At 46.1% G+C, this 143809-nt stretch overlaps 5 long non-coding RNA genes across 6 annotated transcripts; 4 read left to right on the top strand and 1 right to left on the bottom strand.

Annotated features, from left to right (window-relative positions):
* The first annotated feature begins 2829 nt into the window (after positions 1-2829).
* LOC311442020 lies at positions 2830-18631 on the top strand. Its single transcript, XR_014696413.1, has 3 exons — positions 2830-2929; positions 9232-9392; positions 18403-18631. It is a non-coding gene; the product is annotated as an uncharacterized lncRNA (long non-coding RNA).
* A 4400-nt stretch (positions 18632-23031) lies between these two features.
* On the top strand, positions 23032-32249 carry LOC311442021. Its single transcript, XR_014696414.1, has 3 exons — positions 23032-23114; positions 23219-23340; positions 32116-32249. It is a non-coding gene; the product is annotated as an uncharacterized lncRNA (long non-coding RNA).
* A 5265-nt stretch (positions 32250-37514) lies between these two features.
* LOC311442019 lies at positions 37515-51301 on the top strand. 2 transcript variants are annotated; one of them, XR_014696411.1, is made up of 6 exons: positions 37515-37728; positions 39471-39639; positions 41972-42107; positions 45963-46131; positions 50279-50878; positions 50978-51301. It is a non-coding gene; the product is annotated as an uncharacterized lncRNA (long non-coding RNA). The 2 variants fall into 2 exon arrangements; XR_014696412.1 differs by lacking the exons at positions 50279-50878; positions 50978-51301 and adding an exon at positions 48749-48866.
* A 2395-nt stretch (positions 51302-53696) lies between these two features.
* LOC311442016 lies at positions 53697-85070 on the top strand. The gene is made up of 6 exons (XR_014696406.1): positions 53697-53807; positions 55055-55305; positions 55958-56068; positions 69170-69241; positions 69884-70103; positions 82992-85070. It is a non-coding gene; the product is annotated as an uncharacterized lncRNA (long non-coding RNA).
* A 20396-nt stretch (positions 85071-105466) lies between these two features.
* On the bottom strand, positions 105467-132938 carry LOC311442018. Its single transcript, XR_014696410.1, has 2 exons — positions 132897-132938; positions 105467-108768 (listed from the first exon to the last, which is right to left on the bottom strand). It is a non-coding gene; the product is annotated as an uncharacterized lncRNA (long non-coding RNA).
* Between the last annotated feature and the right edge of the window lie 10871 nt (positions 132939-143809).

The following is a 143809-nucleotide window of genomic DNA, read 5'->3' as shown; positions in this document are numbered from 1 at the left end:
TATCTCTTCCTCTGGAGAGCAGAGCTGAAATGACAAGCCTCCTCCTTCCCCTCCTTGCCGGATTGCTGATTGTTGTGGTGATTGCCTCGATCTGTAAGAATTTTAAGAAAAGCACCTTTTGATTAGTGACCCCAGCCTAGCTCAATAACGCCTGGAGTCCCTCAGTCAGCTGGATAAGGTTCAGCTTTCCCAGCATGTGGAAAGGGGAAGGTGCTGTGTGGTGTCAGCCCCAGCCCCAGAGCCTGGGGTAGAGCTGGCTTTGCTGCAGACCACCTCAGAAGGTGCAGGCATAAGCAAGAGCAAAAGGTGAGTGCTAAGAGGAAAGCAAACTCAACTGCAAATGTGATAGCAGCAGCCACGTTCAGGTACCATTCTCTAGAAGAGCCCTTTTGGGGAAGGAAATTGCATCAGCAAAAAAAAAAAAAAAAAAGCATTGGCATTTACCAAAGCCTTTCTCAGCTGCCTTCCAGTTGCACATGTCATTTCCCTGTCATGGGGTGTGCTGGAGCCATCCTTTCATATGTCTGACCAGTAATTAATTAAGAGGGGATCAGGCTGATAATGCCCTGTAATCCCTTCTCTCCCATCATTTTGCTCAGTAATCCTTTTAATGCTGGCAACTCAGGGGTGGGAAGTGGCGGGGGCTGCAGAGGAAGGGAAGGCTGAGTTGTGGTGCTGAGCAGGCAGAGCAATGGCAGAGCATCTCTCTGCTGTCCCCCAGGGAAGTGTCCTGACCTGGGGGCAGCTCACTGGGTGGCATGGGAGGGGAGAATTCACCTGTGGGGAGCAAAGGAGTGAGGAAGGGAAGGAGAGGGGCAGATGGCTGACTCCTTCTTTTTCCAAATTCCCACCGATTTTAGTTTAACCTCAAGGTGTCCACTGTGCATTACGATGGCATTTCTACTACCCCCCCCAAAAAAAGCACTTGACAGTCAGGTTTCTGCAGTGACCCTGCTTGGGAAATCCCTGATTTGCCTCCAGCTCCGAGCCATCTTTCCAACGAGGATGCTCCACCAGCGCTCCCCATCACCGGGGGACCCGGAGAGGGCAGCAACCATCCGCAGCGGTCTGATGGCTGCAGTGGTGCCACTGTCAGCAGCACGGAGAAGGTGGGGAAAGAGCCCCAGGTGTGGGGCAGGACTGGGGACTTGGCAGTGAGAGCAGAGCTGCAGGTGGGGTTGGGTGTGTAGGAGGAGGGTGGTCAGAGATGGTGGATTTGGGGCAGAAGAGGTTTAGGAAAGGAAAAGGGCAGTGTTTGATGTGCCAGTGACAGCTGTACCAGCCCTGCACTTCCATATGAATTAGCCACCACGAGTGCTGCAAGCACTGACCCTCCTCTCCTGCCAGGTCAGAAGGAAAATGGAGGGTGTTGCCAGCACACACGGCAAAGTGTTTGGGTGTTGAGAAAGCCCAGGGCTGCCAGCGCCACATCAACATCCAATTTACGGGAAAGTCTTTCACCTTCCACAGCCCAACGTCCCCATCTCCCTCTGACTCGACTTCTAAATACTTTCTTCCCCGACAGCTGGGAGAGGAGATGTGAACCTGCCGATTACAGGGACTAAGTGGGTCTGAAGGGCCTTTTGTTTGATCAGAGCCACAGTTATTACCCCTGACAGTCACAGGCAAGGAAGTCTCCAACGTGTGTTTGACTGAGTTAAGGTGCCTTTGATGCAAACTTCTCTTCATCCCATTTAAACTGCAGATCATTTCCATTCGCAGTGAGGGGAAGCTAAATAATTCAGTGCCAGACAGCAGCATCGATACAGCTGGAGGAGTGGGATGGCTTTACCTATCAGGCAGCATGGCCTCGTCTGCTGAAGGGAGGGAGATTTGGGAGAAAAAACATCTCTCTGGGCTGGGTGGAGTTTGGACCTGCAATAACACGTTTCGATGGAGCAGCTACGAAAGTACACGTGATGCTTTAGAGACCAAACGAGGGCCATTTGCTGTCACAATCCCTAAATCCCCCCTCTCTGCGTGTTTAGTAACACAGATGTCTATAAAGCAAATGCCAGCTGATTATCAGAAAACATATTTGCTGAGCATGAACAACTTTGTAATAATCAAACACTGCAAATAAACAGTGACTCCATGCTTTTGTAACTTCAGAGCCTGGGTTTATAATCTGCTGTGCACCAAAATTATAACTAAGTGTGGAGTAAACCCTTCTGCCTCCAGATGACAGTGCAAATCCAAGCTGGTCCCTGGAGCTGCTGCTGTCCTGTGGCTCCTACCTTGCTCCTTTGGGGATGGAGGTGGAAATCTGTTTTCTGGGCATTGGGTTTTGTGTTCAGACTGCCTGCTGGGTGTTTCTAATTCCTCCCTCCTCTCGCTGTGGATGGTCACAACCTGGCCACCAGCCCACAGGGCCTGAGGGCTGGGAGCCTTCCTCCAGCTCGCTCCTTGCATTGCAGAGATGAGGCATGATAAGGTGAGCATGGGCTCACCTCCTAAAGCAACTGAAGAAGCCTCTTGCAGGTTTGCTGCTGTTCCCAGATGAATGAGCATCTTCTGGTCCAAATGGGTCTGTCTTCTTCAAAGCAGCCACCTGTGGAAGCCTTTGCCAAGACCTCTCTGTACACAGGTAGGAGCACACAGGCTTCAGCTCGTCCAGGCTTTGTGCTAAATTGTGGTCTGCTGTGGGCTTTTTTTTTCTTTTTCTTTTTCTTTTTTTTTTTTTTTCCTATGCATCATTTAAAATAGCACAGAGAGTTAAGCATCTGCTTTAAAATAGCTTTGTTAAAAAAAGAAAAAGCTTACTCCCCATGACAATCAAAGAGAGAAAGAATAACCTCCCGGCAGCACCCGCTAAGTTATAGACGGAGGGGACTGTGTGAGGAATAAACGCGGTACCTCGGCTTGACACTTCTGACAGGGTCAAGTTTTCCCCGCACCGTAATGAGGTCTTGTTAGGAAAGTGGGAGCGGTGAGCGATGCTCTTTTCTCTTGGATCTCTGCATTTCAAGCTACCTGCAGCAGGAGTGTGGTTGGGGATGGGAAGGAGAAAAAAAAATTGATGCTTTAGATATTTCTACCTTGGGCTGCGATGTTCTGAGGATGCGGCGGTGGAGGAAGAAAAGATGGGGGCAGGAGTAGCAGGAGGCCAGGCAGGCTCCAGGAACAATGCACGTCTTCCCCCCTTTCTTTTCTGCACCAATCTTTGTTGGTGCTTCCGTCTGATGTTTTAGCTTCGAGTTCCCGTGATGAGGAACCTGGGAGATGCGTTGGCAAAAGCTTTGCTTTCCTGGCAACAAGAAGGCTGTGCAGATCTGGGGGCTCTTGTGGCATCTAAGTGGATGGGGAGGGGGAAGGACTCCAAACTTCCAATCAAGCCCTGCCAGCTCTCTTCCATTCGAGAGGAACGAGGCTTCGCCTTGTTAAAGGCAAAATGTGAGTGAGAACGGGCAGCGTGCCAAGAGCCATTTGAGAGGCAGGTGAGACTTTCTGAAGTAAGAAATATCCATTCCACTTTAAATTGAAGTGCGTTAAATAAGGATGCTGTTTAGAGCTAATAAGGCAGGCAGCGAGCTGGAGAGCACAGCTAGGGTTACGGCTCCCGGCTGGCGCCGTGGCCCCAGATCTGGATTCGGCCACGGCTCTCGTCGTGTCCATGGCAATGAGCTCCAGGCAGGTGTTGCCCTAGTTCCTGGGCATGCACATCGGTCAGCGAAGGCACGCTTTGCTTGGCTTAGGGTTTTTTTTTTTGGAGCTGTTGAGCCCTAGGGTGGGAGTCATGGGGGCTGCAGAGGGCAGGGTGAGAGCACACAGGGGGACAGGGGGATGAGGAGATCTGCAGCGCTGCTCTGCAGCACTTGGGCTTTCCACATAGGGATGGGGAAAGCTGGCACAGCACCTGCTTTTATTTGGGTTTTCTCTACCCTCAGGCCATAACTCTCAACATGAGAACTGCTCTCCTTTTTTTTTTTATTTTTTTATTTTTTTTTTTCCCTCCAATCTCTCTGCTTTTCAAAAATGCTGGAACGTAAAAGAATAGATGCAAATTAACACATAAATCCAGTTTGGAGGGTGCCACCAAAGGAACAGGTACTGCATAGTAATTAAAGAACACGGAATTCTCTGTGAGATGTTTGTTAGAGCGCTCTAAATAGCCAATTGCTATTTCTTAAATACGCAGTAATTACTGTAACTGGACGCAGTTTGGCTTAGAATTTAATAAGGCCTTCCTGGAGAGTCTATTAGATCACCAGGAGGTCAGCGGGATGATCTAACAGCAGTACGTGTCTGCCTGCCCTGTGGTTTTGCCCTAGAAGTCTGTGCAGCTTTTCCAGGTCGATGGGGAAGAGGCAGGGTAGATGACATGGCCTCACGCTCTGGGGGGGCTCAGTTCCCCCTGTGCTGTGGCTTTGTCCATCACCCTGGAGCGCTCCCTTGATGCCCCAGGCAGAGAAGCAAGGTGTAGGATTTGTGGCCTGTGATTTTTTGGGTGTTGCCGGTGAGCCCCACGCTCTTTGTACCCTGTGCACCGGGAGAGCTTGCAGTACCCCTGTGGTTGTTTCACCCCCTTCACCACATTATACCAGCTTCCTGAGGTCTGTTCTTGCTGAACACTCCTGCTGTCATCATATGCAACACCCTTTCATGCTAAGAATGAGGAAACACACCCTGGATATTACTCTCATGACATAGTAGAGAAGGACTCTTTGGAAAAAATGCTATTTCCATCCTTGCTGGTGTGCCGGAAAATATTACCCACAAAGGATACGTTTCCTTCGAGCAGCACAGGGCCTAGGAAGTTACACACACGGGATGGGAGCTGCCTGGGCATTATTGTGCAGTGAGTCAGGATCCTGGGCGGGGGGCAGCGGGGGGTGTCTCTGCTCTACTGCTGCAGGAAGGGGCAGGGAGGGCCTTGGGAGTGTGGCTGCGTTGTCCCCGCTGCTTGCCCCTTCGGCTGCTTCCGGGCTTTGTCCTGGATTATCTCCAGGATGTCCCCGGACACTTCTGGAGGCTGGCTCTGCCGAGGAGACATTCCTGAAAGGCAGAGGGGATGGGGCTGTGCATGGTCCTGTATATCCCTCCAGCACTGTCCCCCTGGCTCCGTGCCCTGAAACATCTCCACGGGTTTTCTAGGGGTACCCTGGGGTGTACAACTCATGTCACCTTGTCGTGCAGCAGCAGATGTTCCTCTGTCAGGCTGCTGTGCAGCCCTCACATTATCTCAGATACTTTGTGTTGAGAGTTTATTGGATATGTTTGGCTGATGTGCAGAGCTTTGAGGTCACGGGGTGCAAAGCACTATGGAAGGACAGGCAGGTTGTCTTCTGCTGAGCTCGTGCAGTCCTGGTTGCTCTTAAACATATCCTAGGGAGAACAGCATCCCTGTACTTGGTGGTAAGAAGCCCTCTTTATGACCATGATGTGCTATTGGATTTGAGATCTGTACTTCTGAGCATTGCTCCTACAATTAAATGTATTTGTGTTGTCTACCTCTCCCCCAGGAGTGGAAAACAAAACTGCGGGATATTGTTGTGGAAGACCCTGACTTACAAAATGGAAAATCAGACCTGGGGGCTGAAAGGCTGCTCAGTTAATTCTGCGTTATATAATTTATAAGTTAATCTAAGTTAATAATGTGTGAGTGAGGAACAGGCACTTCAGAAGAAATGCTTCTTTTAATTGCAGTCCAACTTTCCGTGAGAATTCGATTCTTTTTCCTCCTGAACAAGATCTCATCCTGCCTTCAAAACCGCAGCCTTCTGGATCGCACCCGCAGGATGTCACAGGATTATTTTTGCTGAGGGAGGGAGGCCCAGTTCTCCAGAAATACCTCTATCTTCCCGCTGCCCAAGCTGTACTCGCCTGATCTTTGAGACACATAATCTAAGTGGCCCCGCATCGTTGGAGCCCAATTTAATGCCAAGCTGTAAATTGAAGGATCAGAAGCGCCTAGCCACAATGAAATCCTGCTCGCAGATTAGGGAGTCCTGGCCGAGCAGCCCTAGAAATTGAACTGGGGGACTGGACTAAATCAATTTGATTCACCCAAAGGGCAGAGCTGCTACTGAAATGCAAAAAAACACAGAAGGATCTCCCATTACCATGCACCTAGGAAAGGGGGTAAGCCATTCAATAGTGTAGCCTGAGCTTTTCTAGCTGAAACGCCCCAAACACCGACTCGACTCCCTGTCTGTTCCTTTATTCCCCTTTGTTTTCCTTCCCCTCCCTTCCATCAGCTTGGGTGGTATTTTTAGGCTCCAGCCTAAAAAGATGTAATGATGGTCCTGAAAAGGGAATTGGCTTCTATACAAACCCTAGAGCGGAGCCGGACCAGCTGCACATCTGTTCCTTGGCATGCAACCCAGGCATGTCAGGGTAGTGTAGGTGTAGGGAGAGGGGGGTGTCGGGAGCAGGACTCCCCTGGAGGACCGGTGCATGTGTGGGACCTCCCTGCAGCCCCATGGTGGAGAAAGAAGGGCATCGGGATTAAAAGCTATTGACAGACAATCTATTGTGCCACCTTTCTGCCTTGTGCTTGGATTATCTGCCTCTCACAGGAGAAGTTGGTGATGGGGAGCTCCTGCACGCACTTGTTTCATGCTCTGCGTAGCAGCTCCCAAGTGGAGGGGGACAGGGAAGGAGGGAGACCAAGCCATGAGTCTTGCTCCTGTAGCTCCAGGGGCTGCTCAAGGGGCAAGATTTTACAGGTAACAGTGAGTCACCCTTGTTCTGGCACTGATATCAGTTCTGTTATCACCTCTAGTGTCAGTTCTGGCTTTGATATGGGTCCCAGGACATTAACAATAGCTGGTAGGAGATGGCTTCCCACAAGACAGTCAGCAAAGCAGAATATCAGAATTCAGCTGTGGCTTCCTCAAATTCAAAGCAGTACGAGATGTGGAACAGATTAGAGGCTGGATCATACAAGCCACAAACCACATTAAAAGTATAGGAACTACAATAGGTATTCTGCTCTCACACTTAAACACAATCCTGAATGAAAGGATTTCCCCTGCCTCCAGCCCTTCTCCCCCTAAAAAAAAAGGATTTCTGTCTCCAGGAAATGCAATCCAGTTACATGAAGCACCTTGGGTACCGTGAGCATCTTTGCATAACAATGTCATGTCAAACAAATTCCTGCCTGCTCCTTGTCTGCTGCCTGATGTATTGTACCCCCAAACAGTTTTGACTACCTGCCGCCTCCGAAACACCTGATGGCTATGGAATCAGCAATCGCAGAAGCAGCTGTGAAATGAAAAGTAAAACGGGGTGGGAGAAGGAGAGGAGAAACCAACTGAGTGGGTGCTGATGCTGGGAGAGTGGAGGGGAGAGAAAGGCCGTCTGAGAATGGGTTTTGTCCTCCTGCCTCCAGCTGAGGAACAATGTCTCAAGTGCCATACTGATGACCGTGGAAGGGCTTTTGGATTACTAATGATTGTTAATCAGTTTGGTAGCAATACTGGTCAGCACTTGGTAAGAGGAAGGATTTGCTCCTCTAGAGACGAGAGCCCTCCCTCAGCTGCAGTGCCACCTTTAGCTGCAGATGTGTGTGTGGAGGGTTGGGAGGAGGACAAAGAGGATATTTTGGTACTGAATGCCAGATGCTCAGGCACCACAAAGGCTCTGGCAGCACCCGCATCCTCCTGGGTGCTGTGCTGGGTCCCTGGGAGATGGGGAATCAGGGTTCCCAGCATCTCCAGTGCAGAAGTAATTAAAGCCTTGCCTGCCTGCCACAGAGCATATGGGACAAGTTAGCAGAGTAATTAAATTTTGCTAAGTGAGTCTTTGCTGGAAAGCTGGAGGGTGGGTTGGTGGGAGGCAGGGGGAGCAGAGGCAATGCCCCTCACCTCCCCGGGTCCTCGCTCCAAATGGCTCCTTGCACCACAAGCTGAGAAAATAATTAGGCGGTGGATCATTTGCATTGTTTATTGAGTTTCTATATATGAAAAGTTCCTGAGGAAGCTGGTCAGACTGTGCAGATGCTATAGGTGCGAAAGGAGCACGTTTGTAAGCATGTGGGGAAATGATGAGAAGGGCTCCTGAGCAGAAAGGCGGATGTGGGGGACTGGAGAGTAGGAGGGGTAGAGGGAGAGAAGGGAGTGGGAAGAACAGAAAAGTCCTATTCCTGCAGACATGGGTGAAATAGGTGTAGTGCACGGTAAAATTGCCAATTAGTGGAGTTGCAGGAGGATGGAAACTGCTCCTGAATTGCAGTCAGTGAGCGTCAGTGGTGTGAAGAGAAGCAGGGAGGGGGCTGAGGCAGGCTGGAAGGGTTGGCACATGGATTTCAGGGTGGGATGTGTCCTTGCTCGGCCAGGTGAAGCTTTCTGAGACCAAACCTTTGGACGTTAACCTTCCATTTTGTCATAGCCTGTTATACATGGAGTGAGAAAAAGGGACTTTTTTTTTTTTTTTTTCCCCCAGAAGAATATAAAGGGTTATATTATTCAGTTTGAACAAAATTTCTAAATTACTTTCAGGGTTGAATGAGTTATTTGCAGTTGCCCCAGACCCCAGGCTGAATGTTGTTTTATTGTGCTTCCCCCCAAAAGCTGAGATTTTCCTCAAATCCCAACTTATGTGTGATTCTCTTTTCCTTCTCCGCATCTCTAGGGTCACCTATTGAATCTTGTATTCACCCAGCATTGTGTTTTGTCGCTCTCACAAAAGAGTCCATTCTCATAAACACCCAGCCTCACGCAGCGATGATTGTCGCGGTTATTAATACGTGTAATGGCTTTCTCTCTTCCCGAGGACACATCTCTAATGACCTACCCTTTCCCCTCTGTTCAAGATGCTCGTGGAGCAAATTGCAGGTTGGGAAGGCTGGAAAATAGCGACCGACCACTGACCTCTCTGACAGGGTCAGTGGCTCCCAAGCTTTCCTTTGGGGCCATGGCGAGGGAAGGGGTTTTCACCAGCAGCTTCCATGCTGGTGGGCCGCAGTGTTCCCTATTCATGGCAAGCACGTGGCAGCTTTCAAATAGCGCAGGCAGCTGTGTTTGAAGAAGTGCTCCCTAATTACCCTCCTGCTTGATGAGCGTGACAGCCCATTGTGCTGGCCCCAGCTGTATGGCTGCCACTCTCCCCATGTCCCCTGCAAGCCAAACTGGGCACTGGGACACGCTCCTCTGGCAGCCCCTTCCACCCCAAAGGGCACTGCCCCACGTGTGGGCTGATGGATGCACGGGCACGAAGGTGCCCCTCTAAAAACGGCTTGAATCTTACTGCTAGGGGTGTCACTGATCAATAATTTTGCTTTTTTTGCAGGTATAATCCTCTACATTGGGAGGGGTGTACATGGATGTTTGCACGGAGTTTTTTTTGGATGAGGAAATCTGGAGTTTTCGCACCAAAGCTGGAGTTCATCATTTCCAAGGGAGTCATCCTGGAGTCCTGCCTCACCTGCAGAACCTGAGTGCGGCATTGCTGTGAGTGCTCTGGGGTGTGAAACACAGCTGGGCAGTGCCAGGGAAAGGAGAAGGGGGCTGGACTGGGGCTTTGCATCTGGAAAGTACTCTTGAAGTGTAGACTCCTCAGAACAGCTAAAGTGTGGAAGAAATACATCCAATACAGCAATGATTATTTGGTGCATTGGAAAAAAATCCTCTACCATGTTGTCCATGAGACCCAGAATCACCACAGCTAGTCCAGAGAGATAAACCCACAACAGACCTTCTTTTACCTTCTTCTGAGGATGCTGATGAGGGAGAATCAGGGCTCTAAGGGAGTGAGTGATGCCAAAAAATGGAGTCACAGTAATTGTTTATTAAAGACACTGAGCCTGGCTTCATATTTGCTTAGCTTCTGTCTCAGCATCTGTGCCACTCCTTTTCTGGAGATCCCTCCTTTCAGCTAGAGAGGTAGCTGTGACTGACAGAGTAAATTTCCTTGCAAGCAATGCCAATTCTCCCCTGACAAAGTATTTTTTCATTGAGAAAAAGAAGTACACATCTCAAAAATACTCCTGAGTCGAAAAAAAAAAAAAAAAAAAAAAAAAAAGCTTTTTTTAGTGATGGAAAGTTCAGGAGGTTTCAGTGTTCTTCTCCCTTCATTTCTAATTAGAAGTTATAGACTGGAGACTCCCCATAAGTCATTAAAACTCCTACAGTTTGCATCGATTCTTCCCCCAAAAATGGTGTTTCCCAAAGGGTTTGCTCATCTTTTGGAAATGTTTCCCTTGGTAGTTTCTCTTGCCTCTCCTGGCAGCTGCTCCATTATCTAATTGCTCATCAAGAGCAAAGCCTCCCCTGCACCTCCTCTCAGCTGGCTGGGTTGTGGTTTAAGGTTATTGGTTCTGTAAGTGTGCAGTGGTGGTGAGTGCGTTGGAGATCTGAGGGAGGCAGGGATCCAGATCTTGGTTGCTTCTCCAAACCTCCTGGCTTCCAGAGACTCTCTGGGTCAGTGTTCAGGGGTTGCCTTGGCTATCTGGGGGTACAAATGGGACCAAACCCCACAAAAAACATGGATTTTCCATGTCTTTGGTGAGAGCAATTTGGGTTTTCAGCCAGTTTGTGTGCCACACCCAGAAAAACTCTGCCACATGTTGGGAAATCCAAGCGTGTTTTGGGGACTGGTTTTTCAAGGGTGCTGTACCCATGTGCAGAGAGGAGCAGGGACTCACAGAGGCTGGAAAGTTGTTCTTGCTGCTCTCCATTAGCACTTGTGTGTATCTAGGAATAAAGGTAAAGGCTGTCAGAGGGCTGCTGGCTGTGGCAGGGCAGTCGGTGAGGGAATGGCACCATCCCCTGTCCTCCCCGTGCCCAGCTGTGTCCCAGTTAAGGGTCTCAGCAGCACTTTGTGTATGACATGTCTGTGCCTCTAAAGACATGGCTGAGGTGGTGCTGCTTGAGATGCCCACATCCACAGATCTCCCAATTTCCCCTTTGCTCACCATGGATGGCAGAAACTTTATTTGAAATTTGCTCTGCAACATCCCAGCCAGGCAAGTGCAGCAGTGAGAGAAGGAGAGTGGAGAAGAAATATGTAACTAGGTCAGTTTGCTCCACATTACAGCTTCATCCTTTACCCAGGGAGGAGTTGTGGTCTTTGCCCGCCTCTTGCTGTTCCCATTCAGTCACTTGATGGGGTTTCTAGCTACTTTGAGCCTACAACCTTCAGATCAAGATATGTTTTTTTTAAACTTGGCTTCCACGTTCGACTCTGCTTCTTTCAACCTGTGTTCAGAGGCTCACAGTGGAAGGAACCTTTTGCTGTATTTAATTGTAAAAGTTCCTTCCCTATAAAAGTCTTGGCAAACTGGGCTGGCTCAGTGGTTAGTGCTTTGCTCTCCTCCTTGCAGGGGCAAAGTTCAGTTGCTTAGCGTCTGGCTGCCTTTTCCCTTGTCCAAGAAGGAGTTTTTAATCACAGTAGGACTAGATGGTTTGGCTTCTTCACAGCAGGGCTACAACACCGATTGCCATTAGGTCTCTTGTTCAGATATGGTCCGAATTGTTAGTGAGGTTTTAACTGTTCCATGGTCAGAGTGTGATGAGTTGTTGGGCTCAGCCTGTGTGCCAGGGGCTGTGTGTACCCCGCAATGAGCACCGCCTGAATTCCTGTTCCCCTTTTTGCATCCCCCATTCCCATGATTTTGGTAATCACCAGACACCAAAGCACGCATGAGGAGGTTTAGGTCCAGCCCATGCTGATGCCCTTGGAGGCAGAGGGATGCAGTCGGTGAGTGGTGGGTCACCCATGTGCATCCAGAGGCAGAGACCATGCCCAGCACCATTCTGCCTCTTCAGACTGAAGCTGCAGAGAGGTGCCCAGCAAGGCTGCCTTGGCTTTGGAAACGCTGCTGGTTTGGTATCACGAATACCAATATGAAAGCAGATAGAGATGCTGCATATGGGCCATCAGTAAGCAACATGTTAATTATGGGGATGCAATTATATACGCAATTATATATGCATTACTTACTCCAGGCTAGATCCTGCCTGCTGGCAAACAGCACCAGCACCTCACCGTCCTCCCTGCAAGTCGGAGGGCTGCAGGCAGGGACCACGTGCAGGGACGTCCTCGGGCCAGGCAGTGTGTGTGTGCCCGTGCCCATGCAGGGAAGCTTTTTCTTTTGTTGGGACTGGATCTGAAAGAAAAACACAGCGAGGGGTGGGGTAAGGCACCAGGGATCATCCGAAAGAGGGGCTCTGCTCAGCAAGTATTAGTGAGCATTTTAGAAACAAAACTGATTTTTTTGTTTTTGTTGTTCTTAATGAATCTTGCACTATTCAGGCTCAGACAGTATTTGCAAACCATGGGGAGAAAAAGATTTAAAAACAACAACAACAGAAGAGCATTAGCGGGAAATAATCTCATCAGCCCCAACTCTCCAGCAGCGCTAGAGACAGGAAAATGATGCCTTTTTATTAGCCTTATTGTCTTTAATTAAAGCATTCAGCAGAACCCTCTGATAATGGACTGCAAGTGAGGTCGGCAGCATTTGTAATAACACAATACAGGGTTCAATTAAGTTGTACTTTTGTAGCTTTTCATCTCCAGTTTAAACAAGCTAGTGATATATGCAGAATGATTACCTTTCCAAGCTGGGTGAAAAGGGAGGAGGCACAGGGCCTCGGGAAGACAAACCACTTGTTGCTCTATAACCAGTGCTCTAAAAATACTGTGTTTCCCCACATGGTTTTTGTGTATTCAGCCTGCTTGTGGGGTACCCCATCATTGCCACCCAGGCAGGGTGGCTGCAATTTGTCTGGTACACCGCAGCCATTAGGTATAGTTTTCTATATCACAATCACGTTTTTTGTGTGACTGTGGGTATCCACAGCAGGTTTCCTAGACCTGAACCTTTAAAAAATGTGTTTTTGATGGTTGCAGTACCTAAAGAACTCCAAACAAACAGGGGGATCAGAGGCAGCAGCAGAAAAGATCAGAGGTCCAGGTATAACCATTTAAGCTGAAAGACTGTGGATGATTGACAAGCAGTTGATATTTGCTGCTCCTTCTTTTCCCTGCTCTTTTGAATTATTGGTCATAAAACACCCTGCAGTCGCACTCTTGCTGTGTCAGAGAGAGAGAGAGAAGCCAAGAAAAAACCCACATGGCTAACACTTAACTTTATCTTCACCATTAAGTAATGCTAAATTAGAATGAAATCGCTCTGGTAATACAGGTGACAGCTATATGAAGACCAAATGAATTCCCTATGATCAGTGCCGTTAAAAGGAGCACACTGGCAGAATTCATGATGACGGGACACTTACTGTGTGTATAACTCATGCGTGCACACGGGAAACTCATGGTAAATCTGGCTGGCGTTTTATGTCAGGCTCTAAAAAAAAAAAAAAAAAGTGGCTTTTAAAGCTTCTGTTCGGATTCTCATCTCTCCAGCCCTGATGTAAATCTGCGGTAACGTAATTGCGCTGCTAACCTGCCATGGGGGAGAGGACGAGAGGGGAATGGAAAGCAGGAGCTTTCCTGAGGCTTCTGGGCAGAGATGCTGGGTGCTCCCATAGGAGCCTCCAGCTCTCGCTTTGGGGTTGCTGCCACCTGGAGCTGCTCCTTCACCCCCCGAGCATTGGTGGCCATGCTCCACCAAGAGCAAAACAGCTTGCAGCAGCATCTAGCTCCTTGCACACACCCCAGATGCTGTAATCTCGCCATGAAGTACCTGCAGCACTGCTTCTGTGACACTTACTGCTGCTATTGATTGCTGGAGCCTTGTATAAAAGAGCAGGTTGAGCTGTGCTTCATCTTGGGCATGGCTGTCCTCGCAGTGATACCAGGGCTGTGTCGTTTTTTGCTGTCAGAGTGGTGACACAGGTGGTTAGCTGAGCAGTTTCTACTCCTGTATAGCTTTAGTGTATTGGCTTTCCTTGCAGGGCTGGTGCTCGTCTCCCCGTGTTGAAGGCAGAGGAAGGTGCTTTGAGGGAGGTAAAGCCAAGGTCCCCCTCCCCGTGCTTGCTGTCATGCTGCGGTACCCCATGCTGGCACGCTTTGTCACACAAAGCCTCTATCCTCCGTGTACAGGCAAAAATTACAGGGAGATAATTACCTTCTGCCTCCTTGCAGCCCAGTTTTACCCGAATACTGTTCATTTCAGTATTTTTACTGTCTCTCATGTAGTGCAGCTATGCGCTGTTAAACAGCTGTTCAGCTCCACCCTAGAAAAATAGCTTCAATGAAGTGCATTTCCCATACAGGTCATATATTGGTTAATTCATCCTTTTGGGAGAACTTCCAGACAGGAAATGTGGAGGCAGAGGAAACTGTCCCGGCAGAGCACAACAACTTCTAAATTAAATCCAATCCCGGCTCCCACTACCTGCCATTGTTACTGACATGGAAAGAGAAAGCAAAGGGCTGAATTTTGCTTGGCTGCTGTGTCACTGCCATGGCTCCATCTCGTGGGGCAGCTGTCCCCTGCAGAAGATGGGTCGAGGTTTGAAGGGTAACTTAACTTCTGTGATTCAACAGCCAGTCCCTGTTTGGTTTGTTTGGCTAAATACTATTATTCTGTAGTATTGTATGCCCGTGCCATATTCTGCCTGAGTATGTAGAGGGGTACTGTGATGTGCCAGGCTCCCTTCATTCATGATGTTAAAGATTTATTTTTTGGAAAGGAAAAACACACTGGAGCTTACTACGGGCTGAACCAGCTCTGGTAGGTTTTATAGTCAGAGGAGGCGCCGAAGGGACTGCCTCTGCCTATTCCCCTCGGATCATGAACTCCACCAAACCTGTTCGGGTCTGTGGATGTAATTTCGTATGGTCATAGCAGAAGCCACTTCTGTGCAGACCTGGTTTGCCATGCACTCCTCATGGCTTTGCTGTTATTGCCCCCTGACTGCTGCTGAGACAATTTCTTGCCTATTAAAATGCAGTTATGGCCTGGAAAGTGATAGTGTAAGAATGGCTTATCAGTGCTCCGTAGCTATTTGCTCTAATCATCCGTACCAAAGGCCAGAGAATGCTCCCAGAGAAGCCAATAAGACTTTTTCCATTGACTTCAAAGGCAGCAGAGAGCAATTTAGCTGCTGCCACCAGACAAAGCAGGTTAGGCTACAGCTGGTACTTCCACAGCTAACTTGGCTCTGAAATCCTGACAATCTAAATGTATTTCTGCTACATGGGATGTTTAAAAATAGACAAGACAAAGTAGCAGGGAAAACAGATTGCTGGGAATATTCCTTCCCTGGTAGGAGAAATGGACTAGCTGAACCTAGCAGGGCTTTTCCATCTCAAGTGTGTATGAGCCTATGATTTCTGTCAGCAAACTAAGCACTTCTGAGCCAGAGGCAGCACAGAAAGCCGCTAAAAGCAATTTAGAGGTGCTGGTATCATAATTTTTCAATCCAAGAGGAACTTCTGTTTTTGCATATATCGTAGGGCTCAGGAAGATTCCCCCGAATCCAGGGAGACGCGGTGCCTGTGCAGAGACAATCCCATGGACACAGCCCATAAGTCATAATAATGCGAGTGTCTTGGTAGGGCTGTCCTCCCAGCTGCCTCCTGGGAGGGGGATATTGAGTGCACGATGTTGGAGAAGATCAAAGAGACATCTCCCGCTAATAAATCACCAATAATGGGCGACTTTGAGTGCCCACATATAAGGAGGCCAGCGATGTTTAGTGAATCAATGTCTCAATACTTTAAATTATCCTCGGAACAGTTACTTCGAAGGCATGCAAGACAAGTTTTTTTTTCGATTTTGCCTTCAGTAGCATGGAGGATGTGGTTTGAGACAAATGGCTTCCTACGCACTAGTGATCACAGCAAAACCGTGTCTGTCACCCTCACGGACTGCATCAAAACTTGGTCAGGAATTCGGTTCTGTGGAAAGGAGAAGTTAAAAGAAATGAAAGGGTAATAAATGAGAATTAGAGCCAACCCCCTCAGGCTATATATAAAGACAGTTTACTCATCCCATGTATACTCCCAGAGGAAAGCCAGACCTGTGTAAATGGCAGAGAGGAGAGACATTTAAGCTGAATAAATGATTTTCACTAAAAGTGGAACAAGCACAGGGCAGCCCCATGGAAAGAGCAGAGCCCTGGCAGGGCTGGGGCAGAGGGAGGGCTCTCTGCTCTCCTTGCAGCATGGGATTCAGCAAGGAGAAATGCCCTGCCTGCAACTTGGAGATGCCCAGTAATTCCAGTGGGAATGGCAGAGGAACATCTGGCTGGCGAATGCCAGATGCTCTACCCGTGCATCCCAGCACCCAGGCTGGGACCCATGGTGGGGAGGAAAGGCTCAGCTCCTCGCGATGCTCGGCTGGCACATTGAGCTGGGCTCAATACGAACCTGAGCATTTCATTAGGCAGGTTTTCCACCCTGGAGGAGAAGCTACGGCTGCATTGACCTTAATGTGAAATTAAAGCCATTTAAGCAGGTAACAGCCAGACAGCTGGGTGCAACCATGCGATGGAGGCGTTTGTCTCTATTTACAGACAAGCTGTGTATGTGTTTCCATTTCGCTCAACTTTTGCTGCTTGTTTATTTAGCTAATAAGAGCCAGCAATCTGCCTCGCACAGCCGTGCAAACAGCAGAGCAGAGTGTGCCCGAAGAAGGGCTTTTGTTAAACACTTGCTGGCCTTATGGCACCGGCTGTGGCTCACCTGCTGCAGGAGGGAGCTGGAGGGAAGGCACTTGAACTAAGCTTTTGCTCAGGTGGGGCATGTCCTGTCTCTCTCCATCAGTCTGGGACAGGACTGATGTGTTCCCATCCCTGGGATGGGGCTGCATCATTGCTGACAGACTGAGCAGTGTGTCACCACTTCCCTGCATCCCACATCCATCTAGACGCTTATGGCAGCTGGATCAGCAATGCCACCATGTCCGTGTGTCTGTCCCTCAGAAGACAGACAGGAGGAGGTGACCAGCCCTCTCTGGCTGTGCTGGTGCTTTAGAGAAAGAAAGGAGGCTACGTCTAATCACAGAAGGGTGCAGAAAGGACAGCTGCTGCAAAACCTCTCCCTCATCCATCTCTACAGGGGGATCGTTGCTGCATTTCGGGAAAATGCTGTGCCACTGTCTTGTCTTCTGCTGCTGCACCCAGCAGTCCTTTCTGACTTTTTAAGCATTACTCTGACTGCCTCCTGCTTTTACCAGCCAGACTTGGGTGTCCCAGATGCTGCTTGGGAGTGAAACACAGCTTCTGCCTTTGTGTGTTATCCGTCCTCTCCTTTTGTGGCGAAGACGTTGATCTCCAGCAACAAGAGGCCTGTCCTGCCATGGCCTCATGCTGCGGGCATGTGCTAAGCAAAGACCCTGTGGGTGTGTGAAAGGCTGGCCTGGGTGTATAATTCTTAGTGCTCTCACAGTGATCCCCTTTTTACAGAAGAGGTCTTCCCGACAAGCTCATCAAGACGTCTGCCTTCTCTTTTGCTGCTGGTATTGGGATCATTTCTCCCCACGGTGCTCTGAGCACCTTCCTGTGGTGCGAGGGGCTTGGGTGGCAAATGAAACAGGGCAGGGAAGGAACCTCCTTGGGAACTCTGAAATTAATCTGGGAAATCAGCAGGGAACTTTTCCCATGGGCCGTGACCTGGCTGCTGTGGAGGCAGCAAAAGTCTTCTGGAAAACACCCACTCTAGCCTTTAGATTGGGTCCCTGTTTTCTAAGGAAGGCATTAGGGAACTCATCCCCATCAAGCTAGGTGCTGCACCAACACAGAACAAAAAATGACGTGCACCTGTCACTTCTTGCCTGTATGCGTACGAAATCATAGACTTTGGGACCTTAAGTCCAGCTGTCTGCTATGAATGCACAGGTCTTTTAGAGCGCAAAGGAGCCAATGCTACATAGTTCATCCTGTGCTTAGCTGCTAATTAGGAGTTTTTAGGACATAATTTGAGGTGTTACCAATTAGCTCAATTGTGGACCAAGACCAGAGCTGTTATTTGCCTTGTCACAGCAACTGAAAGCCAAATAAACAAATAGTAGTGTCTTTTTCCCCTGTGCTGTAGAACCGCTGTGAAACAAAATAATAATAATTTCATTGTCTACTTTTCAAAACTCTACATTTAAAGCAGATCATAAAAATCCCCACATGGTTTATTTTGTGTAATTATTAAAAAATCAGGCTTTGAATCCCAGAAGAAAAACTACATGTTACTTAAAAAAAAAAAGAAAAAAAGAAAAAAAGAAAAGAAACCAGCAAAACAAAACAAACACACACACAACCAAACAAACACATGAAAAAAATAAAGCAGGCAGATGAACGAGCAAAATATGCTAGAGTTTGTCCTTCTGGTGTTTATGATTGGGAGTTTTGAAGGGGGCTATGGGAGGTAAGTGCTTAAAGCCCGCATGACATCAGGGGGTCTTAGTACCTTTTCAATGTGGCTCTATCAAAAACTGAGTGTAAAAAAAAAAAATTAAAAAAAAAAAAGTTGCAGACAAATAGAGGAAGTTTGAAGCTTTTTAATTTATTATTTATTATTTATTTTTAACTCTCTTCAACTTTGGATGTTTGTTTTCAGTTTTCCCAGGAAGCCACCAACCACACAGCTTGGGATAGCTGGCTCGTGCTGTAAACTCTTCTGACAGCCTGGGCCCTCAGAGGCTCTGCTCAGCAGGAGGAGCGAAGGACAGCAAGGACAGGAGCTGTGATTGTGGACATGAGGTGAAGCAGAAAAAAGCAAAGTGAAGTGTCTCAAATGCTGGAGAGAGGACTGTTGCTGGAGCTGAAGCTGTGGGATGACAGGCATAGATTTCACAGGTATGTCCTCCTCCTCCTTTTCTGTGAGCCTCTTTTTCCTTCACCTTTGTATTTCTAACATGAGATAAAAGGAAACAACTGAAAATACAAATGTCCAGGTGTCCTCCTGTCAGGCAGTGGTAAGCCCATAGAAGTGGGTGAGCTCTCAGCTTTCAACAGTTTTCTTCAAAGGTTACATCTAATTAGGAGAATCCTGATTTTGTCATCGATGATTTTAGCAAGTTGGTCTTCCAAGGCATCAAAGAAGTCCAGCTGGGAACCCATATGGGAAAAATATATATATATATATATTTATATATATGCTATAAACATGTTATCCCTAGAAAACTTGTACATAGTATGTGTGAGCTCACTCTGTACACCTACTCTTCACCACAACCTGATTTTAGATATCGCATGACAGATAGGCCCATTGATACCTGTCAGTATTTCTATATGGAGCCTATTTGGAGTTCTCTGCAAGATAGTTCATGCTCTCTTTGAGAGGGAAAACTTTTTTCCTGGTCTTTCCCTAACTTTTTTTTCACTTGTAGATGCCTCATTCATCACTGATTTCCTCCATGGATGGAGGATCAAATTCACCCTTCTCTGGTTACTTGGAAAATGCAAGCCAGGACCTTGCAGACTGTCTCCATGGGCTTCCTTTAAAACCCTGGCAGTGGCAATATCGGCATATCCAAGATTCAGTACTTTATTGGGTTGAGCTGCAACTTGAACACAATTTAATTGCCAGCAGATATACAGCACATATGGGATGGTGGTGGTGTAATTTATAAAGGTATTGGAACCCAGTTTTGGGTAGGTATGCGTATCTTCAGAAACAGAAGATGGGGGAATTGGATAGGTCTGTGTCTTCTCCCACTTCTGCTGTATGTGGACAAACAGGAGGCACAGTGGTGCACCCTGACACTGGGAAATGCTTCTTCCTTAGCTGAGGTGAAGCTAAGTCTATAGGCACATGCAATTTAGCTGATCCAGGAGTGTTAAAAGGATGGCAAATCTGTATTTTAATCCTGCCTTGAGGTTGTTCGTGGGGAGAGGCATGTATGTGCTGGTAGCACTGCATGAATGTGCACCCAGGTCTCAGGCCAGGTGAATTCCAGGCATGTACTGATGTGCTCCAAGCTGAGATTGCCAGCTTCTGAAAGTGGTTGTCCTCAGCCCACGAGAGATGCTGTTACACTGCTGGCTGGGTGCTCTCCTTGATAAAACTGCCTCCCCTCGCTTCCTACATTCATTCACTTGTCAAGAGCAGAGACTTGTTTCAACACTGAGGATTCTAAATTTTCTCTGATGTAATTATTGTTTGACACTGCAGCCCTTCCAAGAACCTTACATAAGGAAAGAGAAAGAATTAAATATGAGAGAAGTCTAAAAATAAAACTATTAAAAGGAGGCAGAAGCTGTTTTGTGAGCAGCAGGAACGATGTGGTGCCTCTGGGAGAGGATATGCTGAGCCAAAGGAGATGTTCTGCTTTTAGGCAGTGCCTTTCATTATATTTCAGTGAAGTTCTGTGCTTTTCTGAAGTTCTTAGGTGCAGCGCTTTTAGGAATGAGCCTGTTCTTTCTCTTTGCTCTTGCAAAAAACCACGACTTTCATACCATTCCCCAAGCCAATCTCCCTTTACAGAATGTGCAGCCAAAATTTCCCTTCCCTAATTAAGCTAGAATGGTTTTTGAAGAAGTTTTAGCCTCAGAGAACATCAAATTTAGCTCTTAGCCTGGAGCCAAGCTCTGGGCTAAAGAACACATGTCATTTTAGGAATTCATGCAGATGCACCTTGACATCTGGGATGTGATATGTCACCTGCACACTTCCCCATTGAGACACGAAGTGGCAGCGGGCACTGCTGATGCTGCAGGTGGAGCACAAAGGGTTTTTGTCATTCATCCCTACACGTTTGTCCCAGCCATGTAAAGAACTGCAGGAGATTTCTTTGACACATGCAAGCCTCTTCTGTTGGTATTTGTTGATGTGATAACTTAATTGCCTCGTTTCTCTTCTGGGTTGCTTCTGAGAGCAACATAAAGCAGTGTTTCCTAAGTTGTGACCTGTAAAGAATGGACTTCTCTGGTGAACATTTGTTTCCCGTGGCTAGTTCCTCTCTAGTGTTAAAAGGCAGCCAAAAATATGCAACATGCAGCTTTTTCTAGTGTGATTTTGGAATGACCTTAACAGAATCTGGTTTACAGATTTCTGATGAAATTCAGGTATGGAGAGAGGGGCTTGAAGGAGCCTTCAGAGTTCATCTGCCTCAAGCCAGGATCAGCCAGGTTTCTAATTTCTTACAAACCTCCAGCGCTGATCGTTCCACCCCCAGAAGCAGTAAGTTCAGAGTCCGGCTCTGTCTGTTGTAAGGACCTCTCCTGCAGGCAGATTCAATATCCCTCGAAGCTAATTACCTGCGACTAGGTGTCTAGCCTAAGCTAAGCAGGTGAACTTTGTTCCTTTGCTTCACTTCCAGAAAGCAATGGATTTTACCCCTCTTTAAATGCCCTGGGTGAGATCAAGTCCTCGCTGAACATTTCTCTCTCTGCAGTGACTAGAGAAAAAGTCTGGCGGGCTGCATTAGGCAAAAATAGATGAGCATGCACTGAACGCCTCATTTACATCAGGTTCCTTTTTTTATTCATGGCTTGGGCACTCAACAGCTGAGGCATCAGTATCACAGCACTGGGATCCTCAGTGTGTTCTTGAGCTTTCTTTTCTACACAGCGATTATGACTCATTTGCTCTGTGTTGTATGCGATGATGTTTGGAAGAGGCATGGAACAGTAACAAGAGGAGATGGGTCCATAATGATGCCTTCCTCAAAACCTTATCCAGGCTAAATAAAGGTAAAGCCTTAACATGCCACACACACGTACTGTCCAGAATATCCCTGGGAATAACTGGATCTGGGAAGATGATGACTTTGAAATGCTAAAACATCAACAATTCACTCCAGCTATCTCATTACAAGCCCATCCAGAACCAAAGCAGAATCAATGATGTGAGGCTTGGGTATTCTGAGTCCTTGAGATTACTTTTTTTTCTTTTTTTTCTTTTCTTTTTTTTTTTTTTTGAGAGACTGTATGTTGTCCAAAAATTATTTGTAGAAAATACTGGGAGAATAGTTTATACTAGCAATAGCTTGTGGAAAACTGTAAATATCTGGGAGATCATTCCTGAACAGGAGAAATACATTATTTGCTATGACTTACTACCTTAGCTCTGGTAGCTGCATTGCTTGCTTGCTTTCTTTCTTTCTTTCCTTTTTTTTTTTTTTTTTTTTTTGAAAGAACTTAATCAACAAAGAAAACATATTTTCCCTCTGGGTTAAATAACCTCCTGTAATTGCACAGCTCCACTGGTTTTTAATCCAGTCTGTGTGCCCACAGTGAGTAGTCTTTTTTTTGTTTGTTTGTTCGTTTGTGGTTTTTTGGTTGTTGTTACTGTTGTTGTTGCTGCTCTCTGGCTGAATACCAGTATCTGGAAGGTTCATGGAAAACCTTTGCTCTTGAGCTACAGAGCCACATAAGTTTTGTAGTTACGCAGGGGCTGACTTGAGCCAACAAGCAGTGCGGCATCATGCCAAACTCTGCAGAAAATAAGCTTTCACCTATTGGAATGCCATGTATATTTTCTAGCCATTCTGTAAAGAAAGCAATCTGAAGGCAAAGTGAGGCTGACTTGATTTCCTGAACTGCCTCTCGAGAGGCAGGAAGAACAGGCAGGATAAATGATCTTCTTTACTGTGAAAGCTGACAAGGTGCCAGCCAGCTACCAGCTAAGTAGCCACGCTGTCCTGTGTTCAATTCTTCTTTTTGTCATTGAGCTCCAGCTACTCTCCAAGTGGGGCAGAAGTTTACAGTTATGTGCGGGACATCAGTAGTGCATCAAGAAGTGCTATGTTAAAAGTAACAAAGTCCAAAGAGCTTCCTTATTTAGCGCTGCATGAATTCAGCACAGGAGCTCTGTTGGTATAGGCAGCAAGAAGTTTTCACCTCCCCAGGCAGCTGGGCAAGGAGGAGCTAAGCTGTCAGGTCTCACTTCATCGAAGATGACCCTGGTAGGGCTTCTCTGTCCAGAGTCACAATGGAGTCACTTAGTGCTCCTGTTGGTTGTAACCCACACACCAAACTACTCTTGTAGCAGGGTTTGGGCACAAGAGGAGCTCGGAGGAGAACCCCATCCTACTGTTTCTCTTTGCCAACTCATTTCTAAAGTTAGGGTGCAGGTAGTATTTTTGCCCCTGCATCCATAAAGGGTAGAAGTTTTGTCCTGAAATCTCTTAGAGTGCCATTTTTGTTCTGCCTTGCTCATGACTTCAAGGCTTTGGATTTTTTCTTTCTCTTAACTTAGCTACCAATCAGCCTCACTCCAGCTGCAGTAATAACGTGTGGGATGGCAGTTGCCTCCAGTGGCTGTTTAAATTAAACACAGATCTACTGAATAGACACCGAGTGCCAAGAGATCCCTTTCGGGAGAAGGTGAGAGGAGGAACTGCTTTCCAGTTAACATTGCCGATGTGTTTCTGAAGCGAAGGACAACACCTTTCTGACTCCAGGACATTATTAATGTCTTTCTCTTACAGAACATGTGTTCTGAAAACCTGTAGCGGTGTCACCTTCAAGCTGTCATTTCAGGGGGATATTGCAAGCAAGGTACAGCCAGCCCAGCTTACGATTTGCATGGGAGACATCCGAGACACTACAGGTAATTCAGATGATGTTATATCCTCCCTGGAGGCAAGGCTGACTCCAGGCCCAGCAAAGTGCCAGCCAGCACACTGCACATGTCTGCAGGTGAAGCCAAGCAACAACATGGGTGGTGCACAGCCATGGAAAGCTCTAGGAAGCATTTGCTTGGAGCTGCATTTATAAATACAGCCAAGTTGTGCTAGTGACATCTCTGAATATGTGCAATTTGTGATGTAGGTGTGAGTTTCAGCATGTTGGGTCCCTGGAGCTGCCTATTCTTGGTACTGTTTGTGGCTTGCGCTCAGAGACTCTGCTCTTGTGCTCAGGAAGAGCTGTGTTGTGTGTCTGGTGGTGGACAGGGCTGCAGCTGTGTGCATGTTTACATCCCACGTGCTTGTGTTTGGCCTGCATGTCACTGCTAAGCTTACCCTTACGGAGATCTTTTCCAGCCTTGGCACAGGTGGGGAGTGGATTTGTATTTCACAAAATAGGTATTTTCTTTCTTAAGTAACCTGTGTGTCCACTGTCTCCTTACCGAGGTTTATGGGCTCTGCTTACGAGTTATATTTAGACTCTTATGATTTTGGTCAGCCTTAGAGACTCAGCTTCAGTACAAAAATGGGTGCAACTGGGCTGTTAGCCAGACACTGGAGGCTGTTTCAACCCAGAGGTTTATGGTGAGCTGGGAGAAGCTCAGCAGGGGACATGGTTGGGGGTGAGATGTCCCTGGAGGGAGCAGCAGACGCATTGTGCAGCCCTTGCTGTCCCAGGCCACCATCTCCCCTCCTGCCCTGTGCTGAGAGCAACAAGCATCTGTTGAATCAGCTCTCCCACCCTCCCATACTGCTCCCTCCTTGCACTCCTTACCCTGCCTTGATGGGATGGCCCCACCGCTTTATCCAGCCCTTGGGATGCTGACTCCAAGCAGCAATTTCCAAGCCCGGACCCAAGGGGTTAAGGTGGGATGTTAACTTCAAAGCTGGGCGCGAAGGGGATCTGAGCAGCGCGGGTCACGGGTGTCCTCGCGGGCAGCTCCCTTCTCTCCATGCTGCCAAGAGCAGATGTGGCGTAAAAGCTTCCTCTCAGAGAGGGCATGATTAATCTCTGCTTCTTAGAGGATGACAAATATATTATATTCGCCGACATGCACACGCATTCTCTTCGCCTGACAGGTGACCCCTGTCTTAATGCCAAGCGCGCGAGGTCCAGCTCTGTAAACGAAGAGGAGAGCTTTGCAAGCTCATTAATGCTTTGAAGTCGCTCATTAGAAGCAGATTCCTCTGGAGCTGGCGAGCGCAACACCCTTTGTGAGCACGGCTTCGTTTGATACTAATGCGGGTGCTGCAGCTGGAGGCATCCGGGGATGCTGGGCTGGGATCCTGCACACGCGGACCCGCACAGCGTGTTGCTGTGGCTGTGATGGGAAGAGCAGAGGGAAGCAGGGAAAGCTGCTGTCCCCTTTTGGCACCCAAAGGAGTGAATTTTCTCCTGGCACGGTTTTTGTGTGTGGATGGATTAACCCTTTCCTCTGCTGAGCTGAGGACCTGCAGCACCCTGCAGTGGGGTGCCTGGGTCTCTTTGCCTTGCTCCCCAGCAAGATGATACAGATTGCATCATGTTTGGAGGCCAAGGTGTCCCCTCAATGTTACCCTCTTTTCAGAACTGAAAACACTCCTTTTTCTGGTCAGTGACTCACCCCTGCACCCACTGGCTGCAAGCCCTCTGATTTGCTCAGGCACCCCCGAGCATTTTTGTGAGCAGCCCCTGGGGAAACGAGGAGGGAATTGCTCAGCTCCAAGCAGGGCAGACACAACAAGCACCATTCCCTTCACCTACAGAGACACCCCCTTCTGGTTGTGGGACGTGTCCCCAAATGTTTTAGCTTACTGGAGCCAAAAAAAGGCTTCCCACAAACTGTCGGACCAGCCTGGGTCTGCATCTTCCCAGCCCTTCCCATGGAGGAGGAGGCTCCAGCGTGTCCTCAGCAGATGGGATCCTCCTGTGAAAAGGTCTGGCCAGGATTGTGGGCACTGGGGCTGGGGCTGTGCAAGCCCAGTGCAGGGATCCAGGATGTTTGGGGATCGCCTGGGAGGGAACGAGACTGGGAGCAGGTTGCAGTGTCCCACCAAAGCGATGGCAGCCCTGTGAGGAGGTGCTGGCCTGGGAAGGGAGAGTGGCTGAAACAGAGACAGAAAGCATCAGACTTCTGTGGCTTAAGGGCTAAAGACTTAGTGAATGCAGCCTTGTTTTGAGGCTGTGGGTTTGAATCCCATGTGATTCAACAAAAATGGTTTTTGTTGCTGTTGTTACTTTTGTTTGTTTTTCCTACAGGGCAAAGCAAAAGCACAAAAAGTACACCTCACCCCAAAGAGAAAAGGAGGACACCCATGCCTCACAGTTTTTCCTGGCTAAACACTCCACTTGAGCCCCCAGTGCAGCCCAGAGGGGGTGAGGAGCAGGACCCGAGGAAGAAGGGTGATGCTTTAACCACTCAGCTGGTCTGGCTGAGCACTGGCAGGCTGGCAGAGCTGCTCGTGTCCACCCTGAACACCCGATGGGGTCAGGCTGACATCCCTCAGAGATGTCCCTCATGCCTGGTGGTGTTATCACTGATGTCTGTGGTCCTTTCCTGAGGTCCTGGCATGGCACGTGGGTGCTGTGCCACTCTCCATGGCCCTGAGAGCTGGCAATTCCCAGCGAGGTGTTTGGTTGGGGTGTGCCAGCTGGGCTGAGCAGAGATTTGCTTCTTGGTGATGGGTGACAGGACACGGGAGCAAAACTGTGATGTTTTGGAAAGCTCATGGGGTAGGAAAACATTTCTTGTGGGGTACAAGGAAAGGGAGTGAGGAGGCTTTCTCACTGTGCCTCGCCAGAGGCCAGCTCAACAGAGAACTTCAATAAAGCAGTGAGGAGGGGAAGATGTTTTGGGCTCGGGAAGTCCCCCAGGCTGGGACCCCGAAGGCTTGGCAGGGTGTGTGTCCTGCAGGGGGGACCTGGCAGGCCAGGGGGCAGCAGGCAGCCCACCAGGATGGCCGAGTGGTGAAGGCGTTGGACTTAAGATCCAATGGGCGCATGCCCGCGTGGGTTCGAACCCCACTTCTGGTAGGAATCTCCTTTTTTTGGCAGTCCACACCTCCCCGTCCTGGCTTTTAGAGCGTCTGTCTGGAGCAGGGAGGGGAGCCCTCAGCCCTGTGCTGTGCCTGGGGGGCCAAAACCATTTGGTGCCCCAGTGGGAGTCCTTTGGTGGGACTGAGCCCCCTTATCACCCAGGCTGAACATGCGGAGATGTGAGCCAGGCGCTCTGGCACAGGGCTTGTGGCTCTTGTCCTTCATGCAGGGAGTGCTGAGATCGTCGTGGGCTTGAATCCCACGTGCTCCCAAAATAGAGACTTCTTTTTCCCAAGACAGAAGTAGAAAAACCTGACTGTCCTGAAGGAGATAAAAAAAGATGTTGAGCTCTCAACAGCTTGGGCAAGTCACAAGTGGAAATGGGTGCAAAGAAGATGGGTTTGGGGTTCACAGAGACTGCTCTGTGCTGGCTTCTCTTGCCAGTTCCGCTCTGTGACCCCAGACCCATGGCTTGGCTCATCCAAGGCACCATTTGGCACTCTCCAGAGGGATTTGGCAGGGTCACAATCCCCTGGAGCTCGCAGCATGCCAAGAGGGGTTTCCTGATGCTGCAGGTTAAGCTGGGGAAATGCATGAGAAACTGAGGGCTGCTCCTGGGCTAGCGTGTCCTGGGCTGGCACTTAAACACTCTTGGGAGATGTTTCTTTTCCTCTTGTGCACGGGTGGGCATCAGAAACTTCCTTTTGTAAAGGTTTAGCCCTCTGGACCCGTGGAGATGCTGTCAGGCTTTCATTTGGCTGCTTTGCTCCAGCCTGAGGCCAATCGGAAATGTCCTACTGCTGGGACATGATTTGAAGTGATGGTGTTAATTTGGTTAATTAGGATTCCCGGGTAGCGTGTGCGTCTTGCAAATCGGCTTACCATTGTAGTGTCACTGCAAAGAGTTATTTGCTGGTGCATGGGGTTATGTATGAATTTATGATTATGATGTAGGACCATTAATTTCATGTTTGTGGCAGATGATACAGCTCAATTAGAAGTTGCACGTTACGATCCTTGGCTCTCTCTGATAGATGGAAATCAGACAGTGGCCTGCAGGAGGGATCATGGGGCCTGTAACAGTGGCCCTATAACAAGTGGGGCAGGACCCAGAGGAGAGGACAGGGGAGGAATTACCCTGCTCTTCTCCCGTTCGATTAGTTCTGGGAGTGAAATTCTGTGTGTTTGCCACAGCCAGCTTGTTGCAACTAACCTCAGTTGTTAAGTGATGCAAAGAATGACAAATCCATCTCTGAGAGCATCCCAGGGGGTCTCAGCAGCACTGCGGGTCAAGTCTTTTACCTCTGATGGCTTGGAGTCAGACTTCTGTCTAGTCCATGTGTCAGAGGCGTTCGCTGGCCTCCGCTGAGTTCAAAGCTGAAATCACCTCATTTGAGCTTCTCTGTTGATCCCTATTCTCACAAAGCTTGTGTTTTTTTTCCCACCCCAGGGATGTGGGCTCTGGCCTGCTCCCGATCCACTGAGGATGTTTATCCTCTTTGCAGAACTGTTGGGTAGGCAGAGCGTGGTCTGCGGGCACTGGGAGCAGAGCTAACAGCCTTTGACATCTGGGGCCAGGTGTTAATTTGGCTCAGGGCTAAGCTGAGATGGCAGAGGCATGTACGAAGGTGGGGCTGGGGAGCTGAGGCTGGAATAGCAATGAGGCCAGCAGCCAGGGCACCTTAGGGCTGTACTGGACTGCTAAATAAGCTGCCTTCCAGCAGGCCACAGCTTTCCTCCTCATCTCACACCGGCCCCGTATCCTCCAAGTGTCTGACAGAGCTAAGAAGAGCAGCTTGTCCAATAGCCCATGTATCATATTTATTAAGATGGTTACTGCAGGTTAAATATCAATAGTTTATTAAAATATATTTATTATAGATTAACTGTGCAGTACGCACATCTGTTATGTTGTGGTTAAAAGTAAACCTCGGTAAAAGGGTTTTAATAATGAATTTGTATCGAAGTGGTGTATAATAAGTATCTTTAGCAATCTCACTCTCTATTTCACATGACAGTTTTATGTTCAATAAATACCTAGAGATTATTAAAAACATATTTATCAAAGATTAACAGTGATAAAATAGATACAAATCTAAGCTGCTAAGCTCAATAAGCCTGCTTATAATAATCAATTCCTATATTAAAACCCAATAACAGCCTTGTTTAAATGAAATGGGTTTTGGGGATCTTTGTAAGTGCCATTTTTTGCTGTGTGTTCCTGCTTGAAGATCTCAGATTAGATAATGGGACATTTGTGTCTAAAATAAATCAGGTAGGTAAAAGCAGACCAGTCCAGGCTGTTTCAGGAAAAGGGAAGCAGAGATTCAAAGGATCTAGGTCAACACCAGTCCACAGGCATTAGAGCAGCTTAGTATGGCTTTCCTCAGCTCTACATCCCAGAGAAATCCCCATGTGCTGCCCATACTACAGCTCATGCCACCTCCTCCAGCAACGCCACATCCAGGACTGGGAGTGTGGAGCAACAACTCTCAATGTCTTTAACATCACAGATGCACCCACACTGTTTTGGGTATGGAAATCTACTGCCTGTCTTGTATCCCATTATTATCTAGCACTTGGAGGCGGAGTGCTAAAATGAGCTAACTGTTTAGGAGGTAAACAAAATGTTATTGTTTTACTATTGTAAAGCTGTTGTAATCATTGCTGGCTAGTGGGTAATGGGAGCTTCAGCCTGTGCCTGCATTCTGCCGGGAGCAGCGTCCCAGCTACTCGCTTATTTTGGGGAAAAAAGTCATGGGATGTCTAGGTGCCTTTTGGAGCATTGGTGATGTTTGGACCTCAGGAGCACTTGGACTCCTGTGCTCTCCTGGTGGCAGACTGGGGATATTGGAAACCTCAGGTCATGCCCTGATATTTAGCCTGTTTTCTGGATCCAGTGCCCTATGCCAGCATTTGGTGATGTTTTTATCTTGTGTTTGAGCTCATGTTTTTACACCTGTGAAGCTCTGTGCCAAGTCTAGGTGAGGTTATAAACCAGAGGCACCCAGATTCAAGGGAATTCACTCACTGCGTGCCTAAAACATGGACTGGGCTGTAATGCAAGGGGGCTGCATGGGTAGTTAACTCTGGAACCTGTAATGTACTGGGAGGGGAAGGGTTATTTGCCTCTTGTCATTGTGGGATCTCAGGAAATGTAGGGATGTTTCCCCTACGCTGCTACTCAGCAGTATCTCAAGTATATGATGTTTTTCCATTTCACAATTTCCTGTTGACTCCCTTTTCTTTTCTTTATGAGTTTGAACACTAGACTCAAGCTCTGCCTTAAGGGATGTTACTTCTGCATTTTAGATGCTATCAAGCCGCTCTGTGGGATCAGATTTGTGCATGGGCTGCCGAGGAACTTCAGAGGAAGGGCAGGGCGTGATGAAGGCAGCTGAGCAGCCTTGGGGAGATGGAGGGACGCATTGGAGAGATGGTGGATGAGAAAAACTGGGGAGTTTCTGACCTGTGTTAGCCACTTGTTTTCATATATCTCCCATCCTGGTATGTATATATATGTATTCTGGTATATAAATGTTATCTCTGAGCTGGCACCATCAGGCAGTGCAGGTGTCTGGCTTTTTGGGTGGACTTTGACTGAAGGGATGGTCCAGACAACCAAGGAAGATCTTTCTGTGCCTAGCTGAGTGAGGACAGTGCTTTGGCAGTTTGCAGTGATGGCTCTGTCGACTCTGTGGTCGCCTATCTTTGTATTTTAGCAAGGTCTGTCTGTGTGATACCAGTCACCAGCAGCCCCTGACTTCAGTTTTCGTCCCACCTGGGGAAACATGACCTGAATAGCTTTGAGGTTTTGTAAATCTCTAATGCAATCACACACTCCTCTGTGGACATCCCAGAAGTTATATCCATTTATGCCCCGAGTGAGTTTGTCTCCCCTGTGTGCTCCTCAGCCCACCTGCTCTGAGGGGGATGCTTAGTTGGCAGGGGGGAGTTTTCCATCTTAGCAGAGGGCTGCAATTACAGAGGTGACCAGAGAGAAAAGACAAGCGGGCACGCGCCGCTGCCTTTAATAGAAGGCAATGATTCTTCTGGGCTCTGGAGTAATACGGGAGATCTGGTTTTAATAAATTAACAGCCTACAAGTAACAATCTCAAGCAATTAAACTCTGGAATGAAGGCGAGCACCATGAAATGTATTCTGGAACTGACAGGGGGTGGCAAAGACAATCCAAGAGCAGTGGAAAAGACAGAAATAAAATAGAAATGCCCCGGAGAGACTGGGAGAGCTGTGCTCCCCTTCTCATTTCTGTTGTGCATGCATGTGGCTATCTCACCTTGCTCTCCATTGCTTCTCCTTCCTTCACCAGGCTCTGGGGAACAGATTTGGAGTCTCTCTGAGGTTATCCAAATCTTCACCAGCACCATCACCCTTGTACTTGCTCTTGTCTGTGTAGGTAAGGAAATCCTCATGGTGAGGAGGGGATGGCTGGTGGGAGAGATGGGAAGCAGCTGGGAGATTGAAGATGGCTCAGAGCTGAGGAGGGGAACAAATAAATAAAAAATAAAACAGCTAAGCCTTCCTGTCTTACATTAATAGCCTGTATGGAATCCTCTTTGCCATAGAATTCAATTTATTTCCATTTAAAGGCTGTTCTTCTCAATCAATGCAACTAATAAATAGCTGCTGATGGCTGTGACCCCCGGGCTGCGGGAAGAATTTATCTTCTGAGCCAATTAAAGGAATTGAACAATTCCTTTTAATAACACTATGGGATTTTAATACCAAAAAAAAAGAGAGAGAGAAAAATGCTCCTCCCGAGTCTTGCAGAGAAGGGTCAGGTGCGCTCTGGCAGGGCTGGGATTAGATGCTTTAACTTGCCTTGTGAAGCTGATAAGGGAAATGTAACGTTCCTTGTGAAAGCACGGGAATGTTTTTATCTTCTGATGTCTTAAAAAAAAAAAAAATGCAATGGAAAATTATGTTCCTTTGTTTCCAGAGCTGTAAAGGGTTTGTAGGGATTAGTGAGCTCCTGCAGTGTGGTGTGGTGGGAGAAATGGATAGGTCAGGCCAGCTGTGATGACTCTTGCTCTGTGCTCTGTGGGTGTGAGGGCACTGGGACCCAGGGCAGCAGAGCCTTCAGCCTCAGGCACTTCCTCACTCGTAGTGGTAGGGCAAGGCTGGGCTGTCCATGACTTCTTTTCTGTGATTCCCATGACTTCTTTTTAGTGGCAAAAATCCACGCTGATCTTCTCAAGCCCTTGTGGAGGGTGGGAGGCATCCTATGAGCTTTGTGGGTTCCTAAAGCTCGTATTGGAGCCAGAGTTTGGCTGAGAGAGTGATTGCACCTTGGAAGACAGACATGTGCAAAAGAGGTGGCGAGGAAAGCTGAACAGATACCTATTGAGTTTTTACAAAGCTACATAACCCCAAATAGCAGTGGGTCTTCTCCACTCCATCACTCTCCTGTCAATGAAATCTCATGACTCCTGTTGGCATTGGATGAGAGCATCTGTCAAACACACAAGTCTCTTTCAAACACTTCTGTGCTGTAGGGAAGTCTCTTATCTCCATTTTACAGATGGCAAGCAGAGGCACAGAGAGGTTAATTGACTTGCCCAAAGTCAACGCGGGAGGTCTGGAAGTGATGCCACAACCCCTCGAATCCCTGGCTTCTAGCTTAATCGTAAGACCATCCATCTTCATCCTCTTCACTCTTAGGATTCCCCAGCAACTGTGATAGCTCAGGCACTCGTGCTGACAAGCTGCAGTTGGAGACGATGCTGGGAGCCGGGCATTTCCAGTGATTGTTTCTCAACTCCATTTCCCAAGAGGACATCATTTTTTATTTTAAAAGGTACTTTTTATTTTTTTTTTTAATTTTAAATTATTTTTTTAAATTCTCTTGTCTTCTTTAGTAACAGTGAGTTAAATGTGCTTGAGCATGAGGAAGAGCATTCGCTCTTTGGGGAGGCATTTCACAGATGCTGAGGCAAAAGGGCTTTTCAACATTGCTTAGATATAGAAAGGACATTTTTCTGTGTTTTAATGAACCGCTCCTATCAAGCTGATAAGCAGCTTGAGCCCACAGGTAGAAAGCAAGCAGCAACCTTTATTTTTAAGTGGTCACCTGGTAATAGATCCACACAGAGCATTTGAGATTGTCCTTGACAGCCATTCCCCTATCTGTGCTAGCAAGTCTGTGCATGTAGGGCCACTGAGAAATGTGGCCAGGCACGAACATTCCCATCACAATGTCTCTTGTTTCCAAAGTGTGAATGGATGAAGCTGAGAGTCCTGGGTGAGCCACTGATGAACGTGGAGCACACATTACTTGCCCTCTGAGACAGAGAAGAAAATCACAACTAAGCCTGCCTCTTTCAATTTACAAGCTTTCTGCAACATCTCCGTTCTTTCTGCTCTCGTCTTCATTTTTTATTAATTACCTGGTGGCAATTTTCCCATAGGAGTTTATTTCCCATTAATTATTAGGAGAGCTACAGGGGAAAGTTGAACTGTTGGAGAGCCCCCTTTGAGAACATCAAGTGGGAGGATCTGCTGCTGCCTACAGGAATATCTTTTTGACTTTCACCTTGCAAAGGAGTCTTAACAACCTGTCTGGGGTGCAGAATAACTTTTGTGTTGCAGTAGAGCAAGCTGAGTAAGGAAACTTAAAGTGCTAGTTTGTTGGTTTTGGAGACTAACACACTGCTTGAATGGAATTGATCAGCGTGCTTGTGTATGATTTATTATCATGTACCGCATGGAGGAGGACTCACAGACAGAAACCAGTGTCAGTGTGGGACCGTGCTACACTTGCATCACTGTTTGCTATTGCTGAGGATGTAGATATGGCAAGAGAAGAAATAGTGCTGGCCTGAAATTTCAGGTCCAGATGGTGACCGTCCCCAGCACAGATGAATAATGAAGGTGGAGGAAGAGCATCTGCTCCTCCTCTCCTCCTGAAGCCATGGCTTTTATAGTTGCATCTTCTATAGTCTCCATAGTCTACTGAGGTTCGTGGGAATCTCTTGAAAGAAATTCAGGTTTTCACACTGAAAGACTTCTTGGTCTTGCACTTGTATTTGAACACCATTGATGTTCAGTTTCTGTTTGAAAAAATTGAAGCTGATATTTTGGTGATGTTGATCTGTGGACATGTTTTTGCAGGTTACTGTAAGTTACTGAGCACCATTATCTAGGATATCTGGTATTTAAGTACATCTGTACAATTAGAAGGTTGTCCTCCATCCATGAACTGTCTTTGGAACTAGCTGAGAAGATCCAAGGTTTTCTCCAGAAAACCCTGTCTGGGTCTGACGCATGCTGGTAAAGGATGTGTGTGAGCACACATCCACACCTTTCAGATGCCGAAGGCAAAGGGTATAAATATGGTAGGTTTCTGGGTCTTGAGGACCTTAAGTTGGATTAATGGCTGGTACCTGCCTTCCCATGCTAATTTCATCCTCCAGACCATGCTTGACTTTTTGCCCAGGACAGCACTGCTCAGACTCGTTATGGGTGCATCCAGAATTACTCCTCCTGATGGGCTCCGTTAAGGTGTAGCACTACAGTAGCACTTTATTACACGTCAACTCCCATGCTGTTTTACAACTCGGTTTCCATGGTTACCCACCAACCCCTGTAACCCACAGAGCCTGTAAAGAGGCAGGATTGCATTTCACATTGGCAAGAACCATTGGGTACAGAGATGGGCTTCATACCTGGCAGGAGAGACACACTGAGCTGTGGTCAGACAAGGTCACTGCCCTGGGAGATGCTCCTTATGTTGGGAAGTGCTCAGGGTCAGATGTAGGACGAGGTGGGATCTTGTCAAGACTCAGGGCATTGCCATTCAGCTCCCAACAACCCAATTTCTCACCATGTGCCAACAGCAGGCTCTTTGCTGCCAGCCACTGGAGTTCACTGAAGGATGAGGCTGGGAGAAGAGGTTTGGAGCTCTTTGGCTGCTGATGAAAGCTGAAGGTTTTCTGGAATGAATCTACAAGCATGGTATATCATTGGTTTTGGCCACAAGCAACTTTTTCTTTCCAGAAAAACAGGTTGAATGCATTTCTGTTTCATCTTCTGAGGTGGCTTGCTTTAATGGTACCTAAGGGAGAGAAAAATGATGTTCTGACACATTTTCAAAGAAGAACCAATGCTTGATTTGGAAAACATGACTGCAATGGAGAATGAATTTTTATGGGAATAATTATTTAACAGAACACTTCCTAGTGCTTAGCTGTCTGTCTAGTTGGACCAGACCATGCCCACAAATCAACTACTGTCATTTGATGTTTGCTTGCTGTTGACCTGCCAAATATTTGTATGTGCAAGACTGCTATCCAAAATAGTTAAGAGAGCTCACACAAAAAAAAAAAAAAAAAAAAAAAAAAAAAAAGAGAGATTTGGAAGGCCTCAAGGTGAAGCAGATTAAAACCTTATTTCTCTGGGGAGAAAATTGGTGTTTATTGTAAAAACAATTAAAAAAATCAAATATCCTCCACAAAAAATAAGTCATCCTAAACCAGAAGTGTGATGTTTTCAGGGAACACCCTTTCCCTGCAACTATATCAGAAATTAACAATTTTGACAAGTTATTTTCCACCAGTTCTGGGTAAGGTACATGAATGGTCCTTGAGATGCCAGCAGATGACAAATTGGAGATTGGTCTGAAATAGTATACTACTACAAATAACATCATCTGCCTTCGTGGAGGCAAATTATTCCGTGGGAAGGAACAGCCCTTCCCTACGTGGTTCGAATTTGTCCTCAAAACAAACCACACGCTCGGTCCCAACCACCACAACGTGACCAGATAATGAGACCTGGGAGGAAGCTAAAAGAAGAGCAACCAGACCACCCTTTCTGCCTTCTGATAGCTAAATGATCAGATGTTTGGAAAAACTGATTTATGTGGGAAGCCTCAAACCGCTAAACGAGGCTATGAGATGACAACGCGTACTTCTGTGTGTGGAAAAAAAGCCTAAAAATATCTGAAGGGTGTAAACATGAAGGAGAGAGTTGCAGTATCAAAGGGACAGCGCATGGTACAGGGTTCAGAGCTGGCAGCTTTCGCTGCTGTTCAGAGAAGCGGATAGGAGATAACTGAGAGGCAGAACAGCATTATCATGACTATATTTCACTTAAACCTGTTCCTTGGTGACTTGAGTTGTCACGTCCTATTCCCTTCAGGGACTAGTATCAGGAGCTGTCCCACTGAAATACTGCCTGGAAACAAAACACAGCAACAAAATATTTTCCCCTCTGCTTAATTGTGGTGACCTCCAACACCATGGAACAAACTCAAACCCTCTGAAAGCGAGGGGGTTCTTCCCACGGGGCTGTAAAAACCGCTCTCACCTGCCAAGTATCATTTGTCCTTGCAGTCGCTCCCTTCCTTCTCAAGTAATAAGACACCGTATGGATCATCATTACCAGACCCCAAGAAATTGTTATATATTTCCTATAGCTCTCTCTAGATATATGGTTGGATTCTCAGCTGATGGGGAGCAACGCTGATTCATAGCAGCTGAAGACAGAGCCTCTTGTGTTTTGTCTTGTCTTCTCATCTCATTGAACTTCCCAAGGATCTAAATGAATGTAAGGGAAATATGACCTTGCCTCAGTGAATTGTTTTGGGGGCTAATGTGCTGAGAGATTTATGGGAAAAGAGTTTTTTTTTTTTTTTCCCTTTCTTTAATAAAAAAGTGCTTTCATTCAGCAGCTTTGATGGAAAGCCTGCAAGGACCCATGATAAGTATGTAACCGGAACAGACTCATATTAGATATCACTGTTACAAATCTATTAGTCCCACACATTAGAGCATGTGCTGGACCTGATGAGCTACACTAGTGGGAACATGAGTCATTTTCTGAAATAGATGTAGCTTGCAAATCTTTTAGACCGTTATCCAATTCCTTTTCTTTCAGTTTAATTAGGATATAAAACATGGCCTTAAGAGCTCGCAAGAGTGGAAGAAGCTCCATGTAAAGGATAGAGAGTCAGCTGTGAGCATTTCCCAGCTGTTCTGCTGTTGATCCTGCTGGCTTTCACCTGCCAGGTGGTTTTGCTGTCCCCCCCAGGGGCTGACGGAGGCAAGGCCTCTCGAAATATTACAGGAGGAGAGCTACTCTTGCTCATGCAAGGGTGATGTGCACAAAGCAGGTCGGCCTTGGGCTCCTTCCACATCCTCGCCCTGCCAACACCCCGTGCTGGGAAATGCTGGGCTCTCCTCCCAGCCGGCCTTGCCACTGATGCTGGCGGGGCACATGGCACCAGTGGGGCTTGGCCAGCGCCCGGCACAGCTCCCGACATGTGGAGGGGTCTGCCAAGAGCTCCTGAGCTGGGTAATGCAGTGACAGCAGGGAGCAGCAACGAGGCAGAGCAGTGGTGGTTCTTTTCCAACCACATATGCAAAGCACCTATAATGAGAAGAGACGAGCCCCTGAGATCTGTGATGCTGCTGATGAATTAATATCAAATCAAACCATACACTTTAAAGACAAGAGCATCCAGCCCTTCTCATAACTGATGCAGGACATGTTTCATCCAGAGCAGATCTGCTATCATTGGAGCTCTTTCTGTTCTTGAATTCATCTGTTCTGTACGTTTGAGGACTGGCGCGATTAGCATTTGGCTTTGCGAATTCAGAACCTAATTCCTATGAGTTTTCATGTCTCCCTTTTTTCTTGTTTTGATTCCTGTTTGTCCGTTTGGTAATTTGTTTGGCAACATATTTCCTGTTTGAAATAAAAATAGCAGAGATGGGCATCTACTTTCTTCCTGGACAGATTCCTTTGGATAATGATTTATTTCTTTTTTTTTTAAAGAAGGACACCTGGTTTCCTCATAACTGAGTGTTGGCAGGCACAGGGGGGTAGGGGTGGGGGGATGGAAAAATGCATCTGTTTAGAACAAATGCAACACCGTAGGAAAGCTTTATAACATGATCCAAGATTGGCCTGATTGCCTGATGCTTTAAACATATGGTATGCTCCTATATATATTATGCATGGAAACTAGCTGCATGCACATAGCAGCCGTTCTGCAATGTTTTACATACAGTCTGCCAAACCCTTAACTTCTCCCTTCTTATTCAAACACAGCTCTTGGCGAAGACGATGAGCATTTATCCAAGGCTCACTGCATTTGGCGTGCTCCAAACCTTCTTCCTCAGCTTAATCTCACCTGGATAAGGATTGCATCCTTACGCGCGGGGTGCCGACCTTCCTGCTCCTGAGGATGTGTGCAGCTGGATGCCTGTGGCATTGTGGCAGTGGAGGAAGTGTTGCTGGGCAGGAAAATAAGCCCCATCTGCAGTGCTGTTGGTAGGATTTGATGTAATGCTCATATATCATTTGTTAGCTCTTATTCCTGCTAGTATGTACCCAGCATAGTCTAGGGTCTCTAAGAGAGTTTTCCAAATCCACCTAGGCAGGATTAGCACCAGGATATGTGCTAGGAGCTGAGGAGAAACTGCCAGACCCCATGTTTTCTGCCCTGCTCTGACACAGGTCTCTCTACCTAGCCTTCATCTGGTTTAGCTTTCTTTTATGAGAAGGAAAGTTGTTCTTCTGGGGGGAATTTTACATCACTTTTGCATTGCTGGTCTGGCAAGAATTTGGGTGAGGCAGTGCCATTGCTGCTGGTGCAGGTATTTCTTGGCTACCACCAGTGCTGTGCTTGGATTTCATGAGGTGATTCATTTTCTGGGGGTGAAACATCTTTTTTTTTTTTTTTTTTCTTTTTTCCCCTTTTTTTTTTCCTTCCTTTTTGAAGGGTAGAGAAGGGCAGAGAGCCAGCTATAGCTGGTCTTAACAGACTGCCCAGTGTCATCAGGCATTTTGGTGCTATGTTGAGGTGTCTGCCCTTTAGTGGGGATCACAGACCAGAGGATCTCTCTAGCAGGTGTTTTTTTGCTATGTTAATGTCTCTGTAAGTGGTAACAATTCCAAAAAATGCAAACAGTAGATTTTTCTGGATCAAGAAAAGAGAGGATGCTTCAAGCTGTTCAGTCCAACATCACCTGTAGATTAACCAGAGCCTCCCACTGCTCAGCAAGACATTATCTGCTTGTCAAGGTGGTCTCTGAAGGCCTGAGGCATCCAGAAACCACGTGGAAAATTTTGCAACAATTCCTCCACCATTAGCTCTGCCACAGAAAACTTTCAGCAGTACATCTTTGACAGGTGTAATTATGCCTAATGTGGTGTCAAAATGTTGCATTTTTGCAGAACGTAGTGTCTGTCTGATCCCCGTCCACCCACATCACCATCGGAGGGGTCTGAAACCAGTCAATACTTCTTTTGAGAAGTCATTAGTCGGAAGCCAGCATGAATTCTATGAATTTGATTAAAGAGAATACCTTCCCTCTTTTATCATTTTTAACACTGAACAAGGAAAGCTATTTTTGCTGTCTTTGAATTTCATTTTCTCCTCCGCATAAAATATTACTGAAATCTCCTGGGCTCTGCCAGGAACTGGGGGAATTCCTGTCCTCTGCTTCCTGCACATACGCTCTGTGGCCTTGCAGCACTGCCACCAAAATCCTACACAATTAGACCCCAAAGGGTGATCCAAATTCAGATTTAATCTTGGGCAAAGAGACGTCTTTAGATCAAACATTGCCACTACTGTGCAAAGCAAAGACTCTGAATGCACCGCCATGCAACGATCATTAGAGGAGCAGAGGATCTAAAGTTTAACACTCACCCAGATGAGTGATGGATAAACACGGTTTTCCTTAAAAAAGCACTTTCTCATGCTCTTTAATCCATCCAGAATTTAACAACTGGGTGCTGACTGAGACACAGCTTGATTGGGAAGAGATGAAGGGATGGAGGGGAAGCTTAACACACAGCCAGCTCAAAGTGAACGCATTTAATGCTGCCTATCTTGGAAGCTTTGAAGAAAAAGCCCTTGTGTCCTCAGTGGTTCTCTGTGGCAACTTTTTGGCATTAAAGTTCGCAAAAGAGAATTACGGGCTCCCATTATCACTTATGGAGATGGGATCCATTGTGCTGATTCCCACACTGTGGAGATTTAACATTTGCCATGCTTCTTTCTACAGATACGCTGTGATGTGTCCTTTTCAAGCTGCAGCTGACTACATTGAAATCTTGACTGACGCTGCTTATCTGATAGGGGCCGCTTTTCTGCTGGCTGCTCTTTAGAGTGATAAATGTCAGGAGTTTGGGAGTTTGCTTGTATCTGGGCACTCCATCTGAGACTTTGGGCAGGTAATTATCCCCAGACCACGGGACTTTGTCATGAAATCCACTGCGGTGCTGGTACGGGGAACGAGTCAGCCAAGGGTCACGGATTCGCAGTATCCAGGAATTGGGAAGCATCCACAAAGATAAGGAGTAAAGGATAAATTCTGAACGGAGATTTTCCCCTGCCAAAATGAAAGCAGGCCTTCTCTGACACTGTGAGGTTGTCTGCGTTGGTCACCCGGGAAGGCCATGAGTTGGGATTGACCTAGTAGCCTCCAGATTTGAGGCTTCAGTCAACCAAGAAAAACAACTAACCCTTGTAGGCCAGTATCACAGCTGGAGCAAAGCTCCCTCTTGTGTGAGGGAATTGGTAAAGAAAACAGAGATCTAGGGCAGCTGGTGGGTTCTCAACAGTAAATTTTCTTCCTCTATAAAACCTTAACATGTTTTTTGACCTGGTGAAAGCTGCAAGGAGGAAACACCTAGAGAAGTGGAGGTCTCTTTTGTCCCTTCCTTTCTGTCTCACTTTTTCTCTTCCAGGTCTGTTTGGTTCTTCACTTCCAGAATTTATCATCTGAAAGCTGAAAATAGGGTTCACTGGAATCCATGAAATGTTGACTGCAACTTTTCTGTGTTGACGAGCTCTGAGAAATCAGGCTGGCAATGTGGGGAGGCTGGGATCCCTGTAGTCATCCTCCTGTTAGCCCAGTGCAGGGCTGTTCCCACCAGTGTGTTCTGGGCAGATGAAATAACTGAAATCTCTGCCTGGAATTGATGTTAGCTTTTTTTTTTCTTTCTTTCTTTCTTTCTTTTTTTTTTTTTTTTTTTTTTTTTTTTTTCTGGAAAACCATTCAAAGCTGATCTCAGTGAGTTCCTTGGCTCTTCATACACCACAGGAGGAGTGTTAAGCAAGGTGCTTGCATCCTGGCCAGGCATGATGGCCAGCGAGGTGGCCACCAGAGGCCTTAACTCCTGCTGATGCTGGCAGCAAAGCCTGGGGCAAGAGGGCTGGGGTGGCCGTGGGTTGGCACCGAGAGGATGGAGAGGCTCTGGCAGCTTCTCCCACCACCTTGGAGCCTGTTGCAATGTGTTACTCGGAGGCACAGGGTGAGGCAGACCCTCTCTGTCTTCAGACACCTGAGTCAGTTCATTTAGAAGCTTGAGGGTAACAGTTACTTCATCTGTTTGTGCTTTTGTTTTTCTTTTCTTTTCATTTTTTTTTTGGTTGTTGTTTGTGCCTTTGTTTGCTTCCCCCTCCTTTCCCCTTAACATACCCTTTGAGCTGTTCTTTAATTGAAGTAAACGGAGCAGCTGCTATGGTGTGTGTTGTTTTTCCCATTTTCCCCTGTGAGTCACACATTTCCTTCCTTAATGTCTCTATCTTCCGTCGGTCTGTACTAATGAAGCCCCACATCTCAGCTGCTGAATGCTCAAGCTCGTCTGCCTGGAATTTTCTAACTCATTTCAATTCATTTCCCACTTTCCCCTCTCCCTCCTGCTGCCTTTCTCCCATTCCCATCCTATCTCTCTTTATCTCCTCTCCCTGTCTTTGTCTCTTCCCCACCCCTCCCTCCATGTGTCTCACCAGCCGTGGCTCCCTGTCCCTTGTCACCATCGCGCAGAGGGACAGGGGCTGTGCAGGTGAGCGCAGCCTCTCCTCTCCCCTTGCTGCACCTCCCTGCTCTCATCCCCCTCCCTGCCTGCTGCCCTCCACATCACCCCTTTCACTCGGCTCCTTTTCTCCAGCACCATTTTTCAGAGCAATCCACAAAGCACTTTCAAATCCGTGTTTAAGTTGTCCCCTCCTGACCCCATCTCCTCATGGCCTCCGGCAGCAGCCTGTAATGCCCTGTGCTTCAGAGGAAGGTGGGTTTGTCCTCTGCCCCTGGCCCTACACATCAGAGATACCCACATTCTGCACAGGCTCAACCCGAGGTTGAAACCAGAGGTGGGCAGGCCAGTGGCCAGGGGAGGGCAAATTCACAGGGTGCTGGGAGCTGTAAATACTGCATGCAATTGATGCATCTGCTGGGATGGTGCAGAGCAGCACTGCCATAGGTGCCGGGTCAAGGAATGGATCCTACAGCTCTGTGTTGCAGGGAGGCTGGAGAAGCCCCTCCTGGGAGCAAGAAAACACCAGGAAAGGGCACTATCCTTTCTGCCCCTTTTTGGTCTGTGGGGGAAGGAAATAAGGTTGCACAGTCCCATGCCTGACACCAGTGGACTAAGATACCCCTTGCAAAGGTATGTCTTGCATAGGTTTCAACCCAAAGCACCCTGTCAAGAGCAAGTAATGGGAATAGCAAATGGTAACATCTCCACTCTGCTTTGCTTACGAAGGTCATTCTTTCCACAGCTTTAGCTGCTCCAAGACAGGAATAGTAACCTGGGGCATGGGAGGCAATGTGCTGGTGTGACCTGCGTGCCATGGAGGGCTGAGGCATAGGGAGGTGAAGACATGAACCAAGAGGATCCTCCCCAAATAAAATCAGGTATGTTGCAGAGCACCGCTGCTTGCCTGTGCTGAAACGACACCATTTTCTGATGTCTGCTGACCAGGGGTGTCAGTGTCCTGTTCTTTTTCTTCATTAACACTATTTTTTTGGTTGTTGGTGGGCACTTCCTACCCCCATTTCAACTCTTAGCCTTTCTGTTCTGAGTTGCATTTATATCCTCACTCTTGCAGAAGATAGAAAATGTAATTCCTTCTCTTAAAAATGTGGGGAACTGATATAGAAGGAAAGATGCAGTCTGAAACTTAGGGTCAGAGCATGTCACCTGTAACTTGTCAGCAGCCCCTTCTCTAGAAGAGCCTGGGACCAACTGTACTCTCAGTGGTGTCCCTCAGCAATGCCAAGGAAGCCAGAGACTGCCACGAGTCTCCATTTTTGATAGAAATCCTCACTAAAACCCCACTGTCAGAGCTGGATCAGATCCCTTCCCAGTTTTCCATTTTTCCCTTCCACCTTGTACAGATGTCTTTTCGGTTTAGGAAGAAGTAGAACTGAGTCCTTGAGATTCAGCTGCAGGAGTCTGACCCCAGACCTGGAGTTTTGCAGGTTAATTCCATCTTTACCATTAAGCACCTGATTTCCCCCAAAAGAAAATCAGGGTTAAGATCATTTTGGAACCATAATAGAACAAAGAAATGCAAATTTCTGTAAGGAAGGAAAAACACCTTGATAGAGATCAGACACTGGCTTACATACCCCTGGGAGAACCGGCGGAAGAAGTCAGAGTTATGAGCCCTGGATGGCTGGAGGAATTTTGCTCTTGCTTTAAATTTTGTTATGCTGCTTTCACTTGAAAATGCAGGTTCAAAGGAAAAAAATATCATAACAAAACAAAACACACCAGTGCTTTCCTCTTTGGCTTCAGGGCCTCCTGTTGAGGTTCCCTCATCACCATAGAGATAATGTTGCTTGTTAGGCCTAAGACTAGCAGTTGGAATTCAAGTGGACAAAAAGACCTAAACAAACCCATTATAAATCCCCAATTACTTTCAAACTGTCAGGCTTATTAAAAAATGTAAATATCCTTCTCATTCTTGCAGAGAGTGTATAAAAATGCATGAGGCTAAAAGTCAGCTGAGCTGAAAGGAGTTGGTTTCTGAAATAACTTTGCTGGGAAAATTGCAGAAGTCTCTCTCGGAGGGCAGAAGGAGGACAAAGTACACCTGCCTGAGCCACTGCTCTCACCCAGCCTCGCTGTTGGAGTGTCACTGGTGCCACCCTGCCCTGCTGCGTCAGACATCTCTTTAGATAGTTGAATATGCCTTTTTTTTTTTTTGGCTGCTTCTCAGATTTTTTATTTCAAGGGATGGGTATGCAGTTCCAACAGGGGGAATTTCTACCAGCTGATAGGAGTCATACCCCAACTGCAGGTGGCTGAATTTTCCCCTGTGCTTTTCAGTATTTACTGCTCACCTCAGTGGAACAGTTTTTCTGTCAAAGTTTTACTTCTGCTTTCTGCTCCCTTCCTTCATTTGTGAATGGGGAGAAGGTTTCTTTTGTTCTCAAATTTGGTCTTGCTCCATCTGCAGAGGTGTTTCACATGAGTCTCTTTAATGTAATGTAATATCATCTCTGTTTTCACCCTGACCTGCTCCTGGGCTCAGCGAGGACTTACCCAGAGGCTGGGATTTTCCAGCTGTGCAGCAGAGCCTGGCTAGATGGTGAGGTTATTTCTGGAGGCAACCAGAGTTCCTTCAATTCTCTTCAATATGAATTATATTGAGGACCAGAATGGAGATTCTGTCCTCCCCCACAGCTACCAAGGACAGTCCTTGGAAGGGAATGTTATCAAATGTATGCAACCTGGCCTTTATTATGTTAGCATCTGGCAGATTCAAGAGGAGTCATTCTGGTGGTAGAAAAGGGGTAGTGTTGTCCATGAACCAGGGAGAAAATCTGTATTCCTGCTTCCACTGAACTCAAGAACAAGCATCTGGGGCACAGGCAGAAGGGCAAATGATCCCTGGGGATCCCTGAAAGACAAGCTGGTGTGCCATGGGTGCTGGGAGGCCTGTTATGCTCTGTAGCAAAAATATCTCACTTGATCATCTTTTAGGCTGAAAATACAAAGAGTTTTTGTCTGGAAGTGACACTCCTTGTCTGTTCTCCTGTATATCACAAGATACACATTCCATATAATACACATTCCATATACTAGAACATATTTCATGCAGTTGCTTTGTTTTGAAGACCAAGACCTTATTTATTTATTTATTTATTTATTTAAATTTTGCAGACTTCAAGCCATGCACTCGTGGTGACAGGGTGCTCAAACCAACGGCACAAGATAGCTCTTACCCCGCAAGAGCTTACTGTCTAATAAAAAGCCAGAAAGAACAGGTGGATGTTAGAAACAATGAGACAACATTAGTGTAAGATGCAGTGGTCCAGCACATCAGCAAGTTCTTTGTGGTGTCCAGATTTGGTAGGCATCATAGAGAAGGAGAAAACAAGAACAGATTTGTAGGCAGAATAATGAAGAAAGCTGGTAGTGAGCTTCTCATGTGCAGAAGGGAGCAAGGAGAAAGCATTAATGTGTCTGTGTGGACACAGGATGTCTGGGCAGTGGTGTGGGCTGGATTTTGCAAATCCACTGTTGCCCTGATGTGGCATTGGTAGTCACAGAATGGGAAGGAAGGGCAGGCCTTCAAAAGGAGATAAGGAATTTAAATGCTGAGTTACAGCATTGCTACATGTATACCAACAGGTGATACAGGATTACTATATTTTATCCAATTGCCTGTTTGTAATTCAGAGGTGTAAACAATAAGAGAGGAAACAGTCAGCTGTTTGATTAAGTAAGGAAAACTGAAGTGACAATATAAAAAAGCATAGTTGCTGTTCTCAGTCATCAACAGAGACTGGCTTAAAATGCTGCTACACTTAAAGCTCACTAGAAAGTTTACAGAAACTGCTAAATTTGGCACTTCTGCTCATTCTCTTTGGAAAAGCTAGATAGTGGAATCCTCCTTTTCCATCCCTTTGCAGATGCTTTGGCACTAGTTATATTTTTGTCTGGATGCTCATGAGAATCCAGTATTTTCATTTCTGAACATTTGAGGGAATCCCCAGAGCTTTGGCAGCAGCATTTTCCCAGGAGAACTCCACTTCGAAGCGCGAGCACAGTGGAAGATGCAAAGGCAAAACATGGCCTTCTGCTCAGCTCTGCTCCGCACCAGCTTTGCCTCCAGCACTGGGCTCCTGATGTCGAGCAGTTTGCAATATCCTGGTGATAGCCCTCCCAGCCTGGCAATCCTGCAGAGGCCTGCCGTGTCAGAGTGCCCGAGGTGTTTTCTACCTTGAGACTCGAGATGATGAATTTCTAGAGTGAGAGGACAAGAGTTGACTCCGTGTTAATGCCAAACTTTAAATGTTTTGACTATAAAACTGAAACAGCATTACCTATTCCCAGCAGAGCTCCACTCTTTCTCTCTCTCCTCCCCTTCTTCTCTCCACACTGTAGCCTTTTGTATGTCTCAGGCATTAATCCCTCGCTGCCGGGGTGTGTAAATTAAAGAATAATAGAGCTGCAGAGGCATAAGCTCGCAATGATGGGGAATGTGTTTGTCTGCTAAGAAGCAATTTCAGCGAAAATTAACTCAATTTCATCTGAAATAGTGAAGACCGGCATAAGCTGGCAGATCCCTGAGGACGGTAAAATTACTTCGTCAAAGCTCTGCTTGCTTAAATTAACCAAGCAAGCACTCCAGGTTATTGGCAAGATGCAGCTAGTAACTAGGTTTTAATAAACAAAAATAGCTTTTTGGATAAATAAGGAAAGTGCAAAATGTCTTATGTATTCTGCTGATGCTTTCATCTGTATGTCCTCAACAGCGGGACCTTCACATTCCTTCAGGAGCTTCCTTTCAGTCTCTGTGTCCAGCTGGTCCCTCTTCGGAGCCTTAGCAAACAAGAATGAACCTGAAAGTGCTCGTGGATACGATATTAGATAAACTTTTCCCCAGAAGCTAACAGACTGAATGGCTCAGTTTGCAACACTGAGGTGAGATAACAGCAACAGTTTTTAGGGTTATTTCCACTTTTTTTTTTTTTTTTCATACTCAGAAGATGACTATTATTGATTTAAATTGCATCACCTCAAAATATGATGTGGTGTCAGAACAAGAATTGCTCTACACTGTCACTGATACGGCAAATTCCCCAGCTGAATACATTGCTGCCAATGGGCAAGTCAGGATGCGAGCTCTCTCCTCCAGCTAGGAGCTCAGGTCCAAGGGGAGTGAAAATTTCATTACGACAGGAAGACTGGCTCCAGTACTAGCTCAGAGAGCTTGTAAATCAGTTGAGAATGTGCTGTAAAGTTCTTTTGTTGTTGGTGGTGTTGTTGGTGGTGTTTTGTTTTGTGTTTATTTTTTTTTCCTGTTATTAAAAGCTTTTCTTAGGACTGTGTTTTATGAAACCACTTTGTTGTTGGAGGTTATGATCACTAGGAAGAGCCTTCTGGAAAATGCATGTTGGGCTTATTGTTTTGCCTCCTAGTCCACAAGTACTAGGACAGATTATTGTTTCTTTTGGATTCCATTCCTCCAGGTACTGTGATTTTTGTTTTGGGAATAGCATTCATCAGAAATTTCATTGGACAGAAGCATAAGGGGCTTAAGAACCCATTCATTGGAAAGGAATATGACAAAGCTTCTCAGAATTGCGACCTCTGTTGAATTTCTTTAGTTCCTCTCTCTCCAAAGAAGTCCATCAATATTCAAAGAGCGCTCGATATTTAAAAGCTTTGGGTATGTGTCATCTCTAACCCCACTAGAAGGATGGATTGCTCCTTATTGTCCTGGCCAAGTTGTGATTTCTGGCACTGCAGCTACTTCCCCTCCTGGCTCCAGGTCCCCACTGAATGGGACTGTTAATGGTTGATCTGAGGCAAGGTTAGCTGCAAAAGCATCAGACCAGCCAAACCAGAGGATGAGGTGGAACCCAAGTGCACACGATTTATTCCCTCCCCACTGCACTCCCCAGGTTGCTTATTTCCCCCCTCCCTTCCTACCATAAATCACAGTATCTGCAGAGGGGAAAGCAGCTGCCTAGAAGATTTGCTGAGCCATCCACTCGTTGAAGTGTTTCACTGGCAAAGAAATACTTTCTCTTGCTGTTGCATATTTATAGTTTGGAGATTTCTTGTTAGGACAATCTGAGGTTATACTTCTTATTTGTGCTGGTTTCAGATGTCAGGAGAAGATGCTTGGCTAATAACCCACATTTACTGCCATGAACTGTAGTGCCTTGGCTTGGGAGAGAGCTGGCAGTCCCTCAACAACAGCAAAAACCAACAAAACACAGGGTAGGAAATACGGGACCAGCACCGTGTAAAATCACCTCCCTTTGATAGGATTAATTGCAGAAATGCCACCAACTTGTCATTAAATCCAACAAATGCATTTGGAGCAAGGGATAAATTGCCCAGCAAGGCAGTGGCTCATGGGGACAAACGTGCCCCACTGAGACATTTCATTGCAGCTCTCCTCCATTGGGCTGTCTGTCACTTTTATTTCTTTTCGCCATTAATGCAGTGGCTGTGGTCAGAAAGGTGCCGGCTTTAAAACAACAGCGTCAAAACCATCTAGGAAAATAATAAAAGCCCTGCACTATCACAAGCCAGGCCGGCTGCTTTTGCAAAGCTGCTATCTGCTCCCTGCATGCTGCTCCTGCGTTGAATCTGCTCCCTTCGCTGATAAGACCCGGTTCATCTATTGTCAGCCCCGCTGAGCCAATCTAGCTGCATTCGAGCGAGCTGGATTTTGTTCTGCATCACGTATCAATGACAACTTCCAGCTATGGCCTTGCTTTAAAAACCTTGCTGGTGAGGGTGCATGGAGCTCGAGGAGCGAGGCAGATCTCTGAGCACAAAGGGAATTCAAAGTGGCTCAAAAACAGGCTTTGAAAACATAGCAAATGTGCTGTGGAGGCCATCAGGAGGGACTAGATAAACATGGGACACCGGGATAGCCGCAGGCTAGGCTGCTGTAAAGTGCCGTACCTGGAGCAGGAGTGTCAGCGGGTACAAAACACAGTAGTACGCCTGCTATAAAGGCAGCAAAAAGGATGCTTTGTGATTAAGGCACAGCAGTGACACTGAGTGGCTGGAGCCTAGTGCGAGCGATCTCAGCTCGGGGCTCCCTTTCTGGCGGTGTTTGCCAGGCACCTTGACTGGAGAGGAAATTTTGCAAGGGCGTGTTGAAGGCAGACAGGAATGCAGGCAAGTCTCCAGGGCCCTGCACCGAGCCCTTCTCAGCCCTGGGGAAAGTTTCCACCGTGATGCGGCCATCCCTGAGGTGGGGAACAGAAGGGACTTGCCTCTCGAGTTGCAGATAGATTGTCTCTAACTAAGCAGGCCTTGAAGAACTACAGTAATTTGAATAGTAAATAAAACATAACCTTCAACTACATTTTTATTAATAGGATTACACATTTTAAAATCAAATTACTTTGATACTCTTGGCTCAGGAAAGTCAAGAGTTAGGGGAAAAGGCAATCACATAGGTGCTTTGCAGAGTACAAAACTGCTCAAACTGTAGTTTTTGTGTATTTCATCTTTAATGAACTTGCCATTTTATGAGTCAGCACTGATGGGAAGTGTGATGGTCTTCTTTCAGGAACACCTTGCTCTTCATCTCTGCCTGCCAAGATGTCACCGCCTTGCTCTTTGCTCTCTCAGACTGCCATGGTTTTCTCCAGCCCACTTAGACTTCTCTACTCAAAGATTAACCCTGCGCTCTCATGCTGGATAACTTACTTCAGCTGAGGAGAAACAGCAGTACATGACAGATAAGAAAGTAATTGCACCCTGAGGAAGCATGAGGAGTGTCTGCATCATATGCACTTGCTTTACAAAACAGGAACTACTTATTCAAAGGAGCAGCCTTTGAAATCCAAAACAGGGTGCATAGAAAAGCCACCATGGCAATAACTTCATTAGATTTCTCACATGGCTTCTTGGAGCAGTTTCTATCCTGTCCTGAATTTAGTTTTCCACCATCAGAGATGGAAATCAGACAATGTGTCTCAGTGGCTTCCTGAACTAAATGCATTGTGGCCAGATCTCAGGATAAGGGCAGAGAAGTTGTGAAAATCCACTGTGAGAAACTGTGGGAAGGAAAAGGAGGGTTGGGATGAAGCATCTCAAGGTGAGGAGGTGATTGGGTCCAAGATGGACTTTAGACCTGATCTAGACTTGTTTCTCTGGAGACATCTCCTGAGGCTGCCCAGAGGAGTCACACAATTTGTTTTCTAAGGGTTGGATGATGTTTAACCTTCAGGCTTCACCAGATGTGACTCACTATGTGCCCCTGAAGATCAGAGGCACCCACCCAGCAACTCGTGCTGACGTTCGTCATTCTTGATCTGGAAGAGCCACATTAGTGCAGATGTCCAGAAAAGAAAAGTAGACAAGGTCATGGAAAAAAATCCATTAAGATTTACTAACCCCAGAGATACCTCCTTTCAAGTGGGAAATGCCAGGCCTGAGGTCTCTGGGAGCAGGCAGAGTACAGAGCACAGCAGTCTCAACATCCTCACCCTTTTGTGCCCTTTCCTTGCCACTGTTAGAAACGGGGCAGCAGGCTGGATGGAGGTTTGGCTTTGCTCACCACAAATGTTCTTCTCTTCTTTGAACCTCAAAGGTAAAAATAGTCAGAGATCTTACCCAAGTGTCTTTCAGATGGGAAAAGCTTTCAATTGCTTCCAGCCTGGGGCCAGAGCAGTACCAGTGACCATGAAGTGGAAGGCTCCACATCCCGTATTAACCAGTCACGGCAGTCTTGTTCTCTCTTCTTTTCCTTGCCTTGCCTTTGCTTTTTTAAATCCTCTAATGAAGCACAAGTATCCGGAAGGAAGGCATGCTAGGGGTGACAGGGAAATGTCCTTCTGATCTCTCCTCTTGAAGAAAGATTTGGAACATTTTAATAAAGTGGATTAAGAACTCGGACACAAAAAGTAACCTGTTTCCCTGTGACGGGTGCTTTAATCTTCTCCCTGAGCTGCTGACAAAGGCTTTCCTTAAAGAAACCTCCTGAACACAAAAGGGAGAATAAAAGAATGGGAGAACAGACTGAGAGGTGCAAGATGTTTAAAAGCACCCAAAAAAATGAAGCCGCTTGGGTGTTAATTGTGTTCTCTTTTCCCAGAGCCTGTTTTCCTCTTTCGCTTCCGATTTTGGATCAATGCTAGAGGCTGCAAAGCTAACCCAAGGAAGGAAAAAGCCTTTGATTAGACAATCTGAGTGGTAAAAAAGGTATTGAACAGAAAGTGCAGTCAATGAGCTGCTCAATACAACAATTAGAAGGTGAAACTTTTTCTTACCCTTTCGAAGCAAGACACACCTCTGCTCTGCTGGAAGGAGGTGGGTGGGAGGAATTTTTCCCATTCTGGTGCCCAATTGTCTCCTGGACCTATTCCATTTCAAAGAAGAGTATGACCTATAAAATTGACCCGCTTTTATATCACCCAATGCAGCCTATGAAACTATCTGGCATTTAAAGGGACACTCCCGGTGTTTTCAGCAACAAGATTTCCATGACAATAAATTAATAAACTAATAAAGAAATCTAGAAAAATGTTATCTTTGCAAGTGTTCCTGGAGTATTTCTAATTAAAGAATCTTTCCAGCATTGCTGGTAATATAAATGGTTATACAATTGAAGTTTTGTCCAGATGGGGAACCCCACTGTTCCATGGACATGACGTGGGAATTAAATCTCAGTTGATTGGTTTGACATGCCAACACGGTAAGTTCATTTCTTTTCTTCCTGTCTCAATGGTCAGAATTATTATTGTAAGACTAGAGACTTATTTATATGTTTGCTTGTTTCCCTTTCCCCCACTAGGGTATTTTCAAGCTTGGGAGCATCTCAAGGTGTTATGGGCGGTTCAACAGATGACTCTGGCCAACAGCCAGTGTCACTTGGCAAGAAGGCCACAACGTGTGCCCTCGGGGACTTTGCAGACTTGTAACTTTGCAAGTCCTGCAGTGATGAGAGTCATGTCAGTCTCTTGGGCTTCATTTGGAGCTGAATTTGGTTCAAGAACATGGTGTCTCCTTCAGTCTGGACCAAGTCTACTCCAATCCAAGACAGAGCCTGAGCTGCATTTGCTGTGGCTCTGCCAGGGACAAAAGGTGCCATCACAGGCTCTCTCTGAACATGGGCAAGCAGAAGGTAAGTGTGAGTCAACTCTTTTGCCCACCAGGCAGCCACAGATATCAAAGAAGCACGAGTCCCAGGGGGGCCTTATTTATTCTTGATGCTTCAATTTAAGCTTGTCTTTGCTGCCTAGATCTCACAGCAGGAGGGGAACTGAGGCGTTTCTGCATCTCTCTCCCTCACAGCTTCAGATACATCTACAGCCATTTATAGACAGAGATCATGGTTGCCGAATGAAAGGTGGGTTCACGTTTTAGCTGTATCTACTTTTGTGAGATGAAATCTCTCGTTTTTGCCCTCTCACCTCTGTGAGGCTGAAGCCATTCCTTCCAGTCCCTGAGAGGGTTTTGTTTTCCAGTTCTCCCTCCAAGCATCAACTGCCTGCAAAGAGCTGGGGCAGGAAGGGTTAACCTCCATTTCCCTCACTCACTACCACGAAAAAATGCACAAAGACTTGTCCACACTGCTGCTTCCCTTGTTCCGCTGTGTAAAGGGAAAGAAAACCCCAAACAAACCAGAGATAAAAACCCGGCAGGTTTTATAGATCAGCAGCCAAAGAAAAAGCAGGGACAAGGAGCAGAGGGCTGGGGAGGAGAGCCCTCGGCTGGCCCCACACAGGGCTTCCCGTTCACATCTTTCACTATATCCTCTGCCCTCCAATAAACACTGCAAAGCCCGAGAATCACTCAGCATCACAAATCACTGCACCTCATTCCCATATGTCGCCCATGTTCTCCCTCTCGTCCCAAGAGTTCTCTACAGGGCAGCCAGCAGCTCACTGCCACCCAACACCTTCCTGCACAACATTTTGGTGCCCTGCCTACTAGCACAGATTCACAAGCTACTCGTTATCTTTCCTTATGCCATTTCCACCTTTCTACCCACCCTTGCTAATGTCCTGCCCCTCCTTGTCTTTTTGTGCACCGTCTTGCCCCAAACTGTCTTTTTTTGGGGGTGTGTGTGGGAGGGTCTTATTTTTTTCTGATTTGCAGAAAAAGAATGAGTCTAGGAGCTTTGTGAGTTTTGTTTTCAAGCACACATTTTGTTTTGATAAACGGCATTGTTTTGTCTATAGAAAAGTATTAACTGCTTACATCTATTTTCTCAAAGACCGCACATGAATATTAAAAGGGATTTATTCCTACAATGGCTTCGGGCAGTTGAGTAATCCATTATAGGCTGTCATATCACACTGTGGTAATGTGAAAAGCTGGGAGTCCCTCCAATAATATTTATTAGCAATACAGGCACATTTTCACTTTACAGGTTTTTTTCTCCCTTCCTGTGGTAAGTTCACATATAAAAATATTCATTAGTTTCTTTAAGCTGTTGCTTGATTTTAATTATGACTGTGATAATGATGATTTAAAACAATAAGTGAGTTTCACGCAAGTGATAGTGACCTGGTTTATAGCGTTTACTACAATAATGTTTAATTTGAGGCCCCCCCAGGCCACCTGGACAGTTCGCGTGGGTTGTGCTTCCCTCCCTCCTCGGGGTCTCACGCAGGCACAGCAAATAGGAGCTCTACAGCTCTACTGCTGCAGACCTCACAGTCCTGCTTTGGGCATGGGGCAAAGGGAGTTAGGAGGGTGCAAAAAGGCTTATCTCCTTCCCCTATCAATGTCAAAGAGTCGTGTGTTGGAGAGGGGTCTCCATATCAGACTGTAACCGCACCACGTGCCCCCCTGCCCCCCTTGTCCTCACAATTCAGCTGTGCTGTATTCATTTTGGTTTGTTTTTCTTTTGACCTTTTCCACAGAAGATTTTGACTCCCTCCTATTTTATCTGATCTTTTGATTGCTTTAAGTTTTTCCCGGTCTTCACCTACCCACACCAGAATTGGAGTAGTTCCTGCTCCCAGTGACACCGAGGCATGGCAGAACCTCCCCCCCATTTCTCCAGGCGGATCTCCCAGAGAGGTGCTGAGCCATTAGGGTGGGCTCCAAACTGCTTTATTGTTCCCCTGTGGAGCCAGCCAAGAGTCCAGCGAGGACAGCACCTGCAGTGACACAGCCACTTGTTCCACCGGGCCCCGAGCCAAGACAGGCTCCTTATTTCACAGGAGTCGTCGAGCTGCTGCCAGAGGCTAACGAATGGTGGTCAACACTGAACTGACCTTCCTCTGAGCTCATGATCCCAAGGCAAAGAGCTCCATTTATCCAGAGCCCAATACTGCCAATCAGCTCTTCTGCATCACCTTCAATCGGATCTGGCTAGGAGGGCAGCTTGTTAAATGGTTTTCCTGTCCTCGGATGGGCGCAGGCACACAGAGAAAACACTTGCCTTCATTTCTTGCTTGCTCCTTCTCGTTATATACTAGACATGAGCAGACCACGACCTGATGACAAATGCATGCTGAAGGTGGGGTGTATATGGAGTCATGACAGACTGTACTGCCCGTCATGAACTTGGAAGTAGGCTGTGGGACAAAAGGTTTTATTCTGAAAAGAAGATCTTGTTTGAGTCGTGTTACTTCCTGCGACAGATGGGTAATCTACAGCAGTTTTGATGAGTGAGTATCAGTAAATGGGTTGTGTGTAGGATTGATTAGTCCCCATGGTTCACCCAGGGCTTTGCAAGCCCTGCAGAGTTTTGCAAGTAAAGAGGATTTTTACTGTGTGTGTAGAGAGGGGATGGAGAAGCTAAAGAATGGGTGGAAAAGAGGCTTAGGAGCATTAATGTTGTCCTCTACCTTACCCCAACTGGCTCCAGACTTTTCCTGTGGTTCACAACTGTGTTTCTTTTTTTGGCTTTTACCTCCTACAGGTAAAAACCCTCTTCTCCTCTCAGTTGTCACTGCCCTGCTTTGCGGATAAAATGTCTGCTCTGAGATTATGCCAGCACAAGTCAGCTTGTGTTTACACATGTGGGACCAACATCTGCAGGTGGGGCTGTGCATACATGCGAATGCAGATGGTCCATGGTGTGGGTGGGAGGATGGGAGTGTACACTAAAACAACAGGGCTCACCTCCATGGCCCCTTTGTAACTCATTCTTCAGCCCAAACTCCCTGGCCAATACTTGTGACATAACGATAATCTCCACAGCAACCTATTACGATTATATAAATAAACCTTTTCAACATTATTACACTGCACAGAGGAGGAACAGAGTGATGAACCACAAGGGGTTGGGGGAAGAAATAGTTGTGTAGACAGTCGAAGACATCTAACTGGCCATGAAGGGAGTAATGACCCTAAATTACATGCAAACAAAGAGTGTATTGTTTACGATCCCTTATCTGTTAATAGTAATAATTAAGAAGATTGAGTCTCGGCTAGTATCCAGATAGACAGTTCTCTTCAGGAAGCTTCTTATGGTTCAGATGGTAGTGTTCAAACTTGCAAGTCAAACCTAGGTTGAACTTTTCTGGATACGGAGAGCTGCTCAGAGCTGGTGGGCAAGACATCTTTTCATGCCTTGTAAAGTATTTATTTCTTCAAATACTTTGACTTTGGATGAACTTATTTGTCTCAATATTGAAGTGTGACCAATTTGCATAGACTGGATAGTTTCAAAAGGAATTGTCTTAGTTCCTCAGGTCATCTCTGAGCATCCATGCACAGCTCTCTGGGAGGGGGTATTATAGTGGGGCCTACCAGTGGGCTGGCTTTCTCAGGATGAGGGCCAAGTAACACCTTAAAGACTGCTCAGGGGAGGCAGAAGAGAAGTGGACAGCTTCCTCATGTTTTCACTTTTTAATGTGAAATGAAATTCTACATCACCAAATGTGCTTCTTACCTGTCTTCCTGTTCTCAGTACTCTCCATTTGCTCTGCCCACTGCCCTGGTCTCCAGTCCCTGCCAGATGAAGCCTCTGTACCTCAGTTTGCTGTGTTGTGGCCAGCAACCATAACTGACCAAGGTCCTGCTTCGTCTCCCTGCATCCCTTTCTGCCACCAAGCTGCTTCTGGAATCTGAGAGGAATCAATATACAGCAGCACACGGCTTTATTAAACACATCTATTCTCTCTGGATGGCTGCAGAGGTCTTCAGTCTCCTGTTCTACGTGTAAATCCTGGCATGGAGTTTTTTCTTCTTCCCTCACCCTCCATTGTGGCTCCACTTTCCATGAAATCCCAGCACGGGATGTACATTGTTCATTTTGCCCGTGATAGCATGTGGCCAGCTCAAACTGGCCACAACAGCAGTTCTGTTGCTAGTTCCACACCACCAGGCTTGACCTCAGCAGAAGACCTTGCCCTCAAGAGCAGTTGGAAACCCAAGACCTGGTGCCTGAGTGTCGTTGGGGACACAAACCTGGGTGCATTAGGCTGCAAGAGAAGTAGCCGAGTGAGCAAGTTGTTCCCTGAGCCAGCCGCAAAGGACTCATTAGCCAGCAGCTATTTAGGTAGTGGCACTGCAGCAACTCTCAGCCGGAAAAGGCTGATTTGTGGCAGTTTCCTCTCCACACTGAGAGTGCACTGATCAGGAATATAAATACCGTTAATCCCCAGCGTTAATACCAGCAGCTTTGATCATCTTTCCCCATTATCACTCCCTTGCTGTTAATAAAAGTGATAACCATGGGGGAGAAGGGAAGGGGGACTGGACTAATCAGTTTGCAGTTGGCGATGCTGTAAGTAAACTGTCAGGTCTGGAGATTAGGGAGCTGAGGAAACCCTGGAGAGATGGTGTTAAATAAACACTTTTGTTCATGCAGGTTGGAAAAACGAGACGCCCAAGGCAACCCTGCCTCAGTGACAGTGCCTCTGGACTACGAGGGGGAGCCTAAAATCAAATTTCTACAGGGAACTTTCTTCGATTTTCTAAGGTATGCCTCCTTTTAATCTGGAGCTGTTGGCTGGGTAGCTTCCAAACTTGCTTGAGTTGTTGGGAAAGAGGCAGGGAGGGCCCTGTGTTCCCAACCAGGTACAGAAATTTGTGGGTTTCTGCTCCATCCTCTTCCTTTAGGTTCACACATGCTCTGAGCCACCCAGCTACATTGGCCTCGGGTCGGGGGTTGTACCAATGAAATCATCCCCAGGCTTTGGAAAGACTTTTCTTGGGTGAGGAGTGGAGAGAATATATTTCCCTGCACAGATCCTTGCTGATAGCTCAGGCGAACTAGGCAAAACAGATAGTGATTGATAGTATTTGCTTATGATGGTTCCTGATGGCATTTTGAGGAAGAATGGAGAGATAACTAATTTGCTCGCCAGAATCTTAGCTTACCTTTGAAAAATATAATTGAGTCTCTTGCCTTCATATTCAAAAGATAAATGTGCCTTGAGAATGGCCAATTGTGTCTGATTGTGTCTGCAGAGAGCCTGAGAATAAGGAAAAGCAGGTGCATCACTAGCACATTAGTTACAAACTCTCTTGATAGGCACTTAAGTGGCCCCATTATTAACCAGCCTCTGCAGGACTGAAAGGGCAGGGACATCCCTGCCATGAAAGCACAAAAGATCTATAGGAAATCACACCTCATTCTGGTCTGAAGGAGTGTCTAACACCATACATCTGGATACAGAGCAGAACCTGGGAGAATACCAACAGCTTTTGTTTTCAGGCTGATTGTGGTTGATGGTGAAGCTGGGAGAGGAATCCAGGAATCCCCAAACCCTGGAAATAGGGCTCAGTGGGAAGGCATAACCCATGCTTTTTGTGTCGAGACCGCTGGGGCTGAGGTCCACCAGAAGAAACAGGGCTAGTCCGGGTTGAATCCAAGCCAAGAGTGGCTCTGCTCCGTCATTGCAGAGCAAGACTGTGAGTGAATGGCCTGCTGCTTGTGGAGGAAGCCATGCCCACGTCCATCTATCAGTGGGAACTCCCAAGCTGGAACAAGGCACCAGCTGGAGTCTGCCCAGTGCTCCCATTCCCTTCTTCCACCTGCTCAGCCCCATCCGCCAAGAGCTCTTCCCTCTGTATTGTTTTCTCTTTTTCCTTTTCCTAGTGGCATCCAGCCCAGAGCTTCCACAGGAAAGGGCAAATGGGCTGGGAGGCATTTTAACAGCAAAAGGCAACTTGCAAGAGCTTTGCAAACTTCTGGATGGGGCCAGAAGGTCTTTTTTTCTGCGGCAGCTGGTCAGAGATAGCAAGAGCAAGATTCGCCTGAACCTTTGATAATTAAACTCTCAGCTGCCGAAGAGCTGGCTGCCTGGCTGCCAGATAAATGCTGTTTCCCTTGAATTAGTGTGGAGCCAAAGTGACATCCAATGGCTGGTTAGGCTCATCAAACTGGCTGTTCTCTACAGCTATCCCAGGGGACAGAGCCCAGGCGGCCATTTGCCAATGGAAAAAGGCAAGTACAAATTCCAGGCACGTATCATCCTGCTGAATTTATCACATCTGCAGTTCAGGTACTTTTAGACTTCCTGATGTCATAATACTCCTTTATACAAGAGCTTTCAGGGAAAGCTCCCAAATATGCATTAGACGGAGATGTAATAAGACAGGTCCTGTATATTAAATAGCTACTGCCAGCTCAAATTCAGTCCCAAATTTAGGGTTGAAATGAATGAACTATTACAAAGCCTGACACCATCAGAAACATTGCTGCACAATTTATTTTTTGGACAGGAGTTGGAAGAAAAATTGTGGGGGTGCTATTTCTTTAGGAGAAGGGAAGTGCCACCTGCAGGGCCTGCAGACGGGGCTGGAGAGTGACAATCTGAGAGCCAGCACTGATAAACGTGGGACTAACACCGAGCCTCATCCCCCAAGCTGAGAGAAATTGAAAATGCAAACAAAGAGGTAGAAAGAGCGGAGAGCAAATTGGTTTTCAAAAACTCTTCCTGTTTCAGTCATCTCAGGTGCTGCTGGATTCTGAGTCCCAGAAGTATGGCAGTGATTTTTAAGCTGACAAGGTCCCCTATGCGCCAGCTGAATGTGTCAGGACAGAGAATTATTATTTCAAAGGCAATGAAAGGAGGGATACAGTTTGTTAGATGCCAGGCAATGTCCCTGCTTGCTAAGAAAGGATAATGTTAGGATGGACTGAAGAGCAATGTTAAGATGAGGCTAAAGAGCTGCCCAGGAAAAGATGACACTGAGAAAGATACAGACACCAGCAGTGGGCAGGTTGCTCATCCCACAGGGTGGTGGGAGGGGAACAAATCTTTGTCATTACCTTTTATTTTATTTTATTTTATTTTATTTTATTTTATTTTATTTTATTTTATTTTATTTTATTTTATTTTATTTTATTTTATTTTATTTTATTTTATTTTATTTTATTTTATTTTATTTTATTTTATTTTATTTTATTTTATTTTATTTTTATTTTATCGTATCTTATCGTATCTTATCTTATCTTATTTTATTTTATTTTATTTCAATTTAATGTCCTCCCAGGGTGAATGCAGGGATACTAACTGCTTCCTTAGGTAGCATTTCTCTTTGCTGGGCCCTGATGCTGAGAGGTCTCTGATGTAGGTGGGAAGGGTGGCGAGGGCTGGAGGAGCTGAGCTGCATGTGGCACGTCCCCCAGCGAGCTCAGGGAGTGAGGAGAGGAGAGGGCTCTGCACTGGCGTCGAGTGATGGAGGAGGCTGGGTGGGCTGCCAGGAAATGGTTCCTCTCTGTTGTTATTGAACACCTACTCACCGGGGCTGAAGGATCACCTGGTGTTTAAATATTAAATATCAGTAAATCAGCTGAAAAGAGTGCCTGTCCAAGAGCTGATGAATGTGTGCTGGTGAGGGCTGTGCTCAGGGCCGCCTGCATCTGCAGTCTCCCCCTGCTCACATGCCCCCTGCACACGCACGTGTTGGCATGGGGGCTGTGCACGGACAAATTATGCAGGCTACTTGCACTGACTTTTTGCTTGAGAAAGAGGAGATAAAAGCCTTCAGTCCCAGCAATTCAGCACTAAAACATCTATTTCAGCACAAGCCACAATGAGCCTCGGTGCTGGGAACATATATTTGTCTGCAAATCAAAACCTGTTCTTTCAAAACCATATGTCATTGACGGATCAGCCCAGCTAATGCTGGGCTTTCTTTTGTGAAGGCCGAGCTGGAGGTAAGAGTTTTGATTTGCGTTTGCTGCTTTTAGAGCTGGGAAGAGTTTCGTTCCCAGCAGTGGTCTGTTTGGCCACCGGTACAGAGCATTGCAGCCCATGGTGATGCCATGTGAGACCATTACATCTTGGCTGACCTGCCCTGACATTTGGATGTTCAGTAGTGCCAGCTCTTTGCTTGCAGGAGGGAGAGCTTGTTTGCCTGACCCTACCAGGGACTGGAAGGACAACTAATGTTGACTAACGTCAAGTGGCTCTGCTACACACAAAAAGGGTCTCCTGAGACCCCTGCTAGCATGACTCACAATTAGAGCCAGCAAAGCTAGAGATTTTCATTAGCAAAAGTGTTTTTCCTAGTGAAGGACTTTGAAAGAGATCCAAACTGATGCACTGAGGGTTAGGTAGTCTGGTGAAGCTCTTAGAGGAGAAAGACTGGCAGCAGCTAGCATTTAACATACAGGAACTTTAAGGAACAATTTAAGGAACTTAAAATGGCCATTCCCTGGTTCCTATATCCTGCTTAACTCAGGCAGCCTGCTGGGGTAACAAAAACACTACAAATCAAAGATATCACTGGTAGCAGTAGAACAATAGTTGCCATGTGCTGCTGTACCCAAACTTCACCCAGATAGACAGTCCACCTTCTCTAGTAGTCATCACCAAAAGCTAGAAAAACAGCTTAAAAAAATGAACCCAGTCATTGGATAACAACCTTCCTAAAAGAGCAGAGGTCCACTGTCCTCTGTGGCCGGGAGATAACCATGATGAGCAATTAGCACATGAAAGGTGGCATCAGACTCTGCCCTCCTTTAGCTACCTCAGTTTTAACTCCATGTCTGGGGCCTCCTGCGGCAGCAGAAATTGTTCCACGCCCCCGTCACTTTGTGGCTGCGCGATGCCCTGGTATGTGAGAGCTTATGTTTATACCTCAGCTTTACTGTCTTTCCTGGAGAGCTGAATTTTCTCTTGGTGAAAGCAACAAAGCTCCATGGAAAAGCAACAGCTCCGAGGGCTGTGCTGATTTACTTCAGGCAAGTTGCTGGCTCAGTTTTCTATTTTATGCTCTGGGGATATTTTTACTCTGTACCTCCACCGCGGCCTCCAAGCAAATTCAGTTTTAAACTCATCACCGCAGGGGTCTCCTAGTTATGTCCCTGGATTGAAAGCACAGCTGCTGATGGTACCACAGTATTCTCTCATCACAGGCGATTTTGAGGGTAACTGCCCCAGAAGGTGGTTTGCCGGTGTGGGAAATCTGAGCGATCTCCTTCCTCTCTTATCAGTCCTCTTCCAAGTGGGTGATGGCTTTGCTTCTCCAGGATGGAAAGACACTGGCCTAATTGCTCTGGAAAAAACTTTCAGCTAAAGTAAAGCATGAAAAAATACCCAGAAAAGCCTGACCTTCTCCCAGCCTGTTCCCTTGGTAACCATCACCTTGCTGTTACGGTATTCAAAGACAACTTTTAAACTTTTCAGAGAATATAACAAGGAGGCATTCAGGCAGGGTCAGAAGGAGCTGGGAAATGAGTTTGCTTTGCTCTCAGGCAGAGGCAAGGTGTCAGGCAGGGAGGTGCCAGGCAAGGGGCAGGTTGCTATTCCCTCCTCTGGGGACCGTGAGCTTGTTTTGGGGGAGATACGAGCATGGCTAGGGTGCTTTCTCCCTTCCCTCCCAATTCCCCTCTTGCAGAGTCGGGTTAGAGGATGGAGTCTGCTTGGGGCTGGCTCCCTGACACCTCCCATTTAAGCACTGAGAGAAGGATTTTTTTCCATTTCAGTGAAACAGTGTTCTCTGCCTACTCTAGTTTCTTGTAAGGGATGGTTTCTGCACGGTGGTTTCCTGCTCTGTTCTCCACGCAGGGTAGCACACAGTTACCTGCCTCGGGTGTGGGTTGGTGGGGGCTCTCAGACCTGGGGTTGTAGAAGAAGCAGTGCCTTTCCTCTGGAGGCTTTGGCAACCAAAATAGATTGTGGAGTCGGGCACTGTTCCTTGAACCATTTTGGACCCTTTCTTCACAGCCGCTGGTGTGCTGCACCAAAGCATCCCAGCAACAAACCCACGCTTGCATGGCTCCTTCAGGAGGATATCCCAAGAGGACTAATTTTAACGCAGGCAATTTATTTGTATTAGTCTGGGAATACATAGAAATCTTCACCTTCTTTAGCTTTCTTGCATCAGGAGAGGACAGAAAACAGGCCAGCAGAACTGAGATAGCAAATTCACATTGATAGAGAGGTCCTGATGCATCTAAACAGTATCTTACCCAGTCAGACTGCAGGATGGGTATCTCCCAGCTGCTGCAAAGAACAAATGCAATGGGAACATCTTGTCTAGATGGCTGTCCGGGATACTCCACTTGTCATTGGAATATATACACAGCAACCTACAGTTGCCAGTTACTATTGCCTTGTGTCCTCCATGCATATTAAAAGCACAAGCCCGCACAAACCTCTACTCTGTCACTGCAGATATACAATACATATAAAATGTACTCCTGTATTTATTCATAGGTACATGCTCATTTATCAAAGAGGCAATCTCTGTTGGCGTCAATATAATAAAGGGTCTCTCAAAGCAGTACTGCCAGGAGCCCTTTTTCCCCAGGGACTGTAATGCTGTCATGAATATGACAACAAGTCAACATGGGATAATGCTGCATCAGAGGGCAATAATTCTGGGGACATGAAAGGCTCTGTAAATGCAGGTTTAGGGACATAGGAAGTAATACAAGCACAGTGACTTCCATTGCTCTCTTAAGGGGAGAGTGTGCAGTTATATATTAGGTATCCCCTCTGTTTTGTATACCATCCAAGGCAGGGGGGCATGGAAGGTGTAAGTGACATTTCCCCTGCCTAGCAACAGGTATTGATAAGCAAGGGAAACCACACCTGAATTTGCTTGAACTGCTCCTGTGTGCTGGGCTCCATACCTCACAGCAGGTTAGCACCTTCAGGAGCTGGTTTCCTCAGCAGAACCAGGCAGATGGGAGCATGCTCCAACCTGAAAACTGCATGAATTTTCTTGTAGTTGCAAGCTTGGGGTGGACTTACTTTTCGTGTAGCCCAGTGGTGGTCAGTTAGGCCCTCATGGACGGACTTTCTTTGAGCACAGGAAAGCAGTAAACCAGTGCTCTGGTTTCTATTCCTCATGCATTAAGGTTCTTGACATGGAGTCGGTGTGACCAGGTGGGGTAACAGAGCAACCAACCACTTCACGCTTACTCCTGCATTAAAAGGAGGCCTCAGATCCCTTCTCATGTTCATAGGGAAGCATTACTTGTTCTGAAGCCATTATAGAGCTATGGATGATTTATGGTTTCACGTGGAGAGCACACAGGACCCCTGTGTTCCCATGTCCATGAGGAGGCCGGCCTCTGTTCATCACTGGAGTTCACCACTTGGGAGTCTGCTTGGATGATTTTCTCCATCTGACAGTGAGGCATTGGCTGTGGTTTGGGATTGCTTCTCTGTGTTTATGCTGTGGTCACACTCATGAGGTTTTGATCATTTCCTTTTGATTCTTGTGTATTTGGCCAAGCACTGTGTCTTTGTAAAAACGCTTGCAGATCTTGACACTTCATAAACATGAATGAGAATGATGATTTGGATCAGGGTTGGTAGGATGTGCAATGCCTCCCTTGCTCTTTCACAAAGTTATTTGGTGGGGCAGGAAACCAGGTCTCGCTTTTCTCCATCCCTGGCAATGCTTGTACTGCCTTGGTGGAGTAAAATTGTTTCTCAAAACTGTTGTGTGGTCTTTGATGCTGGAGGATGCAAGGACCTGGTCACTGGGTGTTTATCCTCACAGCACCATTGTGAGATGGGGCCATGCTGTTTTATCAGCACAGGTACTGTGGTGGCAGGAGAAGAAATGAAGATCAGTGAAGCAACACACCATAGATTTCATAAGGAATCTGGGACAGAGTGCAGATTTTGACCTGGTTTTCTGTGGGTCATTTCTTCTTGCTGGCTGGATGCCTGTAAGACCCAGTTTTGCTTTTCTGAGTATAACTGCTTCGTGACACAGAAAGTATTTCGGTAATGTTTCCTATGGTACCCTGCAGCTGGCATGAATTATAAACTTAAGCTGACAGAAAGACCATCTTGAAATGGCTGTCACCTGGCAAAGACCAGAAAAGCTTGCATATGAACTGTCCTAAGGTGTTTTACCCCTTCCCCATCACAGTGACAAGTGCATTGCGTCCTGGCAGGGCAGCAGCGTCCCAGGGACCATCGGTGCCAGCCAGCCTCCACAGAGCAAACGGCACGTGGTCTCAGGGAATGCTTTCAAACAGCCGTCTGGCAGAAGAGGATTCATCCAGATGAGCCTGAGAATTTATATGCACAGCTGATATTGCTGGAAAGCAGAACTGGCATGGGAATAGCTCACAAAATGGGAATGCAGGGGAATCTTCTACAAAGGCTTTTATCTCACGAACAATTCAACCAGCTTGGGTGTAGCCCGAAAGAGGTATGTGCACTGAAGCAGGGGAGGGAAATGGGACTGCTTCTGCTTCTGTTTATATACCTGAGAAGCCACCCTAATGATAAATAATTGCAAATAATAATCACAATATCAAAAACAGAAAGGGCAAAGAAAGAGCAGCTCCCTCCCTCCCCCTTCTCTGGTGCTGGTGTTTGAGATGTCATCTGGATATGAAAGCTGAGCCTGTTTCCAGTGGAAGGAGGATGGCAGTCAGTGTATCTTTATCACAATCTCTTTCATGCTCTAGTGAGCTTTCTACCCCGTGCAGCAGCAGCAGCACAGACAGAGATGCCAACTTGTCTCTGAGCAAACGGAGAGATTTGGGCTGAAGCCTCAGCTGATTCAATGAAGATCCCTTGGGTGTTTTTCCAAAGTTGGCTGATGGTTGCTTTCCATCCCCCTCCTGCCTTGTGCTAAGGCATGTGATGGCCAATGCCTTTTGCCAGCTGAAAGGTCACTGTTTTTGTGCATGGAAGAATTATCAGGTTCATCATCTTCTGCGGATTATAATGCTCTTTATCCTTTTTATCTGCTTCCTGCAACCTCAGCACCAGAGTCTGAGCTTGGAAGGGAAGATCGAAAGCACAGATTGCTTTTAACACTGCAGAAAAAATGTCATGCTCTAGCAGGGTGTTGCAGGGAGGTTCTGGTCCAGCCATGATGACAGAAGCCTTCTGTGTTGCTGTACTGACCCTGATGTGAATCCCCTGAGGGTGAGCTGGGACCAGATCTTAATTCCCAAGAGGTCCCTGCAACAACAAGCATATAAGTAGCTGACATAGATATGAACCCCACTTTCCCAAAAGGTTGACTCCTGCCCCTCCTTCATCAGCAGAAGCTTCTCCCTGGAATTTTTAGAATTTTGTTTCATGTCATCAGCTTTAAATTGCTGCTCAGTTATTTTGGAGAAACTGGTATCAGTGAGAACTGCAAAGACCTTAGAAGAAGTGCTGGCAAATGTCACGGTCCCAGATAATGAATCATACATCAGTCTTCAAGTGTGGAAATATTCCCCATGAACACAGTGCTGACACAGAGCTGGGATGCGTGCATGTGACTCTGAGTCCTTTTGTTCAATGTGAGGACCTCTTGCCTTTCTCTTTGCTTTTCCACATCAGTGATCAGTCAACAACAGAAGGAAATATTAATTAGAAACTTCTGTAATGCCTTCTTTAGCTTTCATCCTCTCGATTTCTGCCCCTGAATCTTTTCTGCAGTCCCCATGCCCCAGGCTTTGAGCACGATCTGATGGCTCCATGGAGCTCTTCTGAGCGGAGTTCATTTCGGCTGAAACAGGATACACGGAGGAAGGAAGGCAGAGCAGCGGAGAGCAGCGCTGAAGGAGAATTGGTTGACAAGGAGAAGTATGTGGAAGCAGATGAGGAGCACTTGGGACTTTGGATGAAAAGTAGTTCATCCCTTCTCAGCCCATTAATAAGTTAATAACTTATCAGAGATTAACTTAACACCTTGAGGCACAGAAGACATTGCCTTGTTCTCACATTAGCTTGGCTCTATTGTAATTCCTTTATCTTACCTTTTTTTCCCCCCTCAGCTATTGCATACTCACCTGGGGCCACACTAATATAACAGCATAAGATTCAATTACAAAAGACTACAATAAGAGTGCAAAATTCTCTTCCTGACATGCTGAATCAGTGCTCAGAAGCATTAATTATTGAGTGGCTAGCAGATTTTTATTTTTTTTTAAGTTACAGTGGAAAAAAAGGAAGAACCCTATGGCACCTCCTGTGCACTCAGCATCTGTGCTCCTGCGTAGGAAGTCACTGGCTTTGTTGACTCTTGAGGCAAGGCACAGGCAGGAGAACAGGGACAGGAGAGGAGGAGCCAGAAGAAGATGGGATGTTAAGAAGGAAAGGGGGGGGATATGGGGAAAGAGCACAGAGCTGGCATGGCCCCTCCTGAGGAAGCAGCACCCTGGGTATGTTTGGCTCCTTTTATTTTCCTTGGTCTAAGCACAAGTTTTTTTTTTTTTTTTTTTTTTTTTTTCCTCACAAAGGAGAGTAGGGACCCATCTGGGGGAAAGATAAAAGTCTGGCCACTGGGTCTCAGCTCCGCATGGACGGGGAATATCCTTATCAGCCCATTTGATGTCTTCCTGAGAGCCTCAGTATTGTGTCCAGCACTCAAACATCCCCGTCCCTATCACCAGAGCTGCCAGTACCTCGAGCTTATCTCCTTGTTACAGGAGCCTCCATCTCTAGAGCACCTAAGCACATTTTACATGGTATCAACAGAGAGAACAAAGTGGCCCATCCTTTCACTGGCAGCTTCAGAGAAGCTGGGGCTTTGAGGGGACCATGGAAATTCATCTGCTCTTTCTTATCTGGCAAGGTGCTTGCAGATCATGGCTTTGAGGCAGAGTAATGGGAGATGCTTATGCTCCTACTCTTTATTTTGTGTACCAAAAAATGTGTCAGGATCCAGATGGGTTAACACGCCTTCTTTTATCCACACTAAGTCATGGAGTTTAACCTCTCCCGGTGCCTCCTCATTCTCAGCTACAGATGGATTAGGTACACTAGAGCTGAAGAAATATTTTTGCTGCACAGATCCAAGTTTAGCTCCCAGCTTCCTTGGAGCAAATCTAAAGAAACAGCACAGCTCGGGGCATGGGTTTGCCCAGGATATCCCAGCAGACAGGAAGGGTTGGCCAGTTATTTCAGCTGGAGCTGCTCTCAACTCACAGATGCCACTACAGAGTTACATGAAGATGACAAAGACCAGATGTAATTCCCTCATCTTTCTGTCATGCCTCCCAATTTCTATATTTAAACACATGTATTCTGTGGGGATGAAGATTTGGCTTCGGGACACATGCACAGCACTGCTGCCCCACATGGTTTTAGTCTTGTGCTGCGATGCACAGTGACAAAATAAACACCGTGTGAGTGAAGAGGATGACATCAGGATTAGAAGCAGTGTTAAGGGAGACAGAGCTGCCTTTCACAGATGATATTTGCATGTGTAACACAGGCTCCAAAGACTCCTATCGCCTTCCTCCACTGACAGCATCGTGTGTTAAGCATTAAACATATGGCTCTACTTAAAGCAGGGGCCAGGCTCCCTGGGCAGGGTGAGGATTTCCTGCGGTTGCCCCTCGTCCTTTGTGGATGAGAGAATTTGGCAGAGGCTGCAAGTATGAGCTGGGAATGGGATCCGATGGCGGTGCACAGCCCAAGCCTGCCCACAAGTGTCACACCTCGCTGTTCACTGGAGATGGCACGTGCGGCAGGGCGAGCAGCCGGGCTCACGGACCTGGCCTTGGAGGAGCACAAGCCGAGCAGAAACCCACCCTGGGGTTTAAACAGAGGGGATGAAACAGATGTGTTTGGTTGGGTGGCGGCACTCTTAGAGGCTAAAGATCAGGCTAAAGCTGCTTTTTTGCAGGCAGAATAAATGGCACTCCATAACGATCTTAATTGGGCTAAAACACGAAATTTCATGGTATATGCTTTTCTGCAGATCTGGATGGATTTGAGCTGAAAATCATATAATCAAATGAACTGTGTGCTGGTGAAAGATGGCATGGCATGCCCGCTCTCCCTTCACACAGCAGCAGAGGCAGTGCAAAGACAGCTTCACCCCCACCCAGGTATATATCAACCCGAAATGATGAGGTTAGTAAAAATTTGTGACCTCATCTTTCCTGCGTATCTCTGCTGGGACACACATAGTGTGTTATCCTTTTATTTTATTTTATTTTATTTTATTTTATTTTATTTTATTTTATTTTACTTACTTATGTGCTGTCTGCAAGCTTATGTTACACAGGACCTAGCAGGCATCTGATGATGGTTATTTCCCTTTGCACCTTGGGAGATGGACTGGATTTTGTCTAGTGACTAAAAATGAAAGGCTCTGCATCTCATTTCTTATTCCCTGAGGCATCGATTTTGGTATTCTATAGAGTTGTGGATCTGAATGGAGATTGCTCCATTGTCCTTATCCATTCCCCTAGAATCAGACAGAGAAAACTACAAGGTGTGACCATCACTGCAACAAATCAAATATGCCTCCTCAGGGAAGTCACCAAAAGTACAAAATCCCCTCACCTCTCCCTTTCTCCTCCTTTTCTTCCTCTCTTTGCAATCTTGGTCTCTCTCCCCTGAATGAAGTTGCAAGGCTTTGTGTTTAATTAAGACACATTGTCCAACCAATTGGGAAGCAGGAAATAGCAGGAGATGTTTTACAAATAGGAACAATTCTTGTTCATTATCCCTTAATTGAGGCAACAAAAAGGTGCTGGAAAACATCCATCAGATGCACATTCATGTACATCATCAGAGAGGATTGGATTTAGGAACTCACAAAAGCAACATCGAATGTTCCAATCAAGAGTTATACAGACAACAGGGAAACAAAGAATCGGAGACACAAATACATCAGAATTAGCCCAATTACAGATTATATATTTCTGGAAAACACACTCCCTGGCTCTCCTCCAGGATTTTCTTATTTCATACTCTTTTTTTTTTTTTTTTTTTTTTTTGTCATTCCTGTCTGTGTTACAAAAGCCAATGTTGCTTGTCTCTCCTTTACTGGCTCTCAAAGCTTCTTGTGAGGAGGAGGGTATTGTTCTGGAAAGTGTTATAGAGGTGTGTAGGGAACATGCAAGCACAAGTCTGGAAACTTTCACCCCAGTTTTATCTCCGGGGGCTCTGGAGCTGACACATCGTTCAACTTTTTCACCCTTGTTCTTTCACATTCTGAAGTTCAGCCGCTCTTCTAAGCCACTGTTCTTGTGCAGAAGAGATAAATAACATAAGAGAACCTGCTGAGGGAAAGATTTTGAGCCTGGAAGGCCAGGAAATCTCGTTACCCACTTAAGTATGCATTTTAAAGCTTGCTTGGCCTGTTTCTGAGCTCATTTACACTCTAACACTGTGGCACCCGCAGAGTCAGTCTTTATTCCCACCGGTCTGTTAGGCTCAAGTTCTTTGGCTTGTCATTTTTTAAAAGGTGCCTTGAGTTTTAAATGAGGGACAGAATGTGCCATGGGCCCTCAAGATACCTACTGAAAGGTATGTGCACATTGATGCTTCCTGGAAGGGAAGCCATCAGCAGGAAAAATGGCATCATACCTCATTGGACTGTAGTAATAGACCAAAACATGACAGGATACTGTTAAAAAATGCTTGTGATCGGTACCCACAGCTGTCGAGCTAATTATTCTTTCTGTCTTGTCATAGATACTTATATGGTCCCTAGGGTACCTCAGCGTTTCACAATCGCTAATATAGTTCTCTTCACACACTCCTGTGAGACACCTATCTGCCATTGCCTCCTCCTCTCCTTCATCCCACCGGGATGGCCGAGGGAGGTGGAGGCTCAGCAGACTATTCCAGCGCTGCGCACAGCGATGTTTTCCCTCGAGTAGCACACATTTCACCAGCTTTATGTATTTCAGCATCCAATGTGGAATTGAAGCTCTCACCATCTATGGAAGGAGACAGGAAACACCAGAGATGAAATCTGAAAGGTAGGGAGAGTTGTTCCCTGGAAGGGAGCCTTAAGTGGGCCAAATCCCCTGATTCCTAGGGATGGTGAGCCCCAGCAGAAGCATCCCAAACTGGGCCGTGCTATAGGATCACAGTGATGCAGTGGGTGCATGTCCCTGTGATTTGTGAAACCATGCACAGTGGCAGAGCATCTACCCAGCAGCCTGGGGGTGACTTCGGAGAACCTGAATCCCAACCTGAAGACGTCCTTGGCAGGACATTGCTCAGTTCCCAAGGAGACTGTACAATACCCAGGTGAGGTTTTCCTCCTGGAGCTGCCCTGGGGAGGATGAGGCTGCAGTCTGGCTCTGTGCCCTGTTTTGTCTGTGAGCTCCCCAGAGCGGCTGTGTCTTTGCCTTTAGTGAAAATTTCCCTCATGATTTTCCCCTGTGCTTCCTCCAGCAGCTGCTGTCGTTTCCCTCTGTTGTCCCCACGAGCCCTCCCCTGCCTTGTTTTGAAATCCCCACTGCCTACCGTGGAAAGTGTTTGCATTGTAGCTGGCATTTGTTGATTTTCTTTAGGTGGCTCAGGGCTGCAGGCATTCCTCATTACTTTTTTATTAGCCAATTTGAATACTCATTTAGCCTCACTAAGCGTGTGATGGTTTTTAATTCTTCCTTCAGAGGCATCTGCGCAGAGCCTGTCCTTGGTCCTCAGCAATAACACAGGATCCCACACAGTGAAGCTGAGTCGAGAGATGATAGCTCACTACACAAGACCAATCCGTCTGGGCTTGCTTCACATGGATGACAAGGCAAAGGCCTTTCTTTGTTTGTCCCTTGCCTTCCTGTACAACAAGACTGCCAGAAATCGCAGCAGAGAAATACATTGCAGGATAACAAGGTACATCGTGCAGGACAAACATCTTTCCAAAATCCTTTATAAAATTAAATAACTCAAAGTGGCAAGACCATAGATTATATAAATTACTGAAATGGTAGAGTGGAGACGGTTGATGAAGATTAAATTGTCATTCAACTATAAGGCTAATAAGAGCTAGGGAAAGAAAAAAAAAAAAAAAAAAAAAAAAAAAAGATTATAACCACAATGCATAAAAACCAAGCAATCAGCAGAGAAATGTTGCATTTTGACATCCAGTTCCCATGCACTGCCTTCGACCTGCTCTTAGGTCTGCTGAGTACCAAGAACTGACAAGACAGACAGTAAGTTTTTCCGTTCAGAAACCAAGCTGAAGGAGGGAGGTAGGAAGGGGACACTGGATGGGAGGGGACCTGGTCCTGCCATTCCTCAGGTTGCAAGGCCCAGTGAAGAATTGTGTCGCAGGGATGGACATAGTCACGTTGCAATATAACCAGCTTCTGAGTGGAGAGGGCTGCCCACGTCCCTCCACCCCCCTGAGAGGCTCTGGAGGCATTGTTGGGATGGGAAAGGAGGGAGCATGAGCACCACGGCTGCCTGAGCCGTGTCGCCGTGGATAAATATGAACCCTCGGTCTCCTCGCCTATTAGTCTGGCAGTTTGCTCAAGCACTAAATCCACTCACACACAAAAAAGGTACATTCTGCTGCTTTTTCAAGTGTCTTGGATTCCATTGTGTACAAATTTACAAATGAACTGCTTGAGTGTTGACTAACGCTGCAGCCTGCAGTCAAGGTAAGAGCCTATTTATTTATAGGCTCTTCAAGGACATGAAGACGCTGTATTTGTACAATCTTCCAGTAGGTGCACAGCACACAGCCTAACAAACAGTTACCTGCCGCGGCCATGTTTCGGAAGAGGACGATATATGAGACCCTCAAGGAAAACACACTGCTTAGCCAGCGTCTGCTGGCAGGAAGGTCATGCTACGCCTTTTGATGATGGCAGAATTGCAAATGTAGAAAGAAGGATTTTTTCCCACACTGTCACTTTGATTGGACGTGTGTCCAGGAGGTTAGGTTGCTCAGGACATACAGCTGAGCTGTGCTGGGAGCAGAACATCCCAGCTGCTGTGTGTGCACAGCACCCACTCATTTAAATGAGGCTGTGTGTTTGCAATCGATGGGACTGTCTGATCCCTGGATGGTAGGGAGCTCTCTTTTTCTATTTTCTGCTGATATTTACTTCAAAGGTGCATGACCACAAGGATGGCCCTAATAACAAGAGCCCCAAAGAAAAATTAATAAAACTCTGAGTGTGTTTTACCCTGAGATCTCATGGTGCTTGACAAAGGAAAGGCATCATCAGTTCTTTTTATATGGGGGCAGAAAGAGGTGAAATGATTTATTTATCCATGCTCCTGCAGTGAATCAGTAGTAAAGCAGGGAGCTGGACCTTTCCAGCTGTGCTTTGAGCCTTCCTAAAATGCCCATTGGAACAGTCCTAAAACACTTACCCTTTGAGAGTGCATCCTGCCCCCGCTGCTTTGTGTAGAAATTAGCCCTGTGAAGAACAGCTCACCTTTGCATTGGCCAGGGCTAGAGCAGACAAAGAGAAGAGATTTGGTATTTTAGAGCACATCGGTTTAAGTTTGTGACCAAAGAAGTAGAAGAGCACACAGAAAGGGCACACACAAGATGGGAAGTGGAGACTGCAAGGTTGGTGGATCTTGGCTCGAAAGCCAATTTACTCCCCCTGTATGTAGAGAAGCACCAAGGGCTGTGGCTCATGGCCAAGCACAGTAGTTCTTGGGGAAAGGCTGGGTGCTGCAGAGGCAAGGATGATGGCACAAAGGGAGGCAGGATTGCCTGCTCTCTGGTGTCTCACTGGAGCTGATCAGGGATGGCTGGCCTCGTGCAGGGCAAGCTGCAGTGTAACATGTTGGGTCTGTGTGCTGCAAGGGATTGAGGAGCAGGGAAGGACATGCCTTTGGTGAGAGTTGGTGGCAAGGGCTTCTGCTCAGTTTAAGAGATATTTGGGTGCTCCCTCAGCCCCAAAGCCTTTGGAGGCTTCAGATGGATCTGAAAGTCCTTCTGCCTGGCCTTGGGGTTTATCTGCATTCACAGCACAAGGCCTCGCAGTCATTAAGGCCAAAGGAAAACAGCACAGCCAGAGCATGCCTGGAGGACAGAGGCTGTTGGCCCTGCGCTGAGCAGAGCTAAGGCCTATGACAAAGCCCAGTGGGATTTAGGCCATCCACAGCCTCTTGGTCTTTTCGTCACAGCCATGCTCTTCAGGGCAGTGTTGAAGGCTGGGCTGGGGTTTGCTGGGGTGTGAGGGATCCTGCTGGGGAGAGGAGCCAGGAGAAGAAAGGACAGGAGGGCTGGTGGGGATGTACCCACTTGGGGACAGCAGCATTGCAGTGCCTCCTATCACTGTACCCGTGGTGCTGCAGGCGCTGTGTACCTGGGGTACTTACCCCAGATAGTTAGCCAGTGCCAAATACTTAATTACACAGGGAAAGATATCACTTAGGCCGAGATGTCTTGGCTTCATTAAGGAAGCTGCAGAAATCATTGCCCTCTACCCCCAGGCTCTGTGAAGGAAAATCCTGCTGATTGAGGCAATCAAGTCTGGAGGGGCCAGGAAGCTGCCAAGCCGCAGGTTAGCAGAGGATTTTGAGGCAGGCACGCCTGCGTCTGGGCATTAGAGCATCAGTGTAACCGAGCTTCCAGGCAGTTTAAATAGGTGCCGTGAGCTGATTGCAAAATGTCCTCTGTGCAGCCTGGAGCCCTCTCTCTGCATCCCCACATATTTCATTCATGGGGATAAGACAGCAATGAATTTGCCATTCATTAACAACAAATAATATCTCTCTATCTATCTTGGGTAAGGGTGGTTGCGGAATTGCTCTTTCACTTTCATTTTATAGGGTTCCCTGTGATAAATTTAGCTTGTAAAGGGTGATTAAGACACTTCATTATGTTTTAATGTGTCTGTAGGTCTATGTCTAATAGTAACACTCACTCTGGAGCTCTCTGGAAACTGTTAGCTGCTGCAGCCCAGAGAAGCCCATGTTGTGGGATGGGACGTGACTCTGGCTGGGTGCCTTGCAGATCTGGGCAGTACTTGGGCCCCCACCTCATAGGGGGACATGTGGAAAGGTCCAAAATAGCATCTCCACTGAGGAACACAGCCAGGTAGGCACCTTGACCAGGTACAGTTATCACAGTAGTAAATCAGGTTGGTCGTTTCTTCCCCTCTTCTCCCAGTTTGTCACTCTCAGAGCAGGGGGATGCAGGTAACAGTGAGGTCCCAAGCAATTCTGGCCCCAAGACCTTGAATTCACTACCTGATTTGGGTTTTCTCACTAACAAACTGTTGCAGAGCAAGCTATGGGTGAGGTTGGCCAGCAAAGTGTGAGAGGTGTTTGCACCCCAGGGAGCAATCCAGAAAACCTCCATCCTTGTGCTGACAAACCTTGGAGATGTTTAATTCCTATTTTCTGCTTCGCTTAGCCCAGAACTTCTCTATCCACTGACACATAGGCACAGAAGCGCCCTGGTTTGGGAAGGCAGGCAATTATTTCCTGCCTGAAGGGAAAAAGTTCATGCTATGCTGTGCTTTGTGTTTTCTACAGAGCAGCTCTGATAGCTCCCAGGCTTTCTCAGCTGTTTGTCAGTCACCAGCTCTCTTCATGGGCTATATAAGGAGCCCAAGTACCTCATTAAGATGGTTTCAATTGCTCTCTGCAGCCATGTACATAGCAATACATAGTGTAAAACCTAAATTAGGGGTTGTTAAAGACTCACAGGAAGATGTCCACTGTTTAAGCATTCTGTCTACATGTGAGGAAATGTCTGATCCCAGAAAAGACCTCTGCCCCACCAGCTCCTCTGCCTTTCTCTTCACTTTTAGCCACCATCCAGAACTGTTTTATTTGTTTATTTTTGTGACTGGACATTGGGGCATCACAAGGTAATGCAAAATAGTATTTCCTTCCTCCCTGCTCTCTCACCTAACATTTCTATAACTTACTTTAATTTTTGCAGATTCAGTCTCCTTTCACCTAGTTTAGTCTCCTGAAGACCCATTGATAAAACCTTTTGCATAATATTATGAGACATTGTATATGTACCATCCTCTACCCATTTCTTTTACTCTTTGTGAGCACCATATGGAGACTGGTACTATATATAACAACTTTGGGATTGGAGTGCTCAGTAAGGAAACCTCTCTGACACCTTCACATACAGATTTGGTTTAAGGGAGCAATCCTTAACACAGGCAGACAAGATCTTGCCTAATGTTTTTTGGGTAAAGCCTGAGGTCCCGGTCAGACTGGCAAGGGCTGGGGGGCTGTGTCCTGCAGAAAGACTAGCATTGGACTAACTTCTTTCAGTGGTTTCAGACAGGCAAACAGCCGTCCTCAATCCCCACACTGCTGTGTGGTGTTGCCACACTGTTAAATGGGGACATCCTGGAAGTGCAGCAATGGGTGCATTTCAGAGATGGGCTCTGTGATGTGATATGGAGAGCTCGCTGGCTTCCTGCATGATGATGAGCAGCTCACTGGCCCGTGTGTCAGACTCTGGGACATGTACTTTTCTGCTCTCTGGGAAGAGCAGGGCAGTTGGCACAGTCCCAGAGAGTGACCTTCTGGGCTGCTTAGAGCCTGTAAGCATCAAATGCTCTCATTCATTTATTGGAGGGTGATAAACAGCCTGGGAAATGCCTGCTTCAGTCAGGTCACATACTTGTTCTTTTATGCATGTGACATCTTTAAAAGCGTATCTGGTAATGTCACAAGAGAGCCGAAGGAAATCCCAGCTTGGCTAGCTTGGTGTAGGTTTCCTGAAAGGCATCTGGGTGCAGAAGATGCTCAGGTTGCTTTTTACAGGGCTATTTCTACAGAAAATTTGTGATTTAAACACTATCCCTCCTTAAGAAAAAAAAAATCTACCTAATCTGGAATGAATCTCTGCTCTTTAGATATGGGTGTAATGCATTTGTGATTGCAGTAATGGGATTTTTTACCTTGTGTTCGTGGATGACACAGCTAAGACTATCAATCAGACGAGGGGCCACAGTGGTGGTCATGTTTTCACATATCTTTGGGATGGAAAGGGGAGGGTCACTGCAGAAACAGAATGGGCAGAAAGTGCCCTGATTCGGGACAGCAAGATGTTTGCTGCTGTGAGAGCCCCTGCCTCACGTGGCTCTCCACGAGTGGTACCCAGACAAAATCCCTCTAGAAGACCCTCCAGTGAAAGGGAAATCTTCATCCCAGTGCTGACCTAGAGCTTGCATTTAAGGCACTGTAAGCTTCTGGGTGACTTTGGCTCATCTCCCTCCTTGTTTTCAGGAACTTGCAGCTGGTCTCTGGAAGGAGGCAGAAGCCCCTGACATTCCCATGTCCCTGATGCTCTGTGAAGTGGATGTTTTTGCGACACAATTGGTGTTTTGCAGCTGCTCTGGCATTAGTTTGCATCAGAGGTGCTCGATCAGTACGTGCGCGGTCATAGATCAAGTGGTGGCAGGCTCCTGTGTCCCACCTGGGTGGGCACGCGCTCCCTTGTGCGCCGTGACCTTGGGGAGGGCTCCTCTTAAGATTCCCATGCAGCTGCTGTTTTGCATCGCGAGCCATATGGCCAGCACCATAAACACTGGCTCTAATTGTAGCTCTCAACCTGCCAAAGTCCAAAACAGGGAGAGTGGAGGGAACAGAGGCTGGGGGTGGAGGGGGGAAAAATAAATCAAACATTTGCCTGAAAAAGAACCAGGAACAAGGAAAAAGCAAGAAAGGGAGCTCTGGGAGGCAGTAGGATTCATTACTCCAGTGCAAATCACCTTCTCTGACCTCAGGTTCCTGATTCAGCTTTTTCCATGTCAATATTTTACAATAGTAAAAGCAAGAGAGCACCAGGTGTGTGGAAAATGAGGGCAAATTTGAGTCTAAAAAGGCAGGGACATTCCTGCTAATGAAAGACTGTAGAGAATATGTTGCTAATCATACTGCTAATAGTAACCTTGTCTCTGTAATCTACTTTTTTTCAGTAAAGCGAGGTTATGTGTTACAGAGATTCAAGGGGTCCATGGGGGGACTGGGCAGGAGTTTCAAACAGGTCACTCAGTTCTCTTAGCAGAGCATGAGGAAAACACTGGTCTTGTTGCTCCCTGCCTGGGTTTTGTGTCCATCTATCCCCCGGCAGAGCTGATGGAAAATAACTACCAGGACAAAATGGAGATGCTGTTCACCTATTCTGTATAGATTTAAATGGGCAAGATTCGAGGCAAAGCATTGCTATGCAGAGGTTATTTAGTCTGTCTTTCCCAAGGGGGAAAGGCATGTGAGCAGCCTCTCTAATCAAATGAAAGCATAAGGACGTCTCTCCTCCCTGTGATGGATTCAGTGCTGCATCCAGAGCTGTCTCTTTCGATGCACCAGGTAGCCCTGAGTGGGTGGTGGTGTCTGTCTGCCTCTTCCCACAGGACCCTGACCAGGAAATCTGTGCACACAGGAGGGGCTGGGACCCAGTGCAAACATCAGAGCTCCTCTGGACATGAAATCACCTTCCCAAGGTGGGGACAAGAGGCATTCCCCCTTTGCTCTGTGCTCAGCAAATAGTTCATCTCTCTTCTTCCCTTTCTCCTTGGCCCTGCAAGGTCGGGGTTTGCCCCGCTGGTTGCAGGAGGGGCATCGTTTTGCTCAGGGAACAGGCAGTGGAGGCAGTCAGTGGGGCTCTCCTGGACTCGGGCAGCACCTTCCTCTCAGTGGGGACAGCTGTGACATGTCCAGGAGCTAGCAGAGCCTGGACATCAAAGGCAAGGTTCAGCAAGGTCAGAAGAGATGTCCACAAGTCACAGCTTAGCTGCCTGCTTTCTCTGGAGTGGTACGAGGGCAACATCTCCTTCCACAGTTCCAAAAAGAAAGCTCAGAATAAAGCCAGGGTAACCCAAAAGGTGGTGGACAAGAGAGAGAAACTGCCCTGGGAGCCTCGTTTAGCAAGGCCAGCCGCTCACCCCTCCCTGATACACCCAAAGACAGGGACTGTCCTGGCTATCTACTTTGCCCCCAGAACTTCTTAGCACAAAGAAAATCACATTTCAGTTCTTTCACAGAGAACTTTAATTAAAAATCAAGGAGAAAAACCTCCATCGGGAAACGGAGAAGCAACAAAATAGGTAGATACCTCTGCCTCTAATTTATGTGAGTTTAAAACTGGTACCAAGATTGGCTTAATTACCTGGGAACAATGTATTTCTCCTGGATTGCAGATCAGCTCGTTAGCGATACACTTTTTTACTTCCAGTTGAAATTGATAATACATCCCTCACTCAAAACATTGTCTCCCAATCACCATGGTTACTGCCAGGTTTTCCACAAGGACCCAGCATATTCATCTGTCAAGTATGCTAATGGGGAACGGACCCTGTCACACAAAGGAGCAGGCTATTCAAACATACACTTGGCAAATAATTGTACATGTCAAAAGAATGATGCTTGTTATTTGCCTAATATTATCCCCCAGAAGTGGGAAATAGTTCAGCTCTCAATGCAAAATGGCTTGCCCTTATCAAATAGGCAATTTGCTGATAATTTAGACTATTAGAGATCTTGGGGTGGGGAGACAAAGAAGGGGGGTGGCAAATGTAAGTGGCCTTTTATAATTGCACTGAAAGCAAAATGGGGCATTAAGTGCCCCGGAGGTGCAGTAACGAGGAGCATCACGGGAAGCGCTGCTGGCCGAGCCGAGGGGCTGCTTGCAGCCTCCCCTCTCACCTCTGCCAGGTAGCTGCCGGTGGGTGGTTAATTATAATTTAGAAGGAACAGTTTTCTCAACTGCATTTTTTTTTATTGCTATTTATCTTCATGATGGGCCAATTTCCAATTTGTCTATTTCGGTAATTAAGCCAAAGAAAAATGTTACTGTAGGATTCCTCCAAGTTTCTGAGCTTCTGATGTTAGCAGCTGGATTCCCTGAGCTTGTGCAGAAATATCAGTGGCTGAGGCAATGGAGTGGCCCTGTCTTTCGCTTTGGGGCACTTAAATGCTTTTCCCTCTCACTCTTTTCTACCTCTTGCTGTGCCCAGATCTGCCCACATCCCGTCTTCCTGCCCTCTGCCTGTCCCCAAACCAGTTCAACCCAAATCCCATGTAAACTCAGCATGTTTTCATTTAGATTTGGGCTACGCGTGCATGAGACTTTTATCTGCCATATCCCAGCTCTCCTCAGCCAATCTTCCCCTTCTTGGTTTTGCCCAAACCCTCAAGGTGAGCACCCTGCTGCTCTAACCCCAGGTGCTCCTGCATGGGTGGGACCACAAATCTCATCTCGCCCATGCTATGCAAGTGGAGGAGGAAAACCTTAGAGCCCTGTTCTCTCAATATAAAGAACTAATTAATGTCTCCAGACTGCCTGAGACGTTCAGTCCAAGCTGTAAAAGTGGCAAATACCCAGCCATCTCTGTTTCTTGGGTGGGATGGGCAAAGCCTCTCTTGGTATCATTTCAGGGCAGCTGGTCTTTAAACATTGTTGACTTTCAGCCAGGTTAGATACCTTACCCTGGAAGCAGAAGACACGTGAGTGCCTTCCATTAACTGCATGGTTCCCCCCAGCCTGTCCAGTTCCCCAAAAGCAGCACTGCTTGCATCAGGCTGGGATGGTGCAGCGCAGCCATGCCCTCTGTATGTGACATTATTTGCAGGATGTGGACAAGTCACAATTTTCTTAGATCCTAAATTCTGATTGCTGAGCTTCCTCGTGCTTTCAGTAATGCAGTTTATTTGTCTTGGGGAGGATGGGGAGATTTCCCTCTGGACTGTGAAATCCTTTTCTGTTTGCCCTAGAGAGTCCAGCCCTTCAAATGTACATGGGGGAGGTAAGGAAATGTCGGTGTGGAACTTGAGTTTGGAGGGTTACTAGTAAATTTTGTGTAGGATGGGGACCAAGAGGGGTTATGCTTTGCTACCCCATGGTGCTTGTTGTACATAACACTAATTTCATAATGAGCAGAAAAAGAAGAAAGAAAGAAAGGAAAAAAGCCCCACACAACTAACAAGCGACCTAATCGGCTATTAAAATATTTCCAAGCAGTGAAATTAATACAATTCCCAACTCATAACTTATTTGCCTCTGTACAAAATTAACATAGATAAATAAATTAAAAAAAATAACCTCACCCAAACTGCTTCATAATAAAATGTGATCATAGCAATAATAAGATGCTTCAGTGCATGAATTTGGTTGTATTAATTCACCCCTGGTGTAATTGACAGCTCTCAGCCTTCAGCTTTCTGCTGAACAGCCTACTACAGCTGAATTATTATACCTGGCACTTCAGACTCTTCCACATCTCATTGCCTAATTGTGTTCTCTTCTAGTAGGTGAGTGTTAAACTCAGACATTAAAGGATCTCTGCCAATTACCTGAAGCTCAACATTTGATCTGTCTGAAAATCTCACCGATCCATGGGGGACTGCTCCTCTGTCTGCATCCTGAATGCTGCAGTCCGTCCTCGCTTGGTGTGGTGTAAAGCCAGAGTAACTCTCCTCCTGGTAGTAAGGGAATAAAAAGAGTGAATAATAGAGGGAATTCAGGCAAGAAATCGCCCCCCCTCCCCCTTCAGAATTAGTGCTAGCATTAATCCAGTAGCAGCTGCTAATTATGTAGGATTTATAGGAAAATGTATTGCTCTCTTTGTCTTCTCTCTGCTGCTTTTACAGACGACGTTTGACCAGTGCTTCTGTGCAATACCTTGTAAAAGCAGCAGCTTTTCTGGGATTACCTCCCTATTGCATTGCTTCTCCTGCCTGTAGTTCATTGATGTTTTTCAGTCTGTGGTCACCGCAAAGCCTGTGTGGCTCAGTGGTGCTTTGGAGACCCTTGTTTGCAAACCAATCAGTTAAATTAAGAAGCTTGATTCTCAGTGCTGTGTGATGACATCTTCAATTTAGCTGGTGCCCTAGTGAGGAAGTAAACAAACAATAAAAGTGTCACAATTCTTTCTAGTTCCATTAGACAAACAAGAAGTTTATTCAGCGTTTTGGCAAATGAAAATTTAAGCAAACTGTCAGGGGAGACATTTTCCCCATCAGATGCTTTCTGAGAGGGGATTATAACAAGAAAGAGCTATCACCCACCATGTCATTATAAACAAAGACTCCTGTGAACCCCTTTTATTAAAGATTAGCAGCACTGATTACAGTCTTGCAGGCTGAGCCAAAGGCAAATTAGAATATCTTTTGCCATGGGATAACTTATGCTACCTTCTTGGGCACTGAGATGATTGCAAACAGTGGACTCCCGAGAGCAGACAATTTTCACCTCTGGCCATTCATTCTCTGCTGTTTAGAAGCAGCCCGGCGATCTGTCTAGACCTATTTGCTGCCAGAGACCAGCACTTCATTACGCCTCCTGCCGTATGATTCCAGGTGAGACCAGTCATTCATGCGATTGGGAATCCCAGATTTCAGGCATTTCTCATGGATAACCCTTAAGGATGCTTCAGAAAGTGTTTCCAAGCCAAGCGTTAAGGAGCTCTGTTCCAGCACGGAGAGACTGGGATGCTAATACGATATTTACCAAGCCATCCAAATTGAGCTTTTAGTGCTATGTGGTATCCACAGGCTTGGTGCAGACTGTGAGACCCATTGAGGCTAGTTGCAAATCATGACTTTGCTGTCCCTGTTTGGTGAACATCAGGTTCCTGCTCTTGTCAGTAACTCCTATGACCCCCTCACAACCCCGTTGGATCACCGTCCAACCCATCCAATCCTGCCTACTGGCTGCTCTTGCCTCACAGCACATCCAGCTTTAGACCTATCCATATTCCTACACATAGGCAGAGATACTGCTGACTTTGCTCCCAGTCCCTTGGGCACATCCAAACCCCACAAAACTCCCTGCCCTCAGCTGCCTTCTTGCTCATGTAACTCGGTACTAAAAGGGCCAGGACTTCTGTCCCAGTGCCTGTAGGTATCTACTTTTGGAAAAGCAAATCTGTCAGGTTTCCAGAACACCAGGCAGGATGTGAAATTAAACAAAAAGCTGCCTGTAAGCCTTCTTGGGGGTGAGGAAGGGAATGCATTTAAGATGAGGAGGCATCGCAGTAACCCTACTTCAGCTGGACACGTTTGTTGGCAGCAGGACAGAGAGCAGCCTTCACAGGGTGACAGGGCCCCAGCTCCTTAGGTCCAGGAGGACCTCCTGGGTTTGTAGGCAGCTGATCTCCCAGGCGCTTTGCTATCATGAGCAGGTAGGACGTGGTGTTTGGAGCAAGCCTTTCTTTTAGCAGCAAGAAGCTCACTGGGGAATGAGCCCTGCCGCTTGCACAGTCACAGCATCAGTCTTTGTTTATGTACTGAACTGATGAGCAATTAACTTGGAGAAGATGCATTATATGCAGAGCACAAGCCTGGTAATGTGCTTTCTATTAAGGTTGCCTAACACTTCCTATTATTAGACCCCCACTTTCTGTTGCTTACAACTTTTCCAACTTCTAACCATTTAAGCTGAAATCTCCCCTCCTGGGTGCTGCCTCAGGCTGGACTGATCGTATTTGGTGTGGAAAGTTTATGTGTGCCCTAGGGGAATCCCTAGTATGGTTGTGCAATTTATGTTAATGGCTCCGAGTGACACTCAGCGAGAAGGGGACATGGGAGAGCCCATAGACAATAACTAATGCAAACAAGGCCACGTAATTAGGCTGAGACAGAGCTAAGCTGAAGGCACAGGGGTCTTGTAGAGAGGCCTCTATGATTTCCCGCTGCATGCTCTTTGTTTGTAATAACTGGAACAGTGAGCCTTTGTTGCCTGGTCATGTCTGGTTGCATTTTCCTGGACGCAAATTACAATACAGCTTGTCTGACCTCTGTGTCACCATCCCCACCAAATTGCAGCTGGTTCTCGTGCAGTTATTGTGGAGCACATTGCTGTACAGGGGAGTCATGCTCCCTCTGCCTTCCATCACCTGCGTTTTCCAATGCTCCTGAAATGGCAGAATTCTTTCATTATTGTGTGACCAGAAAAGCGCCGTGGGTTAAAGCAACAAAAGGTGTGTGCCTCACATGAAAGGGTAGGACTCTGAATCTCAGACTTATGGGCCCTGGATAGAGCTGGCCAGAAGGAAAAAATGACAGTGATTTGCTTTTCTTTTTCCATCCTTAGTGGGAGCAGTAAGGAGGAAAGTGCTTGTTTAGTGAGCTCACAGCCACCCTGGCCTGAATATTTGGTGCAAGGTCTAGAGCAGAATGATCCCCATTGAGCTGCTTTGTCTCTGTGTCTTAGCCTTCCAGAGATATCTGGAAGAAGGCACCTCTTCCTCCAGATAGCAGTCTCTAGACTGTCTCTGTGGGGTTACTGCGATCAACTTTCCGCTGCACCCCAGCACAGATGCTCTCACAGGCTGTGACCCTATTTCCAGAGGTCACCCCACAATCTTATCATCTAATTTTCCAGTCCTGAAAATGGATAAACTTTTAAAACAGCTAACTCCAGGGCCTTCTTTTCCCTCTCATTATGGGAATAGCTCACTGCAGAGGGGGTGAAGACACTGGAAGACACATTGCTTTAAACAAATATGAAGTCAGATGCACTGGGGAAAAAAAAAGCTAAATTATGCCTGCAGAGAGTTGGTACGGCAGCATCTCTGTTCCCGACGTGTGGCACAGCCTGTTAATGCCTCCCATATCTGCCAGCTCCCTCCCCCAAACTAGACAAGAAGCAAACCCATTATCTGGAGGACATTTGTCTAAAACTCCCCTTTTGTGCCTTGGCTATCTGGGGCCTGCAGCTGTCACTTCCCATTCTTCCTGTAATTGCTCCCACTACAGCTAATAATGCATTTATCAAGCACTCTTTATTTATTTATTTATTTGTCTCACTTTATTATTATTATTATTATTATCTAGGTATAAAATAGGTCTTTCTCTCCCACTGCTCCAGCAGACAACTAGTCTCCTGAAGAAGCAGCTGCTGCCCTGCATTCCTGCCTCAAGGTATTGGTTTATTAATATACTGAGCCCCTGGAGCAGCCTCTGGGATGTGGGGTTTTCACCTAACTGTGCCATCCCTTCCCACGATAGCTCCTAAAGTGAAGCTCTCACAGTGGGACAAGAAGCAATCCAAAAAGCAATTTACTTTGCTGACGGTTTGGTTTCTCCCCAGAGATGTGGCTGAAGGCATTTACGTGCTGGAAGTCAGCCCTCCACAGGTGTTTTCTGCAGTGAAGCTGGGCTCCGGGGGCTGTGATGCCTCAGCCTGGGGCTCTGGTGACTGCAACATCCACAGGTTTGTGCTACAGCTTCCCAGGGCAAGAGGGATTTGGACACCTTGAGCAGGGTGGGTCATGAGATGCGCTCTGCAGGCCCAACTTGGACAATTCAGTTCATTATAATTATCCACTTCTTCTGTCTACTGGGCCCCTCTGGATCACAAGCATTGGAAACGCTTCTTGTTGATACACCAAATTTATGTGCACCTTTTTCAACCTTGTTGAAGTTTTAAGAAATGAGTTTATCAATCAAGCATGTTTTATTTGATGTTTTTTCCCAGTCACTTTGTGGCTATCTTTTGCTGTTTACTCAAAGGCTGACAGGACAGGACCTGAGCCACTGAACCTGCAGGTTTCCCACTGCTGTTTATCTCCCTCATTGAAATCATTATCCACAGAACCTGTCACCCCAAATGAGAAACTCCATCTGTCTCCCACTTCTGTTCATGGGACACTTCCTTTGGATGTTGTTGTGCTTCTAATGAGGGATGGGGCTGGGGTGGGGCAGAGGTCAAAGGGAAAAGTGTTCATGGGGTGCATTCTTACAAATCAGACAATGGAATTGCAAAAGAAAGCATGGGGATAGATACTGGGAAGGAGACAAGAAATGAATCTTCTAGTTATAGGCTGAAACATCAGGAGCACCAACCACCCTTTTGTTTCAGGGAATGAAACAGCCTTTTGAGACCTCTTGGAGACTTGAAGGAGAGAGTTGTTCTGACATCTGTAGAGATATTTTCACCTCTTCAGGGCTCTGGGGCCAGGAGGAGATTCACTTGTTTTCTGCCTCAGAACAGCAATGTACAAGCTTGAAAACTGTGGAGTTTCTCCAGATATTCCCCTGCTTTTGCCTGCTATTCCTGAAGAGCATTTCTACTCCTTATCAGTATGTATACAAAAGACAACAAATAAGAGCAGTATTTAGCCCATCAGGTACAGGGTCTTGGTCTGCTGCAAATTAGGATGCTTCTGGCCTCCCAGCCTGGCTGCTGAATTCAGGAGTCAATTGGAAGAAACAAATGGTCCAGACCCTGACCACTTTAGTAGTGAAATGTCACATTCAGCTCCCTGGATAAGAACTGGGTGGAGCCATGGAAAACAGACATACATTTGAACTGCTAATGGACCCAGGGCTTGTGAAAATTTCCCTCCAAAATGAAGGAGAAATGCTTGTCGCAGCCTGTGAAATACCTCTTCTCTGGATCATGGCATGACTATATTGCACCAGCAATACTCTGCAACCCAGCTTCCCCTTCTCAGTGGCCTTGGGAACCAGGACTCTCTTGTTCAGTGGCAGAATTAGAAAGATTAATTAATTCTGCCATGTATGGCATAATGGCTTGCTTCCTTTGCTCACCAAGCTGAGCATTTTATCCCGATTCTTCCTTGTGACAAACCACGGTGACATTTACCTCCTCGCTGGCCCCAGTGCTTGTGCCTGATGCTGGGAACGAGGGCCCTGGGACATAACACCCTCTGCTGCTTCTCCTCCACTGCCAATTTGCCAACAAACCTTCTCAAAAGCAGTCCTGAGAAATGTACAGGCTTGTTATCTTCCACCTTGTCCAGTGTTATTTTGTATGCAGGTTGGACGGCATCTGCAAAAAAAACCTCTCCACTTTAATGGGGCGTGATGGCCATCTCACAAGGAAAAGGAGTCCCTTACGTACCAGCTATGCATGTGCCTGGAGAGCCTCTTTCACATCGGTCAGCAGAGATACAGATTCCTTGTGCCATATTTGTGTGATGCAGCATCTCACCTGTCCTACGGGAAAGCAAAAACAGAACTGTAAGCTAAGGCTGTTTGTGCCCTGTAGGGCTAAATGTCTGTGGAGCAGTACAAGTTGTAATGGCTGAAAAGCATGTATGTGCTGATGTAATAGCAACCACTGGGCTTGCTAAAAGGGAAAGATGATGTGCACCATGTGCACTGTGTTGTTGGATTATATCTTCCCTTTCCCCAAGTGGAGACAACATTGCTGTGTTTATTAGTGTTGATTTTAGTTGGTTTTATTTGCTTGTTCCCTCTGCCCTATAAGGCTAATACTGGATATTTTTTAAAGAAAATTAATTTTTTGGTCTCTTCTAAATTTTGTAAAATTCCACTGGAAAAATAATTTTAATATAATGTAGATTTAATTTAATTAATATAATGTAAATTTCATAGTAAAGGTGGAGAGATTCACTGTGAACATTTTCTGTTGAATTGCAGGAATAGGCCAGCCTGATAATTTTTCGGCTTTCTGTGCTCTGATGAATGGGTTTAGTTTTAGAATACCTGAAAAACTTTCCTCAAAGAAGAAAAAAAAAAAAAGCTAAGTTTAGAAATACACTCAGATGCTTTATAGATGTTTAATATGCTTCTCCAAACATAAAAGAAATGTTTTGTTTCTGGTTGAGTAGAATGTTACATTTGACCCAGAATGAATTGTGGGTAAAATTCCAATAAATTTGAAGCAATAATTTGCCCTGACAGTCCTTGTTTAAAAAAAAAAAAAAAAAAAAAAAAAAGACGACATCTTTAATTTAGTCTCTGTGACACTGGGACTCTTGAGAGGCAAAAAATTTACGTGTGTGAAGTGTCAATTGAAGGGTTTTGCGTGGTGCGTGGTGATGTTGTATGTACTACAGCCTGTGCATTTAAAAAGGAGTTAAATCCACGCTCTCTCTGGATGAAAACTGCTATCATTTAGGCTGCTGTTTAAGCAGAAATCATGGTGTAAGCAGACAAAAGTGAAGAAATCTTTATGCCCCATTTTTCTCTGATGCTTCTCACTTCAGTGAGATTTGGAAAGGAACTTGGCTGTGCCAGGATGAGCTTGTGAGGGTACCTTGGGTGCAACGTGTACAATACTGCAGGGTTTTATTAGTCCCGATACTTGGATATTCGTCAGAGAATGGTGAGAGAAGACACATGTTCAGAGTGGTCTGTGGGATGTTGAAGTGGCAGGACCGACGTGGACCTGATGTTGAAGAGCCTCCCGCACCAGGAGTTTGCAATCAACCAGCTCTCCCTCTCATCTTTATTCAGTTATTTTATTTTCAGGAGCACCAGTTTCACCCTGAAGTGTAACAAAGCAAAAGAAGTGCTTAATCAGAAGCCTTTTGTCACAGGCCATTTAGATCCTAAAAGACAGATTACAGGGAGAGCAATCTTTAAAACCAATACAGAGCAGAGATCTCTGTAATTGCTCAGGATCCATTCGTGCAGTTTGTGATGTGCTGCTGGACTGCCTTACTCAATCAGGGAGGGTTTATTCCCCCCCTTTTGTGCCTCATTTTCTACAGCTGTAAAGCAGATAATCTCTCACTTGCCTTTGCATCCACCCTAACTCAGTCTGTGTCTCTTTCACACACTGGGTAAAGTGTGATCACAGCTAAGCGATGGCCATTAGACCCTATAAAATTAGGATTAGCTAGGATGACTTCGTGCATTAGATCAATTTAAGTCATTGGCTGGTGGAAAGAGAGTGTGATTCTTTTCTCTGTTAGCTGGGGCATGGCTTTCTTGTGACAGCATGGGGTGTGATTGTAGTTCTCCCCTTAAAGTCATTGATTCTGCTTTCTACCTGCATCTTCTATTGCACCCGCTGCCTTCAGGCCCAAGCTCTTCATTTTGCCCTGGGTTGGGATGGTCTAGATGTGGTTAATACTTAGCAGGCAGGAGGGAGGTCTTGGGGAAAGCAGCTCTGTGTTAGAAGCTTCTACAAATAACAGGAGGCAGGATTCCCCAAGAACTACTCTGGCAGCAGCATTTATGTTTAGAGAGGGGACAGTACTGGTGGTGAGCCCCAGGGGTGGGTGGCTGAGCACAAGGAGAGGAATCACATCTCTCGCAAACCCTGTTGCTCCCTTGGTCTTGTGGAAGACTCCCTGACCCAAATCAAGTCCCCTTCTATTTTTCTTGGGTGCACAGGATCCTCAAGGTGGGCACCACCCCACAGGTAATCCTGTTCTGGTCCAAAGCAAATCAGCTCCTCTGAGGCTGCTTCAGACCATATTTCAGGTCAGAAGTCTTTCCTAAGCAGCTCATGAAAAATCAGCACCCTGCATCCCAAACCTGATCCTACCAGGTCTCCAGTTCCTCACATCAACCTCAATTTTGTACATTTAATAGGCCGTGGAAGGGGCAGCAGCACTGAATTTAACTCCAAATGACACTACTGGTAGCCATTTGGAGGGGTGGCAATAACAGCCAACGCTGGAGAACGAGGTGCATTTTCCCATCCATAGCTGCTGTTTAATAACAAATTTAATGAAATAGTAATTGTGTACTGAGCAAAAAAGAAAATACCCATGTAAGATTAAGAAGATATTCACTGAACTTTCCTAGCCAGGCCACAGCTTCTACGTATCTATTACGAGGCTTTTAAACCTCGCTAAATGTGTTTGCAATAACTACTTTCTATTTCATTATGGAGCAATAACTCTCCTTATTGAGTCTAAATTAAATCCTTATTTGAGACACTTCATTTAAGGCATTATTGGGAAACGCACCTTGGAAGAAGTAGGACCAACTTTAGCTTTATGGCTTACAAGATTGTATTATACACATATGTATAAATGTCTAATTTCAAGGAATTTCACCTCAATTGTGGCTGCAGTCCACAGCCACAGTCCCTAGAATTAGATTCAAGGCACAGCCTAGAGTTATTCATCACATTTTGATCACCAGAGCTCCTGTGACTGCCCCCTGCCCATTGGTACCACTACCTCCACTTTTATTTGCCACTTCTGCTGTGTGGGGAAGAAGCATCCCTATTAAACTTGTTTTAAAAAGGCTCCCAACCCTGAATTATGGGGGTCTTCCCAAGTGCATTCAATCCCCATGCTTAAGCTTGGAAGTATTACTGACTTTCTGAAAGCTGGTGTAAAACTAGCACAAGCAGTCTGTTCCATTACAAATGGGCAGGGGGAAAGCATAAACAGGTTGGTTTGCAGATGGAGAATGAGCAGGACCCTTCTGGTAGCCTACGATGATGTGAGCGATTCAGGTAGGAGGCCAAACACCCACTCTGTGCTGCATGGCCAGTAGAAGTTACAGCAAGGGGCCTTGCTCAGGGAACTACAGAGCCACCTCACCTCAGTCATGCCTGTAGAAAAATCAAGACTGTGATTCAGGATTTAAAAAACAAAAATCAATAATATCGATCAGCACTGACTGGGAGCATTTACTGGTAGATCTCAGAGAGCTTTGTAGAGCAGTAGCTCTCCCCTTCTTTACAGCTAAGGCAATTGAAATGCCATTTCTAAGCTGCAATAGAGTGAGTGGTGGAGGGGAGATTACAGCTGCCTCTGCTGAATCCTATCTCGCTGCTCTTTGCTGGGGAGCAAAAGGGACCCCTTGAAGTGAATGTTTTCAACAACAACCCATTGAAAACTCGGTTTCTACCAAGGCATATTTAGAAGTCACGATGGAAAGGGACAGGCTGGCTCACAAGATAATGGGATTTTTTTTAGATTCTTACCTTTAGACCACAGCTCAAAGTTGGTGATGGTCTAACGGCTGTTCAGCCACCCCTTGAAACAAGGCTGGTTTGTTTCACCTACCACCACTGTTACAGAAACTACCTGCTCCCCTGTTTTTCCTCCCTGGCTTTTTCTGGAAAATATACTCGGAGTGTGGGAGGGCACAGAAACTGGTCCCTGTACTTCCCTAGAAATGCTTTGGTGAAGAAACATGGGAAAGCCACCAGGTCTAGGACTTCTGCAAATCTGTAGTGTAGAGCAGTCCTTCTCTTGGAGAACACATACCTTTTGGCAGGGAAATTATATTTCTGAAACAAAGCATTCCCAGCAGGAAGAGGCAAAATCTCCTCCCTTCTCTGTCCCTTTCTCCCAGTGGGGTAAGTTATGCTGTAAAGAGACCACCCTAAGTAGCACAACCCATCCAGATCCTTTAAAGCTGGAGACATTCACATGCTTGTCAGACTCCAGACTCAGCAACTTGCGTCTATTTCTAACATAAAGCAGAGAGTTTTGCCTAAAAGCTATTGCTGTTTCTTGGAGAGGAAAGAAATTTTGAATCTTGACAGTCCTGGGGCTTGGGCTAACATCATTATACCAGTGATTTCTCCTCCCAAAGTCCTTTTAAACTCAAGAGTCTGTGTTTATACAGTTCTTAGCCCAAAGGGGGCTCATTCTGTGTTGGCCCTTTGGCACTGCAGCAATAAACAGGATTAATAACTAGAGTCAGCAGGGCTCGGTACCCGTTAGAATTTCCCATGGACTATCCAGAAGGTGCTGTTCCTACAAGCATCTTGGCAGTGAATTATTTATGGGCAGCATAAGGATCGTAGTGCTTGCCAGTTTATTAGATTTATAACTAGCTGTGTTAGGTCCATTGTGTGTGTGTCTCTGCATGTACGAGCATGTACTTGTTCAGCTGTTTCGCTCCAGTCCCCTGCTAGTTAGGGAAGATCTGCTCACACACATTTCCAATATAAACACATCACTTTGTGACTCAGATGTGAGAAAATCCAGGAGAGGCAAAGGATTGCTACTAACGAAGGAAAAGCTTGTTTAGGTACCTCAACCACAGATGCAAATTTTTATCCAAGCACAGGCTGAAATCCTAAGACCCAAGATTATTTGAAGGGTGAGAAAGTTTGCTTTACTTCTGAGTTTCACAGCTTCTTAGAGCCCTGCCTGTGTGGGTTTTATTTGGAAACACGTGGACTTCAACCTCGTTTTGTGGCAGATGTGTCATTTTGATGCCCAGATGGGCAGTTTGCTGGCTGGGTACTGCAAAGAATTTAAAACACAATTCTCTCTTCAAACACGTGGGAGGGAGCACTTGCCTTCTAGCTAGGCTGTTATTCCAGTTCCAACAGATCTCAGAACAGAAGTTATTAAAGGTTCATCTTTTTCTGCTCTCTCTGATACACCTGTGCTATGATGTTGCCAGTAGAGTCATCAATGCATCTGAAGGTGCTGGCCTAGGGCCATGAAGCTCTACAACACCTCTTTCAGAAGCGGCACAGGTGACTGTGTTGCTATCACCAGAAGTTCTGTTCTGAGGCAGGGAAGAGGTGACAGAAGCAAAGACCTTTCTTCATGCAAATGATCCAGGCAAGGGAGCAAAACTTCCTCCGGCTGAAGAACTGGCTGAAAGCAGAATGCTTTGCAAAGTTTTCTGTGAGCCCTCATCAGTTCTGACTGCTGTACAGAGAACCTGTTTGAGCTGTTCAATAAATTGGATGCTTTAAATAATATATAGACCCTCTTTCTGGATTCATGAGAAGCGCTGACTTGTTCTGCCTGCAACAGTCTTCTTTCTTATGCTTTAAAAAGTTATCTTCACTAGGCATCAAAATCTCATGTCTGACTTTTGGATTCTGCTTTGGAAGATTTCTGGTTAGACCTGAGCTGGCTGGTGTGCATTTCACAGCTCTGTTTTCATGCTGTCTTGCTTGAGTTCCCAGATGCATTTTTTCTAAAGGTCATTTAAAACATCTCATGGCAGAGAGAGGAAAAAGGCATTTTCCCCACCAAAATACCCAGTCAACCCATTTCTTACTCCTGACCAAGTTCAGATACCTCTCCAGCCTTCAGACCTTCATGTTTATTTTTATCTGGACTAAGGTTGTGCATAAGGTCTAGAGATCAACAACTCACTGGGCCATATTTTTATATCTTCACCCTTCATTGCCTAGCACTTGGTTCAACAAATGATCCTGAACAGGGGGAAGGAAGAAACCATTATTTCAGTGCTATGTGTAGGAAATGGAGCCACAGAGACAGAATGACCTGAAGTCACAAGGTACAGCACAGCAGGAAAAAAAAAAAAAAAAAAAAAAAAAAAAAAAGTATCTACAAATGGTTTGGTCATGCTAGGATCCCTCTTTAGTCAACAGGGGGAAATAGGCTCTTAGGGGTGTGATTCATGTGACCTACTTTGGGCATCTACTTTGCAATGAGATAAATTGCACCTCTGGTTCCATTGACTGTATATCGATGAGATGTCTGTCTACTGTAAGAAAGGAGCTTTGGGTGACTAGTTTAGACTTAGAGGCCTGAATTTAATCAGATTAATCCACCCTATATGTCTACACATGCTCTAGTTCTTGTTGTCCACATAGACATGACAGGGAATACCTTTTTTTTTTTTCTTTTTTTCTTTTTTTCTTTTTTCTTTTTCTTTTTTCTTTCAGAGACTGCAAATAAATCAGATTCAGAAAGTACTCAAAAAGAGCAACAACATTAGAGAGGGATAACATGTGCACAAAGCTGGGTGGGAAAAGGTATTTGCTTCTCTCTGCATTTGGAAAAAATTTGCAGAAATGAAGGGTGATAAAGGTGATTTTGTGCCTAAAAATAAATATCTCTTGGTGAAGTAAGCTTTCTTGGGAGTCTTCTGGCAATTTGCCACAAAAAAGAAAAAGGTCCTCCCTTCCCTACTGAGATATTCTTCCTTGAAAGGTTTGGACAATTACTGCATTTTACCTTTTCCACCACAGCATAGATGCTTTCTTCTTTTTAACAGTTTGTCTATGAGCATTTTAGCTTCAGCTTAATAAGAGAGGATTGATGTTCGCACTCTATAGAGAGGTTGTGCAGGGCAACGTTTCCACTTCTTGCAGTAAGAACATTATTGGAAAAGAGACCTTAGACATATGGGTGGGGAAGTAGTAAAAAAAAGCAACCTGTCCTCTTCCTTCATTCCACCCTCCCCCCAAAACAAACAACAACAACAAAAACAACAAATCTCCCCCTCAAAGAAAAAAATAAACCAACCAGCCAAACTAACCCACCACCCACCCAAAAAAATGGATGCAAAGAGAGGATAACAAAACTTGGTGACTTGAAACAATTGTCATAATGAAAATAGAAATCCTACCAAAATAGAATGCTAATGCCTTATGTTCAACCCTCCCACTGGGAATAAAAAGAAAATCTCACCTATTTACCCCATGGCTCTGGCAAAAGTGACTTGACTGCTTCAACCGAGATCTATGAAAGAGTGTCTTGTTCTACCCACTTATTTCAAGTGACCACCTCCCTGAGCAGATCTGGACTACTGGACTATGCTCACAGTCTGCCTTGAGAAGGGCTGTACCAGGAAATAATAAAGTAAATTTCGGAGGATGCTGTCACAAAATAATTTCTTTTATCATCATAGCGCTGCATTACAACTGCACAGCAAAGACCACCTAGCATCAGGCTACCATTCCCTTACAGGGTCATGTTCATGCTTCCCGTGTACTGTGGGTTTTCTTCCCAGCAGTGTGAATTTGCTTCTTTAGACCCATACTGGCACTTCCCACATCTCAGATTGAACCATTTATAATCAAGAGCCAATTTTTTCTCTTATTGTCCTCCATATATGTTCCCATGCAGTGAAAATTGGCATCAACAACCAGTCTATTTTTTTATTCCATATCGGTGCTGGGAAATCCATGACAGGACACACAATCTTTTCTCCACTGAACTGATGGACTTGGGCTTGGTTTTGCTCCCTCAGAGGTCAGTAGAAATTGCCAGGCTAGGGGTGGAGAGAGCAATAGCTTCAGGCCATGTCATCGTGGATCGCCTCTCTGGAATCCTGAACTTCATACTAAGTCCCTTCACGTTAACACAGACAAGCCTCAAAGTTTAAGATCAGTGGTTATATCCCTGTGGATTAAGATTCTGCACTCAGGAGTTGTCTGGCTGCTTAATACCAGGGGGATATAAAAGGTAGCCAGGCTCCAAGTCAGGAACACAAAGTGTCTCTTAATGTCCCCCATGCAAAAGTCTCTTCTGGCTGAAATCCACCTGCCATTTCTTTTCTCCCTGTCATGGGGTTCAGCTGGATCCTCTCACATCTGCCTGGTGTGCAGGGCCATGAAGGGCAGGCAGTGAAAGTGTGCTCAGCAGCGCAGTTTTATACCAGAAGAATCCCATGCCTGCTGCAGAGGCATGGGGTCTGCTTTTTAATGACTTGCTTCTTTGCATCTATTTTTATATGTTTGATCTTTCCTACTTTGAAAAAATATCAACAGAAAAGTACATCAGGTCTGGCTGCATAGTGAAATGGGTGGACGGCTGCAGAGATGGATTGCTAGTGCCAGAAAATTGCCTGATAAGATGGGTAACTGCCAGATAAGATGGAAGGTTTGGACACAGATCTGCAGATCTCTGGCGCAGAAGTTTAGCTTTTTCATTTCAAGGCATGCCTGTGTAGATGAACCCGGTCAAAAAGAGGTTGTGTTTCCAAAGGACCTTAGAGAGTGCGACTTCTCCTGCCTACGTGAATTACTTTGCATCAGTCAGCTTTGATCTTCCAAACCACTCCTCAGGGCCATGGACAACTCCCTTTAAGGTTTTTCTGCAGATTATTAAATGTAATGTACCTATAATTTCAATATCACATCCTGCTCAGAACTCATTAGAGCTCAAAACTGGCACAAGTAGCAGTGAAACCCTTGTTCTCATCTTAAACCAGCCAGCAGAATTAAATGATGTAGATGTAAGCTTAACTTCTAGCAAACAAAAAGTAAACCATGGAGAAGAGGTTACTGGCAGGGGACAGCGACCACAGAGATGTGGAAAGACACTTGCTGAAGGACGAGTCAATGTCCAAGCACAGCCTCCCAAGCTTGTTATTCCATTGACAATCCTCAACGGCTCCATTGTCTTCATGGCATTTTTCCTGATTGATACCTCTTGTCATTGACACGAGAATCTGCTCCCTTTACACTTTATGAGAAGCCAGGTAAAATAATTCCACCATGCCTTCCTTTTTATGAAAATGGAGCAAAGCATGGCACACAGACATTCAATCTCCCATCGGAGATAAAGCGCCTTCATTTACCAGCTCAGAAAATCAATACCTGTGATTTGATATGAGCATTTATTTTCACTTAACTCCTTTCTATCACTGAGCCATTGGGGGAGGGCAGGAGAGCTTCATTTATTGCAGCGGGATTTGCAGCGAATGCTACCGAGTGAATTGCATTTCGCTGTGTGCACACATCCATCTGTCTTGCTGATATCCGTCTTATGTGTCTCTGCCGTTCCCACTGGGATCAGAGACAGGCTGTGTCCAGAGACATGGCAAACCACAGTCCATGGGATAATAACTGGGTTGATGGTGGCATCGTTGCCCTGTGGGTCTTTTGTTTTAAGCCTGTGTGAGTGAGTCCAAGGCAGCCCTCTGAGCTGGTGGAGGACAAAACAGCACTTGGGGTCACTCTGGAGCCACAGAGTCTGGTCTCCAGAAAAGATTCACATATTTATCTTTGGGGGGAAAGATATAGGAAATTTTACATGGGATCTGCTTGGAAGAAAGGGAAAAAAGAGAGAAGAGATTTTGAAACCCCTGTCTTGCAAGGACAGGGTTGCTTATCCTTGATCCTTGCCTCGATAGACAATCCAGAGCAAGGGCTGTCTATCAGCATGTGCTGCTTGCTGCAGCATCTGGCTGCAGAATGCCATACAGTCTGCATGCCCATGGAGACAGTCCTCTTCAGGGTCTTCTTGGGACCCCGAGGTGATTTTACAAGCTGTCTGGGGCCATTTTTAAATACCAGAGGGATTCTCTGAGGGATGTAGTCACATCCCTACGGAGGGGTGATAACCAACACTGGCTGCTGCTCCTGGTGTTGGTGTGGAGGCATGTGGGTGGGTGAGGAAATAAATAATAAACAAAAAAGTCAGCTTGTCAGTGTGTGTGTGGATGGAAATGAAGAGCACTGACCAGCGATGACCTTTTGTTTACATTTCCCTCCGAAAGGGAGAAATAATTGCAGTTTCTATGTGATGCTGCCTTCAAATTACACCCTCTCTCCCTGCTCTATTCAAGACCAGCCAGTGATGACATTAGAGTCTTGAATCAAACTAAGTGGTTACTATGGTGTCAGGCTGAAATTATGAATCTCAGAGCCCGCCAGCTTGGAGAAGAAGCAGTGGCGGACACATAATTAAAACTGGGAGAGAGAATAGAAGCCACATTGTATCTGAATAGCAGTGAGATTGCACTTCCGAGGAGCAGTTACAAAAAAAAAAAGGAAAAAAAAAAAAAAAAGATGTGCTTAGCAATGCAGCTTAATGCATAATCAGGGACCAGGAACAATGCACTCTGCTGGTATTTCACTGCTGGCTCTAGCTCTGATGGTTTCCCCTTGGTACCTCCAGTAAATGCCCAGAGCCCTCCCCAGCATCCCCCTTGCAGCAAAGAAGGCATAAACCTGACAGCCTCAGCACTTTGCTCCAGGAAGAATAGTTTTGCAAAGCATGAGGGTGACATGCCAGGTGGCTGGATGTGGCCTCACATGCCCTCTGACACAATCCTTTCCCTGTGGGCCAGGCAGAACAATGATTGAAGAGAGGCGGAGATAGGGCCAGGGTGCTGGGAAGCAGGATGGCTTTGGTAATTTCAGTGGTCATTAGTGGAGCTCATTGTGAGTTTGATAGATCTGCACTGCTTTGTTACCGTTAAGTGGACTGATTGTGGAACACAGAAACAGTTTTAGTGACATGACAGCTCATTTAGAAAGGGGGGAGTGGTGGGAGAAGAACAGGCATTATTCCATAATTATATCTCGCTCCACTCTGGCCCCACAACTGACTCCCCTGAGAACATAACCCTAGGTTCTCTGACACCCCGAACAAGAATGAGATGTCAGGATTCTTCCTTTGGGCTGATACACTGGGAGTTGCAGCCTGCTTTTATGCATTATCCCATTCCCATACGTGCTCAACAGCAGTACCAGTACTATTCTGCTAGCCCTTGCACAGCCCAGGCAGCAGCTTTCAGTGAATCCTTCACACAGTGTAATGGATTTTGTTGTCTTCTCCTCTGTTTCTTGTTGGAGACTTCCCATTCAACCATCCTTCCTGGGGAGATAGGGTTGTCCAATGTGGATTAGACGAAGATCTAAGCAGGGAAAGTATGGAGCTATGCCATCTAGACCTGGGGTATTCCTGCCAGAGCTCTGGGGAGAAAAAGACCACAGCATCTTCCCCTACAGGCACCCTCCGTGTTGTCTCTAAGGGGCAGATGTGCAATCAATAGGTGATAGAAAGTCACACTGCGCTGTGTCATTAAATATAGTCAGAAGTGCACCAGCACACATTGGTGCTGATGGTTATCAGCCATGTCAGGGATGTCAGGTACAGATGCCATGTACAGATGCTCTAAGGAACATTTATGAGGTCACATTTTAGATAAGGTGTGACCATTGGGCCAAGCGGGGGCCCTCATTTAACAAAATGCTGATATATGTATGCGACATTTAGGTCCTGTGGATGTCAGGAGATCAGAAGCTTAATGGTCTTACGGTAGGGATGAGGAGGAAAAACATGCAAAAATGGGTTATTTTTTATCACGAGGCTCAAAATACCTGAGCTGAATCCTCTCAGGGATGGATCAGCTGAAAGAAAAGATGCTGTTTCCACCCTCTCCCAGTCCTGGTTCCACCTATGAAGATAATTAAAGGCTTGCAGAGCTGGATCCCAATACTGTAAAAGAAAAATATCACATCTTTTTAATTGACCGCCTGTAATATAAAGAAATCCAGGCATGGCTGGTAGGCAGTACAAGAATTGCCTTCCATCTTTCTTCTTTCAGATCTTTCAGTCTGCATTTTGAGAGAGAGAAGGAAAAATAATTGAAATGCAAAGCAGAGGGGTGGGGAGCTGGCAGGAAAGCCGGGGGGGGGGCGGTCCTGTGAGCTCTGCACTGGGAAAAGTCCTCAAATGCAGCTGCTGCTTCATGGGAGCAGTGGGCTATTTTTAATGCACTGCGGCTGTATTTGCACTTTCAATTGCTGTCATTAGGAAGGCAATATCCACTCTTGTAATTATTACGTCAACAAGGTTCATCGGAGGTAGCCTCCTCCCCCCCCCTTCTGAACACCTGCTGGATGCCTTGTTATGCTGAGGAGGTCAGGTGAATCTGCTCCAGTTATACCAGTCTGGTAGTGTTACTGGGACTTGCACATTTCCTTGTAAAATTCCAGCTGTGCTTTGGATGGAGACCTTTATGGCCCAGGGACAATAGATATTAGGCAAGCCAGCCTGAAGTCTCTCCAGGAAAGAGCTGAGAAAAGAATTCTTGGAATTTTTTCAATTTCAATTTCTTGAAATTTAAATTTCTTGAAATTTCTTGGCAACTTGGAAATCTCTTGGCAAATCTGACTTCATGCCGGCATGTCCCTGGCACAAATATCCCCTTCCCTGAGGAACGCTGAACTGAAGGAGGTGGGGCTCAGCATCCTATGTCCTTTATAAGGTGGGAACTACAAGAGCTCTGGAGACACTCAGGGATTTATGGTAAGAGTCCCACTTTTTGGGACGCTTGGCTAAGGCAGCCTGTAGGATGCTCTTTGACCCTCCTGTTGTGATGGATGCCAATCTTCAGAAAGGAAACACCAAACCAGGGAGTGCCTAGGGTTGACAGGCGATATGAAGGCTCCTTGGCAAATTTAGGAGGAAGTACAAGTTCTTGCAGCTATGGCTTTCATGTGAATTTTAGATTTTTAAGAAAAGGCAGAAAATCATCTGTCTGGAAAGACATAGATTAATCTTGTCTTGAAGTGGAGGGGAATTTTAACTAATTCCTCTCCATTTCTTCTTCAGAATAGAAAGATTTTAATAATTTCACATCTCAATGGCAGACTACCTACTTCATCTTTTACAAGAAAATGGTCAAACAAAAAGGTTCCAGGCCTCAGTTGCTACCACAATCCCTGTTATAGCAGAATATGAATTATATGATTAAGAAAAATACTCAGAAAATAGAAATATTTGGCCAACTCTGTTGAGCTTTAATTAAAATTAATATTATACCTTATTGGAGCCGAAAATCTGAAGCATCACATGTAACTGAATATATTTAACCAATTAACTAAGTCAAACAAGGCTGTCTAAACTTAATCACAGACCTCTCCATTCCCCTATTACATCAAGTGCTGCTAATGCTGTTATACTTTTGACAAGTGGCCCCTGGTAAATGAGCAAATCAATAATGTATTTGAGCTGGAGAAGAGAGGAAGGAACTGAGCACATTTACAGTCTGCAGTGCCTTTATCTGACGATCCCAAAGCACTATGTGAACTTCCAATCTGTTACACTTCCAGCAGTGTGGGGAGGCAGGAAGGGGTGGTTGAATTAGTCACCTATACAGGTGTCCCAGTGAGGTGTAGGGACAAGGTCCTAGATCTGAACAGGGCTTCGGATGCAGGTCACCAGGTCCCAGATACTTTTTCTCTAATTTTTTAAACTTTTTTGTTCTTCTTCCTCATGGGAGAAATACATCTACAAAACGGTTTTCCAATAATGGGCCATTTATGTTGTATCACAGTGTGATTAGTGAATCTTTACATCCCCAGAGGGAATTGGGCTACTGACACCAATGTCACACCACGTCCTCTGAACTCAGGAGCTCTGGTCCAGTTTTGGCAGGTCTGGGACAAACCAGAGGAGTTGCCCTGACTCCAGAGGAGCTGCTAGGGATGGATCCCATCTGGACCCTGAGACAACTGGTGTCCAGGAGAGCTCAAGCCCCATCACGTGGCAACAGGAGGGTAAAGAGCTGCGACTGTACTCAAAGTGAACAGATGCTTAGAGGAATGAAAGGTAAAGATGACTCGTCCCCCAGAAAGCAGCATAGTCAAAGAAAGTTACAATAATAGTAGATAAAACCGTTACACATGAAAGGAAACTTTTGACTACACTGATGCTGTGAAGTTGTGTTTAGGGGCTTGAAGGTGTGGGAAGGGGGTAGAAATTGCTGCTAAGAAAAGAAGGATGAGGGAGTTTCTTTTATTAAAAAAGGAAAGAGGCCCCAAGCGGAGGCGGAAAGAGCGGTGAAGGCAAGCACTCCGTGGGTTCTCGAATTTTCGGGGTGGGGAGTTGGAGCAACTTTGCCACAGCGCCGAAAATCCCAGAGTCCCTTGGGCAACACCTTTTGTGCTCTGCCTCTGCTGGAAGATGGCTTTACGAGATAATGATGTTATTTCAGCACAAACTCTTTCATTCCTGCAGAGAATTAAAAGAGGAAAAAGAAAAAGGGGGGTGGGGGCAGACTTTTGGAGGGGAGAAACCAACGTTGTTTACTCCTCTGCAGCTGACATTAAAGGCTCCTTTAAGGGCCAGTGGGTTATTAACTTCCTGTCGCCTGCCACGATGATATGCTGTGACATATTGTCACCGCATTCCAGCGAAGCCTTAAACATTAATTGGGAAGTAAGATGAGTGAAGCGGCTTTAATGAGATACCTTGTTGTAACTTCTAACTTTACACATTATTTACAGTGATTCCACTAATGGTTCCATCCATCAGAGACAGGGAGAGGGATTGGGGAGGAGAGCAGGGAAGGGGGGGGGGGGATGAAAAAATACCTATTGGAAGTGGGATGAGAAAGGTAGAGTAGGGTGGGAGGTGTGGGACAGGGAGAGAGAATTACATCCCTCTAGTGTTTTCCTCCAGGTTTTCCTTCCTTCTGTCATTTTTCATCTGCAGACATTTTTGCTGCAAGAAAGCAGGGAGGTGGGTTATTTCCCAGCACAACGCCACCGATCAGCCTGGCTTCGAGCCCTCACTGTTGCTCTCTGTACCCATTGCCAGTGCCAAAGCAGTCTGCCACAGCCTCCTGGCTGCCCCAGGTCAGGCAGACTCATGCCGTGACTCCCATGGGTGCTCTCAGACCAGTACGGGGGTGCTGGGCCAGGTGCCTGGGGGCTGTGGGTGATTCCTCGAGGCTTCCCCAGTGCTGAAGCACTGTTAGTTGTAAGCGAGGCATTCTGCAGCCAACTTCAAGTGATCATCGGCCTTATGGTTCCTTTACCATGCTGCGCTGCTCCACACTTCCCTCCTAACTCCTTCTCTCCTCTCCTTTTCTGTAGGATGCTATCTGATTTTGTACCAAATTCACCTTGGGTTTCCACCAGGATGGGTGGGCAGCTGGAAGCATGTCCACAGGTTTGTTGCTAAACACTAACAAGGAATGCAAAGCAAGTACTGTGAAGGATTGGTGGAATGAGTTTGTTTGAATCTTTGCTTGAAAATGTAAGAGTCAAATTGTCTGCATTGCTGTCCTGAAGCTACCTTGTTTGGGATATTGTGGCAACTAGATCTGGTAAAAAAAACTACAGTTTGAGCCTGCAGACAGCACGTAAAACCACCAAGCAATCATCGATCATCTCAGGTGCAGATTTAGAAAGGAAAGGTGTGGATAGGCTGCACTCTGCCCGCTGGTGCTGCCTGGTGTAATATCGGAATTTGCAGTTACTGATAGCACAGGAGCTCCATGGTAGCACAGCCCTTCCCACCAGCTCTGCCCTCCAGAATGGCCCCAAGACCAACAGGGCACCAGAGTCTGCCACCTCCAGGGCCTGTGAATCATAGCCCTAAGCCTACTACAGGAAAGATGCTGGACTGACAACCCCAGAGCTGCAATCCTCTGAGTAGGGGTGTGAGGCCAGGTTAGATCCCATTACAGTGATGTTTGCCCTCCTTTCAGCACCAGGTCAAAGCTGAGCAGGCAGCACATGAACCCAGTTTCCAGCTTCCACACTCCCTTCATCCCTTAAAAGAGTCGTCTGGGATTGTGGGTCAGATGGGTCTATGTGGAAGGGAGGAGGATTTGGCCCTGTTTGAATTAGGAGTGGAACAAGAAAACCTGGAGCAAAGTAAGACCATGTTTATAATGGTATGGCCTGGCAGGAAAGTGCCCAGAGCACCAGGCATCTCTTTCCTAGCTGGAAGGCATTTGCCCTGGGTTACAGACTACGTGGCTTCAGGATGCTCCGTGTGCTGGCAGGTTTATGCTCTCTGTTCTGTTTTCCATTAAATCATTTCTATCCTTGTTAGCAGCAAAGCCCCACAGAAGCACACGCAATCACAGCTAATGGATGCCAGTTTTATTCCTAGATTTAAAGTATGCTCTTTTTTTTTGCAATACCGGGATGGAGTGCTGCTGAAATGGAGCAGACAAAGAGACAATTAATTGCAAGTACGGGTGTATAAAAAGCACCTGGGGATAGATCAGCTGGGGGAAACACATGGAGTTCAACAGCACATGCGCGTGCTGACAGCCCCCTTTCCCATGAAAAGTTGAAATTCTGAACTCCACTCCCAGCTACCTGTCAAGGTTGGCGTGCCTTTAATTATAACGTCTGTATGCTTCTTTAGGCACCATTTAATTCTCTCTGACAGCCACCCATTTAAAAATAAAGGCAAACACTCAGAACTTAGTGGCAGATCGGAGCCAGGCAAGGGATGTGCTAATTGCCAGATGTTGTTCATTTGACTCTGATCCATTACCAAAATTAAAGAAGAAAGAAATGGAAGTAGGAAAAATAAAAAAGAACACCACCCCGCCTCCCTCCACGAAGCTGTCTGTAGTTTTGAGTCGCTGCTGCTAGCGGATCTCACCAAACAGAACACATTGGGGTGTTTCAGCATTATCAGCCTCACAGGCCAAGGCACTTTATGCAATGGACTGTGGAGCTTCTCTCCTGGGGTCCGGTGTTCAGCAGCTTTCAGGACTAGCAAGGAAATATTTCCCCACAGTGCAGCCATCTGTAGCCTCTCTCTGACATTTCCAGTAGCTAATCTGCTCCATCAGAGATGAAAAATTTCCATAGCTGGTGGCTCAGGAGAAAGGGAGGAGCAGTCAGAAAGTCAGCCTGGGTTTAAAGTAACTCTTCACTTGGATGGCTGCTAACACCTAGTCCCAGCATCTCCTGTGCTATTTAGCCTGTGAAAGAGGACTGCTTGGTGCCAAGGGGAAGGAAACAAGGTCAGGGATGAAGACAGACAGTTGGGCTGCTCTGCAAATCTGATCTGGATCTGGACATAGCGCAGTAGGTTCCCCAATGCATTTTTCCTCTGTGAATCCCAAAGGGAGTTTCATTCATTCTCCAGAGATTCCTGGGGAGACACTCAGGCAGCAAAAATAGGCATTTACAGCCAGTTAAGATATAGAGACATCAGAAACATCTTCACAGACCTGATAGGACAGGAGAGCTAAAGGAAACCTACCCCTCCTTGAGCATCTGTCTCCTCCCAGGTGGTCGTGGCATGAGGTGCAGATCCTGCAGGGCAGGTAGCCAGCAAACAAAGACATCATCACTAGTAGGTGCCAGCTCCTGGAGGAGCTGTGGTGGTGGGATGCTCGCCCCTGCAGTCAGTCTCTCATGGCTGCAGGGTGATGAGCTGGAGGGTGGGTGGCTCTTTGCACCAGAAATTGCTGTGGGAGTCTGGGTTGCACAGTGCTGGGTACACATGGAGACTTTTGCATATGAGACTAAAGCATTTGTTATGGTTTTATGGCCAGATCAGTCTCTTTGGAGTCTCTTTTGCACAGCCAGGGCAGTGGGACAGCTCAAGGAGCTGGGTCAAGCACAAAACCCCACCAATGTCTTGTGGCTGCTTCTAGCGATAGAGGCACCAAGGGCTCCCATTCTGAGCTAAGACAAAAAGGGCTTCCCTGTCAACTGTCAGGTGGATCAGATCATTAAATAAACCCTACAAAAATGCCTATGGCTTTTGTTTCTTGTGAACTGTTTGGGGCTAGCCATGAGGCCAGGCATCTGCAGCGAGTAGAGGTCAGCTGTTAAATGTTCCATGAGCTGTGTTTCAGTACCCACCTTCCAAACAAAGCAAGCAGTAACTGACTGCAGCTTGACACGTGGGCTTTCACTGTACGGTTTGTTACCACCTGAAAGGTGGCTGACACTCCTTGCAGCCCAAACAACACCCTAGTGGACTGACCTGTGCCTTGCTGCTTTTTCTGGTGTATCAGACAATCCACTATGCCTATTTTTTCCACCACTTCTTGAAGCTTTGTCCACAGGCGAGGCTTGATGGAGGAATAAGGCAAGAAGGGTTCCCTGCAGGATAGGTTGTGGCCTGATATGGGAAAGGGTCTATGACTTCATTTTGAGCCTCCTTCCTCATTGCTGAGGCAAGGCTTTTCTGAAACATTTGAAGAATTACATATGTGCCTAAAATATGCAATTAGGCTCATGGCTCACATATATTCACTGAGCCCAAAAGAGACCAGAGCATCTATAAATATTGGAGCCCTTTTTTTGGTTTGAATTACTCATTCTTTTATAAGTAAAAAGTAGGACAGATGAGCTGTGAAGGAGGGTAACAAGGCAAAATTAGTTTTCTGTCATTTGTGGCTGCTCTAATCCACATGAAAAAGGTTCTGAACAGCAGTGTTTGGGTCCTCCTCCCTTGATGGGGTAAATGCTGGGAATTCATTAAACAGACAACCTGGCTGTGCCTAAATCCTTCATCTGTCACAGGGATTTGTTTTAGAAAGCTCTACTCTTGCATGAGATATATTTGGATTTGGAGCACAAAGAGTATCTTCATTTAATAGCTCTCCATTCTTATCAGGTTGGCCTTCCTTGGGGCTGTCCTTTTAGTTCTCTGGGAGTTTATTCTCATAACAGGCTCATCTATCCCTTTGTCATATATTCCTTTAAAATGGCCCCTGCGCAATAAATTGACTTAGTTCGGGAAAATTCCTTCCCTTAACTGGTCCATACGGACAAGCAAAATCCACTATTAACTGCATAGCAATAATGTTTTACAAGGACGTTTCTGGCTCTCTACCCGCTACACATACAGTTTAATTCTGACAATATTTTTAAACAGGCTATAGGGTGTCTTGTCCACACTTTGCTAAAGAGGTCAACTACCACGTACATTTCCCCGTCTGCAGCCCTCCTATGGGTTTGATCTCCAAACATGACGCATAAACCATCTGGAGGAGGAGCACTTCACAGTGGGCAATACCCTAATGACAAGGAATCATGCTGCCAGGCTGCAGACAGGGGAAAACATCTTTTTCCATGTCTTTCCTGAATAGAGGGGCTGTCTACATGGGGCAGAGCCCACCACCAAGACACTACTCTGCTTTGGGACCCACCAAATTGAGCACATTTGGTTAGAGGACTCCATCCATAGGGACCCCAAGGGAAACTGCAGTGCTTTGTTACAAACATCTGAAATACTGCTTGCAGGGGCAGTGCTCAGACATGAAGCAGGTGACTGCTGCTCGCCTAGTGCAGAATCTACTCCAACAGGCTTGTTTTGCTAGCATCCATGCATCAGTGGCAAATACCTCCCCCATCTTGCTCTGCAGATGTCATCGCACTCTTGGCACTTTGCACCAAAAGTCCAGAGTTATCCTAAGGGCTTTGAGTTGTGCATCATTTGGCAAGCAGGCTGCAGTAGTCAATTGAAATGTTCCCTACATGAGCTGTAGATGAAATACAGGGTGAGCAGACAGGAGAGGGGGAACAGTATTATCTTTTCTCCCTAATAAGGAGTGATATAGGCAGAGAATACAGTATACAGTTCACTTAACTAATTTTCTAACCAGCAGTCACTGCAATGTTCTCTCTAGGATTAGAAGGGACAAGGGAAGAGGCAGAATAATAAATCCAGACTGGCTTTTTGCAAGCTACAAACTTATCATTATAGGAAGGAGTTTAAGGACATCCACTGTGGGGAGAAAAAATTAAAAACAGAACCATTTCAGCTCACCCCTGGCAGCACAATTAATTAAAATTAAATTCAAGAAAAAATAAGTTTCCTAATCCCCCATCTAAACAGCATTCTGGGGCTATCTGTGCCAGTGAGTTGATTTGGATGGGAAGATGCCTCATCTTGGGATATAATGGATCCATTTCCCACCTGCCACCACCACTTGGAATGTCAGCCCGCGTTTGCAGCCAGCTCTCTTCTCTTCCCTGAGAGTTGGGGCTTGAGGAAACCTAACAGGAGGTGAAAAGCAGTGGTGGGGAGGAGTGCCCTTGAGACACTCACTGGCTTTGGCTGGTTATGCCCCTTGCTGCTGGGCAATCTCCCCACAAAGTGGCACGAGCATCCCCGTGTGAAGTCAGTCTGTTGTCACCAGGTGTCCCCCAGCTCTTGGGAAACAGCTGGTCACTGTTCAAAAGAGAGCAGAAAAATCAGCTGAATGGGTTTTTTTTTGGAAGGGAATTTTAATTCCTTTCTGTACTCCTTGTCCAGACAAGGCTCCCAAAGGATAGAGGACAACCCAAATGAACCAGCCTGCAAAGCATCCTTATTAGATTAGATGGCACTTACTATCCAGGCCACAGCCCCAAGGACTGGGAATTACATGAGTTTTCCATCTCTTCCTTTCCGTTGTAATCAATGGACAAAAAAATAAAATGCTAATGGGGAAGAAGGTTAAGTCCCTTGAGGCAAACCCTCGTCCTGTAGCACTTGGTCACCTTTGGTTGTTTGTAGCAGCTCAGGCATTTATTTGCCTGGCCCTGTTCCCCTCCCTGGCAGAGGAGTGGTGTCATCTTTTAGAAAGTAAAACCCAAGTGAGTAAATCTCTATCTCAAATGTTCATCTCCCACAAATCAGCATTACTCTCCTGTCCATACCGGGTCCCCTTGCTTCAGTTTTCAGGCAGTCAGAGCTCTGCTGCCTCTCACAATAGGCAAGGTAGCTGTTTTTAATCACCAGAACAGAGATTTGCCACTCGCATATCTCCCACCACCAGTTTACTGTGTAATTGCATAATTATTTAGCGATGTCAAAAGTGCATCTAGATTACAGGAGACGAAGCTGTGAGTGTCTTTGAAGAGATGCTTAGGAAGGGCTTGCTATGATACAGATACACCTGCAGGCATGGAGAAGAGGAGATGGGGAAGCTTTTCTTTCAGACTGGGTCTCCAGAGGCTCTTTAGCCAAGAAAATGCAGTGGCATTATTAAAAATGATAATTGTGTCATGCAAAATGAAATGGCAGGTGGCAGGCAGACTTTGGGATGGAACAGGGGAGATGCGTATTGTTTTCCTGCAGCTTATGGTTATTACAGCAAGGCGAGCAGGGATTGATCCAAGAGTTAGCTGGCATCTTCTCACTGACTTCAGGGGAAGCTGGATCAGGCCTCAAAAAGTCAGGAGGAAGCTGAGTTCACTCCACTGGGGCTACTCCTGGTTTACACTAATGTGCAGGAGATCAGCCTGAGATCTGCTGCCTGAAAGTGCCTAGGCTTGCCTGTCTGTATGGTCCTTCTGGACCCAGAAAGCCAAACCTCTGCAGCAGTACTCCTCTGCCCGTGTTTGAGGGGAGAGGAAATATCCCTGGATTTGCATCTTTGCATGGTGCCTGATGAGATATTCTCTTGACAGAAGCTGGGAAGATTAGAGGTTGCAAACCTGACCTATAGACTAGAAAGCAAAGCTGTGGCTTGCTCTTTCTGGCCCCAGAATGGCAAAGCATTTTGGTATAATGGGGGAAGAGGCTTGCATGAGTAGGGGGATATGAAGAACTGCTGGGGAGGGAGATAATGAGAAATGCACAGCACAAAACCTAACCCACCTGTGGGTTCATCATGACACCCAGGTAGGACTGAGGGACCAGCCTGAGGAAGGCACACGGAGGGAAGAAGGACCATTCCTCACCTTCTGCTCCCACCTTTACCCCACTCTCCTTCAGTGCTACCACCCAACTGACCACCGGACACACCACTCCTTGCCCAGTACCTTCCCAGCTCCCTGCACCTCCCCGGGCTCTGTTTTATTCCTAGGGTGAGACAGGCAGGGCTGCAGCAGTGTGAACCAGAGCGGCTAAACTGCTTTTAAAAGCCACTTAATAAAGCTAAGCAGAAAATCTAAAATGAGTTAAAGAAACCTAATGTGAATCTCAATTTTTAAAATTCATAACATTTATCAGTGTCTGCGCCAGTCTGTGTTACAGAAGTAAACATCGACTCCCATTGACTCTGCTGGCACCGCTGACAGCAGGATCAGTCCCTCTCTCTGCCGCTGGTGCTGCTGTCTCCGGGCGTGTTAGATGGATGTCTGTGCTACCTCAGCCAGGATCTTGTCTCTTGTAAGGGGCAAAGATCCTCAGTAGTCTAAAGGAGCAGGACAGAGGCACGTCCCAGTGCTCTGGGAGAGAGCATTTGCTGGAGCTCTTTTACATGCTGTTCATCTCTGACATTCCCTGCAAGCCGCACAAGTCCTGAAGCTGCCAGAAGGGGAGGGATAATCACCTCTGTGCTCGAGTCCTTCCTCCAAAGCAAAACGTTTCTAAAATTGGCAGCACTAAGGTGCCAATTGCATTCGAGACGTGTTTTGAAATGCTGGTGAGGGTCAGAGAAATGACTCTGGAAATGGCATCTTGTTATTGCACATGCTTGGTTTGTAGGCAAATTCCTCCCTGAGTCATATCTGCTGGGCTGGCTGACAAAAATAAACCAGCCCTGAGCGGTCAGTGGGCCAGTGCCTGCCAAGAGCCTGTGCTTGCAGGGCTGTCTCTTCTCTTGGCCCCAGACACCCAGCTGCATCTCTCGGGCTCCTGCACCCATGGAAGGCTCAGAGGCTTCACTCAGTCCATGCTGCTCAACTGGGAGAGCCCCACGGCAGCTACCAGGAGATCTGCAGCTGCAGACATGGGGTCTGGTGGCTCAATGCACCACCAGCCGTGATGCTGTGGGTGCCGCAAGGTGGCACGTGAGGGAGTCCCATCAGCAGAGGACAAGGGTGGGTTGGGAAATGACCAAGTGTGGGAAGGAAAGGGCTGTTGAGAAGATCCCCCTTCCAGCCTGGTGACTTATTCCTGGGGATGTAAACAACGGTGACCCTCTCAGCCTCGGGGAAGGACCTCTGTGGCTTGCCACTGATCACTGCCCTAAAAATGCTCTGCTGAACTTTTGTTTTCTGAGCCCTTTTCCACAGTAACATCCATCAGGTTGCTGTCTTTTCATTCCTTCCTTTTCTTACGAAGTCTTCGCTCCAATTCGCTCCTCCAGATGAGACCAAAAGCTGCTAGCATTTATCACTGTCACCGAAGTATCCCTTTCTTCTGTTTGCTGACACTTCACCCACCGATCCCAATTACTGGCTGTCTTTCCTTCCATTCATACAAATTCCCCATGCAACTTTGGATCATCAATTTCCAGCAAATGGGCTCTTTGCAAGTGCCGGGCTCTGCCTCATCCCCCTGGCTGAGTGGTTGCCTCTGGCATGCACCATCCCTACTGCTTCCAGGCCAGATGAATGAAACTTTGTCAGGAGATCAGTGAAGGAACAAGAAAGGGCTCGTTTCCCTTCCCACATTCCTCCTGAATTCACAGAAATTGAGTGAATAGCACCAGAAGGGGCACTGCACAAGTCCCAGACCCAGCACAGTTAAGCACAGGCAGTATGTGCAGAGCGCACTTAGGGACTCCCAAATTGCTGAAGGAGGTGGGGGAACCTTGAGAAGGAATGCAAGACACACATTTCTGTGACCAGGCATACAGATCTCATCCGTGGGCTGAAAAAAACCTTCAGTGCAAGCCTTAATTCGAACGCTTTTTCATCCTCTTGGAGCCCAGGGTGGTTCTTCCCCTCACCAGCCTGCTGCTGCCTGGCTCTGCTGGTGTCTGCAATGTGCTGCTGCCTCCTGTCTCAGCATGGGCCGTAGCAGGGCATGTTCATCTAAGTGTGGAAATCACACAAATACCTTCCACACAGCCCTTTGAACTTTTCAGTGCCTCCACATGTCACTTCTCTGCACCCTCAGCTTACAGGACTGTTCAAAGGTGAGGAGGGAGAAATTTGGCTAGGATCCCCTTGTTAAAACCCTGACAGTAGGCACATTAGGATGCTGCTAATAATCCTTCAGCTTCTTAGCATATGATAACTGCCTCCTAAAATATTAATCAAATCATAACATGTGATCCTAAAAATAGGCTTTCCGATTCCACTCTGCTCTCTCCTTAAGGTTTCTTGGGTGGTTTAGAGTTGTTGTGGCTTAACCTTTTCTGGCATTTCACTGATTGTAACAACTGCTTTTCCAGAGAACTGCAAAACCTGATGCCCTTTCCCAGCATATACACACATACACACATCTACCTATAATCACCATTCTGCTTTCCCATTTTTTGGTGCAAGGACCTCTCCACCAGTATGAAATAAATTAATCCACCCAAGAAGATCAGAGGAATTTATTCTAACATATGGTGCTGCATAATCCCGACCTCTTTTCAACATGTCTCACCACTTTGCCTTTCTCAACACCTTCAGGACGAGGTGCACGTAGACAGATTTTGGGGAAGCTGAGCAGTACTCATGCCCCTCACAGGTCTGCAAGAACTCTGACTTCATTCCTCCTTCCACTGCTGCAATGCTAATGGATGAAGTTCTATAAATATTTGATTGACCTGTCACTGCCATGCTGCTCTCATTTATCACTTGCTCAAGTCGGATCTGAATTACTTTGGAATATTTTGTGCCATCTTTACAGAGTGTTCAGTTCTTCCTCTGCCCCCCCCCCCCCCCCCTTTTCTTTGCATGCAGAACAGCCCAGGAAGGAGCATCCCCCCAAAACAGCAAGGGATGGAGCTGAGCACCTGGGTCAGTGGGGCAGAGAAACTGAATTGAAAGAGCTGCAAAAATAAACTGGATGGGGCAGGGCGATGTAGGAAGAACCCACCCGAGCCTCAGTGTGAGGGAGTGCATACCACAGCATATGAGATCAACAGCCCCTTCCTGCAATTTCCATAGTGCTGAGTCCCAAAAGAGGGTTACAGATTTACAAGGAATTCAGGTAATTTGCTCGTCATGGTACCCATAGGAAGTGAGTAATTCTCCCATGCTCACCGCTCTAATCAGAGTCTGGGTATTTTACTAGCAAGGGCTCTGGAATATATTAGGAGATATAGTCCATACAATCAAATTCTATTCTGTTCATTTTCACTCCTGTCTTCTCTAGATTTTTACATTTGGGATGAAATCAGCAAATTTTAGGGCTTGCAGAGATTGAAACGACTGTGTTTAGTGATGCAGCCCCTGAGCATGCAGAGAGCAACGCTGCTTTGCTCACAGTAATGAGTACCCCTGGGGAGCTTGCAGCCCCCAGTGCATGGGGCTTCCCAAAGCCCTTCACCCCGTGGTACACCTGCCCACCCCACTCTGCCCCTCACTGCAAACCTCCCCCAGCTGCCCACATCCACACCAGCACCATCACGGTCAGCCCATCCCTGCTGCCTTCCCTAAGGAGTTGCCTTCCCCATGGGTGCCACCTGGCCTTTCACTATGGACCCATCCTGCAAAGTCCCAGGGCTGAACCAGCTCCGGGAGCTGCTCTCGGTGTAGGTGGCAAACAAATCCCATGGGCTGGGCTGCCTCCACACAAATAAATCCTCTCAGCCCTCGAAAAACAAAAGCCTGACACATTGAACTACTTCTATCATTAGAACGACCCCTCTCATTAGCTCTCCCCCTCTGCCTCCTCCCTTCCTCGTGTCAGCAATATGCCGATCCATCCTGCTTATACCAGCTCCTACCTATACTCCAATTACTTTTTCATCTCCCCCACTGGCTGTTTTCAATACTATTATCTGCTGCATTTGCTGGATCTGGCTCTCAAGCGTTTGACTGATGCCTGATTCCTGTAACCAGAACATGTCTGTTGATTGGACTGTCAATGGATTTCTTGGCAGAAAGGGCATTGGGCCTTGCAAATGTGAAACTGTATTTCAATCTCATTTAGGAGGAAAGAGAAAGGAGAAAGAAAAATATCCTAAAGCCACGTTTTTCCTTGCTCTCTTTGAACAAGTGCTTTAAGTAAACAAGCATTTTACCTTTTTTTAATAAGGTCATTTGTGACATCACTTTCTTATCAGAAAAGGAACATTTTGTCTTGTGTATTTTCAACACTGGAATGCCCATCTTGATTTTTTTCAGTGGAAAGCTTCTACTGACTCTTCTCTGGGGAGGCAAAGGAAGTGGGGAGGGAGATGTACATCCATCCCTGTCTTCTGGCTGCCTGCAGTGACACCTCGCTGTAACAAGAGCGCACCAAACCATCTCCTGGCCAGCCCTCTGCATGCCTGCTTGCAGCCAGAGCCTCTCTGGAAGAATGCACCTTTGACTTTCCTAAATAACAATGCAATTACCTTCAAAAGCTGGCAGCCAAAGTACGTGCTGAGAAATGGCTACCATTAAGAAGAAATTATCCTCTCTCAGGGAACGGCCAATTTGTTAACACGTGAAGGAGGAGAAAGAGCCCAGCTCCAGACCATGTGGGCGTGAGGATGGCAGTGGGAGAGCAGCTGCTTCCAGCCAGCCTGCATCCAGGGCTGGGGGAGCCTCCTGGGGTTTGAGGGATAAGCCCTGGATGACTTGGATTGAGTGTATTTTGCTCTTGTCCTTTACAGGTGCAAGTCAACAGGTGCACACCATGCAATCCTCTCCACATGTGGGGCAGGTGTCCCATGGAATCACGCCTTACGTGGAGGCTTTTCATGAGGAATCACCAAAAAATCCCATTGCTGCAGACCTGACCTCAAACACACCCAGCCTTGTCACCTCCCTCAGACTAAAAGAAGGTGCCAGAATTACTGGCATCACCTGATTTACAAAAGCTCCTGAGGTCTGAGGCTGGGTTTGCAAAGCAAAGTCAAAAGCAGGGGGAAGACAATTTTTGAGACAGGAAGGACTGAGGCATAAATAAATTATTTGAGGTTGGCTTCCATTGGTCTGTACCTTTAGGGCTGAGACAGGTGAGCTCTCACACACAAAATACGTTTTCCCACTGACTTATCAAGGGCTCTTCAATGCAGGAAGCCAAGATAACTGTGATCTATGCAGAAAGATTCAGATTCTGTTTAACATTAGAGGCAATCTTTGATATTGCACCAAGCTACAGGGAGCACCGTGTGACATTTTCATATCTCAATGCAACCCTAAGAAGCCCACCAGGGAGTTATCTGGGAATACAGCTGAAATCACTGGTGCTGACAGGACTACGTCTGAAAACATTAGCATGTTCAAACTCAGAGGCTTGCTTAAGACCTTTCTGGAAGACAAAAACAACTCAGTGACTTGGAAACAGATCTAGTGGGCTCATAGTGCTAAATAAACAGCAGTAGAATCAGGAAACTTTGAAGATGACAAGATTTTCTAGGTCATGTTGTCTTTTTCTTCCCCCTTGGCTAATACGGAGTGTTTTGTACAGTGTAGCCTTGAGACCTCCTTCCAAACCAGCCCTAAATGTTACAAAGCAATGCAGTTTGACAACTGCTTAGCGGACACGTACAGGCATTGGCTTTGTAGGTGCTGAAGCTGCTGGTGTATAGCTGTTAATCTGAGCAACTATGTTTTGAATATTTATTACTTTTTTAAGAGGAATGAGCCTGGGGAAAAAAAAAAAAAAAGAAAAAAGAAAGAAAAAGAGTCTGGAAGCAGATTGTGCAGAAAACCCCTCCATGAAAAAGGACAGATAACTGCTTTCCTCCCTCTGAACAGCCCTGGCCACATTGCTGCCATCCTGCTTTCCTTCCCATGCTCTCATGGTTATGGTAAGACAACATAGCTGTGGAAGAGGGCACGGACATTGTGCCCCATCAGTGTTTCCTGGGAAAAAGAAAATGGTAAAATGCTGGTAGAACAGGCAAAACAGGACTTTGCAGCCTAAAATTCCGAGCAGGGGAAAGCCTGCTGTGGGAGATGGGGAAATGAATGTGCTGCAAATGCATGGTGGTGGGATCTCTGGAGAGTCAAGGCCACTTCTTGTGGAGAGAATGAAACCTCTCTCTTCTCTCTCCAGATTCTTCCAGGAGAGATACTATACAGTCACAGACAGCTGCAGTGAGAAAAAGGTAGATACAACAGAAAATGTTGATGTAGAGTAGCATCTATCAGCTCCTCCATTAAATGGTGGTCTTGAAGGATGGGCCAGCATGGAGAAAGCTCAGAGAGGGCAGTGTGAGCACATCTGTCAGGAGGCAGTCTGCTCCTGCAGAGGTACACTGGCCATGAGAGATGGTCTTTCAGCTCAAAATCCCATTCTGGGGAGGTGAAGGAGGCTCAGGAGAGGTTTCCTGGCTGGGAGACTGCAGAAGGCAAGACATAGCTTCTCCTGAAGTGATTTGCAGAAAGTCAGATGCTATAACTATTTCAGCCCTAGTACGGGCTCCTGCATTTTACAGATGTTTATGTCCAAAGCCAGAACCTCGTTTCTCACAGCCACAGCCCAAGCACTCCAGCTGCAGACAAGCCCAGGGGAGCATCAGCTCCTGCTGCAGTGCTGACCGTGGGCACCACTTCCCCGTGCAGCCGACATCCTCCTCCTCCACACAACCTGGCTGAAGCACAATTAGGGGAAGGCTGACAGAGGAGGGAGAATGAATACCACAGCAGCCTGAAAAGCAGCAGCATCAGCAGGCCAAGAGGAGGTTATTCCCCTGATACATCCCCTCCCCGTCGTGCCAGCAGCCTCTTTAGCTTCACACAGAGGTGGTGAGGATTCATTAGTTAATGTTTGTGAAGCGCTGTATAGATGGAGAGAGCTATGTAAGTGCTAAGTATTATTATTATTACAGAGAGTCGCTGTTAAGGCAATGGATATGCTCTTAAGTGTCATTTCATATTTAATTAACGTACAATAATTGTCTTCCTAAACCTGGAGGTAAATCTTTATTCCTGACACTTCCTTTAAAGAGACATCGCGGCGGAGCTGCTGCTAATGGGCCTCCTCCCTGGCACGGGAGGAGTGGGATGAGCTGGGAGCAGGTAGGAGAGCTGCTGGGGAAGGGAAGACAGTGAGAGCCTTTTGTCTTCTCCCCCATATCCCTATGTATGCATGCCATGGCCCCACAGTGAGTGTGGGCTGTGCTAATTGAGCTGCCCTAAGGGGTTTGCTCTGCCAGCCCCAGGGCAGGCTGGTGATGCCCTAGGGCGAAGGGCAGAGATCCCAAAAGCTGCAGCAGGACCTGGCAGAGGGCAGGAGCCTGCAGTCCTGTGGCTGCACCACACGCTGCTTCCAAGTAACTAAACACAGCTGCAGCTGTGCACCTTGCCACTGTGGGTAGAATTAAAGAAATGAAAAAAAAGGAGGCTGAAGAAACATGAAAGCTCAGTACTGGGAATTTCCCTGCTATTTTTCAGGAACGTCTTTGCCAAGAAATGGTATTCTCAGAGCTAGGCTACGTATCTTTTACCGACAGAGGGAAGCAAGGAGAAATCAGCTGTGGGACCATCTGCTCCTCTAGCAAACGGGAAGGGGAAGCCACCTCTCCCACCTCCCAGTGATGTTTGCATTTCCAAGAGAGCCCAGAGAAGTAAAAAAAGAAGCAGTCCATCATTAACTCAGAAATAACCCGCCTACAGAAGCCACAGAAGGATGCCTGGGCCCTTCATGCCTGTCTTTCCTACCCAAATGTGTGTTTTCTCTCCTCTTTGTTGACAAATCAGTGCCCTCTATGGGCCCTCAGCTGGCATCTCTCTGAGGAGCCCAAATCACGGGTTTCCTCGGGCTACTCCCAGGGAGTGAGATGCTCATTGGGACCCTGAGCTGATCCCTCCATCCCTGCCACCCCTTCCTGAAAGCAGCCCCTAGCTCACATTGCTCTCCCCATGCTCCTGCACACACGTGCCCTTCCTGCCCCAAAACCAGCCCCACCCTGGTCTCCTGGATGTTCCTCATCAGCACTAAGCACTCTGAAGGTCACAGGCAATAAGGCTCCTGACACAGCCAAGGACCAGGCTTTGGCCTTGCTGTTGCCCTCCACCATTCCCCCCTGGGACCCTCAAAGTGACGGGGCCTGGCAGCTCACTCCTCACCTCCCCCTTTCTTCCACCGCTCTCATTTATTTCAATTTGTTATGCTTTCCTCCCTGGCTCTCAGCATCAGCTGGGAAAGGGGAGAGGAGGAGGGGAGGAGAGAGGAGGGATGGCTTCATGGTGAAGAGGCAGGGAAACCCTTGCACGACTGTGGGTGAGGGTCTGCAGGCAGGTGGGGATGTGAAAGGGAGGTGGGATGCACTACTGGCAGCTGAACAGCCCAGCGGGAGATGCAGAGGCAAGTGAACATGGCACTGATGGCAAGATTTAAAAAAGTAAACCTGGCTGTGGGGTCAGACTGGGGGTCACAGGAAAATCAGCCAATATTTTAGGCTGATTTCGGGTGTAACCTCCCGCAGATCAGAACATAACGGGGTCAGTGAATTGGCAAAGTGCTGTCAGGACCTTCCGATGCACTTGTAGCATCTTGGACTGCTCCAGCTGACTATTTCAGTGCCAGTCCCCTGGATCCAGGGCAATGCACACTCAGAGAAAGGTGGCAATGAGGCAGGGGAAGGTCTGGGGCAATTTGCAGGATGAATGGCACATCTCTGAAAATCATCCCCACTGCAGACACCTTGTGTTCTTGTGATTCATGGCTAAACAGGGGACACCACTGCAACAGCACAGCTTGACCTCTGCTCCCCATGAGTTTTGCCCTTCTCGCTGGGCCCACAAATAGCTTCACTTGCCAGGAATGCCCTTCGCTCACTGCAGCCACCCTAGCAGGCAGGATCTGCACTCATCACCTCTTGCTCCCCTTCCTTTGACTGTGCTGTCACACACTGCCATGCAGGAGCTCTTGCACCAGTCTCTGAGGCAGTCCAGGCTTCACATAATCCAGGTGTTTTACAGAGTAGTCCAACTCTTTGGTCCCCCAGACATCCAAAACAAGGTACTGGTCCTGCCGTTTCAGACCCTGTAATTCCCACACATGGCTCATGATACCTGCAGAAGTCCCTTCCCTGAGGAACCAGACCGATGTGCTATGTTACTACTACCCCAGAACCTGTTTTCATGGCCCCTTGTTCTGTATCTGTTGTCAGAAGATCCTTGGGGTTTGCAGAGTCTGGTCTCTTTTATTCTTTATAAATCCCTCCACAATGCTTATAAGGAACTTCCCAGTCAAGCCAACTCCTTGTGGATTTTGTTTATTCTTTGTACTTATTCAAGTCATAAACTAGAAGGGAGGAGCAGAGAAGATGCATTTGATGAAGGACAGAGCTAAAAAGAGGACACTTCAAGTTAGCATATAAAATCAAAACCTCAAACCATTAAAAAGTCACAGCAAACAGGTGACAAACAACGTATATACTTAGTGCCAACATGATCTCTTATCTGACATGCTGAATTATAGCATGCATTTTTAATCCATCTTTGGGGCAGAGATTCAACCAGCCTCCCTCTCTAGAAATACAATCACATGCATTTTGGATACTGTTATTCTTTGGTATTATCAATACCCTCCTTTCCCCAAGAGCTTTCTTCAACAGCCATCACTCTGCTTTGCAGCCTGTCCAACAGCAAACTGGAGCATTAATAAAGAACAAGAGGAGAAAGAAAGCAAAAAGGAAAACTTCATGCTCACATCAAAACAAAACTTAAGAGCAGGGGATGGAAGATAATGTCACTGCCAGTTCAAAAGCTAGATACAAAAACATAATTAAGGTGCCTGTATTTCAGCACATCGTCCAGAAAGTGTACTGGCATCTGAAAGTACATAAATACTCAGAGTAATCTAGCATTTTCAGGATGTAAGTGTGTTTCTACCTGTTAAAGGGAAAGGCAAGAGAGAATCCAGTTGCTATGGAAATCAGGCCATCTCCATGGGAATTCAGAAAGTGGAGTATCCTCTTGGCCAGTAAATCAGACACTGAGCAGCCATCTCTGGACCACAGCGCTGAGCGACTCTGAGCTGCTTGCAAGGCACATCATTTCCGCAGCACCACTGCCCTATCTCGATATCAACAAAATTGGTGAAAAGCTGGGTTCTTTCTGGAGTTAAGAATTTGTTTTGTGGTGCATTCCTGTGAAGGCATCTCTTTGCTTTAGCTGCAGTTGTTGGGATATAGATTTATGTGGCTTGGAAAAAAAGAAACAGGTTTGCACCTCAGCAAATGTTTGTTTTTGTTTTTTTTTCCACATTTGTTGCTGTGGAGTAAGAAAGGGTCAGGTACATAGGGAGTAGAAGGAAACAAAGGGCACATTAAAGAACACAAAAACAAGGAGCTAACATACAAGTCAGAGGTTTGCTCCGAGGTTGGGGGCCCCACAGAGGACCCAAGCACAGGTCTCCCAGTCAGCAACCCTGTGTCTGGGGTCACTCTGGTGTCACCTTATGGATGAGACTGAGAAGCTTTGAGATGAGGAATGCCATGGGGTGCTTCGCCGTAGAGCTCTCCTAGGTTTTGTCATTGCATTTAATCACCGGTGGGCATCTGGTCCCTAGAGCCCAGGAGACTGGATATGGCCCAGCTGAAGTGAAAAGCTTTGACATGAGCACCAGCATGCAGACAATTGGCTGATGGAAAACAGATGATGGACTTACAGTGCTGAAATCCTTGCTCTGACTGCTATGCAAACACCGTATATTACAGCTGTAAGTCCTGTATAAGCCAGGAAGATTAAAAAACACCTTGCAGAAAAGAGCTCCAGTCAGATGTGCTTTTGTTCAAGAGAACGTTTATGCAGTGGTACAAATGCACTTAAGTCACTCAGCACTAGTGAAGTTATTGGTGCTTTATTTGAGTATATCTTAGTTGAGTAAGTAAGGCTCACAGGCAGATGTGTGTTGGAGGACATACCTGACATTGATGGTAAAGCATAGGTTTTTCCAGATTCGTTTAGATTTTTACAGCACAGGTTAAGTTGCCCAGCTTAATTTGCAATAATTTAAAATAAGGGTTAAGTGAAGGTCAGAGGCTACTCCACATCAGAGGGAAACCTCTGTAGTACTTGCATGCTTTGACCTTTTCAGTGCTTTCTGATTCCACTGACCAGCTGAGCTCTTTATAGCACTGTTAACCTGTGAGAAATGTGTGGAGTGGTCATCTCCCACAGTAAAGCAGGAAATTCTGAAAGGTTAAAGCAGTTGAGAATATTCCTGGCAAGAAGAGCAGCTACGGAATCCCTGTGTGTGTGAGGAGCTTCCTGCTCTGCAACTTCTGCATTAGAAGTCAAGTCAAGAGGATGTAAAGGAGGGCATTATGAGTCTGTACCTAAGCTCAGACAGCTCTGTTTGGAAATTATCTCAGCAATCAGCTTTGTGGAGAGGGTGTTCAGCTACCAGTAAGGATCCATGCTCTCTCAGAGCTATAAAAAAATAATAATTCCAGCAGTAACACCAAACTAGGGACTGAAGTCTTTCTCAAACTTCATATGTGGAACATGGGGAAATGTGAAGTTTCGATGTAATTGGAGCCAACAGCAATGAGCACTGACTGTATAGGGGATGGGTTCTCTCTCACTTCAGCAGTGCTCAGACAGTAAAATCTCAGTGATCCATGCTCCACCTTTTTAATGCTCCCTCTCTATTTTTTCCCCCTATGTTTATGCTCCAAATTCTGCAGCTCTCTCTTCTGCCTTTAATGGGGTAAAAAAAGTCATAAAACCATGCTGCCAAAGTGAGTAAGGTTTCTGTTCCTCCCAGTATTGCGTCTTCGTGGCAGTGACTGGTCCCATTTTCTTTGAGGAAAGTGCAAAGCATCCCCAATGGAGCAGACCCCTTCCCTCAATTTCCTCCTAATCCCTGGGTACAAGCTAGCTGTCAGGTGCTCATTCAGATTTTGCTGGTGCCACAGATACTCAGACAGGGGAAGATGGGGACAGTTTGTTCTGAGAAACAAGAAGGGCATTATTTTATTGCGATACACTCCAAATATACAGAAAGGGTCAAAAGTCTCAGCTTTTGCCCTAGGACTTCTGACTGCTGCAGGCTAAGCCTCCAACTCTGAGATCCATGTAAGAGAGCAGCAGGAAATAGCACATCGTTAAAAATTCAACTTGTCCAGTACATGGGTCAGGGCTGACAAATTTTTCAGTCTGGAGTTCTCAGAATAAAAAGAAAAAAAAAAAGGGGGTTCTGCCCCCCACCCTACTGAGCATCCCTGCAATGGGTAGCTCCAGCTTCATCCATCCAGATGAAGCACAGGAAGAGCACAAAAATGTCATTTGCCTTTCCAGACCACCTTTCAGCACAGCAGGGAAAAGGCTGGCGTTACACATGCTGATAGTGATAGTACATGATATGTAGTCAGCAGTTTGGTGCAATCAGAGCTTCTGCTGAGCACGTATAAAGCCTGCCCCTTTCCTGTTAATTGAATGTAAGCCCTTTGGTACTTTTCTCTCTTTGATCTCACTTCGAATGAGACGTAAGGCTATTAAGGCAGAGGAACTGGGCGAGTACAATGCTCGCAGTAATCTGTGTCAGGATGAAGGGATGTTACGCAAGAGACTAGGAATGAGATGGAGCATGATTTTTTTTTTTTTTGCACATTTTCTGATATAATCCCAAAGGGCGCTTTTTAATATTCACCGGATAGCAACTACAAAGCAGTAACACTGATGGACACAAGGTGAAAGAAATCATGCAACAAACACGTGTAAAAAACCTTGTTTGCGCCAAAACAGCCCTGCATCTCTATGGGAAAGGCTACCTGCTTGCGGGGGATATAAATGACTCTTTGAAGCAAATGCATGTCACTGCATTCAGCATGCAGCATTACTGCGGGAGTTAAATATGATGAAACATGGTGCTATAGAGAATTGTTAATCATATTGAAACCAAAATGAGAAAAAATGCAAAAAAAAAAAAAAAAGGTTAGAAGATAATTACTTCAATTCATTTGGTACCTGGAGCAATTACTGTTTGGAATAGGGATGACTTGTAGGTGAAATAGTTAGGTCTGCAACAGAAACTACAGACACAATGTTAATAGTTAAAATGTCAGTGTTAAGCATCATTAAAGGAAAAACCCAGCTCCCTAACCAGGTTCAATGTTTTCTTCCACACTTACCACAGTGAACACTTATGTAACATGCTACATATTTCAAAGCAAGCTATGAAATTAGTTAGTAAGTGCACATAACGCCTCTTTGAAGAGCTACACCTTTCAGATGGTGTTAGACATATTGTAACATCGCATTTTTCAGATTTAGGGATCTAAAATTATGAAGCCAAAGAATCTGGTTTCAGAACATATAAAAATGCCTATTTCCAATCTGAAAGGACTTTCAAGCTGGTTATTATTTCATCATTAATGTTCATTGGGATTATTTTTTTTTTTGAACACCTTTCCTAAAAGCCTGGAAAGAGAAAAAAAAATGAAGAAAATCTGAAGCACTTCAGTGTGTTTTCATTTTCTGGTTAAAAATTAAACAAGAAAAAGTTATGTGGAACAGTTAAAAAGCCCATGTGAATCTTGAAATAATGAAAGAATGAGAGGGCATTTTCAGACAGCTCTGACCAGAGCTGAAGATGTACAGACCAAGAGTGGCAATACATAAGTGCTGCAGATCCTCATGCCGAATAAAAACCTGACCATCTATTTCAGCACCTGCAATCACCTGTCTGATGCCCCCTTTTTTGCTCGTTTGGTGCCCAGGACCTTTCCTCTCCATCTCCTCCTTGTTTGCAAGGAGCAGCCGGATGCTCTCCGGTCCCACTGCTGCTCTGTTCCCATCCACTGAACTGATCTAGGCCACATGGCAGTGATTTTTACACAGGAAAACATGTTCCTGCAGTTCTTTTGGCAGGACTGGGCTCTGACACAAGGCAGCAAACTCTCGCTGTTCTCTACCCCTCTCATTTTGCAGCTATTTGATGCAACTTCTCCCCCCGGCTGCCTCTGAAGGGGCTGAGGCTGAGCCATCACACCTGAGAGCTCTGCCCCAGAGCTGTTGAAAACTGTTTGGCCCCATTGCAAAACCCTTCACCCAAGCCAGGAGCATCCACAGAGACCACCAGCGTGTTTTGTTTCACAGGGCTCTCCCACCCACAGCAAGTGATCCCCTCTGTGCTGATGCTCAGCAAAAGCCACCTACACGCTGTAAGTCCCCAGCCTCCCTTTAGGGGACAGAGATTGCCGATGGCTGGTTTGATTGTCTGTTTTCAAAATATAATCACATGTGTATAATAAAAATAGCATCATGCTGACTTGCTTCCCGTGAAAACAAGTTCCAGTGCTAGGAAACTAAACATAATTTTAAACGTTATCATCCGACTAATCATGTTTTACCTCTGTTGCTATTCCATTTCAGTCCATATAATTTATCTGGTATGAACCTGGGTCAGCTTTGCATATGTCCAATCTATTTTATATATACATGTTCACTCTATTTGCACACTCAGATGGGAGACATATGCCTCTTCTCATTTGGGCAGGCCATAGTGTTATTAAAATGGAAATGCACAGGCTTTGGGATCCAACTGCAACATATGTTTAAAAATGAAAGATAATTCTTTACTTGTAACTACCAGAAGAACTTGGAGCTTTTGACTCCATGTATAATTACCATGAGACCTTAACAGCTTAATTCACTAGGTAATTACATGGTTATTTTTTGTTCTATAAAAGGTAAAGAGGTAACATTTAATTTACAGGGTGCTGCATAATCCTGTAATTACTTGGTAATTTCCGTGTCGTCACACAATAAAAGCAGGGGCCTTTCCATGGCCCAGATATGACATGATGAAAAGTCAAATTCCACTCAGCACTGTCAAGAAAACTGGGGGATTTCTTTGCCTCCTTGAGATGTGAAATTGAGGGAATGAAAAGTTGAGAAAATGAAAGACGTGGGCCTTTAGAGCAAGGACAGCAGTTTGCAAACAAGAACCCTCCCTCCTGGGTCAGCACCATTTTGCATCCTCCAGCTTTGCAGAACCAGCATCCCCCGGTCCCCTGTGCCTCTCTTTTCTTGCTTCATGCTATTAGTCATGTATTAGGCATATTTTTTCCTCCTAGGAGGTGAAAACTTGTGATATACTTTTTTTGTTTGTTTGTTTGTATCACTGGCTTATTATTATTTGTATTACCCAACAGCTAGTGTGGTTGTTAGAATAATTTCTCCAGGTCTCGTCATAATGGAGCAGCAGTGACTGTGAGATGACGACAATTCCTACCAGAAACAAGCCCTTTTATATTCACTGATGTAACTTTGGCTGAGCTGCCCAAAACTTGCTGCTCTGATGTCCTAACCTGGAAGCACCTGTATTGGTGACATGTCAGGGAGGACATTCCTGACCATGCTAAGTGTGTCCTTACTCCTACCATGCTGCTCGTAGGGCCCTGAGCACAGCAGTCTGTGCTCATTATACTGGCCTTTTCACTTCGTCTACAGATTTAACCACAGCATCTCATCAAATAAGACTTTGTACACATACACACCTGATTTACCCAGAAAAAAAATCAGCCAGAGAGTCTGGTTGCAACTGCTTGTACCCAGGCATCACTCCCCCCTGCAGATTACACTGTGTTCAGACAACACCCTTTAAAACAATAAAATCTAGCCCCTGATGAGTGCTGGGTACCTGTAGTTTCCATCAAAAGGCCACACAGGCACCCCATGCTCACATTCAAATGCAATGTGACATTGGCTCTCAGGCAGAGGCAGCATGAGAAAGTTCCTCTCCCTGAAGTCCCACGGGAGAATTCATCCCGGGCTGAGCCCACAGCCAGGAGCCAGCACACATTTATATAAATAAAAGCAGCACCTGCAGTTCCTAACAATAAAATAAAGAGCCTATTAATCTTCATGTTGCAGGGTATCATCAGCTAGCACCAGGAAATAATCTCCCCCAGCCTGGGACAGCAATGCGCAATTGCCTGGTTACAGCAGCAAGCATCCCTTCCTTTCCCCAGACCGTATTTCCAGTCCCTTTTCCTCTCTGGTCGCTGTCATTGTTTCCATGCTGCCCTCCAAGCCGCAGTGAGATCACACATGCTGGAAGCAGGTACAGCACAGCAGCAAATGGGATTTCTGAGGTTTAGTACAGGGCTGTGATGTATACGCAGCTCTGATTAAAAAATATCTTTATTCTGCCCATATACTGCAGGCATCCACTCCCACTGCTCTTGACATGATAACCCATAAAAGCTGTGGTCTAATGCATTAATAATCCACGAGTAAAGGTCCCAAAGTGCCCATTGACATTATAGCCATTAAGGTGCAGTGTGTCAATAACAATACAGAGCACAAGAGCAGACACGCTGCCTGGGTGTGCGCGAGCACGCATACCCTCTGCTGTTTAATCCTGCACAGTATATTTCTGCTTTGCAACAGCTCCTTTCTGATCTTCAGGGACTAACAGGACAAAAATCCCCTATGACTGCTACCATGTGCATTTAACAAGGAAGAACGAGCGGCTTCAGCACGGGGAGGATGGAGCACAGAGCGACTCCCAGCCTGCCGCCTCTCACACGTACGGTAATTTATTGCGCTGACACTGTCTGACCACAACAACGTTCGTGCACTGTTAATTTCGATGGCATTTTCTGTTAACACAAACAGAGCGGTGCCCTCGTCTGGGATGCCAGCACACCACAGATCTAGGCATCTTCGTCGGAGATGGAGATATTCCATGTAGGCCTATAAAAAGGAAAATTAATTGTGTCTACACACCCACACGCTTTCTTAAAATACCACTAATATTTTACATTTCTCCAGTGGCTTTTATCCTAGAAGTTTAGGAAGCAGTTTGAAACCTAAAGTCTACAGCTACCAGCCCCACTCCCTGCGAAGAGAGCCCTCTCTGCGGTATGACACCTGGCAGCACCTTGGAGCCACCAGCAGCTGGGACAGGACAAGCATGGGTCTGGTCATCTCTTAAACAACGGCTAATGAGCAGCAGGTGATGTAAAAGAAGTGACGTGAAGGACATATTTTGGAAATGAGCAGCTCTGTGCAGCATTTTCTAGGCCCTGCAACGGGACCTTGCCCTGGTGTGCATAAGCACTGTGGGTGGCTGGGCTGCCACACTGCGTTCCAGGTGCTGAGCAGAGCATGCAGAAGCCTTGCTGAGAGCCCCGAGTCCTTAGGGCATCAGGATGCCAGAGTTTATCATTCAGATTGTTGCTACTAGTCCTCCCTCTTGCTTTTTCTTCCCATCTATATACCCTTCTGTGTAGAGTTCTGGTTCACTGACTCCCCCAGTGGGATACAGATATTGCCCCACATGGAGCTATAAGACAGCAACTGGGTGCCTTCTCTTCCTCCCTCCCTTGGAGGGAGCATCCTCAAGTCAAGTACCTCAACCTTCCCCACGGGAATCCCTCAGGAAAAGAGATGAGTGTCTCAGACCATGGACTAGAGGCACCAGGGAAACTTGTAACTGACCCATCTCCAGCCTCAGTGACTCCCCCTGGGATACAGGAGCCCAGGGGAGCTGTCACTTGTACCTTACTGGGTCAGCAACTGCCAGGACATCTTCGGCTGCAGAAGAAGGTTCTCTAGTCCATTCCTTCACTCTGAGCACCACTGCAACAGTGATGGTGCAGAAGGAAGGCACCTCTCACCCCCTCTGAGAATGCACTTGCTTACAAGCCAAAGAAAGAGCAGAAGTGCTTTGGGTCTTGCTGGTCAGCTTCCCCTAACTTACTGCCGAAGCAAAGGGAAAGTAGAGCTGACTTTCTGAAAGGGCCAGAGCAAATTACAGCTCTGCTCTGCCCTGAAGTTGCAAGGAACGAGAAGCACATCATGTTGCTGACCTACAGCAGGAGAGTGACAGTGAAAGAGAGATCTGTTTGGCTGGCCCATGACACTGAATTTAAAAAAGAAAGATTGCTCGGTCCAACCAAGCGAGAAATCTTCTGCATTTTCCCCAGAATATTTTTTCATGACTAGGTTAACCCTACGATTAACCCTAGGGCAGGCATCAGAAGCTCTGCTCACCAGAGAAGGAGGAATATGGAATATTTCTCTCTCTGAGAATCAAATAAGTAAAGGCCAAGTGACAGACATGCTGAAATGAGCAGCCCACTTTCAGATTTAGGGGAATGATTGTGCAACACAGAGAGCCTGAACCAGCCTTCCAGAAGTTGCAGTAAAGTTAAAGGAAAACAACAACAGCCAAAAGTTGGCAGAAAGCTTCCTAGTTCCACCCACACAGGAGGCCAGAAAGAGAAAAGGAGAGGAGAAAGGGCTGGGTTTTGAGGCAGAGGTAGTTTGCCATGTTGGAAGCAGGAGCATACAGGTGCAACTTAAACATCTGGTCCACATCCTGCACTTTCACTACAGACAACGGTATTTTAAGCAGGTTGATACAGATATAATCAAGATTGCAATCTGGCAGCATGCATATTTGCTATATGGAAGGCAGTCAAAATCTCGTTTTGTGCATCAGGGGAATAAACTAACTCCCACAGGTGGAACATCCTCCAAGAAACATTGCTGTTTTGATCGTCACAGGCCACTGCCTGTCGCTTTGGGACTTAGTAAGGTTTTAAGAAAACAGGGATTTTTAAGGTATTCTGCTGCCAGAAAGGCAGGAAAAACAAAAAAAGCTGAAGACTTGTGATTCTCTCTACAGAACTGGAAACACAGATTTCAGCTGGGTCAGCCTCTGGCACAAGGTCTGTGAAACAGAGCCAAAACAAGGAATGGGAAACTGGTCATGCTGTGTGGAAGGAAGCACATACACTGGAAGGGATGCACAGTGTTTGCTTTTGAGTATTTCCAGCCTAGTAATCTAAGGCATGAGTAGCAATGCAATCCAAGACAATACTGAAGAGGTGTTTTATGTCTGTGGCATCCTTTTCGACATCAAGCAAGTTCATTGCGATGCTTGCTGGAACTGACTGATGAGAGCTGGTTTCCCTTTGCGAGGTTTCTTGTTTCACTCCTCACGCAGATGCCGATGTCAGCACGATGCTTGCTTTGAGGTCACACCAGAGGGTAAATCACTCAAGCCTTCTTGTGTTACACATGGGAGGTTTGAGGGAGACGTTGGTCAAAATTCTACAGTGCAGCAATTTTTTTTTTCCCAAATTGTGGTGAAAACCTCATTTGACTCATCCCTTCCACCCCATTTCTGTGAACCAACTTCATCTGAGCCCTGAGTTAATTAACAAGGCACAGCTGGTCTGGCTTGCAGTGCCAATGTGGGTACTTGAAATGCCAGTAATTTCTACAGGAAAAAAAGAAACACTGAATTTTGCTGAACACACACCATTTTTGCCAGCTCACCTGATCCCAACATCACCACGATGATCTTGCTAGAGGAGCTTAGCACATGGACACTCAGCTGGTGACATGACCAAAGGATTTTGGACAACCTGTAGCTATTGAAACACTCCTTAGGGACAAATCTTTACTACTTTAGGTCTGTGGCTGTTTTGGAAGCATTCACCCACAGAGAGGATTCAAGTGGCTTCAGCTACACTCAATTATTTACATGCAAGGGAAAATTCTGTGGTTTTCTACGTATACTTCAAAGCCTAGTAAATATTTCTTCTTCACCTGTTTTAATAGATTGTTCAAAGACTGGGCAAGATCTAAGAGTAGCTGCAACCCCTCTGTCTTAGGAAGCCCAGTGGGTGTGTTGCATATGCATCCCTGACATCAGAAATGCACAGAGAAGAATTAGAGGCAGGACCTTCAGATTCTTTAACCATCACCTTTATGCTCCATCTCCTGATGTGTGTGCTTGGCATAATGAGATTCTTTGATATGAGACCTCATCCCTTCACCTACAGGCACTCAGTTTTGGAAGGAAAATGCAGGTCAATATCCACAAATACTTGTTCAACAGCTATCCTTTCTGAAGCAAAGATGACAATACAATTAACTACAGTAGGAGCATGAATGTGGAATATTGCAGTGTTTGGCGCTAGACTATCCTCCTTAGAGCTATCTAGTTAGAAAGAAGAAAGGAGGTAGCAGTACAGTCAGCCTTCAGCTTTCCCCCATCTCATTTAGACCCTTTCCCATTATTTATTTTCATGTCAATTCTGCTGATTAATTACAAATGATGCAATCAAGACCACTTTCATTTATGTCTGTTCCAATAACAGAGGTCACTGGTCATTTCCCCAGGGGGCCCTGACCTCTGACTGCCCATCCTTATCTCTGAAAGCTTTCTCCCTTCACACAAGTTGATGCACTGCAATCACTCAGCCCTGCAGATCCAACACGTCTTTCCCATCCCTCTCCAGCATAACACTTTGGGGAGTCAGAAAGCACAGCAAGAGGATGCTGAGATGGGAGCAGACCAAACTGGAAGTCCAGTCCCCAGCTTCCAAGGATGCTATTCACAAGGACAGAATAGAGCTCAAATGGCTAACTCCCCCCTACAAAGAGCTGCTAGGCTGCTTAGTACAACTATTTGCTATTCTTTCTGCATGGCACAAGACTGGTCACATGGAAATCTTTTTTCCTCTGTGGCTGCCTGACAGACCTTTTAAAACAGCAGAGTAAACCAAACAATCACACGACCAACAAAGCGGGAAAGAAAATACATTCCAGAATGAATTGAAGAAACTGTTTTCTTCTTTTTAATATTTGTTTGTTTGTGAATACCAAAGGACCCCTTGAAGTCTGGCAAATCAAATTGGTTTGATGGTATTTGTGCTACTGCAGTGACCTGGGGCTCTAGGGGAGGGAAAGGCTAAGTGGTGTGTGATGTACACCCTCTCTCCCTGCCCAGCCCTGGGTACCAGAAGCAGCACAGGACCCTGCCACAAGCAGTGGGAAGCTCCCTCTGCCGGCAGTCTGTCCCGATTTCCCTCCTACCCATGCTGCTGGACATACAACTTTTCTCTCAAAGGCTTTGGTGATAGAGGGGTGCATCCAGAAACCACTGCAATTATGGCCTATCAATCATTTTCATCTGTTGTTGGTGTTTTGTATCAGCAGTTACACTCCTGCAGATACTGACAGGTCTAGCTACAGCTCTGGTTGTGCAAAAATATGCCTATTGCTAAAAATGCTGGTTTAGATGGGTTGGACTGGAGACACTGAGTTGTATGAGTTTACTATAAGACAGAGAGGAGGGTTGTTTGTATATAGGGTGACTTTGCGAAATATGCCCAAGTGCTTAGGAGCACAGAAAAGCAGAGGAAGGAGGCTGACATGCAGGGTGGAGATGGTGATGCAGAAACCCAAACCACAGCTGGTGGCTGAGGCTGTGGCAGCACATAGGCTGGTGGTGCTGCAGAGCTCAGAGACTGAGGCAAACAGGATCAAAGTAATAGGAAGGGAATTTTACAGGCAACAATTTGATTGGATCTGAGCAGGGATTTATTCATGAAGATCTGGAAATCAAAACAAAAGTGAACAGCTTTTTCATTACCCATCTAGCTCCCAGCAGTGACTCATGGCTCTGCAGAACGCAAGTTTTGAGCTCTTTCATCAGCCTCTGTGAATTAATGCGGACTGACAAAGGTCAGTGGCACAAAAAACAGATGGCTTCACACAGTCTGGGAGAGAAGGCGACCTTAAACCTAAGCAGGACTTAATCCTCTGTCTGACGGTGGAAACAATGCATTCAGTGTAACAGCGGTGGAGATCTGGACAGCCTAAACAAGTGCTCTCTGATTCAAAGGATAATCACATCCTGAGACCAGGTCTGGCCATCTCTGGAAAAACAGGGTTTGGCCCTGTGCTTCCCTGGGATTTTGTTGAGTTTACAGAACATGTCTTTGTGGCTCTCAAGCCTGCAAAGGGGCTGGCAAAGAGATACAAGTACAGGACAACCTGAGCTCTTAGCTCATACACCCACTGGATTACTTAACACTCACTTAAAAATTACCAGCCCTTGAGCAAACAACTTGACACTGCTGAATTTGCATAGTCTTGAGCACAGCAAAGTCAGAGCCCTGGTGTAAGGCCAGGTCATGACAACGAATGTCAAGCTCAACAGGCAGTGAGGGGCCTCATTTGGGCAGGCAGCCTCTGGCAGAGCTCGCTGGAACAGGCTGCCAGCCCAGCTGCCTCCCTGCCCAGGATCTGCATTCGTTGCTGCTGCATTCACTTCTGCTGTCAGCGCAGAGGCTGGCGGTAAATTACTGTCTGGGGATGGAGAGCCGCACATTTAGGCAGAAACACCTTGTCCAAATTTCTGCCACGGGGGCTGCATCTTCCATCAGGGGAACAGCGGGCACCTTTGATTGCTGCAGCAGGTTTGCGCAGTAAATACGAGGGTCAGAGCTCCTGTATTTCTCAGCACAGATCTCCACCTCTCTGAGCAATATATACCCTTAAAGTGAATCAAGTGGAGCTATGCACTTTATTTATTGAAAGAAGAGGTGGGGGAAAAAAAAAAAAAAAAGACCGTTGATTTACTTTGAGGAAGAAGGAAAGGGCTGACAACCTTCTGCACAAAGTTGCAAAGCTAAAGCACTCATTTTCCCCTTGCTGTGACAGCATGTATCCTACACCTGCACAGGTATTTTGCAACCTGGAACCTCAACCTCCATCTCCCTCCTCCATCCATTTTACAGCAGTGGGACCACCAGTTCACAGGCTGGACAGTTAAATCACAGTACAAACTGACATGGGCATGCTCCCATGTCCATGGGAAAAGGTATTAGCATCATCCAAGGAGGCTAGAAGGCAATAGGCTTTGAGGAGGAATCCTGATGGGGAAGGAAAATTGTGTCTTATTTGGAAGGATGGAACCGAGCAGATGTGGTCAGTTGATGCAAAAAGCTTAACTTCATGCAATCATCGTCACCACTTCCAACTCCAAACATCAGGGTTTTCTTAGATGAAAAATGATACAGCTCATTTGGTGTCAATAAATCCAGCTCCCGAGTGAAAAAAAAACTTAAATATTTCAGCACTTTGGGACTGACTCATGCTGAGCTTGAAATTCTGAGGTTTGCAACAAAAACTCCAGCTTGAGCTTAATGAAAAGTACACAGACAGGATCCTTATGAGCTCAATTGGCTTCTGTAGCCACTGGGTTGGATTTACAGCATTACCCTAAACTTTCCTTTCCCTGCTACAAAACAAAGTACTCCCCTGGTCTCTCAGAGATAAACTTCAGACAAGCTGGTGTCCCTCAGAGGGCAGCACATCTGGAAGGGAAGGGGATGCCCGGCTCCATGGGCATTTCCCATACATAAGGAGTGCCTCTTCCTATGGAATTTGGAAGTTTTCTCCACCAGCTGACATACTCAAAAGGATGTTCAGCCCTGCCTTCATGGCATCCTGTTCCATTAGTTCCACAGGATAGAGAATGGTGGGGTGAGATACACTTCTGTTTTTCTTTTGCCCAATGATTTTACAAACGGGCTGCTCAGATGTAACAGGGCAAAGCAGGAGGAATAAAGGTCCAGAAGGCAAAAGCAGAGCAGACAGATCAGGTCAAACTGTGTTGAGGTCCCAAGGAGTGCTTGGATCCATTTCACAAATCAGGTTTATAATTTTGTACTCTAGAGATCAGATGTTTCTCTCAGTTACACTAAATTTAACCTTTGACTTCATGGGGATACTTTCAAGCAAAAATTCCTCTTGGCAAAGCTAAACTTTCCTTTCCTGAGTCAGAACATTCTGGATGGGAGAAAGAGGCAGAAGCAGGGATTGTTACCTTAGTCCTGACAGAAAAGAGGTAGCAGGAGTCTGGATGGGGCATCGGGAGGAACTCAGATGGCACTGGAATTAACTGAGATGAAGGAACAGTGGCATGAACAATGATAGGATTTGTAAGACTGCACATTTCCCCTGCATTTCCTCTCATTTTTCCCCTTCCTCCTTGAAGGGTGGAGAAAGAACAAAAGATATAGTGGAAAAAAATAGGCCTTTGCAGCAAGAAAACAAAAAAAAAGGGAGAGAGAATGTGTTGGAGAGCATCTCTTTCCTTCGGGCACTGAAGTGTTCCGACATCAAACCTTCTGTCCTCATTAAGAAGCCCTGTGTCTACCATTGTGACATCTTTATTCACACACCCCAAGACTTCAAAGCCTTCAGGAGATTTCCTTGGTGGATTTAACATAAAAATATCAGGAGATGAAACAGAGCAAAAGGCAGCCCGGTGCATTCTTGTTTTAATTAGACCTTGGGTGGAGGAAAGGGGGGTGAGGAAGGAACAGAGCCATAGAGATGCACATTAAGGTGTGAATGCAAACACATGCATGCAATCTTGATCAGGACTCAACTTTTCTTCTTTCACAAGCTTTTGGCATAGCAAATAGACCCCGAATCTCCTAGCAATGATTTTTTTTTTTTTTTTACCAGCCTCAAAAAACATTCTTCTCAGGAATAAGAAGTGCTGCAGGTGAAATACATGTTTCAGCTCCCTAAACAAAAAGCTTGAAGTGTAACTAATAAGAGGGAAAATTAAGAAAGAACAGAAAAAAAAGGAGGGCACAGAACAGCTATGTATTCACTAGCAATGAAATGTGGATCTAGGAAGAACTGTTCTGTTCCTGTTTTTTTTTTTTTTTTGTTAAGCAAACTTTTCCAGTGAATTTCCAAGCCATTTGTTTGACTTCTGAGTCACTGGAGCTACTTGAAATTTGCAGAGTGAACCACTTGAATGTGTAGGTGATGCAACTTGTTAGGTGGCACCAGCAGGGGTGACAATAACTCCTCATGTTCTGATCTGAACTGGTTTGTAATTTCAAAGTGAATATATATATTTGGCAAATATTTTCTACACTTCTCTGAAATTGTCTTTTTGGTTACCACTCTAACTAGCAAAACTCATTCAACTTGAAAGTTTGTGTGAAGCTGAACCACAAAGAATTGCAGGGGAATTAATTTGCAACACCTTTGAATAAGCCTTTTTCCTCAGTATCTAACTAGGTCTAGGACCAAGTTAGCTGCTTCTTACAGAGAAGTATCAAGTAATTAAAAATTCAATGAAAGAAGAAAGTCCTGCTCTCTCCTGTAGAAGTGCTTTTGCAATATCTCTGGTGAGATCCAAGAGGAACTCCCAGACTCCCTGATATCAGTTTTTCAAATATTATAGCACAAATTTCACAGGACATCTTTAACCGATTAAAAGCAGATTTGCTTCAAGCCCATGGGAACAGGCTGCTGGGGCCAGAATGGTGAGAAAAGGGACAGTGCTCTCTTCCTAGGTTTCCTTAAGCATTTTCTGTGGTTATTCTACTTATGGGAGCATCCACAGAGGTCACAAACCCCACAAGCACTGTGGGTTATCCCCACAGAGGGCACGCAATTTCAGCATTTGAGCAAGATGACTGCCATCTGCAAGATCTAAGCAGCATTTTTAAATAGTCAACAACAACAAGAGAAGTAAAAGCATCCCTGCTCCTGTGTCAGGGCACAATAATCTAGACTCAATTAGAGCATTATTAACTAAGTCATACACCTGGCCCTACTCATTTACAGCTATTCCTGTTGACAATGGCACTGATTAGCAACTACAGCAATGGACTGGGTTGCTCTCTTCAACATCCACTACCCCCCTCCAATTTATGTTTCACAGCAAGCTCTGTTTTGGAAAAGAGGGAAAAGAGAATGAAATCTTTCCAGAAGCAAGAAGAGCATTAGGAAATAGCAGCAACATGGATAACTTGCCCCCCTCACAAAGAAATCCACCCAGGGACAGGGCAATAACTCTCCCAGCAGGCTTGAATTCCACTTAATTACAGAACCAGCTGATAACTAATAGAAATGAAGTGGATCCACATGCCTGCTCTCACTTTGTAGCCTGTGGCTGTGCGCCAGTAAGAAAAGTGGGGGTATTGATTTGATTATCTTGTTTGTCCACCTAGACTTGCTAGTTGCATCTGCTTTTCCCAGTTCAAATGAAGTGTTTTCCACTGATTAATTAATTTTAATTTGTTTTCACTTCGAGTGTTAGATTTGGTTTTTATTGACAAGCAAGTATCCATATTTGTAAGCTGCTACAATTAAGCAGTGTCCCTACGCTGCTAAAAGCTAAAGCTCTTCTACTTGGCTAAAAGTACTTCACATATTGACTGAACCCCCTTCTTTTGCCTGCATAGTTTCTAGAGAAGACCAAACCACATCGTGCAATTACCAGTCTCATCATGAATACACAGAGCCTACAAAAAAAGGAAAAGCCTCACCTTCATCCATGTGCTCCCAGGCCATCTCCACATAACCCTCTGCTACCTGAGAACCCTACTGCCCCTAATGAGCTGCTTTTATAGATGAGGAAGGGAGCAACACCAAGCCCCCTCCCCAGCATCCTGCACCATGAATCCCTAGTTCCTGCAAGCAGAATCTGCCTTGCTCTGTTGCACCCAAAAGCAGCTGTACAGAAAGACAACACGCAGGGGTTAAAGACAGAAAAAGAGGCTTTTTTTTTTTTTTTTTTTTTTTTTTCTTGTTTTGAGAGTGCTAGAGGTTTTACTCCTTTTGAAAAGCCAGACCTTGGATTTATTTCAATTAGTGCCACAAATGCATTCATTTCAGCCTAGTTCATTAGCAAGTCGTGCTCCATTCAGTCATTAAGAGCAGAGAAATATGAGTAATAAAATGCCAGACTATCTGTATTTTCCCTAATGCTCCTAAAACACAGCAACAAGCCATAAATGCCACCAGGGCAAGGAAGCACATAGTAGGAAGGGATTTATGCACTCGCAACACCGTCAGCTTCAAAGTGCCACCTCTGCAGGGAGTCCTGGGGCTGCTCCCTCCTGCTGGTGCCGGCAGGTCAGCGTGCCTCGGGGTGAGAGCAGGCTTCCTCTGCAAACCCAAGGCAAAGAGCAGCCATAAAAACACCACACCTTGCTCTGTCTTAGCAGCATTTCATGGGGAGCTTTACAAAGGGAGGAAACAATATTTACCTGTCTGACAACAGAGGGAAACTGAGGTAGGAGGAGATTTTGAGAATATCCCAGATGGGATCAAAGGCAGGACAGGAACAGGAGTCACCTCATTCAGAGTCCAGGAACCCACAACTGGGACTGATGGCAAAATAGGTCCCCTCAACGAATAACCATTGCTCCCGCCACTTTCTGATTTACTCAGATACGTGCAGAGATGTACATATCCTACTGTCTTTTCCCCAGGGCCAGTCTTCCACCCAGCCTCCTTGGACAGCTGAATGGGAAACAGCAATGGCAGACACCATCATGGTGCTGGCTGAGGGCACTGTACTGCCCAAAACTTTTCAGAGTTGTGCAAGTGATGAATTAGCTACTCGGTGGAAAGGAACAGAGACAGAAATAGCTCTCAGCCAGCCATGGATATCATCAGCTCCCATCACAGTCAGGCAGGAATTGCTGGCCAGGTTTATCACAGGATTATCACTTCACTTGGGATTTTTGAATTGCCCCTGAACAGACATTTAAGTATGTGCAGGGAGCTGATCTCAGCTAGATGTCTTGTTGGAGGGGTGGTGCCTCTGCTGATGGGTGGGCAGCAGACATCTCAGGTGATGTGGAGCCCCCAGCCTTGTCCTGATGTGGCCGTGGTGTCCCCCGGCAGCTGGGCTTACTTTGCTGGGAGATGGGCCAGGAGAATTAGAAAGTTAGAAGACGAGGTGAACGGCAGGGCACAGGAAAAGACAGAAAGATTAATGGCAGGGACACAATCAAAAACAAAAGTTAAAATGGAAATGTTAATCATTTAAAAGAGGGTCTCAGTGGAATTACTTGCTTTATGGCTCAGAATGAAAACTAGAAGGGGGAAAGAAGGAGGAGAAGTCCCAGTAAGAATAATTTAGTGCTTTGTGAAATGAGCTGCCTTTCTTTTTGGTAGTTCGCTCTGGTGTCTTATCACTTACCCCGTGATTGACTGAGTCCTCTTTTTGCCTGCTCCTGCTAAATGGTGATTTGCCATCTGGTAGTCATAATTTCTTTTCTTTATTTTTGTTCCCCCTATATTCTTTAGTAATTAGAAACTAAATTACTTTTTTTTTTTTTTTTCTTCCTAGTGAAAAAAGAAACATGCCTAGCATATTACTTACAGATGACAGTCAGTGTGCATGAGGCAGCGAGGCAGAGGGAAGGGGCTTAACTCCTGTCTCATTGGGACAGACCCTGGCCAGCATGCCCAGGGACACCTTGGCTTTAGCACTGACAGCACCAGGTGGTGAGGTGAAGCATGGAGCAAGAAATGAATTTTGTGAGATGTGACAGTCCACATCTGAAGAAGAATGGCAAATCTGAAGGTAGTGAAAGGCTGTTGGAGCACGATAGGAATGCCTGTCTGTGTCTGTAGGATACTGGTTGGAAACAACCAGTGCGTGTATCACAGGCTGTCAAGGCTACCACCAGCTTGTGTTGGCCTTGGGGCAGTGGTATTTGCTGTTTCTTGCTGCAGCCTGGCCCTGTAGGGGGGTAACATACCAATGTGACCTACCAGGGAGGAGCACCCAGCTCCACAGAGGACCTATATCAGACTCCAGCTCTGTGCTGCCATCTCTGCCTGCACCAGCTATGGAGGGAGCCTCGAGCCTGCGGGATGCTGAACAGCTTGCCTGAAACCTGCTGAGACTGACCTTGCCAAAGCCTAATTGCAACCTCATCTCTCTCCTGCTCGCCGCCAGCCTCGTCTCTGCAGCCTGTGTGCTCACCCGGGCTGCCACGCTCTCATTATATCTTTGTACAGCACCAACCCTCTCCACTCTCATTTCAGTTGCATCCTCAAGGTGCTCCAGTAATTCAAGTGATAAATAATAACAATAATAATGCAGAAGTCGGTTGAATTGAGCTTGATTGCTCCGTGGCTGAGTTTGGGCTTGATTGACTGAAAGCAGCATATGCCCCCCCGGTTGTTATCCTGAGAGCCTCATTTTCTCAGCACGTTGTCGCTCCTCATAGCCTCAAACTGATCGGGCCTTGAGGCCACTGCCAAAAAGCAACCCAGTCATTCCCAGAAAGACCCCACTCCACAGCATGATGTGAATTTACATTTTTTGACACGTCATATAATAAGGCAAGAAAATGACAGAGAAAATATCCCACTTCTGTACGTTGCCAACAGAGCCATGTTTTCCCTTGTTTTCTAGGCAGACTCACTGCTTTCTGAGAGGGAGGATGGTTTGTGTGGGCCTGGAGGAAGGATAGCTTTTCACTGGTTAAACTGGGTACACCATGCATTTCCAGATAACTGAACTGGGCCCTGCCTACACCACTTCTGAGATGGCAGTTCATATGTGGACTTCTATATTAATTTATATATGTATGTGTATTAAATTGGAAGGAAAGACAGCCTCTAAATCAGCAAGAGATGTAGTGAACACCTCATCATTTACTACATGCCAGCCTCTCCCCCAGCCTGGCCTGCAGGACCCGTGCTCCCCCTGGCCCTGCCATGTCTCAGAGGCATTGGCAGAGCTGACAGCACCCTCCCTCCAAAACCAGGGCACGAGGCAGCAATCCAGAGACAGCCTTCATCTTTTCTTTATCATCTCATGCCAACCAAGATCTGCTCCTGTGCACTTTTTCATATCCTTACCGTTGGTTTGCGCTGTGTTTTCAAGGGAGATGCTTATCTCGGAGATGAGCGAGGGCATTTGGTGACATCTTTTTTTGAACCCAAGGAAGGCAAGGAGTAAATGATCTGTGAGAGGTGGAGGCTATGTTTTTCCTGGCTTAATATGGATGAATGAGGAAAAAGGAAGGAAAGAAAACATCTCGTTTTCACTTATTCTCTAAGCAGCAGCCACTGTAGTGCTATCGCCAGGAGCATCCAAGAGAGACAGAAGGAATTTGCGTAACAAGAAAATGCCGCTGTACAGACCTAATTATAGCGATCGCACCTGTTAGAGAAAACAATAAGCAGCAAAATGAATAAACCTTCCTGGGACTCATTTTATCAATGAAGCATGACCATGTGAAAACTCCACAGAGAAAATCTACAAGGGAGGTGTCAGTGTACTCAGACCACCTTTCTGACCTCACATCCTATAATCAGCAAGGTAGCTAAAGTAAACCATGTGTTCAGCCACTAGCTGTATGTGGCCACAGGAAGATGAAAATGACCTTCTAATAGGATGCCGTCTCAGTCTTGCTATTATCTCCCTGGTAGGGGCATTTTCAGGCATATACATATGGCTGCAACCTTCTGCTGCTTGAGAAAGAACTGTGCACAGGTCTTCAAAACCTTGCAAAAGTAGACAGTTATCCTAGGGATGGGGTGGGGGACCCTGGCAATTCTCCCCAGAGTCAGTAGAGTGGTCAAGGATGCTGTTAAAATCCAGTTCCATTTATGTTGGTAACACGCTTTTGGGACAATCCCAGCATTTCTAGGGGTGGTGTGGAAAGGGCTGTCTTGGAAAGGGCTGTCTGCATGTTTTAAATCTGCCACCAAACCATTCTTATATCATGCAACATGGTGAATAAGAACTCCTGTTCCACTGCTTTCACACCACCCATAGTCCCCTAAGCCTCATGACATCCCCCTCTCAGGGTCTATTTTCTGATCCATGGGATCCTACCTAGTCTTTCTCCTATTGAAACTGTTCCCTGCTCCCCTGTACCTTTCTGAGCTCCCAATTACAGTTCTTCTGTGCTGCTGAAGCACATCTAACACTGGGCTTTCCATGCTTCTGTAGTTAAAGCAGACAAAGAGGATTAGCCTTTTTAAAGAGTTAATGCTGTTTTTTTTTTTCTTTTTTTTTTTTCTTTTTTCTTTTTTATTTTTTTTAAATACACAGCTCCCTTCATCCAAAGATCTTAGAGAAGGGAAAGTATCATTAGCAGTGTCTTGTGGATGGGAAAATTGAAGCATGAGGAGATGAAATGAATTTGCTTATTGGATGATTATTCTTTTACTGGATTTGCCTCACATCTCACAGCCCACGTCCTGGGCCAGAGCCCTATTATACAACATACAGTCCAGATGGAAGCAAAGCCAAAGAAACAAGGAATCTTATGATACTTAATCTCATTTGATCTTTTTCTTTTTCCAAGACCACTAGCATGTACAAGAGGACAAAGAAACACCCCAAGCTTTGTAACAGGTCTGACTGACAGCACTGGTGTCTACAGTCCTTGGGGCACTCACTGACTGCACTGAACAATGACGCCTCCAAAATATTGACCCAACAGCATGTCTCAGCCCTGACTCAGGAAGGGAAAGATGAATGCTCTGTTTGATGACTGTCACCATTGAAAATGAGTGACAACAGGAACAAGAGAACTCGTAAGAGTCACTTGGTGATGCAAGCTTTGAGATACCAGTTCCCAGAAGCTGCCATCATATCACTGTTTAAGTGAGTTTTCCTACACTTCCCAACCAAGTCTGACCTAGTAAGTAAGGGGCTCCATAACTAATTAGTAATAACTTAAACCAAATCTAAAGGAAACTGGACAAATGACAATGAATAATTTATTGGATGAATTTTGCCTCTTTTACTGTTTGTGAATTTTTTATGCTTGTGGTGTTGATTTCTCCAGCTAATTGGTTGTTTGAAATTCTTTGCTGATGCAAATGCTTCCTGGTCTGCTCTTTTCTTCAGGAGAAGTTCATTAAGTCTATCCCCAATTCAAAGGGGGCTGACTAGTTTTAATTGGTCACAGAGGCCACATGGCACAAGTGCATTCTGTGAGATGAATATATATATTTTTTTCAATTTGGTTACTGAAAGTATCATTTTAAAATGTTCTTTCCCTTCAAACAGCATGTTTCTATTAGCATTCCTTCTAGTAAAAGTTCCTGTTGGTTATTCCTGCAAAGTAAACTCAGACGAATTCCTGAAGTCAGACAAAAGATACTGAAGTAGAAAGAACCAGCAAAAGATGTTCAAATTGAAATGGATGTGAAATGACTTACTTGTATTGGGGAATGTATGTATTCATATACATACACATGCACAGAAAGTGCTCATGTATGTGTGTTAATTAAAAAAAAAAAATGCATATGCCTATATTAAAAAGAAACCAAAGGTGCTCAGAATGGAAATCATTTAACTAAACTTTGCTTCTATTCTAGGTGGCACTGCATTAGTATCCATGGTTTTGGCAAAGACAGGGGCTAGCGTATTCTCCAGAACATGTATCAGCCAAAATAATATTGCTTTATGGTCCCAAGCACTTCAGATGGGCTGTCCTGGAGAACAGATGAACTTACGGCCTCTTCCAGTAGCTAGGACATGAAACTGTAAGCTGCTTATATCACAACATCTATAACATACAGCAGGCAGCAAAGAGGTTCAGACATGGAGGAGGGAGGGTGAAAACAAGCCACACAACCTGATAATGAAAAGCAGGCACTTGGCCTTGGTGTGGAGCATCTCAGATAAGTAGTTTAATTGCCAAGCTCTGGTGCTGGAGGGAGGGAAATCTAAGCTAAATTAAAAGATTAAAAAGATATTTTTTCATCAAGTGGCAAAATGGAAGATGTGGACGAGTCTGCTCAGGAGAAAATGAGCAGAAAGGAACTGTGAATGTTGTGAAAATATATCCATTAGACCTGCCTTATCGAAACGTGCTTTTGCCAAGCATCCAGCCCTGCATCGCCATGGCAACATGGCCTCGTCAACAGAGAAGAAAGTGTTTTTGTCAGGATGGGCCCAAACACGTAAAAGCCATTTCGATTTGGGGGCAACACGATCTTCTTCAATCAATACTACACACATAATAATGACTCCTGCCACTTTTTTCATAAATCTCCACTTTCTGCTTTCATTTCCTGTGGTTTGACATCACTGTGAACTGGAACAAGGTTTAAATTTCCTACAATTTGCAGCCCCCTCTGACCTCATCTGCAACACACCATGCTTCATGCAGCAGCTTTCTCCTTTGTATGATACTTGATACACAACGCACTTACAGGTGGGATTAGCCTGTCCTGAACCATGAGATGGGCTTGAGGAATCCCCTGGTGGCAACACCATAGACGTAATGGCTGAAATTCTGGTTGTGGCTGAGATTCAGGGCTTTCCGAATAGAGGATGGAGAGTCTTCCTCTGTAGGAGTTACCCAAAATGAAGTATGAATCCAAATGCCCCCAGCATCTCAACCCTCAAAGAAATTGTGGTGTCTATTCTGGGGCATGCGTGCTAGCTCTTCTGTCCTCATGTTGTGAAGAAAAACCTTTTGTGTTCTCGTTTTTTTCCTGCATTTACAGTTAGAGATCTCTTCCCTCTTGACTGCCAGTTGGCAATGATATTTTGGTCTTTCCAAATAACCAGCTCAACAGTTCCACTACAGAAACCACCACGTGGCCAAAGGGATTTCTGTGTGCATGTGAGAGTCTGAGCCTGTGTGTGTTTGAGAGAGATGGAATATGTAGGAGATTTAAATGCCTATCTCTATTTTTCATTTAAATTATTGGGTATTAGGCATATAATCCAACATATTGCTTTTAAAATCTCAGCAGTAGCCTGCTGAATGCTTTGCTGTAGAAGTTACTAAAGAAATGTAAAATATCTTTTTTTTGGTAATAACTGCAGTCAAGCTAGATTTAAAGCAATGCCCTCTTTGTTGTTTTATATTCTATTTTGCCATTTGTTGAGAGATTTTAAACATATTTAAACTCCAAAACCCCATTGAGAAGTGCAATTTGGTGCACAGAGGCAAAAACAATTCCACGTTTGTGCTTTTCAGCTGATGCAGACAGAGGGAAGCTATTTCTCCAGACTGGCTGTTGTTGCTTTTGAACACTACATGAGCTTCTACATTTCAGACCCTGCCTGTTCCCTGGGGCCTTTGGCTTGAGAAGAGGGGAGGATGGCGTTTGGACACCAGTGTGTTTGATTGCCAGATGGGTTCTGCAGCTTTATAAACACACTCCACACCTTATTGTTGCACCATTCAACATCATCCAGAGCCTGGAGGAAGAGAAGATAGGGAGGTGGCTTTAAATTATACTAATGCTAATAAATTAATGACTTGAATTTTGAAAGAGGCTTTCATTGAGAAAACACACAGTGTTTGCACATGAATTTACAAACTCAGGGCTTGACTCATACCCAGAGAGATAGGATATTTCTGTACAAGGGTTTTGTCATCACTGTAACTGTACACAATCTGTACATGTGTATACCACAACAAGGCCTTGAATGAACTGCACTTGCTTCTACCTGGCACAGAAAGCAGAAACCCCTTAGAAATGAGTGATGATACCACACTGCAGGCAATGATACAGAGGATGGGATACAAATAAGGATCTGCATATTCTCATTTATCTGTCTGTATGCCTAACCATCTACTGGATTGTCTGTCTAATCACTCCTCGTGGGTGCTTTGATATAAGCTGAGTGGTGGTGTCACCTGGAAGCTGTCAGAACTGGGAGAGTGCTTGGCAGGTTGTGTTCAGAGCAAGGAGATACTTTCAGAAAATGCAAAGCAGGCTTCTTATTTTGGTCCTTTGTTCCTGACCAGAAATGTTGAGGGTCATTTCATAACCCAGATGACCTTCATCATTAGTATATGCAGAAATAGGTAAGAGGCCTGAGCAGGAGTCAGGCAGAGAGACACAGGTCTGTTGAACAGCCGTTGTGGATGTGGACTCATCCTTTCCAACCACTGACAGAACAGTCCAGGACATGGTTCGTAGACTGGAATTCATGATTTGATGGTATTTCTACAGGGGTTTTCTCAGGACTCATTTTATTGTAAAGTTAAATTTGTTCCTGTCCATCTAAAATGATTGAATCTACTGAAAGTGACTCTGAAATATCACCTGATGGTGATACAAGACAAAAAGAAAAACAAAACAAACAAAAACAAACACAAACAAACAAACAAAAACAAACAAAAAAACACAACCAAGCATCAGTTTTCCTCTTGCGTATCTTTGAATAGGAAAGATGGGGGTGGTGGCACTTTCTTTTCCCACACTTTATGGGGGAACATATGTGCTGTTCCCCATCCCCAATTTCTTCTTCATTCACTCTAGACAGGAGTAGCCCCTTTCCATTGAGAGATGGGAAAGGTTTTTGAATATCAAAATGCTTTCTCACTTAGCGCTGTGTCTTGATTGCTCAGCTCCCTTGGAAAAAGAGACATCTCCTTCTAAAGGAAGTATAATCATATTTATCCTATGGAGTGGAAGCCAGTAAAACCCAAGGACTCTGATGCAAGGGTGATGTGACAACTCTTGCATAAGCCCTTACTTGCAATGAGCAGAGCTGACCATGTCTGTTAAAGGAGGTGGCACTCCTTGGACAACCCAATATTAAATCGAAGATAAGTATCTTTAAGGCCTCAGATCTAAAATGATCTGGACTGGGCATGTGGGAGTCATTAACGCCTCAATGCTTCAAGTTGCTTCAAGCTTCTAAGAATCTAAAACAGGGAACACATGCAAATGGCTCCATATTTGCCCATGTCTTGAATTTCCTCTGAAAAGAGTAAACCCTGTGGTATGTTATTCCAAAGCCAACTTTTGCCCCATCATTAACCCTAATTCCTCCTCCTCTGCTGTTGCCTACAGTGCTGCAATGACATTCTGAGGTCACAGGATGCAGCAAATTCAGTTCAGTCCTTATGGTTTTGAATCGGTCCCTGTCAGTTCCTCTCAGCACAGATGGGTTTTACAGGGTTGGGGGAAAATACATCCTAAAGTCACTGGAATCTGAAGGGAGTATTTTTTGTCTATCTGCAATCAAGAACAGGGATATTAATTTGCTGCTCTGCATATGCTTGGTTCATTGAGACGAAAGTAAAGGCATCCTATACCTGAGCAGTGAAAGCCATCCCGCTGGAATACTGATTAAAAAGAAGCAGGGTTGATAAGCGTAGATGAAAAGGAGGTGAGTCTATGAGCTGGACCACTGATCAGGGAATCAAGACTCCAGGGTTTTTATTTCTGCCACTAACTCTTCCCGCAGCTTGGAGAAAGTTTGCAAACCTGTCAGTGCCTCCATCTCCAAAATGAGGTCTGCTCCAGAGTTGTGGCGTGGTGTTGCTTTTCTTTTTTCTTTAATGAGAATTAATTAATGTCTAAAAAGCACTTTGGGATCCCCGAATGAAAGGAGCAAAACAAATGCAAAGTATTCCATTGTTTTATTATCTCCCCTATAGACCAGGATGAAGGCACCTTGCCACTCACATAATTACTTCCCTGCAGCTGCAGCCTCTTAAGAAGCTAATGTATGCTACATCTCCACATCTTGGTACGGAGAAAGACCCAGACCCTCCCACCCATCGCTCGTCCCATCCCCCTTCCTTCCCCTCCCTTGCTCTCTGTTGCATTAATAGCAGAGATGGCATTAAAGTAACTTTATCTCCTTGGTGCACACATACACAAACTCAATGGCGGGTAGTGTTATGAGGCTTATTGCCGAGTGCGTAATGACTGCTTCTTTTTTGGATGAATGAATTCAGTGGATGACAGGTATGTAATTCATGGCTTTGTAAAAAGCTTTGAGAGGAAGTGTATGAAATGTACTATATAAATGTCAATACACTGCACACTTTAAAGCCTGTGGGTTGAGTCATAGGGAGGGTAGATTTAAGGGGGGGATCATAAATAGCAGAAGAACAGCTGGTTTCTCTGGGTAATGATGACTGAAGATCCGAGAAGTAGCTGCTTAAACACACCCACTCTGTGGAGGTACTTACACCGTCCTCTCTGCTGGAGTGCCTGAGCACCTCGCGGCCTGCGTTGGATCCACCTCCAGACAGGGAGGAGAAGATCTCAGCTGGGAGGGTGGGTGTCCCCCAGGAGAGTGGGTGTCCCCCTGGTGTCTGCATGGGAGGGAAAGCTTGGGGAGAGAGGGATCCTGGCCCCCCGAACACCCCAAGCCCTGAGCATCACCCCCCATACACAATGCCCAAGGAGATGCTTCCTGGGCTGGGTGCTGGTGTGATCCTGCACCTCGTTCTGGTCCCTAGCTGCATGCCCAGCACTGTGAGATGTACCCTTCTTCCCAACACAGACAGGGCCCAGTCCTCGAGGGATGGGGACGCTGGCTTCCACCATGGGGACAGCAAATGGGGACTGGCCTGCCTATGGTGGAGCTGTGCTCATTTTTCCCAAGTGGAATGGGCACCTTGGAAATTTAGGTCTGGTGAGTCAGCCTTTGGTGAACATGAAGGAATGCCTTTGGGTGCTGTGGTCTAATAAAATGTTCATGTTT

The sequence above is a fragment of the Aythya ferina genome, assembly GCF_964211825.1.
Source record: "Aythya ferina genome assembly, chromosome: 10".
Lineage (NCBI taxonomy): Eukaryota > Metazoa > Chordata > Aves > Anseriformes > Anatidae > Aythya > Aythya ferina.
The sequence above is the reverse complement of the archived record's forward strand: the minus strand, read 5'-3'. Positions and strand labels throughout refer to the sequence as shown.